General features: G+C 37.1%; 1 protein-coding gene across 1 annotated transcript; it reads right to left on the bottom strand.

The window, feature by feature from the left end:
- Positions 1–35,726: 35,726 nt before the first annotated feature.
- Positions 35,727–129,167, bottom strand: LOC112181193 (the record flags this gene model as incomplete). Its single annotated transcript, XM_040512279.1, is given in 12 exon segments — positions 35,727–35,923; positions 35,926–36,015; positions 36,018–36,604; positions 79,998–80,737; positions 116,991–117,735; positions 117,871–118,232; positions 124,176–124,397; positions 124,941–125,008; positions 125,111–125,405; positions 126,186–126,704; positions 128,057–128,153; positions 128,788–129,167. Coding segments are annotated over 12 exon segments (4,302 nt in total), but the record flags the coding sequence as incomplete, so codon positions are not given.
- Between the last annotated feature and the right edge of the window lie 15,012 nt (positions 129,168–144,179).

The raw sequence follows: 144,179 nt of genomic DNA, 5'->3' as shown, positions 1-144,179 counted from the left end.
GCAACACGGTGATGAACTCGTCTCTGCGATGGTGGTGGAGCGTCCTTGACTCAGTGCCTTAGAGCTTTGTAGATTGATGGATGGATGGTGTCATGGTCTTGTAGGTGATGGAAGTTTAAGAAGTGAATTGGGCAGTCTTGGAATGGTTTTTGGCCAGGAAGTGATAGGCAATGAATTATCTTGGCTGGGAAGTGATCTTGGCTGGGAAGTGATGCAAATTCAGTTCTGGACGTTGCCTATTTATAGGGGAGCATTGGTTGGCTTTCCCAACTGAAACGTCTTCTTTATGGCCTTAACTCCTCTCATAATGGGGCAATTCCTTTAATTTCCAAGCTGAAACATCTTTCTCTTATTTATTTTTCCAGCTGAAACATCTTTTTCTTTTATTCCTCAACTGAAAACGTCTTTTCTCCTTTATTCCCCAACTGAAAACGTCTTTCTCTTATTTATTTTCCAGCTGAAACATCTTTTTCTTTTATTCCTCAACTGAAAACATCTTTTCTCCTTTATTTCCCTTCTTCATTGCTTGGTCAAATATCTTAATGCTTTATTTTATGACTCCATCATTGCTGTTTCCAAGAGTTCAACCAGGCAACGTTTCCTACAACAAGCAGGAGAATATCAGAATTTTCTAGAGAAAATAAAGGGAAATTAAAATGTAAAGACCGCAAAAATAGTTGACAGTTAGGAATCCTGATCCAGCTAGGATTTTTCATGAATTTTACTTTTTCCGCCTATTTCACTCCAAACACTCAACAAGACTTTCAAAATGACTTAATGACTCAAAACACTAAACTAAGGGAGAAATAAGGCTAAAATGAGGCACATAATTAATAATATCGTCACACTTTTTTGCTCCTATCAATGGGCGTAAACCTCAATGAGGGAGTAGCCTATGCCAAAATGGATCCTACCTCTTGTGTTCGTCCTCCCCTACCTGGCCATTTCAGTAAGGTTGCCCAAAGGATGTAAGAGGGACTTAGTGTCTTGACGACTATACTTGGGCCGCACGTCCTCTTGATTTACCGCTTGGAATTGAATTTGAAATCAATGGTATATATAACAAATGAAAATATTATGATTCACTAAGGTATATTGAATTAAACATAGTCTTGAAAAGGGTAGCTGTTTCAGTCCCATTGCACATCGAGACTCCCTGTTCCCGTACCTAAGTGTTGAAAATAATTGTAAAGAAAAGGAAGAAAAAAAAACAAATATTTGTAAGTATTTTCGTAAAAAAAAAAAAAAAAAAAAAAAAACAAAAAACAAAAAATAAATAAATAAATAAATAAATAAATAAAAGAAGAAAAAAATGTGAATGTGTGACGTTTGTTTGTTGTTTTGTTTGAAAGTTTTAGCAAATTGTGTCTAATCTTGTAAACAAAAGAAAAGAATTAATTGTAAATATTGTTAAGTCCTTAATTGTTATAAGTGTGTAAAATCGTATGAGTAGATAAGGGCCCTTTTGTTAATATTGGCCTTAACCCTTCATTAGTGCCTTTCTAAGGTCTTTTGAAGTTGAGGGCGGCTTTTATTAACATTTGGAGAACTGTCTAACACATGAGTTCTTTTCAAGCTGAGTAAGGGGCATATAGGTGGTGTCTAGGTTGAGACCCTGGGTGATGGGTTCAAATTGGATCTCAGAGATACTATAGACCGTGCGTAAACCACAATGTGGGAGTAGCCAGTAGGGGCCTAAACCTCAATGAGGGAGTAGCCTCCGTAGTGTCACCAAAATGAGTCCTCCCTCTCACTTACCTCTTAATCTGGCCATCTAGCCTTCTGAAACAAAGGAAAGCGACTTATGTCTAGGCGACTATCCCTAGATCGTATCTCACCAATAGTAGTGGTTTCTATTGGGCTCGACTTACAACTTGTAATCAACTGAGATATTAACTTTATTTTGTAAAGATAATAAGATACTTGAACATAACCTCCACTTGTAAATTGTGTTGTTTTGTACATTTTATACTTGTATAAATTTCTTACGTGGTTTATTTGTGAAAAGATTGTGGATAGTTTGTAATTTATACTCTCTTTATACTTGTATAAATCATTAATAGTAAAGTCGTGAATAGTAACTTGTGAATAGTGACTCGTGAGTAGTAAAGTTGATGTGTTCACTAATTTGTAATTAACTCACTTTATACTTTGCTAACTTCTTTGAATTTTGATGATGTTCAGGATTCCTATGAATGACCGAGCCTTTTAGACCCTCTACACTAAAGGAAATTGAAGCAAGGCTCGCTCGTTTGAAGGGTCCTTGATGCGGCTAAAATAGCCTCACAATTTAACCCTGCAAAATGTAGTTGTTAGTATAGGATAAGCAGGGATCGTTCAGTCCGGGGATTGTAGGGTACACCTAAACAAAAAGGTCAATTTAAATTAGTAATTAATAAAACAAATATTAACAAGTATTTATCTACAAATTTACACAAGAAACAACCATAAAAAGGGGGGATTCAACTTTTGGTTTCTAAGTTCCTACGAAATAAAACAAAAAGATAAATATATACATGTGATCGACTTCTTCACACTCAAATCAGAATTTCCAAACCATATCAACATGCAATGAATTATTTCAATCTAAACAACCTAAAATCGTGCCAACACTAAATATCAGAAATGAATTCGAAGTACAAGTCTGAAGAGATCGAGTACCACTTTAATTCTTCTTTTGAATCTCCTAAGTTAGGAAAAGTCCGTAACTCAAAATATTTCATATAAAACATCACGTTAATACTGAAGAGCATCCGTCAACATTAAATATGAATCATTAAGTGCAATTAGAATTCTGAATTCAAACATGTATGCATCTATAAGAAGTTACAAACTGATAGGAGCATTTTAATGCGACGTTTTAACTGTTATTTCCCTATATTTTCTGCGTTATTTCCTTAATAAAACTCTGTTTAGGAAAGTTTCCATTCTTCGAATGGGAAAGTTCCTAATTGTAGAAAGTTTCCGTTTTGTAGTTTCTATTTTCCATTTTTAGAAAGTTTCCATTTTAGTTTAAGAAAGTTTCCATTTCTTATTTTAGAAAGCTTCTATTTTCAGGTTTTTGGAATAAATAAGCAGAATTGAGTTCATAAATGGAACGAGAAGTTTCATGAAGATGACATGGCAAGGAGAGAATCAAGAAAGAGTTTTTTTTTAAAAAGGAAAATATATTTTCCTTGGGGATTAAATTTGCCGTGTAATACTTAAGGAAAAACAAGGTGACAACGTGGGAATTGAAAATGATTGATTGAGGATTTCAAGGAGAGATTTTCTTGGGAGACTTTTATGGAAAGAAATATTGTTGGAGGAATAATTTGGTGTGATTGCCAACGTGAAAATCAGAATTAATCAAGGAGATGACGCCAGGAGAGATTCAAGGGAGATATTTATGGAAGGAAAATATGTGTGCACCAAGGAAAAGCTAAAAAGGCGTCTAGATTCATCCCTAAATTCCCTAATGGAATGTTGGCCGAAATTCATGAAGAAAATCAGAATAATTTCAAGGAAATTCGGCAATTAAATATTAGGGAGGTATTTTAGAGAATTATGATTGGTTGGAACACATCACAAGGCTTACTTGGCATTCTATGATTGGTTGGACCACATCACAAGCTTACTTGGCGAATTATCATTGATTGAAGCTATGTGGAAAATTTTGATTGCTTTGTGAACCCTAGCCGTGCTTATATATATACCCACCTCTTTGACATTGAGAGAAGTTCCTCTCCCCCATACAATTTACACTTTAGAAAAAAATCAGAAAATCTTCTTAGCATAGCCGTGAGTTTCTCCATCCTCTAGTCATCTCCACGAGTTCAAGCAAGGCCAAGGGAGAAGAAGCATAGCCGTGAGCATCCATCATCCATCTCCAACCTTGAAGCTTGCTTTCGAGATTCAAGAGACCACCACATCAATCTTTCATCACCATCCCCATCTCACAGTGTAATCCGATTCTCCTTTGTAACCTTTGCTTTGAATTTCGTTGGTTATGAACTAGTTGACATATGTGTTTGAACAAATATTAATTTCTGGAATTTTTATGATTAATTGAGAATTTTCAGATTCATATTATTGTGATTCGAGAGTTGCTTATGTGGGTTTGTTTAATTAAATTTGCGTTATAGATAACTTTTGTATTTTAATCTTATGTGGTTGCAAACACTTAGGGTTTTGATATAATTGGTGCTAGGTTTAAGAACATGAAATCGACTTTTCGTTTTGTGTAAACTTGAATCAAAGTAGTAAAGGTTTTGTACAAAGATCGAATTTAATTAACGAGGATTGCAATTAGGTGGACTTTTCCATACTAAGTTGTACACTTGAGTTGATAGCCTTTCTCTATGTGTAATGCGTTAAACATGACATGATTGACTAGCTCTCTAGGGTTTGATTGCATGTTTGATAGGATTAATCTAGGTGCTTTCGCTTAGGTTAATTAGCATTGAAAAGTCAAATATGGGAAATTGTTTGCTTTCGAACGTTTCACATGATCAACTCCTTTCTCATGACTTAGATGAACAATATTAGGGTTTGAGTCAATTTTAATCATATGTTTCGGTTTTGATCTTTGTTCTCTCATTCCATTTGTATTTTTATGTTTTTGCATTTTAATTGTTTTGTTAACTTAGTTTTATTTTCGAAAAACCAAAAACAAAATCCCCCCTTTTCGTAAATATGTATATATTTTGTTATATCTTTGTAAATATTATACTTTGTTTTAATTTTAATTGTTTAATTGTTTGATAATGATAGGTGTACCCTCAATCCCCGGAATAGAACGATCCCTACTTACTTATACTACTAACGATATTTTCAGGGTTAAATTATGCGCTTGCTTTCGAGCGCATCAATTTTTGGCGCCGTTGCCGGGGATTGAAAAATCACTTGTTAAATATGTGAATATTTGTTTTGTTTATTTATTGTGTTCGAAAAAAAAAAAAAAATTACTTGTTAATTGTTTGTAATTCTGTAAATTAGTTAATTAATTACTTAGGTTGTTATTTATATTATTGAACACGAATTTTAATTGTGAGTTGTAAATTAAAGAGGAATAGGTGAAGTCGTGTTTATTAATATTGGCCTAAACCCCTTATTGGTGCCTAGTTCAGGTCCCTTAAGGTTGAGGGCGGCCTTTATTAACATTCATTGAACTGTCTTCACACTTATGAACTTTTTCATCTTAGTAAGTATAGCCTATGTGGAATGGTGTCTAGGAAGGGGACAACGTTCATGACGGGTTTTTGAATCCAGAAGTGCTTGCAAATGGGCCTAAACCACTATGTGGGAGTAGCTCATGCCAAAATGGATTTTTCCTCTCGTGTCGTCCTCCCCCACCTGGCCATTTCAGTAAGGTTGCCCAAAGGATGTAAGAGGAAATTTGTGTCTAGGCGACTATACTTGGGCCGCACGTCCATTTGATTTACCGCTTGGAATTTAATTCGATATCAATAATATTTATAACAAAATAAAATGTTGTGATACATTAAGGTACAAAAAAAAAAACACTTGTGTAAATATTTTTCGTGTTTTTTTTTACTCACTTTTGTACCTAACTTGTGTCGTATGTACAATGTACTTGTTAATTATACTTGTATTTTGTAATTCATAGTTACTTGTTTATATATTTTCTAAATCTTTGTTAATTATAGTTACTAACTTTTTAATTTCTATTCCGTCTGGCTGAAAGACGTTAAACTCAAGCGCTGCTTGGGAGGCAACCCAATTCAGAAGCAGCTGTGAAGGAGTCAACAACACAGATTTGCTTTCTCCTTCCCTATTTCTTTTATTTTTCAATTTTTCTCTTTTGTTTTTCTTTTCGTAAATTCCATTCCTATATGCTTAATTGTTTCATTGCATTCTTATGATTGATTACATTGAGGACAATGCAATATTTAAGTGTGGGGGAAGGGATTTACATTTGAGTCTTTTATTTTGAGTCATATATATTGGAAAATTATTTAAAAAAATTAAAAAATGTCAAAAATAAATTAAAAAAAAAAAATTGTTGCTTTTATTGAGTCTTAGTCATTTGTTTTTATTTTTGAGTCATAGGATGCCTTTCAAATGTCTAGGATGATTCTATATCTCTGAAATCATGATTAAAACAGGATCACAAAATTGAGATGATTTCTAAAATGGTATTCTTTGGTTAATTGAGATATATGAAAAATGTATGCATGTGTAGTGGATATGGATTTCGTGACTTTGGTACAGAATATGAGCATGTTAAGATGAGTTTTGATTCATATAAACCCATGTGAGATAATTGAGCCCATGTCCCTTTTTCTTGGAGTGAATCGAAAATAGATATTCTTATTTTCTTGGCGATGTTTTGATGATCTCATTATTCTTTCATCTTGATTGACTACTTGCCATAGATTAAGTTTGATGGACTAGAGAATGCTAGAATTCACTCTTGTGCTTGTTGAAACGTTATATCAATACATGGCCCTGATTCTGGAAAGGATAGAGGCACCCTAGGAATTACCACCATTGCCAAATAAACCTATGTCCTTAATTGTGCCCGTCGTGGGACCCCCTAGATAAGCCCCTTTGAGCCTACATTAAGCCTTTTCATTCATCACCCTTAAAATCCTCAACCATGAGGCTTAGTATAGTTACAACCCTACCCTTTGTTCTAAGAACTTAGTGGAGCTATCTTTTGAGACATACTACGTGGGTTTGGTGCTAAGGATGAAAATTGAGAAGAGGTGAAAGTTCAAGTGTGGGGGTAGACTTATCCATAAAGAAAAAAAAAATGTGTGAAAAAGCCGAGGAAAAGAAAGTGAAAAAGAAAAAATGTGTACGGCTAAAAGAAAGAAAAATGTTTATGGATTTTAGCCCCCCATACTTAGTGATTTTGGAGTTTACTTTGAACTGAAGGCCCATTACAGAAAATATGGCCTTTGTCCAATTCACTAGAGTTCAAAGGAAGTTTAGATGAAGTTAGGGCCCAAAATGAAGACATTTGGCCTCTTTACATTACCTCTATGGGATGGGACGTTTTGATATATCTTGGTGGATTTCTAGAAGTCTCTACAGTTACATGAGCTCTGCTAGGTTTTTAGGACACTTTGTTAAATTCCTTACCCTTTCATTTCTTAAAACCTTGAGCCTTGGCCCCATTACAACCCTTGAGAAGACCTTCTTGATCCTTAAGATGGGACAGCCCTTGATGTGGAGATGAGTTACAAGAGTTGAACATATGGCTTGGGTCCATCTGTGCAAGTAGTTGGTACCTTTCATGAGATCTTTAAAAGAAAAATATACATGTGCTTTCGTTTCATATAATATGTGATATACTTGCTATCTTTCACATATACTTGAGTGTATAAGCTTTTAAGCATTGCCTTGAATTCTGAGAGAAGAAAGAGTGGATATGCCTTGTGAGGATTGAATCAAACTTGTTTGAAACATGCTTAACAGAACCCATCACCATTGTTACAACCAAGTCCTACTTGTGTATGTGAAGATTATGTGTTTTAATTAACTCTCGAATGCTTAAACATTGATTCCTGGTTGAGTGCTAATCTTGGTGTTATGAAAGTAAGAGATTGCTGAGACAAAAAGTTGAAGGGCAATAGAGTCATTGTTTGTGTAGAGTCTTTAAATTTTCGTTGAGTCTTAGTTGAGTCTTTGTGTGATTTTGCTAAGGGACTAGCAAAAGCTAAGTGTGGGGGAATTTGATAGGAGCATTTTAATGCGACGTTTTAACTGTTATTTCCCTATATTTTCTGCGTTATTTCCTTAATAAAACTCTGTTTAGGAAAGTTTCCATTCTTCGAATGGGAAAGTTCCTAATTGTAGAAAGTTTCCGTTTTGTAGTTTCTATTTTCCATTTTTAGAAAGTTTCCATTTTAGTTTAAGAAAGTTTCCATTTCTTATTTTAGAAAGCTTCTATTTTCAGGTTTTTGGAATAAATAAGCAGAATTGAGTTCATAAATGGAACGAGAAGTTTCATGAAGATGACATGGCAAGGAGAGAATCAAGAAAGAGTTTTTTTTTAAAAAGGAAAATATATTTTCCGTGGGGATTAAATTTGCCGTGTAATACTTAAGGAAAAACAAGGTGACAACGTGGGAATTGAAAATGATTGATTGAGGATTTCAAGGAGAGATTTTCTTGGGAGACTTTTATGGAAAGAAATATTGTTGGAGGAATAATTTGGTGTGATTGCCAACGTGAAAATCAGAATTAATCAAGGAGATGACGCCAGGAGAGATTCAAGGGAGATATTTATGGAAGGAAAATATGTGTGTACCAAGGAAAAGCTAAAAAGGCGTCTAGATTCATCCCTAAATTCCCTAATGGAATGTTGGCCGAAATTCATGAAGAAAATCAGAATAATTTCAAGGAAATTCGGCAATTAAATATTAGGGAGGTATTTTAGAGAATTATGATTGGTTGGAACACATCACAAGGCTTACTTGGCATTCTATGATTGGTTGGACCACATCACAAGCTTACTTGGCGAATTATCATTGATTGAAGCTATGTGGAAAATTTTGATTGCTTTGTGAACCCTAGCCGTGCTTATATATATACCCACCTCTTTGACATTGAGAGAAGTTCCTCTCCCCCATACAATTTACACTTTAGAAAAAAATCAGAAAATCTTCTTAGCATAGCCGTGAGTTTCTCCATCCTCTAGTCATCTCCACGAGTTCAAGCAAGGCCAAGGGAGAAGAAGCATAGCCGTGAGCATCCATCATCCATCTCCAACCTTGAAGCTTGCTTTCGAGATTCAAGAGACCACCACATCAATCTTTCATCACCATCCCCATCTCACAGTGTAATCCGATTCTCCTTTGTAACCTTTGCTTTGAATTTCGTTGGTTATGAACTAGTTGACATATGTGTTTGAACAAATATTAATTTCTGGAATTTTTATGATTAATTGAGAATTTTCAGATTCATATTATTGTGATTCGAGAGTTGCTTATGTGGGTTTGTTTAATTAAATTTGCGTTATAGATAACTTTTGTATTTTAATCTTATGTGGTTGCAAACACTTAGGGTTTTGATATAATTGGTGCTAGGTTTAAGAACATGAAATCGACTTTTCGTTTTGTGTAAACTTGAATCAAAGTAGTAAAGGTTTTGTACAAAGATCGAATTTAATTAACGAGGATTGCAATTAGGTGGACTTTTCCATACTAAGTTGTACACTTGAGTTGATAGCCTTTCTCTATGTGTAATGCGTTAAACATGACATGATTGACTAGCTCTCTAGGGTTTGATTGCATGTTTGATAGGATTAATCTAGGTGCTTTCGCTTAGGTTAATTAGCATTGAAAAGTCAAATATGGGAAATTGTTTGCTTTCGAACGTTTCACATGATCAACTCCTTTCTCATGACTTAGATGAACAATATTAGGGTTTGAGTCAATTTTAATCATATGTTTCGGTTTTGATCTTTGTTCTCTCATTCCATTTGTATTTTTATGTTTTTGCATTTTAATTGTTTTGTTAACTTAGTTTTATTTTCGAAAAACCAAAAACAAAATCCCCCCTTTTCGTAAATATGTATATATTTTGTTATATCTTTGTAAATATTATACTTTGTTTTAATTTTAATTGTTTAATTGTTTGATAATGATAGGTGTACCCTCAATCCCCGGAATAGAACGATCCCTACTTACTTATACTACTAACGATATTTTCAGGGTTAAATTATGCGCTTGCTTCAGGCGCATCACAAACGCACAAACATGTAGCATATAATCTCAACCATTGTACATAGCCTTTACCACTTCAATTTATGCCCCAAAACGATTAGGTGAATCAGAACACAAATTTGGCTTTATCAACCTGCAGATTAACATCATTATTCAACCAAAATCATATGCTTAAAGATATAAAGAATGGCACAAAATCAGATTGTAAAGATATCATAAACAAATCAAGAACATAAAGAAACAAATCTGAAAATTACTAACATAAACTCGTTCTCAACAAAAATCCAATTCCAATAATAAAGCTCATAAACGAAATCTGAAATTCAATACTAAAGAGTACGAAAACAGAAATAAGGGCCATGAATTACACTTTTTGATCTTCAAGGAAGCTTGGAGAACGTCAAGAGAACACAAGGCTTGGCCTTCAAGAACACGAACAGCCTTGGAGAAGTCCTAAAGCTCTTCACGATCAGAGGCTTTTTCTGAATATTTGGAGAGGGTTTTGGAGAGAAGAGAGCTAAGCTAATGAACTGAATTTTGTATGAAGTAGTGATGATTTTGGAGTAGAGAATGGCTGCTATTTATAGTGGAATTCTCATCTCTTGTGATGCAATCTTGGCCAATCATCTTGAGGTGATTTCTCCTCCAAATTTGCTTGATTTTCTCATGACAAAGTCTTGATTTTTCTGATCTCTTTTCCCCTTAATGACTCATTGTATATTCCTTGAATAGTGACCAGATACATCCCTTATTCCTCTCCTTTGATTTGCACTAATTTCTTCCTCCAATTGTGCACATAATGAACTCCTACAATCAAGAAAAAATCAGAATTTAATTAGAGTTATAATCAATAGTAAATAAGATAATCAAGAATAAATATTGATTAAAAACAATCCATTTTATCTCCTCGAATTCTTCATGATTTTTCCTTTAAGTTTTCCTTGAATACATCACTCAAGAGTTCTTAATGGGATGGACTCTTTTTAAAATAAGAAAATCAGAAATTAGAAAGTTTAAAAGAAGAAAGTTTCCTAAAACAAAATAGGAAATATTTCCTAAAATGAAAGAGGAAAGTTTCTAAAATAACTCATCCTTCATTTACTCTCATTTTTGTTCTTTTTCGCTTGTTTTCTCCATTTCAGTCCTTGAAGTACCTAAAAACATAAACTATGTTATAATTATTAATTTTAAGAGAATAACTTAGCAAAATGAGGGAAAATACATATTAAAAATGTCACACTTTGTGCTCTTATCAGTCCTTCACTCCTTGAGTACACAAGCCCTTCCCCTTCAACATACAAAGAGTACACATTTAACGAGCAAGGGAAGAGGACCTACTGTTCTGAGGAGTCTACATCACCTACACCAAGTCCATCTCCTCCTTCACGTTCACCTTCACCTGTGGTTTCGTCCAACTCTACACCACCCTCACCACCACCTGAAGAAGTCGAAGAAGAGAGAATGGCATCTATTAGGGAACTCTCCACCGCAACTGTTGAAGGAGGACCCCCTACAGGCATAGTATACCCTGCCCCTGCAGCTGGAAGACAGGCAGAGTTCGAGCTTAAGAGTGGATTGTTGCACAAGCTCCCTATCTTCCATGGACTTAATATGGAGGATGCTAACAAGCACGTACGAGAATTCCAATCTGTTTGTGCAAACATGCAACCACAAGGGGCGGATGAAAACCTTCTTAAGATGAGAGCATTTCCATTCTCTCTAGCTGATAGAGCCAAGGATTGGCTATATGAACTTCCTGCAGGACGTATCACATCATGGGAAACAATGAGAAAGGCCTTCTTGGAGAAATACTTCCCAGCTTCAAAGGTCATCACACTCAGGAAGAAGCTTAGTGGAATAGAGCAAGCTCATGATGAGTCCTATGCTGCCTACTATGAGAGGTTCAATTCCCTACTTGCACAGTGTCCTCAACATCAGATGAAGGATGAGACCCTACTTACATGTTTCTACGAAGGACTCTTACCCTTGGAAAGGCAAATGTTGGATGCTGCAGCTGGTGGAGCTTTTGTGGATAAGTCACCTGCGGTTGGGAGGGAACTTATAGCTAATCGTGCCCTAAACTCCCAACAGTATGAGGGTGTGAGACAACCCACTCGTAGGGTAAATGAGGTGAGCACTAGTCCTGCCATTGCGGATCAATTGAGCAAACTCACCCTTCTTGTGAACAAGGTGGCGACTACTCAAGGCCATGGAGGACCCTCTGCTTGTGGGGTATGCTTTACTCAAGGACATCCTACGGATCAATGTCCTCAACTGAGTGAGAATGGTGGTTGGGAGTCTGTGAATGCTATAGGAGGCTATCAAGGGAACCAAGGGGGTCCCCCACGTCAAAGACTTTGCTTCAAGGACAACAGACCAATGCCAAGGATATTGCAGAGCTCAAGAAGCAAATGGGACAAGTGGTGGACTTCATGACCAAGTTTCATGAGAATGGTAAGCTTCCGAGCAACACAATTCCAAACCCAAAGGGAGGCTTTGAAGGTTCCACCAACTGAGGAGAAGAGGAAACCACGTCTAGGCTGAGAAGACGTTAAAACCAAGCGCTACTTGGGAGGCAACCCATGCAAATCAGATTTGCTTTCTTTATCCTTATCTTTTATTTTTCGTTTTTGCTTTTTGAATTTAGTATTATTTTCGTAAATTTCATCCCTATATGCTTAAGTGTTTCATTGCATGCTTATAATTGATTACATTGAGGACAATGCAATATTTAAGTGTGGGGGAAGGGATTTACACTTTATCTTGAGTCATATATATTGAAAAATACAAAAAAATTGAAAAATGTCAAAAATTTAAAAATTTTCGTTGGTTTTGTTTTTGTTTTTGAGTCTTAGGATGCCCTTTCAACTGTCTAAGATGATTCTATATCTCTGAAATCATGATTAAAAGAGGATCACAAAATTGAGATGATTTAAAAATGGTATTCTTTGGTTAATTGAGATATATGAAAAATATATGTCTTGTAGTGGATATGGATTTCGAAACTTTGGTACAGAATATGAGCATGTTAAGATGAGTTTTGATTCATAAAGCCATGTGAGATATTTGAGCCATGTCCCTTTTTCCTGGAGTGAATCGAAAATATATATTCTTAATTTCTTGGCGATGTTTTGATGATCTCATTATTCTTTCATCTTGATTGACTACTTGCCATAGATTAAGTTTGATGGACTAGAGAATGCTAGAATTCGCTCTTGTGCTTGTTGAGACGTTATATCAATACATGGCCCTGATTCTGGAAGGGATAGAGGCATCCTAGGAATTGCCACCATTGCCATATAAACTTGTGTCCCCATTTGTGCCCGTCGTGGGACTCCCCTAGATAAGCCCCTTTGAGCCTACATTAAGCCTTTTCGTTCATCACCCTAAAATCCTTAACCATGAAGCTTAGTATAGTAACAACCCTACCCTTTGTTCTAAGAACTTAGTGGAGCTATCTTTTGAGACATACTACATGGGTTTGGTGCTAAGGATGGAAATTGAGAAGAGGTTAAAGTTCAAGTGTGGGGGTAGACTTGTCCATAAAGAAAAAAATATGTGAAAGCCGTGAAAAATGAAAAGAAAAGAAAAAATGTACGGCTAGAAAAGAAAGAAATATTTATGGATTTTAGTCCCCCATACTTAGTGATTTTGGAGTTTACTTTGAATTGAAGGCCCATTACAGAAAAATTTGGCCTTTGTCCATTCTACTATAGTTTAAGGGAAGTTTACGATGTAGATTGGGCCCAACATGAAGACATTAGGCCCCTTTTATGTTACCTCTAGGGAAAGTGACGTTTTTGCAATGCCTTGGTGGATTTCTTGAGGTCTCTACATTTACATGTGCTCTGCTAGGTTTTTAGGACACTTTGATAAATCCGTACCTTTCATTTCTTTAAACCTTGAGCCCTAGCCCCATTACAACCTTTGAGAAGACCTTCTTGATCCTTAAGATGGGACATCCCTTGATGTGGAGATGAGTTACAAGAGTTGAACCTATGGCTTGGGTCCATCTGTGCAAGTAGTTGGTATCCTTCATGAGATCTTTAAAAGAAAATTATACATGTGCTTTCGTTTCTTACATTATGTGATATACTTGTATCTTTCACATACTTGAGTGTATAAGCTTTTAAGCATTGCCATGATATGAGAGAAGAATGAGTGGATATGCCCCGTGAGGATTTGAGCCATACTTGTTTGAAACATGCTTAACAGAACCCATCACCATTGTAACAACCAAGTCCTACTTGTGTATGTGTAGATTATGTGTTTCAATTAACTCTCGAATGCTTAAACATTGAATCTTGGTTGAGTGTTAATCTTGGTGTTGTGAAAGTAAGAGATTGCTGAGACAAAAAGTTGAAGGGCACTAGAGTCATTGTTTTTGTAGAGTCTTTAATTTCTGTTGAGTCTTAGAGTGATTTTGCTAAGGGACTAGCAAAAGCTAAGTGTGGGGGAATTTGATAGGAGCATTTTAATGCAACGTTTTACTTGCTTTTCCCTGCATTTTCTGCGTTATTTCCTTAATAAAACCCTGTTTAGGAAAGTTTCCATTCTTTGATTGGGAAAGTTCCTATTGTAGTAAGTTTCCATTTTCAGTAGTTTCTATTTTTCATTTTAGAAAGTTTCCCATTTTCAGTTTAGGAAAGTTGCCATTTTTCATTTTAGGAAAGTTTCTATTTTTCTTACTAGTTTCTATTTTCAGGTCCTTGTCACAAATGAGCTGAAACGAGCTCACAAATGGAGAGAGAAGCTAGCCAACGTTGGAGGGAGACAAGATGAAGTACAAAGGGAAGCACAAATGAGCAGAAATGAAGAAAAGAAGTTTTCCTGGTCCAACCAGGAAACCTTGTCCAGAAAAGGAAAGCTTGCCAAAACAAGACTCTTGAGCCAACCATGAATGGAGATCGAATTAATGAAGTGACATGGCATGAGAGAAGCTTCTTGAAGACTCTAGATGATGACATGGCATAGAGGTGACGCATGGAGGCCCAAAAACTCTCAAGACTTGTTGGATTTTCGGCTAATTGGATAAAAGCCCACAAGAGCCCATGGAACTAGGGTTTGTGACGCAAACCCTAGCCCTAAAGATGTTTTGCCGTGAATTTGCAAGAGAGAAACAAGGAGGTGACGTGGAAAATCAGAAATTAAAAGGAGATTTTCTAGGGAGATTTTCTAGGGCTATTTTTATGGAAATTCATCAAGAGATAAACCCTAGAATATCTTTTGCCGTCCAAGCCAAGAGGAAAACAAGGGAATGCCGTGCAAACCCTAGGGAATTCGGCCAAGAGATAATGAAGAGAGAAATTAGGGTTTTTGCCGTGAGGAAAAATCAGAAAAATAAAGAGATTTCGTGGAGATTTCTTAGGGAGCTTTTAAAGGAAAGAGAATATGTGTTGAACACAAAAAGCTCTCAAAGGAGTCTAGGTTCATCCCCCTTTATTCTCTAAATATATTGTTGCCGAAATTGGTGTATAAAATCAGAAATTATCTACATATTTCGGCAAGAATTATTTAGGGAATTAATATTGGAATTTTGTGATTGGTTGAACCACCTCATAGGGCTTATGTGGCAAGAAACCATTGGAGGAAATTATGTGGAGGAAGCAAGCACATGCCGTGAGTTTCTCTAGGGTTTTGGACGGCTTGGAAACAAAGGAGGCCGTGCTCCTATATATTCTTCCCCTTTCTCAACGTCAAGGAGTTCCTAGTTCCACACTTTTGCATTTACACTTTGAGAAAAAAATCAGAAACTCTCCCTAGCCTAGCCGTGTTCATCTCCATCCTCTAGGGCAACCACAAAGTTCAAGCAAGGCCAAGGAAGAAGAAGACAAGCCGTGCACACCATCCATCACCACCCTTGGAGATTGCTTTCGAAATTCAAGAGTCCATTCATCACTTCATTCATCTCATCTTCATCACGGTGTAATCCGATTCTCCTTGTAACCTTTGCTTTGTAATTTTCGTTGGTTATGCCTTAGTTGACACAATTGTTTGAACAAATATTGTTTTCTGAAATTTTATGATTAATTGTTAATTTTCAGATTCATATATTGCGATTTATGGTTGCTTTTGTGTGAGTGTTTGATTAAATTTGCATGATAGAAATCTTTTGTATGATAATCTTGAATGGTTCGAAACATTTAGGGTTTTATGTGAATGTTGCTACGAATTCGAGAACATGGATCAACTTTTTGGTTTTGTGTTCTTGAATCGATAAGTAGTAAAGGTTTTGTACAAAAACCGAGTTTAATCAAAGAAGATTGCAATTAGGTGGACTTTTTCATACTAAGTTGCACATTTGAGTTGATAGCCTTTCTAGGTGCTTAATGCGTTAAACATGACATGATTGACTAGCTTTCTAGGGTTTGATTGCATGTTTGATAGGATTAATCTAGGTGCTTTCGCTTAGGTTAATTAGCATTGAAAGTAAAATATGGGAAATTGTTTGCTTTTGAACGTTTCACATGATCAACTCCTCTTGCATGACTATGATGAACAATGATGAACTTGAATCAATTTTAATCATGAGTTTCGAATTTGATCTTTGTTCTTGCATCCCATTTATATTTTTATGTTTTTGCATTTTAATTATTTTCTTAACTCAGTTTAAAACTTGATGCGGCTAAAATAGCCTCACAATTTAACCCTGCAAAATGTAGTTGTCAGTATAGGTTAAGCAGGGATCGTTCAGTCCGGGGATTGTAGGGTACACCTACACAAAAAGGTCAATTAACAAATAAAAGAATAAAATGGGGGGTTTTGAAATTTGGTTCCTAATCTACTTAAAATAAAAACGAAACAAATAAAACTATATACAATGATCGACTTCCCTAACCTAGACCAATACCACTCGGAAATTACTAAGTGTAAAAACAGAAAATTCATTTCAACATGATACAAAAATGTGCCCATCTTAAATGCCTAGATAAGAGCCTAAATGAAAAGCCTCAGCGGATCAATCCACTTATCTGATTCATTCTAATGTAGGCTTGGATCGGAAAAGTCCTTACCAAGCCTAATACTACTAATTTTTGAAAACACTCAGCGTAATTCTCTTAACTAGTAGTATTATCTAACCCTCGAATCAACTCACACGTGCAAATTAACCATTACACATAGAATTTAACAAGTAATTTCCAGAATCGTTTAACCATTGAACATAGTTTTTACCACTTTTTAGAACTAATTGCTACTTGTTTAACTCAGCGCCTTAACAAATAACAATTACTCTTGGAAAATTAAGAAAACACACAAGAACTCTCACCGTTATTCTAGCATGCAAACTTATGAATCTAACTCTGAAAATTACCAAAACACATAAAAGGGCACAAGATTGTAACATGCATCATAAAAGAATTCTCGAAATTAACTCAATAATAAACTGAAAATCTCAAAAATATTAATAAAAATATTCTGAAAATTTCATGTCTCCAATTACACAACTCACAAATTGAAACACACAAAACCGAAACAAAAATTATAAGTAGAGTCATAGTTACACTTTGAAGCTTTCCTCAGCGGCTTAGCAACAAGGTGATGAACTTGTCTCTACTATGGTGGTGGAGTGTCCTTGACTCAGCGCCTTAGAGCTTTGTAGATTGATGGATGGATGGTGGTCACGGTCTTGTAAGATATGGAGGTTTGAGGAGTGAATTGGGTAGTCTTGGAATGATCTTGGCTGGGAAGTGATGCAAATTCAGTTCTGGACGTTGCCTATTTATAGGGGAGCATTGGTTGGCTTTCCCAACTGAAACGTCTTCTTTATGGCCTTAACTCCTCTCATAATGGGGCAATTCCTTTAATTTCCAAGCTGAAACATCTTTCTCTTATTTATTTTTCCATCTGAAACATCTTTTTCTTTTATTCCTCAACTGAAAACGTCTTTTGATGCGGCTGAAATAGCCTCACAATTTAACCCTGCAAAATGTAGTTGTTAGTATAGGATAAGCAGGGATCGTTCAGTCCGGGGATTGTAGGGTACACCTAAACAAAAAGGTCAATTTAAATTAGTAATTAATAAAACAAATATTAACAAGTATTTATCTACAAATTTACACAAGCAACAACCATAAAAAAGGGGGATTCAACTTTTGGTTTCTAATCTACTTAAAATAAAAACAAAACAAATAAAATTATCTACAATGATCGACTTCCGTAACCTAGACCACTACCACTCGAAAATTACTAAGTGCAAAAACAGAAAATCCTTTTCAACATGCTACAAAAACGTGCCCATCTTAAATGCCTAGATAAGAGTCCAAATGAAAAGCCTTAGCGGATCAATCCATTTATCTAATTCGTTCCAATGTGGGCTTGGATCAGAAAAGTCCTTACCAAGCCCAATACTACTAATTTTCGAAAACACTTAGCGTAATTCTCTTAACTAGTAGTATTATCTAACCCTCGAATCAACTCACACGTGCAAATTAACCATTACACATAGAATTTAACACGTAATTTCCAGAATCGTTTAACCATTGAAACATGATTTTTACCACTTTTTAGAACTAATTGCTACTTGTTTAACTTAGCGCCTTAACAGATAACAATTACTCTTGGCAAATGAAGCAAACACACAAGAACTCTCACCTTTATTCTAGCATGCAAACTTATCAATCTAACTCTGAAAATTACCTAAACACATAAAAGGGCACAAGATTCTAATATGCATCATCAAAGAATTCTCAAAATTAACTTAATAATAAACTGAAAATCTCAAAAATATTAATAAAAATATTCTGAAAATCTCATGTCTCCAATTACACAACTCACAAATCCAAACAAACAAAACCGAAAGAAAGATTGTAAGTAGAGTCATAGTTACACTTTGAAGCTTTCCTTAGCGGCTTGGCAACAAGGTGATGAACTCGTCTCCGCTATGGTGGTGGATCGTCCTTGACTTAGCGCCTAAGAACTTCTTGGATTGATGGAAGGATGGTGGTCACGATCTTGTAGGTGATGGAGGTTTGAGAAGTGAATTGGGCAGAGCTATGGAATAATTTTTAACTAGGAACGGATAAACTAGGAAGTGATCTTGGTCAGGAAGTGATCTTGGTCAGGAAGTGATGATTTTGGAGTAGAGAATGGCTGCTATTTATAGTGGAATTCTCATCTCTTGTGATGCAATCATGGCCAATCATCTTGAGGTGATTTCTCCTCCAAATTTGCTTGATTTTCTCTTGACAAAGTCATGAATTTTCTGATTTCTTTTCCCCTTAATGGCTCATTGTATATGCCTTGAATAGCGACCAGATACATCCCTTATTCTTCTCCTTTGATTTGCACTAATTTCTTCCAAGAATTGTGCACACAATAAACTCCTACAATCAAGAAAAATCAGAATTTAATTAGAGTTTATAATCAATAAGAAATCAGATAATTAGGAATAAATATTGATTAAAAACAATCCATTTTATCTCCTCGAATTCTTCCTGATTAATCCTTCAATTTTTCTTGATTTAATCACTCAAGAGTTTCTAATGGGATGGACTCTCATTAAAATAGGAAAATCAGAAATATAAAAGTTCAAATGAAGAAAGTTTCCTAAAACAAAATAGGAAATATTTCCTAAAATGAAAGAGGAAAGTTTCTAAAATGACTTGTCCATAATTTATGCTCATTTATGCTCTTTTTCACTTGTTTTCACCATTTCCGACCATGAAGTAGCTAAAAACACAAACTATATTATAATTATTAATTTTAAGAGAATAACTTAGCCAAATGAGGAAAAATACATATTAAAAACGTCACACTTTGTGCTCCTATCAAATTCCCCCACACTTAGCTTTTGCTAGTCCCTTAGCAAAATCAAAACGAAACACTCAACCAAAATAAACAATTTACTACCAGACTCTACACAAATGACACACAAAGACTAAATTGCCCTTCACATTTGTCTCATAAATCCTTACTCTCATGGCATCAAAATTAGCACTTAATCAAGAATCAATATTTAGATATTCGAGAGTTAATTGAAGCATATAATCCACATATAAAACAGTAGGACTTGGTTGTAACAATGGTGATGGGTGGAGCTCAACATGTTTCAGACAAGTATGATTCATATTCTCACAAGGTATATCCACTCTATCTTCTCTCAGAACAGGGCAATGCTTAAAAGCTTATAATCACTCAAATTATATGTGAGAGAAAATATTTTGAGGCAATCAAATAGCTCACATATATAAGAAATGAAAAGCACTTTGTGAATATAATTTTTTTTTTTTTTCAAGATCTCAAGAAAGATATCAACTACTTGCACGGATGGACCCAAGCCATAGGTTCAACTCTTATAACTCATCTCCACAGATCAAAGGCTGTCCCATCTTAAGGATCAAAAAGGACTTTAAAGGGTTGAAATGGGGCTAAGGTTCAAGGTTTTAAGAAACAAAGGTTAAGGAATGTCAAAGTATCCTAAAAACCTAGTAGAGCTCATTTTGATGTAGAGAGACTTCTAGAAATCCACTTGAACCCTCGTGAACTGGACAAAGACCAAATTTTTATGTAATGGGCTTTCAAGTCAAAACAATCTCCAAATTCACCAAGTATGGGGGACTAAAATCCATATGCATATATATTTTTTTTTCTTTGTTTTTCTTTTCTTAGCCATACACATTTTTTTTTCTTTCATTTCTTTTTCAAGGCTTCCACATTTTTTTTCTTATGGACAAGTCTACCCCCACACTTGAACTTTCACCTCTTCTCAATCTTCATCCTTGCCATCGAATCCATGTAGTAAGTCTCAAAAGATAGCTCTACTAAATTCTTCTTAGAATAAAGGGTAGGATTGTAACTATACTAAGGTTAAGGGTTAAGGAATTTAAGGGTGATGAAAGAAAAGGCTCAATGTAGGCTCAAAGTGGTTTATCTAAGGGGGTCCCACGACGGGCACAAATATGGACACAAGTTAATTTGTCTATGGTGGTGGTTCCTATGATGCCTCTATCCTTTCCAGTATCAGGGACATGTATTGATAAAAGTCTCAACAAGCACAAGAGTGAATTCTAGCATTCTCTAGTCCATCAAACTTAATCTATGGCAAGCAATCAATCAAATGAAGAATAATGAGATCATCAAAACATCGCCAAGAAAATAAGAATATATTCTTTCATTCCTCCAAGAAAAAGGGACATGGCTCAAATATCTCACATGGGCTTTTATGAATCAAAACTCATCTTAACATGCTCATATTCTGTACCAAGGTTACGAAATCCATATCCACTACTCATGCATATATTTTTCATTTATCTCAATTAACCAAGGAATACCATTTAAAATCATCTCAATATTGTGATCCTCTTTTAGCCATAATTTCAGAGATATTGAATCATCCTAGACAGTTAAGGGCATCCTAAAACTCAAAGCAAAACAAAAGACTAAGACTGACGCCAAAAAGGTTTTGGACTAGGGTTATTTCCTTTCTTCTTTCGGTAACTCCTTTGGGACATGACCAGGTGAAGAGGGGACCGATTTTGGCGGAGCTCAGCTCACTTGTTTGACAGGGGACGAGACCCTTTGTCAGCACTTCTCGGATCCAAACTAGACCTTAGACATCACATCCCATCAGATGCGCCTACTTTGAAGAAATTATTTCACCCAAAAATCATTTTGACTCAATAAATAATAAAAGCAACGAAATTTTTAATTTTTGACATTTTTCAAATTTTTTTGTATTTTCAATATATATGACTCAAGACAAAAGTATAAATCCCTTCCCCCACACTTAAATATTGCATTGTCCTCAATGTAATCAATCATAAGCATGCAATGGAACAATTAAGCATATAGGAATGGAATTTACGATAATAAATACGAAAACAAAAAAGCAAAAACGAAAATAAAAGACACAAGTACAATTCAACCTAAACAAGTGAAGGGATAGAAATGTCAAACTCTCGTTGATGGCTCCTCCACAGCTTTGGTTGAAATGGGTTGCCTCCCATGCAGCGCTTAATATTTATAGTCCTTCAGCCTGGACTCTTCTCCTTGCTCACACAACAATTTTTTTTTTTTTTGAGTTAATTTTCTTTATTTTTTTATTTTTACACACTTACAACAATTAAATATTTAATGAAATTCAAAACAACCTAAGTATATTAATTACAATTTACATCATGCTTAATCTAAGTGAAACACATATAATTTACAACATGCTGAAAAATAAAACCTCTACAAATTGCACAACAATTATAAAATACATGCTTAATTTGGTAACACTCATAAAACTTAAACTAAATCACAATTATAGCTTGGCCTAGCATAAATCGCAATTTGTCACCATTCCACAAATGTAGTACAAAAATTTAGCATGCATTCTATATAGATAAAAAATTAATGACACTTTAAGCGTTAGAGATTTTAACAATCCCCGGCAACGGCGCCAAAAATTGATGGCGGCTGAAATAGCCTCACAATTTAACCCTGCAAAATGTAGTTGTTAGTATAGGATAAGCAGGGATCGTTCAGTCCGGGGATTGTAGGGTACACCTAAACAAAAAGGTCAATTTAAATTAGTAATTAATAAAACAAATATTAACAAGTATTTATCTACAAATTTACACAAGCAACAACCATAAAAAAGGGGGGATTCAACTTTTGGTTTCTAATCTACTTAAAATAAAAACAAAACAAATAAAATTATCTACAATGATCGACTTCCGTAACCTAGACCACTACCACTCGAAAATTACTAAGTGCAAAAACAGAAAATCCTTTTCAACATGCTACAAAACGTGCCCATCTTAAATGCCTAGATAAGAGTCCAAATGAAAAGCCTTAGCGGATCAATCCATTTATCTAATTCGTTCTAATGTGGGCTTGGATCAGAAAAGTCCTTACCAAGCCCAATACTACTAATTTTCGAAAACACTTAGCGTAATTCTCTTAACTAGTAGTATTATCTAACCCTCGAATCAACTCACACGTGCAAATTAACCATTACACATAGAATTTAACACGTAATTTCCAGAATCGTTTAACCATTGAAACATGATTTTTACCACTTTTTAGAACTAATTGCTACTTGTTTAACTTAGCGCCTTAACAGATAACAATTACTCTTGGCAAATGAAGCAAACACACAAGAACTCTCACCTTTATTCTAGCATGCAAACTTATCAATCTAACTCTGAAAATTACCTAAACACATAAAAGGGCACAAGATTCTAATATGCATCATCAAAGAATTCTCAAAATTAACTTAATAATAAACTGAAAATCTCAAAAATATTAATAAAAATATTCTGAAAATCTCATGTCTCCAATTACACAACTCACAAATCCAAACAAACAAAACCGAAAGAAAGATTGTAAGTAGAGTCATAGTTACACTTTGAAGCTTTCCTTAGCGGCTTGGCAACAAGGTGATGAACTCGTCTCCGCTATGGTGGTGGATCGTCCTTGACTTAGCGCCTAAGAACTTCTTGGATTGATGGAAGGATGGTGGTCACGATCTTGTAGGTGATGGAGGTTTGAGAAGTGAATTGGGCAGAGCTATGGAATAATTTTTAACTAGGAACGGATAAACTAGGAAGTGATCTTGGTCAGGAAGTGATGATTTTGGAGTAGAGAATGGCTGCTATTTATAGTGGAATTCTCATCTCTTGTGATGCAATCATGGCCAATCATCTTGAGGTGATTTCTCCTCCAAATTTGCTTGATTTTCTCTTGACAAAGTCATGAATTTTCTGATTTCTTTTCCCCTTAATGGCTCATTGTATATGCCTTGAATAGCGACCAGATACATCCCTTATTCTTCTCCTTTGATTTGCACTAATTTCTTCCAAGAATTGTGCACACAATAAACTCCTACAATCAAGAAAAATCAGAATTTAATTAGAGTTTATAATCAATAAGAAATCAGATAATTAGGAATAAATATTGATTAAAAACAATCCATTTTATCTCCTCGAATTCTTCCTGATTAATCCTTCAATTTTTCTTGATTTAATCACTCAAGAGTTTCTAATGGGATGGACTCTCATTAAAATAGGAAAATCAGAAATATAAAAGTTCAAATGAAGAAAGTTTCCTAAAACAAAATAGGAAATATTTCCTAAAATGAAAGAGGAAAGTTTCTAAAATGACTTGTCCATAATTTATGCTCATTTATGCTCTTTTTCACTTGTTTTCACCATTTCCGACCATGAAGTAGCTAAAAACACAAACTATATTATAATTATTAATTTTAAGAGAATAACTTAGCCAAATGAGGAAAAATACATATTAAAAACGTCACACTTTGTGCTCCTATCATCTTTTCTCCTTTATTCCCCAACTGAAAACGTCTTTCTCTTATTTATTTTCCAGCTGAAACATCTTTTTCTTTTATTCCTCAACTGAAAACATCTTTTCTCCTTTATTTCCCTTCTTCATTGCTTGGTCAAATATCTTAATGCTTTATTTTATGACTCCATCATTGCTGTTTCCAAGAGTTCAACCAGGCAACATTTCCTACAACAAGCAGGAGAATATCAGAATTTTCTAGAGAAAATAAAGGGAAATTAAAATGTAAAGACCGCAAAAATAGTTGACAGTTAGGAATCCTAATCCAGCTAGGATTTTTCATGAATTTTACTTTTTCCGCCTATTTCACTCCAAACACTCAACAAGACTTTCAAAATGACTTAATGACTCAAAACACTAAACTAAGGGAGAAATAAGGCTAAAATGAGGCACATAATTAATAATATCGTCACACTTTTGTGCTCCTATCAACTACCCCACACTTAGCTTTTGCTAGTCCCTTAGCAAAACAAAAATACAAAACAAAACAACGACTCAACAAAAAAAACAAGTAAATGACTCTACTTCCCCTAACTGTTGTCTCAGAGACTCCAAACTCATGGCTTTCACGTTAAACACTTAATCAAAATTGCATAGATAATTCCATGGTTAATAAACCTGTGACATTCATATGACTAAGCAAGATATGGAGAACTTAAGTTATACAGTGAATGATAGCATGTTTCGAACAAGTCCAATCCAAACTCACAGGGCATACTCTCGATTTTTCTCTCAGAAATGGCTATGCTTAAAAGCTTCACTCTCAAGTATATGCAAGAGAATAAATTGTAAGGCAACAAACAGCTTGCATATTTCATCAATAAATGCATTTTGGTGAAGAATTATTAAAGACCTCATGAAATGACTAAGTGCACAAATGGACCTAAACCATAAGCTCGACTGCGTACCTGACTCCACTAACCAAAGACAGCCCATCTCAAGGATCAAGTCAGCACTTAAAACAGGTTGTAATGGGGCTAAGCTAGGGTTTTCGAAATGAAGATTAAGGATACAAAAATCCTAAGGACCTAGCAAAGCATATAAGGACCACCTTATATCACCATTTTTGTGGGCCAATTATCATTGTTTTGGGCCCAACCTTCACTCTAACCAACATGGGAATGGACAAAGGCATAATTTTCAACTTTGAGCCTTCTACAAATTTGAAAGTCCAAAACCACACTTCAACAATTTCCCAAGAGTTTTCTTTTCAATTTTTCTTCTATTTTGCCGCTTTTCTTTCTTTCTTTTTCATTTTCATTTTCTTTCATTTTTTTTTTTTTTACGGCAAATTTTTTTTCTCTTCTTTTTTTCTTGGATTTTCCCCACCCCACACTTGTCTTTCATCGTCACCCCTACATACTATGTCATGCTCTACTAAGTCCCTAAGACAAGGGTAGAGATATCCTGTACTAAGCTCATGGTAGGGTAGTGAGGGTGATGAAACAAAGGTTTTCAACGTAGGCTCAAAGGGGTTCATTCTAAGGAGTCCCACGACGGGCACAGTTGGGGACACATGCTTGTTTGGCTATGGTGGTTACCCTAATGCCTTCTATCCTATCCAGGATCAGTGCATATTATGGCATACAAGTTTTGACAGTCACAACAGCCGAGTTCTAGTACTCTGTAGTCCATTAAAATCTATGGCACATGATCATTGGATTTTCAAAGAATGATGAGGTTTTGCAAATACAGCCACGAAATTCTAGAATTATCAGTTAAGCACTCAAAAAGAAAGTATTTTAGCTCAATAACTCACTTTGGGTCAAATGAATCAGACTTAATCCTAGCATGCTTAATGAACCAAGTTACAATCCTATCTCAAATCTTCATACAAGCATCACAATGTCGATTAACCACAGAATTCAATTAAGTCATATTTCGATTGTGAAAACCTTCAGCCATGAATTCAGAGACATGTTCATCCTAGACGTTAGGGGCATCCTAAGACTCAAACACTCAAATAGACTATAAAACTAACTTTTTGTTTTTTTTTTTTTTTTTTTTTTTTAAAAACCGAAAAAAATTCTGAAATAAAGGTGTAAACCCACCCCACACTTAGAATCTACATTGTCCTCAATGTAGGCAAAAAATATGGTATATAGACCCTAAATATGGGGGCTACGAAAATAAGAGAAGGGTAAAATAATAAACAAACAAATAAAGACACAAGTACAATTCAACCGAAGCAAGTGAAGGGATAGAAATTTCAAACTCTCGTTGATGGCTCCTCCACAGCTTCGATTGAAATGGGTTGCCTCCCATGTAGCGCTTAATATTTATAGTCCTTCAGCCTGGACTCTTCTCCTTGTTCACACGTCATGGGGTGCCTCCTGGAGGGGTATCTCTTCCAATGTGTGCCCCACCAAGGACTCATAGTAGGGCTTGAGACGATGCCCATTTACCTTGAACTCCTTCCCCGTCTTCTCACTCTTGATCTCTACAGCACCATGAGTAAACACATTTGTAACTATAAATGGACCAACCCAACGAGAACGAAGTTTACCCGGGAATAGCTTAAGTCTGGAATGGAATAACAGAACTTTCTGGCCCACTTGGAAGCTTTTTCCGCGAATCATTTTGTCATGGTAGGCCTTTGTCTTCTCCTTGTAGATCCATGAAGCATCGTAGGCCTCATTCCTTATCTCCTCAAGCTCATTTAGCTGTAGCTTCCTATGTAGGCCCGCTTCATCATAATCCATGTTGAACTTCTGGACAGCCCACCAAGCCTTGTGCTCTAGCTCCACTGGAAGGTGGCATGCCTTTCCGTAGGCCAACCTAAAGGGAGACATCCCAATAGGCGTCTTGTAGGCCGTTCTGTAGGCCCACAACGCATCATCCAATCTCTGGCTCCAATCCTTCCTTGTCGGGCCCACTGTCTTCTCAAGTATCCTCTTGATCTCCCTGTTGGATACCTCTGCTTGGCCACTGGTCTGAGGGTGGTAGGGCGTGGACACCTTATGGGTTACCCCATACTTCTTCAGCAAAGCCTCGATTGTACGGTTACAAAAGTGAGAACCTCCATCACTGATTAGCACACGTGGCACTCCAAACCTGGAAAATATGTTAGTTTTCAAGAAACCTGCAACCACTTTTGAATCGTTAGTCCTGGTGGCTTTTGCTTCCACCCACTTTGATACATAGTCCACAGCCAATAGTATATATAAACAACCATTAGACGAGGGAAATGGGCCCATAAAGTCAATGCCCCAAACATCAAAAATTTCTACATTTATTATTGGGCTCATGGGCATTTGATCTTTTGGGCCAAGATTACCAGTCCGTTGGCACCTATCACAAGAAATACAAAACAAGTTTGCATCCTTGAAGATAGTGGGCCAATAAAATCCACAATCTAAGACCTTCAAGGCTGTTCTACGAGGCCCAAAGTGGCCTCCACAAGCCTCACTATGGCAAAATGATAGAATTGACCTATGCTAAGACTCTGGGACACATCTCCTAATGACTTGGTCACTACAATGTTTCCATAAATAGGGCTCATCCCAAATAAAGTGCCTAGCCATTTTCTTCAATTTATCCTTACTAGCTTTGGAAAGTGTGTCAGGAAATGTCCTAGTGACTAAATAGTTAACTATATCCGCATACCAGGGCACACTAACCTCTATCCCAAAGAGCTGCTCATCTGGGAAAGTTTCCTGTAGGGGTTGGACGTCCTCCTCGTGTACTATCCTGCTCAAATGGTGATAGGAGCATTTTAATGCGACGTTTTAACTGCATTTCCCTACATTTTCTGCGTTATTTCCTTAATAAAACTCTGTTTAGGAAAGTTGCCATTTTTCATTTTAGGAAAGTTTCTATTTTTCTTACTAGTTTCTATTTTCAGGACCTCGGAGCTAAAAAGTGGAAATGAACTCACAAATGGAAAGAGGAGCTCGCCAATGTTGGAAGGAGACAAAATGAGATACAAAGGGCTGCATAAATAAGCTGAAAAGAAGAAATGAAGTTTTCCTGGTTCAACCAGGAAATCCTGTTTCAACCAGGAAACCTTGTCCAGAAGAGGAAACCCTGCCAAAACAAGACTCTTGAGTCAACCAAGAAAGGAAAGCAGAAAAATGAAGTGTCATGGCATTGAAAGAAGCTTCTTGAAGACATTAGAAGATGACATGGCTTGAAGGTGACGCATAAAGGCCCAAGAACTCTCAAGAGGTTATGGATTTCGGCAAATGGATAAAGGCCCATGGAAATTAGGGTTTGTGACACATGAGAGATATTTTTGGAGAATATATATGTGTTTGCCGTAAAATACAAAGAGGAAAAGGAGGAGGCAACATGAAAATCTGAAAATATAATTGAAGATTTTGATTGGAGTAATTCAAGGGAGATTTTTAAGGGCAAAGAGATATTCTTGGAAGATTTAAATGTGATTTTTGGCCGAAAATGGTGAAGCAAATCAGCATTTATTTATGGAATTTCGGCAATTACTTTCCCAAGGATATTTGTGGCCGAAATTGGTGAAGCAAATCAGAATTTATTTATGGAATTTCGGCAATTACTCTCTCCTAAGATATTCTTGGCCGAAATTAATGAAGAAAATCAGAAAATCCTTATATAATTTCGGCAAGGATATATATTAAAGGAATTTAGGGAATTAATTTGGAGAGTTTTGATTGGTTAGATGACACACCAAGGCTTACTTGGCATTCTACGATTGGTTGGACCACATCACAAGGCTTACTTGGCATCATACCATTGGTTGAAGTGATGTGGAAATTTCTGATTGCTTGGAGAACCCTAGCCGTGCCCCTATATATTCTCCCCTTTTCTCAACGTCAAGGGTTCCTCTCCCCCATACAATTTACACTTTAGAAAAAAATCAGAAAATCTTCTTAGCATAGCCGTGAGTTTCTCCATCCTCTAGTCATCTCCACGAGTTCAAGCAAGGCCAAGGGAGAAGAAGTACAGCCGTGAGCATCCATCACCCATCTCCAACCTTGAAGCTTGCTTTCGAGATTCAAGAGACCACCACATCAATCGTTCATCACCATCCCCATCTCACGGTGTAATCCGATTCTCCTTTGTAACCTTTGCTTTGAATTTCGTTGGTTATGAACTAGTTGACATATGTGTTTGAACAAATATTAATTTCTGGAATTTTTATGATTAATTGAGAATTTTCAGATTCAAATTATTGTTCTTCGAGAGTTGCTTATGTGGGTTTGTTTAATTAAATTTGCGTTATAGATAACTTTTGTATTTTAATCTTATGTGGTTGCAAACACTTAGGGTTTTGATATGAATGATGCTAGGTTTAAGAGCATGAAATCGACTTTTCGTTTTGTGTAAACTTGAATCAAAGTAGTAAAGGTTTTGTACAAAGATCGAATTTAATTAACGAGGATTGCAATTAGGTGGACTTTTCCATACTAAGTTGTACACTTGAGTTGATAGCCTTTCTCTATGTGTAATGCGTTAAACATGACATGATTGACTAGCTTTCTAGGGTTTGATTGCATGTTTGATAGGATTAATCTAGGTGCTTTCGCTTAGGTTAATTAGCATTGAAAAGTAAAAAATGGGAATTCATTTGCTTTCGAATGTTTCACATGATCAACTCCTTTCTCATGACTTAGATGAACAATATTAGGGTTTGAATCAATTTTAATCATATGTTTAGATTTTGATCTTTGTTCTCTCATTCCATCTTTGTATTTTTATGTTTTTGCATTTTAATTGTTTTGTTAACTTAGTTTTATTTTCGAAAAACCAAAAACAAAATCCCCCCTTTTTTCGTGTAAAATGTTTATAGTTGTGAATATATTTGTGAATATTATACTTTGTTTTAATTTTAATTGTTTAACTGTTTGACAATGACAGGTGTACCCTCAATCCCCGGAATAGAACGATCCCTATTTATTACGTACTACTAATGACATTTCAGGGTTAAATTATGCGCTCCCTAAAGCCGTATCAATTTTTGGCGCCGTTGCCGGGGATTGAAAAATCACTTGTTGCATTGTGAATATTGTTGTTTTCGTAAATACTATATATTTGTTCATATTGTGTTCGAAAATTGTTAGTTAAATACTTAGGTTGTTATTTATGTTATTGAATACGAGTTTTATTGTGAGTTGTAAATTAAAGAGGAATAGGTGAAGTCGTGTTTATTAATATTGACCTAAACCCCTTATTGGTACCTAGTTCAGGTCCCTTAAGGTTGAGGGCGGTCTTTATTAACATTCATTGAACTGTCCTCACACCTAGGACCTTTTTCATCTAAGTAAGTATAGCCTATGTGAGATGGTGTCTAGGAAGGGGACAACGTTCATAACGGGTTTGGATCCAGAAGTGCTTACAAATGGGCATAGCTCATGCCAAAATGGATTCTACCTCTTGTGTTCGCCCTCCCCTACCTGGCCATTTCAGTAAGGTTGCCCAAAGGATGTAGAAGGAACTTTGTGTCTAGACAACTATACTTGGGCCGCACGTCCACTTGATTTACCACTTGGGATTTAATTCGAAATCAATGATATTTATAACAAAAGAAAATGTTGTGTTACACTAAGGTATATTGGATTAAACATAGTCTTGAAAAGGGTAGCTGTTTCAGTCCCATTGCACATCGAGACTCCCTGTTCCCGTACCTAAGTGTTGAAATACTTGTGAATAAAAGAAAAGAAAATAAATTTAATTGTATAAAATTTTCGTGAATAGTAAAAATCAGGTTTATGGAAGTATGAATTTTATTATGAGTTTTTAACCATAATGGAATAGGTGAAGGACTTTGTCTTTAACATTAGTCTTGCACCTTTCTCTCTCATGTGGCGCACCTTAGTAGCATAGGGTGTCTAGGTTGATTGGATACGAGAAGTGCTAGCAAAGGGTCTCGTCCCCTGCTAAACAAGTGAGCTGAGCTCCGCCAAAATCGTTCCTCTGCTACCTGGCTCTGTGTGAAAAGAGTTACCAAAAGATTGAGGAGGGCGACTAGTTTTAAGGATCGAGCCCTTAGGCCGCACGTCTAAACTTTGGTTAAGGGCTTATAATGGAATTCAAGCTTTTATTAACTATGTCACACCCTAACTAAAAATTTGGACATATATGTGACGTTTTTCTTTTTTATTTTTTGGAAATTTTGTATATTATACTTCTCTTTATACTTGTACAATTCGTGAATAGTACATCGTGAATAGTGATTTTTGTACTTGTGTCTCTGTGTAAAATTATGTACATTATACTTGTCTAACAAAAAAAAAAAAAAAAAAAAAAAAAAAAAAATTTTAAAAAAAAGAGAAAAAAAAGAAAAAAAGAAGTTAATAGTGAATAGTGACGTTTTTTGTATAAATCATTAACTTGTATTTCTTTTATTGTATAGTCACTAACTTTATTTAGTGGAGGTCCGTCTGGCTGAAAGACGTTAAAGTCAAGCGCTGCTTGGGAGGCAACCCAATTCAGAAGTAGCTGTGAAGGAGTCTACACACGCAGATTTGATTTCTCCTTCCCTATTTCTCTTTCTTTTCATGTTTTCGTTTTGAATTTAGTAGGTCTTTTCGTAAATCTCAACCCTATATGCTTAAGTGTTTCATTGCATGCTTATGATTGATTACATTGAGGACAATGCAATATTTAAGTGTGGGGGAAGGGATTTATACTTTTGTCTTGAGTCATATATATTGAAAAATACAAAAAAATCGAAAAATGTCAAAAATTTAAAAATTTTCGTTGCTTTTGTTTTTGTTTTGAGTCTTAGGATGCCCTTTCAACTGTCTAGGATGATTCTATATCTCTGAAATTATGGCTAAAAGAGAATCACAAAATTGAGATGACTTTAACATGGTATTCTTTGGTTAATTGAGATATATGAAAAATATGTGCCTTGTAGTGGATATGGATTTCGTAACTTTGGTACAGAATATGAGCATGTTAAGATGAGTTTTGATTCATATAGACCCATGTGAGATAATTGAGCCTATGTCCCATTTTCTTGGAGTGATAAATGAAATATATATTCTTATTTTCTTGGCGATGTTTTGATGATCTCATTATTCTTTCATCTTGATTGATTGCTTGCCATAGATTAAGTTTGATGGACTAGAGAATGCTAGAATTCACTCTTGTGCTTGTTGAGACGTTATATCAATACATGGCCCTGATTCTGGAAAGGATAGAGGCACCCTAAGAATTATCACCATTGCCATATAAACCTGTTACCCCATTTGTGCCCGTCGTGGGACTCCCCTAGATAAACCCCTTTGAGCCTACGTTAAGCCTTTTCTTTCATCAACCTTAAAAATCTTTAACCTAAACCTTAGTATAGCTATAACCCTACCCTTTGTTCTAAGAACTTAGTGGAGCTAAACTGAGACTTTACTTGAAGATTTTTGGCGTCCATAATGAAGAATAAGAAGAGGTGAAAACTCAAGTGTGGGGGTAGACTTGTCCATAAGAGAAAAAATACATGAAAAAAAGCCGAGAAAAGAAAGTGAAAAAGAAAAAGTGTACAGCTAGAAAAAGAAAAAGAAAGAAATATCAATGGATTTTAGTCCCCCATACTTGGTGAGTTTGGAGTTTACTTTGATTTGAAGGCCCATTACAGAAAAATTTGGCCTTTGTCCAACTCACTAGAGACCAAAGGAAGTTTAGAGTGAAGTTTGGGCCCAACATGAAGACATTAGGCCCCTTTATAACGCCCCCATGGGATAGTGACGTTTTTGCATACTTGGTGGAGTTCTAGAAGTCTCTCTACATTTACATAAGCTCTACTAGGTTTTTAGGACACTTTGTTAAATTCCTTACCCTTCGTTTCTTTAAACCTTGAGCCATGGCCCCATTACAACCCTTGATAAGACCTTCTTGATCCTTAAGATGGGACAGCCCTTGATGTGGAGATGAGTTACAAGAGTTGAACCTATGGCTTGGGTCCATCTGTGCAAGTAGTTGATATCCTTCATGAGATCTTTAAAAGAAATTTATACATGTGCTTTCGTTTCTTGCAATATGTGATACACTTGCTATCTTTCACATATACTTGAGTGTATAAGCTTTTAAGCATTGCCATAATCTGAGAGAAGAAAGAGTGGATATACTTTGTGAGGATTTGAATCATACTTGTTTGAAACATGCTTAACATAACCCATCACCATTGTTACAACCAAGCCCTACTTGTGTAAGTGAAGATTATGTGTTTCAATTAACTCTCGAATGCTTAAACATTGACTCTTGGTTAAGTGCTAATCTTGGTGTTGTGAAAGTAAGAGATTGCTGAGACAAAAAGTTGAAGGGCAATAGAATTTTCGTTTGGTTGAGTCTTTAAATTTTCGTTGAGTCTTAGTGTGTGTCTTTGTGTGATTTTGCTAAGGGACTAGCAAAAGCTAAGTGTGGGGGAATTTGATAGGAGCATTTTAATGCGACGTTTTAACTGCATTTCCCTACATTTTCTGCGTTATTTCCTTAATAAAACTCTGTTTAGGAAAGTTTCCATTCTTCGATTGGGAAAGTTCCTATTTGTAGAAAGTTTCTATTTTTGTAGTTTCTATTTTCCATTTTTAGAAAGTTTCCATTTTTAGTTTAGGAAAGTTGCCATTTTTCATTTTAGGAAAGTTTCTATTTTTCTTACTAGTTTCTATTTTCAGGACCTCGGAGCTAAAAAGTGGAAATGAACTCACAAATGGAAAGAGGAGCTCGCCAATGTTGGAAGGAGACAAAATGAGATACAAAGGGCTGCATAAATAAGCTGAAAAGAAGAAATGAAGTTTTCCTGGTTCAACCAGGAAATCCTGTTTCAACCAGGAAACCTTGTCCAGAAGAGGAAACCCTGCCAAAACAAGACTCTTGAGTCAACCAAGAAAGGAAAGCAGAAAAATGAAGTGTCATGGCATTGAAAGAAGCTTCTTGAAGACATTAGAAGATGACATGGCTTGAAGGTGACGCATAAAGGCCCAAGAACTCTCAAGAGGTTATGGATTTCGGCAAATGGATAAAGGCCCATGGAAATTAGGGTTTGTGACACATGAGAGATATTTTTGGAGAATATATATGTGTTTGCCGTAAAATACAAAGAGGAAAAGGAGGAGGCAACATGAAAATCTGAAAATATAATTGAAGATTTTGATTGGAGTAATTCAAGGGAGATTTTAAGGGCAAAGAGATATTCTTGGAAGATTTAAATGTGATTTTTGGCCGAAAATGGTGAAGCAAATCAGCATTTATTTATGGAATTTCGGCAATTACTTTCCCAAGGATATTTGTGGCCGAAATTGGTGAAGCAAATCAGAATTTATTTATGGAATTTCGGCAATTACTCTCTCCTAAGATATTCTTGGCCGAAATTAATGAAGAAAATCAGAAAATCCTTATATAATTTCGGCAAGGATATATATTAAAGGAATTTAGGGAATTAATTTGGAGAGTTTTGATTGGTTAGATGACACACCAAGGCTTACTTGGCATTCTACGATTGGTTGGACCACATCACAAGGCTTACTTGGCATCATACCATTGGTTGAAGTGATGTGGAAATTTCTGATTGCTTGGAGAACCCTAGCCGTGCCCCTATATATTCTCCCCTTTTCTCAACGTCAAGGGTTCCTCTCCCCCATACAATTTACACTTTAGAAAAAAATCAGAAAATCTTCTTAGCATAGCCGTGAGTTTCTCCATCCTCTAGTCATCTCCACGAGTTCAAGCAAGGCCAAGGGAGAAGAAGTACAGCCGTGAGCATCCATCACCCATCTCCAACCTTGAAGCTTGCTTTCGAGATTCAAGAGACCACCACATCAATCGTTCATCACCATCCCCATCTCACGGTGTAATCCGATTCTCCTTTGTAACCTTTGCTTTGAATTTCGTTGGTTATGAACTAGTTGACATATGTGTTTGAACAAATATTAATTTCTGGAATTTTTATGATTAATTGAGAATTTTCAGATTCAAATTATTGTTCTTCGAGAGTTGCTTATGTGGGTTTGTTTAATTAAATTTGCGTTATAGATAACTTTTGTATTTTAATCTTATGTGGTTGCAAACACTTAGGGTTTTGATATGAATGATGCTAGGTTTAAGAGCATGAAATCGACTTTTCGTTTTGTGTAAACTTGAATCAAAGTAGTAAAGGTTTTGTACAAAGATCGAATTTAATTAACGAGGATTGCAATTAGGTGGACTTTTCCATACTAAGTTGTACACTTGAGTTGATAGCCTTTCTCTATGTGTAATGCGTTAAACATGACATGATTGACTAGCTTTCTAGGGTTTGATTGCATGTTTGATAGGATTAATCTAGGTGCTTTCGCTTAGGTTAATTAGCATTGAAAAGTAAAAAATGGGAATTCATTTGCTTTCGAATGTTTCACATGATCAACTCCTTTCTCATGACTTAGATGAACAATATTAGGGTTTGAATCAATTTTAATCATATGTTTAGATTTTGATCTTTGTTCTCTCATTCCATCTTTGTATTTTTATGTTTTTGCATTTTAATTGTTTTGTTAACTTAGTTTTATTTTCGAAAAACCAAAAACAAAATCCCCCCTTTTTTCGTGTAAAATGTTTATAGTTGTGAATATATTTGTGAATATTATACTTTGTTTTAATTTTAATTGTTTAACTGTTTGACAATGACAGGTGTACCCTCAATCCCCGGAATAGAACGATCCCTATTTATTACGTACTACTAATGACATTTCAGGGTTAAATTATGCGCTTGCTTTTCAGGCGCATCAAATGGTCCGCCACCACATTCTCGCTGCCCTTCTTGTCCTTGATCTCTAAGTCAAATTCCTGAAGCAACAGGATCCATCGAATTAATCTGGGCTTGGCCTCCTTCTTGATCATCCGATATCTCAAGGCTGCATGGTCAGAGTAAACAATTACTTTAGAGTGCAATAAATAAGAACGAAACTTATCTAAAGCAAAGACTACAGCCAAGAGTTCTTTTTCAGTGGTGGAGTAGTTGAGCTGGGCGTCGTTGAGGGTCCGAGAAGCATAGTAAATAGCATAGGGCTTTTATCCTTCCTCTGGCCCAACACAGCTCCAACAGCATAGTCTGATGCATCACACATAAGCTCGAAGGGTAGACTCCAATCCGGAGGGCATATGATGGGGCCGTGGTCAACAACTCCTTGAGCTTTTCAAACGCCTTCTTGCAATCCTCATTGAACACAAAGGGCACGTCCTTTTGCAATAGGGCACACATAGGTCTCGCCACCTTGGAGAAGTCTTTGATGAACCGCCTATAAAATCCTGCATGGCCAAGAAAAGAGCGTACCTCCCTCACAGTTGTGGGGGAGGGTAAGTGACGTACAAGATCAACCTTAGCCTTATCTACCTCAATGCCCCTATTAGATATTATGTGTCCTAACACTATTCCTTGTGTCACCATGAAGTGACACTTCTCCCAATTCAGCACAAGGTTAGTTTCTACACACCTCTCAAGTATCAATCCTAGATTCTCTAAACAAGTATCAAAATCTTTACCAAAGACACTAAAGTCGTCCATAAAGACTTCAATAATATTTTCAATGTATTCTGAGAAAATGGAAAGCATACATCTTTGGAAAGTACCTGGTGCGTTGCATAAGCCGAAGGGCATGCGCCTATAAGCAAAGGTCCCAAAGGGGCATGTGAAGGTCGTCTTCTCCTGATCCTCGTGGGCTATGCAGATCTGGTTGTACTCACTATATCCGTCCAAGAAGCAATAGTAGGAATGGCCTGCTAAGCGCTCCAACATCTGGTCAATAAAAGGCAAGGGCATATGATCCTTCCTTGTTGTGGCATTCAGCTTCCGGTAGTCGATACATACCCTGTGACCAGTGACTAATCTCTGGGGCACTAGCTCATTCTCCTCGTTCTTCACCACTGTCACCCCAGACTTCTTGGGCACCACTTGCACAGGAGAGACCCACTTACTATCAGAAATGGGGTAGATCACCCCACAATCTAGCAACTTGATCACCTCGTCTTGAACCACCTTCATCATGGGCGGATGTAGACGTCTTTGGGCTTCTCTTGTGGGCTTGGCGCCATCTTCTAATAGGATCCGGTGGACACACGTGGTTGGGCTGATCCCCTTGATATCTGCCAGAGTCCACCCAATGGCAGTCTTGTGCTTCTTCAACACGTCCACCAACTTTCTTTCTTGCTCTACCTCCAGCGTTGATGATATGATCACTGGGAGGGTCTCATTTTCTCCTAGGTACGCGTATTTCAAATGCTCAGGGAGTACCTTCAATTCCAACTTGGGTGCCTGAACAATAGAGGGTAGCATTTTATTAGTAGAAACCAGAATTGACAAATAGGAAATTGACCTCTTTATAGGTTGAGCCTCCAGTGAGGCCACAGTCTTGATCACTCTAGGCTCCTCAACATCCCACTCAACCTTGGGGATAGGTTCCCCATTTTCATCATATCCGACCCCCTCCTCTAGGGTCAGAGCCAATTCATCCTCAACCATTGCTTCAGAGAAAACCTGCGCGAGTGAATCAACTACATCAATAGCAAAGCAAGGTTTCAAATCAGAAACAGGGTACCTCATGGCTTCAAGAATGTTGAAGCGTATAACATCACCATCAAACTCCATGGTGAGAGTCCCTTTGTACACGTCGATTTTAGTTCTTGCAGTCCTCATAAAGGGACGCCCTAAAAGTAATGGAGTGGTATTTAGGGGCGATTCCTCCATGTCCAATACGTAGAAATCCGCAGGGAATATCAGATGGTTTACCTGCACAAGAACATCCTCAACATACCCTTGAGGGTATTTGTTAGACCTATCAGCAAGTTGAATGACAACATTATCCCTCTTAAGAGGGCCTAGACCTAAGGACACATACAAATTATAAGGCATAACATTTATGGATGCCCCTAAGTCTAACATCACATTTTCAAACCTGGTGTCACCAATGATACAGGGAACAGAAAAACTCCCTGGGTCCTTCAACTTTGGGGGTAGCTTCCTCTGGATAACGGCTGATACCGTTTCGCTCATTTTCACCACCTCCTTCTCTCTTGTCTGCCTCCTTGTGGTGCATAGCTCCTTCAAGAACTTGGCGTATTTAGGCACCTGTTTGATGCACTCAATCAAGGGCATGTTCACTTGAACCTTCTTGAAGATTTCCAAGATCTCTTGATCAGATTTATCTTTCTTCGTCTTGGCAAACCTGCTTGGGAAAGGTATAGAAACAACTGGGTTAGTCTTAACTAAACCACTAGAGTTAGGAATTGTACCTTTGGGTGCCTCAGCTTGGGGCAAGTCAACTTCCACCCTTGTTGTAGCTGGGTCCTTCTCAACATCCTTCTTAGACACCTCCACAACGTCTTCTTCTTCATTATGGGCCGCTTGGGCCTTCTTGTGGGCTTTGGGAGGGTCAACTAGTACGCGCCCACTCCTAGTGATGATGGCTTGGGCGTGCTCATTCCTTGGGTTAGGCACTGTGTTGCTTGGAAGTTTCCCTGTTTCAGCAATCCGGCCCATGAAATCCACCACTTGGCCCATTTGATTCTTGAGCTCTGCAATATCCTTTGAATGGGTTGCCTGTCCTACAACCAAAGCTTGAGTAGCCGTGTTAAGTTGTTGTTGCCCCGCAGCAAGGGACTTCAACAGTTCATCATAATTAGGGGCATTCAAAGTATTAGAAACAGGAGGTGGAGGGACAGAATTGGGAATACCAAAAGCTTGAGGTACCTGAGGCCTCAAAAACAAACCTGGTGGGCGCTGAGAATTCTGACCTGGGCCTTGAGGTGGTCGCAAGGTGTTATCATTGTTGGCCCAACGAAAGTTGGGGTGGTCTCTGAGCCCCGGATTGTAAGTATTTGAGTAAGGGTTGTACCTCGGGCCTCCTTGACCTCCTTGATACCCTAGGGCGTTAACAGATTCCCATTCTTCTGGAGAGGCAAGTTGGGGACATTTATCTGTGGGGTGCCCTTGAGTCGAGCACATCCCACACACTTGAGCCATTGCTCCTCCTCCATTAACGTTTAAGACTTGAGACAGCAAAGTAGACATCTTGTTGACCTTGTCTTCAAGAGCAGAGTTAGTGGACACCTCATGTACCCTCCGTTGAGAGGCAAGTACCCCCTCATATTGTTGATAGTTTAGCGCACGATTAGTAAGTAGCACCTTGGCATCAGCAGGTGTCTTATCCATAAAGGATCCTCCAGCAGCAGCATCTAACAGACCACGCTCATTAGCGGTGAGTCCTTCATAAAAAATAGGTAAGGAGGGACCCCTCACTCATCCCATGGTTAGGGCATGATGCTACAAGGCTCTTAAATCTATCCCAATAATTGCAGAAATTCTCCTCATGTCCTTGCGTGATTCCACTAATCTGCTTCCTCAAAACAGTGACCTTTGAGGCAGGAAAGTACTTCGTAAGGAACTCGCCCTTCATCCTATCCCAAGTGTTGATAGTCCCAGCAGGCAGCTCAAATAGCCAAGTCTTGGCCTTGTCCTCCAAAGTAAAGGGGAATGCCTTCATCTTCAAGATATTGATATCAGCTCCTTTAGGGCACATACTCCCACAGACAAACTCGAACTCCTTGAGATGCTTGTTGGTGTCTTCACTACTCATCCCATGAAACTTGGGTAGGTGATGCAGAAACCCACTCTTTAACTCAAAATCATCATTAAGCCCCTCTCCTGGTTCTGGATAGGCAATGCATAAGGGCGCAGCACCCCCACCTGTAGGATTAGACAGTTGCCTAATAGTCTCAGCCATTGGTGCCTGTACTTGCTCAACACGGGTGTGCTCTTCCTTTTCTGTATCTGCAACGTCCTCTTCAGTGACCTCCTCTTCTTCCTCTTCAAAGACTTGTTCTTCTCCTTCTTCAGAATGGTCAAGTTTGTTGATCTCCTCGGTTGATCTAGTTGAGGAGTTATAACCTGAATAGCTAGAGTCTTGAGAATCCCTCCTTTCTAGAGGAGGGCGGTCTGAAAAAGTGAGTTCTGCCCTTTGCCTAGCACGTTCCAATTTTTCAAAGAGCTCCTTAGTCTTATCAGAGACAGTGGACATTCATGGACCTTTAAGACCAAATCAAGTGTTAGTAACATATACAAGGTTCGAAATACAAACATTATGTCTTTCCTACTTTCTAAGTTACTTTTACATTTACATACTTAGGTACTGGAACAGAGGACCTCGTTTGTGCAATGGGACTATAGAACAGCTACCCTCGACAAAGTCATGTTTAATCCAATATACCTTAAGCAGGTCACACATCATTTTTTTTTTAATTTTTTTTTTTATTATAAACATAGTTAATATCTCAATTGATTCCAAGTTGTAAGTCGAGCCCAATAGAAACCACTACTATTGGTGAGATACGATATAGAGATAGTCGCCCAGACATAAGTCTCTTTCCTTTGTTTCAGAAGGCAGAATGGCCAGATTAAGAGGTAAGTGAGAGGGAGGACTCATTTTAGTGATACTACGGAGGCTACTCCCTCATTGAGGTTTAGGCCCCTATCGGCTACTCCCACATAGTGGTTTACGCTCATTCTATAGTATCTCTGAGATCCAATTGAACCCATCACCCAGGGTCTCAACCTTAGACACCATCCGTATGCCCCTTACTCAGCTGGGAAATTAACTTATGTGTTATACCGTTCTCCAAGTGTTAATAAAGGCCGCCCTCAACCTCAAGAGACCTGAGCAAGGTACTAATGAAGGGTTTAGGCCAATATTAACAAAAGGGCCCTTGTCTACTCATACGATTTTACACACTTACAACAATTAAGTATTTAGCAAAATTCACAACCTAAGTATATTAATCTAAGTAACACATACAATTTACAACATGCTAAAAAAAAAAACTTCTACAAATTGTACAACAATGATAAAACACATGCTTAATTTCGTAACACTCATAAAATTGAAACTAAATCACAATTAAAGCATGGCCTAACCAAAATAGCAATTTGTCACCATTCCACAAGTGTAGTACAAATATTAGCATGCATTCTATATACAACAAAATCGATGACACTTTAAGTGCGAGGGATTTTAACAATCCCCGGCAACGGCGCCAAAAATTGATGCGGCTAAAATAGCCTCACAATTTAACCCTGCAAAATGTAGTTGTCAGTATAGGATAAGCAGGGATCGTTCAGTCCGGGGATTGTAGGGTACACCTACACAAAAAGGTCAATTAACAAATAAAAGAATAAAATGGGGGGTTTTGAAATTTGGTTCCTAATCTACTTAAAATAAAAACGAAACAAATAAAACTATATACAATGATCGACTTCCCTAACCTAGACCAATACCACTCGGAAATTACTAAGTGTAAAAACAGAAAATTCATTTCAACATGATACAAAAATGTGCCCATCTTAAATGCCTAGATAAGAGCCTAAATGAAAAGCCTCAGCGGATCAATCCACTTATCTGATTCATTCTAATGTAGGCTTGGATCGGAAAAGTCCTTACCAAGCCTAATACTACTAATTTTTGAAAACACTCAGCGTAATTCTCTTAACTAGTAGTATTATCTAACCCTCGAATCAACTCACACGTGCAAATTAACCATTACACATAGAATTTAACACGTAATTTCCAGAATCGTTTAACCATTGAACATAGTTTTTACCACTTTTTAGAACTAATTGCTACTTGTTTAACTCAGCGCCTTAACAAATAACAATTACTCTTGGCAAATTAAGAAAACACACAAGAACTCTCACCGTTATTCTAGCATGCAAACTTATGAATCTAACTCTGAAAATTACCAAAACACATAAAAGGGCACAAGATTGTAACATGCATCATAAAAGAATTCTCGAAATTAACTCAATAATAAACTGAAAATCTCAAAAATATTAATAAAAATATTCTGAAAATTTCATGTCTCCAATTACACAACTCACAAATTGAAACACACAAAACCGAAACAAAAATTATAAGTAGAGTCATAGTTACACTTTGAAGCTTTCCTCAGCGGCTTAGCAACAAGGTGATGAACTTGTCTCTACTATGGTGGTGGAGTGTCCTTGACTCAGCGCCTTAGAGCTTTGTAGATTGATGGATGGATGGTGGTCACGGTCTTGTAAGATATGGAGGTTTGAGGAGTGAATTGGGTAGTCTTGGAATGATCTTGGCTGGGAAGTGATGCAAATTCAGTTCTGGACGTTGCCTATTTATAGGGGAGCATTGGTTGGCTTTCCCAACTGAAACGTCTTCTTTATGGCCTTAACTCCTCTCATAATGGGGCAATTCCTTTAATTTCCAAGCTGAAACATCTTTCTCTTATTTATTTTTCCAGCTGAAACATCTTTTTCTTTTATTCCTCAACTGAAAACATCTTTTCTCCTTTATTTCCCTTCTTCATTGCTTGGTCAAATATCTTAATGCTTTATTTTATGACTCCATCATTGCTGTTTCCAAGAGTTCAACCAGGCAACGTTTCCTACAACAAGCAGGAGAATATCAGAATTTTCTAGAGAAAATAAAGGGAAATTAAAATGTAAAGACCGCAAAAATAGTTGACAGTTAGGAATCCTGATCCAGCTAGGATTTTTCATGAATTTTACTTTTTCCGCCTATTTCACTCCAAACACTCAACAAGACTTTCAAAATGACTTAATGACTCAAAACACTAAACTAAGGGAGAAATAAGGCTAAAATGAGGCACATAATTAATAATATCGTCACACTTTTTTGCTCCTATCAAAACTAGAAAACCAAAAATCAAAAATCCCCCCCTTTTTCGTAAATATGTATATATTTTGTTATATTTTTGTAAATATTATACTTTGTTTTAATTTTAATTGTTTAAGTGTTTGACAATGACAGGTGTACCCTCATGATGCGGCTGAAATAGCCTCACAATTTAACCCTGCAAAATGTAGTTGTCAGTATAGGATAAGCAGGGATCGTTCAGTCCGAGGATTGTAGGGTATGATGTCGCTTTTGTGGAGCGACCAATTTAACCCTGAAATGTCATTAGTAGTATAAAGTAAATAGGGATCGTTCTATTCCGGGGATTGAGGGTACACCTGTCATTGTCAAACAATTAAACAATTAAAATTAAAACAAAGTATAATATTCACAAAGGTATTTACAATTATAAACATTATTTACGAAAATAGGGGGGATTTTAGGTTTTTGGTTTTCTTTTTCGAAAATAAAAGCTAAGCTAACAAAATAATTAAAATGTAAAAACATAAAAATACAAATGGGATGCAAGAACAAAGATCAAAACGAAATATATGATTAAGATCAATTCAAGTTCATCATTGTTCATCATAGTCATGCAAGAGGAGTTGATCATGTGAAACGTTCAAAAGCAAACAATTTCCCATATTTTACTTTCAATGCTAATTAACCTAAGTGAAAGCACCTAGATTAATCCTATCAAACATGCAATCAAACCCTAGAAAGCTAGTCAATGATGCGGCTGAAATAGCCTCACAATTTAACCCTGCAAAATGTAGTTGTCAGTATAGGATAAGCAGGGATCGTTCAGTCCGGGGATTGTAGGGTACACCTACACTAAAAGGTCAATTAACAAATAAAAGAATAAAATGGGGGGTTTTGAGATTTGGTTCTAATCTACTTAAAATAAAAACAAAACAAATAAAATTATGTACAATGATCGACTTCCGTAACCTAGACCACTACCACTCGAAAATTACTAAGTGCAAAAACAGAAAATCCTTTTCAACATGCTACAAAAACGTGCCCATCTTAAATGCCTAGATAAGAGTCCAAATGAAAAGCCTTAGCGGATCAATCCATTTATCTAATTCGTTCTAATGTGGGCATGGATCAGAAAAGTCCTTACCAAGCCCAATACTACTAATTTTCGAAAACACTTAGCGTAATTCTCTTAACTAGTAGTATTATCTAACCCTCGAATCAACTCACACGTGCAAATTAACCATTACACATAGAATTTAACACGTAATTTCCAGAATCGTTTAACCATTGAAACATGATTTTTACCACTTTTTAGAACTAGTTGCTACTTGTTTAACTTAGCGCCTTAACAGATAACAATTACTCTTGGCAAATGAAGCAAACACACAAGAACTCTCACCTTTATTCTAGCATGCAAACTTATCAATCTAACTCTGAAAATTACCTAAACACATAAAAGGGCACAAGATTGTAATATGCATCATCAAAGAATTCTCAAAATTAACTTAATAATAAACTGAAAATCTCAAAAATATTAATAAAAATATTCTGAAAATCTCATGTCTCCAATTACACAATTCACAAATCCAAACAAACAAAACCGAAAGAAAGATTGTAAGTAGAGTCATAGTTACACTTTGAAGCTTTCCTTAGCGGCTTGGCAACAAGGTGATGAACTCGTCTCCGCTATGGTGGTGGATTGTCCTTGACTTAGCGCCTAAGAACTTCTTGGAATGATGGAAGGATGGTGGTCACGATCTTGTAGGTGATGGAGGTTTGAGAAGTGAATTGGGCAGAGCTATGGAATAATTTTTAACTAGGAACTGATAAACTAGGAAGTGATCTTGGTCAGGAAGTGATGATTTTTGGAGTAGAGAATGGCTGCTATTTATAGTGGAATTCTCATCTCTTGTGATGCAATCATGGCCAATCATCTTGAGGTGATTTCTCCTCCAAATTTGCTTGATTTTCTCTTGACAAAGTCATGAATTTTCTGATTTCTTTTCCCCTTAATGGCTCATTGTATATGCCTTGAATAGCGACCAGATACATCCCTTATTCTTCTCCTTTGATTTGCACTAATTTCTTCCAAGAATTGTGCACACAATAAACTCCTACAATCAAGAAAAATCAGAATTTAATTAGAGTTTATAATCAATAAGAAATCAGATAATTAGGAATAAATATTGATTAAAAACAATCCATTTTATCTCCTCGAATTCTTCCTGATTAATCCTTCAATTTTTCTTGATTTCATCACTCAAGAGTTTCTAATGGGATGGACTCTCATTAAAATAGAAAAATCAGAAATAGAAAAGTTCAAATGAAGAAAGTTTCCTAAAACAAAATAGGAAATATTTCCTAAAATGAAAGAGGAAAGTTTCTAAAATGACTTGTCCATAATTTATGCTCATTTCTGCTCTTTTTTACCTATTTTCACCATTTTCGACCTTGAAGTAACTAAAAACATAAACTTTATTATAATTATTAATTTTAAGAGAATAACTTAGCCAAATGAGGGAAAATACATATTAAAAATGTCACACTTTGTGCTTCTATCAAATTCCCCCACACTTAGCTTTTGCTAGTCCCTTAGCAAAATCAAAACAAAACACTCAACCAAAATAAACAATTCACTACCAGACTCTACACAAATGACACACAAAGACTATATTGCCCTTAACATTTGTCTCATAAATCCTTACTCTCATGGCATCAAAATTAGCACTTAATCAAGAATCAATATTTAGATATTCGAGAGTTAATTGAAGCATATAATCCACATATAAATAAGTAGGACTTGGGTGTAACAATGGTGATGGGTGGAGCTCAGCATGTTTCAGACAAGTATGATTCATATCCTCACAAGGTATATCCACTCTTTCTTCTGTCAGAACAGGGCAATGCTTAGAAGCTTATAATCACTCAAATTATATGTGAGAGAAAATATTTTGAGGCAATCAAATAGCTCACATATATAAGAAATGAAAAGCACTTTGTGAATATAATTTTTTTTTTTTCAAGATCTCATGAAAGATATCAATTACTTGCACGGATGGACCCAAGCCATAGGTTCAACTCTTATAACTCATCTCCACAGATCAAAGGCTGTCCCATCTTAAGGATCAAAAAGGACTTTAAAGGGTTGAAATGGGGCTAAGGTTCAAGGTTTTAAGAAACAAAGGTTAAGGAATGTCAAAGTATCCTAAAAACCTAGTAGAGCTCATTTTGATGTAGAGAGACTTCTAGAAATTCACCAAGGCATATAAAACGTTACATCCCATAGAGGCAAAATAAGAGGGCTTAATGTCTTCATGTTGGGCCCAAACTTCCTTTGAACTCTAGTGAACTGGACAAAGACCAAATTTTTCTGTAGCGGGCCTTCAATTCAAAACAATCTCCAAACTCACCAAGTATGGGGGACTAAAATCCATAAACATTTTTTTGTCTTCCTTTCTTTTTCTTTTTTTTTCCTAGCCGTACACAAAATTTTTTTTTTTTTTTTTTCAATTCTTTTTCATTTTTCACGGCTTTCACATTTTGTTTTCTTTTATGCACAAGTCTACCCCCACACTTGAACTTTCACCTCTTCTCAATCTTCATCTTTGCCACCAAATCCATGTAGTAAGTCTCCAAAGATAGCTCTACTAAATTCTTAGAATAAAGGGTAGGATCGTAACTATACTAAGGTTAAGGGTTAAAGATTTTAAGGGTGATGAAAGAAAAGGCTCAATGTAGGCTCAAAGTGGTTTATCTAAGGGGGTCCCACGACGGGCACAAATATGGACACAAGTTAATTTGTCTATGGTGGTGGTTCCTATGATGCCTCTATCCTTTCCAGAATCAGGGACATGTATTGATAAAAGTCTCAACAAGCACAAGAGTGAATTCTAGCATTCTCTAGTCCATCAAACTTAATCTATGGCAAGTAATCAATCAAATGAAGAATAATGAGATCATCAAAACATCGCCAAGAAAATAAGAATATATTCTTTCATTCCTCCAAGAAAAAGGGACATGGCTCAAATATCTCACATGGGCTTTTATGAATCAAAACTCATCTTAACATGCTCATATTCTGTACCAAGGTTACGAAATCCATATCCACTACTCATGCATATGCTTTTCATTTATCTCAATTAACCAAGGAATAACATTTAAAATCATCTCAATCTGTGATCCTCTTTTAGCCATAATTTCAGAGATATTGAATCATCCCAGACAGTTAAGGGCATCCTAAGACTCAAAACAAAACAAAAATAATAATAATAATAAATAAAATAAAATAAAATAAAAACAAGAACATAAAAAAAATAAAAACAAGGTTTTGGACTAGGGTTATTTTCTTTCTCCTTTCGGTAACTCCTTTGGAACATGACCAGGTGAAGAGGGGACCGATTTTGGCGGAGCTCAGCTCACTTGTTTGACAGGGGACGAGACCCTTTGTCAGCACTTCTCGGATCCAAACTAGACCTTAGACATCATATCCCATCAGATGCGCCTACGATGAAGAAGATATTTCACCCAAAATCATTTTGACTCAATAAATAATAAAAGCAATGATTTTTTTTTTTTTTTTTTGACATTTTTCAATTTTTTTTTATTTTTCAATTTTTTTGTATTTTCAAAATATATGACTCAAAACAAAAGTATAAATCTCTTCCCCCACACTTAAATATTGCATTGTCCTCAATGTAATCAATCAGAATCATGAAATGGAACAATTAAGCATATAGGAATGGAATTTACGATAATAAATACGAAAACAAAAAAGCAAAAACGAAAATAAAAGACACAAGTACAATTCAACCTAAACAAGTGAAGGGATAGAAATGTCAAACTCTCGTTGATGGCTCCTCCACAGCTTCGGTTGAAATGGGTTGCCTCCCATGCAGCGCTTAATATTTATAGTCCTTCAGCCTGGACTCTTCTCCTTGCTCACAACAATTTTTTTTTTTTTTTTGAGTTAATTTTCTGTTGTTTTTTATTTTTACACACTTATAACAATTAAGTATTTAAAGAAATTCAAAACAACCTAAGTATATTAATTACAATTTACATCATGCTTAATCTAAGTGAAACACATATAATTTACAACATGCTGAAAAATAAAACCTCTACAAATTGCACAACAATTATAAAATACAAGCTTAATTTGGTAACACTCATAAAACTTAAACTAAATCACAATTATAGCTTGGCCTAGCATAAATCGCAATTTGTCACCATTCCACAAATGTAGTACAAAAATTTAGCATGCATTCTATATAGATAAAAAATTAATGACACTTTAAGCGTTAGAGATTTTAACAATCCCCGGCAACGGCGCCAAAAATTGATGCGGCTGAAATAGCCTCACAATTTAACCCTGCAAAATGTAGTTGTCAGTATAGGATAAGCAGGGATCGTTCAGTCCGGGGATTGTAGGGTACACCTACACTAAAAGGTCAATTAACAAATAAAAGAATAAAATGGGGGTTTTGAGATTTGGTTCTAATCTACTTAAAATAAAAACAAAACAAATAAAATTATGTACAATGATCGACTTCCGTAACCTAGACCACTACCACTCGAAAATTACTAAGTGCAAAAACAGAAAATCCTTTTCAACATGCTACAAAAACGTGCCCATCTTAAATGCCTAGATAAGAGTCCAAATGAAAAGCCTTAGCGGATCAATCCATTTATCTAATTCGTTCTAATGTGGGCATGGATCAGAAAAGTCCTTACCAAGCCCAATACTACTAATTTTCGAAAACACTTAGCGTAATTCTCTTAACTAGTAGTATTATCTAACCCTCGAATCAACTCACACGTGCAAATTAACCATTACACATAGAATTTAACACGTAATTTCCAGAATCGTTTAACCATTGAAACATGATTTTTACCACTTTTTAGAACTAATTGCTACTTGTTTAACTTAGCGCCTTAACAGATAACAATTACTCTTGGCAAATGAAGCAAACACACAAGAACTCTCACCTTTATTCTAGCATGCAAACTTATCAATCTAACTCTGAAAATTACCTAAACACATAAAAGGGCACAAGATTGTAATATGCATCATCAAAGAATTCTCAAAATTAACTTAATAATAAACTGAAAATCTCAAAAATATTAATAAAAATATTCTGAAAATCTCATGTCTCCAATTACACAACTCACAAATCCAAACAAACAAAACCGAAAGAAAGATTGTAAGTAGAGTCATAGTTACACTTTGAAGCTTTCCTTAGCGGCTTGGCAACAAGGTGATGAACTCGTCTCCGCTATGGTGGTGGATTGTCCTTGACTTAGCGCCTAAGAACTTCTTGGAATGATGGAAGGATGGTGGTCACGATCTTGTAGGTGATGGAGGTTTGAGAAGTGAATTGGGCAGAGCTATGGAATAATTTTTAACTAGGAACTGATAAACTAGGAAGTGATCTTGGTCAGGAAGTGATGATTTTTGGAGTAGAGAATGGCTGCTATTTATAGTGGAATTCTCATCTCTTGTGATGCAATCATGGCCAATCATCTTGAGGTGATTTCTCCTCCAAATTTGCTTGATTTTCTCTTGACAAAGTCATGAATTTTCTGATTTCTTTTCCCCTTAATGGCTCATTGTATATGCCTTGAATAGCGACCAGATACATCCCTTATTCTTCTCCTTTGATTTGCACTAATTTCTTCCAAGAATTGTGCACACAATAAACTCCTACAATCAAGAAAAATCAGAATTTAATTAGAGTTTATAATCAATAAGAAATCAGATAATTAGGAATAAATATTGATTAAAAACAATCCATTTTATCTCCTCGAATTCTTCCTGATTAATCCTTCAATTGTGGGGCACTTTGGAGGGGTACAGCCTCCACTTCATGCTCCACCAAGGACTCATAGTAGGGCTTGAGACGATGCCCATTAACCTTGAATTCCTGCCCCGTCTTCTCACTCTCTATTTCTACAGCACCATGAGCAAAGACATGAGTAACTATAAATGGGCCAATCCAACGAGAACGAAGTTTACCTGGGAATAGCTTGAGTCTGGACAAGAATAACAGAACTTTCTGGCCCACTTGGAAGCTTTTTCCGCGGATCATTTTGTCATGGTAGGCCTTTGTCTTCTCCTTGTAGATCCATGAAGCATCGTAGGCCTCATTCCTTATCTCCTCAAGCTCATTTAGCTGTAGCTTCCTATGTAGGCCTGCTTCATCATAATCCATGTTGAACTTCTGGACAGCCCACCAAGCCTTATGCTCTAGCTCCACTGGAAGGTGGCATCGGCGCACCAATTCTTGAGTGATGAAATCAAGAAAAATTGAAGGATTAATCAGGAAGAATTCGAGGAGATAAAATGGATTGTTTTTAATCAATATTTATTCCTAATTATCTGATTTCTTATTGATTATAAACTCTAATTAAATTCTGATTTTCTTGATTGTAGGAGTTTATTGTGTGCACAATTCTTGGAAGAAATTAGTGCAAATCAAAGGAGAAGAATAAGGGATGTATCTGGTCGCTATTCAAGGCATATACAATGAGCCATTAAGGGGAAAAGAAATCAGAAAATTCATGACTTTGTCAAGAGAAAATCAAGCAAATTTGGAGGAGAAATCACCTCAAGATGATTGGCCATGATTGCATCACAAGAGATGAGAATTCCACTATAAATAGCAGCCATTCTCTACTCCAAAAATCATCACTTCCTGACCAAGATCACTTCCTAGTTTATCAGTTCCTAGTTAAAAATTATTCCATAGCTCTGCCCAATTCACTTCTCAAACCTCCATCACCTACAAGATCGTGACCACCATCCTTCCATCATTCCAAGAAGTTCTTAGGCGCTAAGTCAAGGACAATCCACCACCATAGCGGAGACGAGTTCATCACCTTGTTGCCAAGCCGCTAAGGAAAGCTTCAAAGTGTAACTATGACTCTACTTACAATCTTTCTTTCGGTTTTGTTTGTTTGGATTTGTGAGTTGTGTAATTGGAGACATGAGATTTTCAGAATATTTTTATTAATATTTTTGAGATTTTCAGTTTATTATTAAGTTAATTTTGAGAATTCTTTGATGATGCATATTACAATCTTGTGCCCTTTTATGTGTTTAGGTAATTTTCAGAGTTAGATTGATAAGTTTGCATGCTAGAATAAAGGTGAGAGTTCTTGTGTGTTTGCTTCATTTGCCAAGAGTAATTGTTATCTGTTAAGGCGCTAAGTTAAACAAGTAGCAATTAGTTCTAAAAAGTGGTAAAAATCATGTTTCAATGGTTAAACGATTCTGGAAATTACGTGTTAAATTCTATGTGTAATGGTTAATTTGCACGTGTGAGTTGATTCGAGGGTTAGATAATACTACTAGTTAAGAGAATTACGCTAAGTGTTTTCGAAAATTAGTAGTATTGGGCTTGGTAAAGACTTTTCTGATCCAAGCCCACATTAGAACGAATTAGATAAATGGATTGATCCGCTAAGGCTTTTCATTTGGACTCTTATCTAGGCATTTAAGATGGGCACGTTTTTGTAGCATGTTGAAAAGGATTTTCTGTTTTTGCACTTAGTAATTTTCGAGTGGTAGTGGTCTAGGTTACGGAAGTCGATCATTGTACATAATTTTATTTGTTTTGTTTTTTTTTTTAAGTAGATTAGAACCAAATCTCAAAACCCCCATTTTATTCTTTTATTTGTTAATTGACCTTTTAGTGTAGGTGTACCCTACAATCCCCGGACTGAACGATCCCTGCTTATCCTATACTGACAACTACATTTTGCAGGGTTAAATTGTGAGGCTATTTTAGCCGCATCAATTTTTGGCGCCGTTGCCGGGGATTAATCAGGAAATAGCAACGGCGCCAAAAATTGATGCGGCTGAAATAGCCAAATGAGGGAAAATACATATTAAAAATGTCACACTTTGTGCTTCTATCAGTCAATCATGTCATGTTTAACGCATTAAGCACCTAGAAAGGCTATCAACTCAAATGTGCAACTTATTATGAAAAAGTCCACCTAATTGCAATCTTCTTTGATTAAATTCGGTTTTTGTACAAAACCTTTACTACTTATTGACTCAAGAACACAAAACCAAAAAGTTGATCCATGTTCTCAAATTCGTAGCAACATTCACATAAAAACCCTAAATGTTTCGAACCATTCAAGGTTATCATACAAAAGATTTCTATCATGCAAATTTAATCAAACACTCACACAAAAGCAACCATAAATCGCAATATATGAATCTGAAAATTAACAATTAATCATAAAATTCCAGAAATCAACAATTGTTCAAACAAATGTGTCAACTAGGGCATAACCAACGAAAATTACAAAGCAAAGGTACAAGGAGAATCGGATTACACCGTGATGAAGATGAGATGAATGAAAGGATGATGTGGTCTCTTGAATTTCGAAAGCAATCTTCAAGGATGGTGATGGAGGTAGTGCACGGCTTGTCTTCTTCTTCCTTGGCCTTGCTTGAACTTCGTGGTTGCCCTAGAGGATGGAGAGGAGCACGGCTAGGCTAGAGAGAGTTTTCTGATTTTTCTAAAGTGTAAACGCAAAAGTGGGAACTAGCACCCTCTGACGTTGAGAGAGGGGAAGAATATATAGGAGCACGGCCTCTAGGTGTCCAAGCCGTCCAAAACCCTAGAGAAACTCACGGCATGTGCTTGCTTCCTCCACATAATTTCCTCCAATGGTTTCTTGCCACATAAGCCCTATGAGGTGGTTCAACCAATCACAAAATTCCAATATTAATTCCCTAAATAATTCTTGCCGAAATATGTAGATAATTTCTGATTTTATACACCAATTTCGGCAACAATATATTTAGAGAATAAAGGGGGATGAACCTAGACTCCTTTGAGAGCTTTTTGTGTTCAACACATATTCTCTTTCCTTTAAAAGCTCCCTAAGAAATCTCCACGAAATCTCTTTATTTTTCTGATTTTTCCTCACGGCAAAAACCCTAATTTCTCTCTTCATTATCTCTTGGCCGAATTCCCTAGGGTTTGCACGGCATTCCCTTGTTTTCCTCTTGGCATGGACGGCAATTCTTCTAGGGTTTATCTCCAAGTATTTTCTTTCCATAAAAATAAACCTAGAAAATCTCCACCGAAATCTTCTCATTATTTTCTGATTTTTGGACACCTCTTCCTTGTTTCTCTCTTGCTAATTCACGGCAAACATCTTTAAGAGCTAGGGTTTGCGTCACAAACCCTAAATGTATGGGCTTCATGGGCCCTTGATCCAATTTGCCGAAAATCCAATGAGTCTTGAGAGTTCTCGGGCCTTGTTGCTTCAACTTCAAGCCTTGTCACCTTCCAACGTCATAACACTTCATTTTTCCATTTCTTTTTCATGATAACGTTGGAAACTTCATAGGTAAGCTTTCCTCCTTTTCGCAGGGTTTCCTGGTTGGACCAGGAAAACTTCTTTTCTTCATTTCTGCTCATTTCTGTGGCTCATTGTTCTTCATCTTTGCTCCCCTTGACTTTCGCAAGCTCCTCTTTCCATTTGTGAGTTCATTTCCACTTTTTAGCTCGGAGGTCCTGAAAATAGAAACTAATAAGAAAAATAGAAACTTTCCTAAAATGAAAAATGGAAAACTTTCTAAAAATGAAAAATAGAAACTACCGAAAATGGAAACTTACTAAAAATGATAAATAGAAACTACAAAAATAGAAACTTTCTACAAATAGGAACTTTCCCAATCAAAGAATGGAAACTTTCCTAAACAGGGTTTTAATAAGGAAATAACGCAAGAAATGCAGGGAAAAGCAAGTAAAACGTCGCATTAAAATGCTCCTATCAAATTCCCCCACACTTAGCTTTTGCTAGTCCCTTAGCAAAATCACACTAAGACTCAACGAAATTTAAAGACTCTACAAAAACAATGACTCTATTGCCCTTCAACTTTTTGTCTCAGCAATCTCTTACTTTCACAACACCAAGATTAACACTCAACCAAAATTCAATGTTAGGCATTCGAGAGTTAATTGAAACACATAATCTTCACATACACAAGTAGGACTTGGTTGTAACAATGGTGATGGTTCTGTTAAGCAAGTTTCAGACAAGTTTGATTCAATCCTCACAAGGCATATCCACTCTTTCTTCTCTCAGAATTCAAGGCAATGCTTAAAAGCTTATACACTCAAGTATATGTGAAAGATAGCAAGTATATCACATAATGTAAGAAACGAAAGCACATGTATAATTTTCTTTAAAGATCTCATGAAGGATACCAACTACTTGCACAGATGGACCCAAGCCATAGGTTCAACTCTTGTAACTCATCTCCACATCAAGGGCTGTCCCATCTTAAGGATCAAGAAGGTCTTCTCAAGGGTTGTAATGGGGCCATGGCTCAAGGTTTAAAGAAACGAAGGGTAAGGAATTTTAACAAGGTGTCCTAAAAACCTAGTAGAGCTCATGCAGATGTAAAGAGACTTCTAGAAATCCACCAATTAGGCAAAAACGTCACTTCCCATAGAGGTTTTATAAAAGGGCCTAATGTCTTCATGTTGGGCCCTAACTTCACTCTAAACTTCCTTTGAACTCTAGTGAATTGGACAAAGGCCAAATTTTTCTGTAGTGGGCCTTCAATTCAAAACAAACTCCAAACTCACAAAGTATGGGGGACTAAAATCCATAGACATATTTTTCTTTTTCTAGCCGTACACATTTTTTTTCTTTTTCATTTTTTTTCTCGGCTTTCACAAATTATTTTTTCTTTTCATGAACAAGTCTACCCCCACACTTGAACTTTCACTTCTTCTCAATCTTCATCCTTGCCACCAAAATCATATAATAAGTCTTCAAAAGATAGCTCCACTAAGTTTTTAGAACAAAAGGTAAGGTTTTAACTATACTAAGGTTCAGGGTTAAAGATTTTAAGGGTGATGAAAGAAAAGGCTTAATGTAGGCTCAAAGGGGTTTATCTAGGGGAATCCCACGACGGGCACAAATAGGGACACAAGTTTGTTTGGCAATGGTCGTAATTCCTAGGGTGCCTCTATCCCTTCCAGAATCAGGGCCATGTATTGATAAAACGTCTCAACAAGCACAAGAGCGAATTCTAGCATTCTCTAGTCCATCAAACTTAATCTATGGCAAGCAATCAATCAAATGAAAGAATAATGAGATCATGAAAACATCGCCAAGAAATTAAGAATATATTTTTCATTTCACTCCAAGAAAAAGGAACATGGCTCAAATATCTCACATGGGCTTTTATGAATCAAAACTCATCTTAACATGCTCATATTCTGTACCAAGGTCATGAAATCCATATCCACTACACATGCATACATTTTTCATATATCTCAATTAACCAAAGAATACCCTTTTAAAATTCATCTCAATTTTGTGATCCTCTTTTAATCATGATTTCAGAGATATAGAATCATCCTAGACAGTTGAAAGGGCATCCTAAGACTCAAAACAAAAGCAAAAGCAACGAAAATTTTTAAATTTTTGACATTTTTCAATTTTTTTTGTATTTTTTCAATATATGACTCAAGATAAAAGTGTAAATCCCTTCCCCCACACTTAAATATTGCATTGTCCTCAATGTAATCAATCACAAGCATGCAATGAAACACTTAAGCATATAGGAATGGAATTTACGAAAAGACTACAAAAATAAAGGAGAAAATTATAAAGTAAAAGAAATAGCGAAAGAGAAAGCAAATCTGTGTTATTGAAGACTCCTTCACAGCTGCTTCTGAATTGGGTTGCCTCCCAAGCAGCGCTTGAATTTAACGTCTTTCAGCCAGACGGTACCTCCATTAAATAAAGTTAGTGACTATAATTAACAAAGAAATACAAAAAAAAAAATATATATATATATATATATATATAAACAAGTATAACAAGTTAGTGAATTACAAACTACATGTAATATTAACAAGTTAAGTACACAAGTTAACAAGTCTGTACATAAGACACAAGTTAAGTACACAAGTGAGTAAAAAAAAAAAAACACGAAAAATATTTACACAAGTGTTTTTTTTTTTTTTCTTTCCTTTCTTTGTACGAAAATACTTACAAATATTTACATTCTTTCCTTTCCTTTACAATTATTTTCAACACTTAGGTACGGGAACAGGGAGTCTCGATGTGCAATGGGACTGAAACAGCTACCCTTTTCAAGACTATGTTTAATCCAATATACCTTAGTGAATCACAATATTTTCGTTTGTTATATATATCATTGATATCAAATTAAATTCCAAGCGGTAAATCAAGAGGACGTGCGGCCCAAGTATAGTCGTCTAGACACCAAGTCTCTCCTACATCCTTTGGGCAACCTTACTAAAATGGCCAGGTAGGGGAGGGCGACCACGAGAGGTAGAATCCATTTTGGCATGAGCTACTCCCACATTGTGGTTTAGGCCCATTTGTAAGCACTTCTGGTTTCAAGAACCTGTCATGAGCGTTGTCCCCTTCCTAGACACCATCCCACATAGGCTATACTTACTTGGATGAAAAAGATCCTAAGTGTGAAGACAGTTCAATGAATGTTAATAAAGGCCGCCCTCAACCTTAAGGGACCTGAACAAGGTACCAATAAGGGGTTAAGGCTAATATTAACAAAAGACACTTCACCTATTCCATTCAATTTACAACTTACAATTAAAATTCGTATTTCAACAATATAAAAAAAAGCAACCTAGTTAATTTAAACTAAGTTTCAAACATTTTATATACAACAACTATAAACAAAAACAAGTGATTTTTCAATCCCCGGCAACGGCGCCAAAAATTGATGTCGCTTTTGTGGAGCGACCAATTTAACCCTGAAATGTCATTAGTAGTATAAAGTAAATAGGGATCGTTCTATTCCGGGGATTGAGGGTACACCTGTCATTGTCAAACAATTAAACAATTAAAATTAAAACAAAGTATAATATTCACAAAGGTATTTACAATTATAAACATTATTTACGAAAATAGGGGGGATTTTAGGTTTTTGGTTTTCTTTTTCGAAAATAAAAGCTAAGCTAACAAAATAATTAAAATGTAAAAACATAAAAATACAAATGGGATGCAAGAACAAAGATCAAAACGAAATATATGATTAAGATCAATTCAAGTTCATCATTGTTCATCATAGTCATGCAAGAGGAGTTGATCATGTGAAACGTTCAAAAGCAAACAATTTCCCATATTTTACTTTCAATGCTAATTAACCTAAGTGAAAGCACCTAGATTAATCCTATCAAACATGCAATCAAACCCTAGAAAGCTAGTCAATCATGTCATGTTTAACGCATTAAGCACCTAGAAAGGCTATCAACTCAAATGTGCAACTTAGTATGAAAAAGTCCACCTAATTGCAATCTTCTTTGATTAAATTCGGTTTTTGTACAAAACCTTTACTACTTATTGACTCAAGAACACAAAACCAAAAAGTTGATCCATGTTCTCAAATTCGTAGCAACATTCACATAAAAACCCTAAATGTTTCGAACCATTCAAGATTATCATACAAAAGATTTCTATCATGCAAATTTAATCAAACACTCACACAAAAGCAACCATAAATCGCAATATATGAATCTGAAAATTAACAATTAATCATAAAATTCCAGAAATCAACAATTGTTCAAACAAATGTGTCAACTTGATGTCGCTTTTGGGAAGCGACCAATTTAACCCTGAAATGTCATTAGTAGTATAAAGTAAATAGGGATCGTTCTATTCCGGGGATTGAGGGTACACCTGTCATTATCAAACAATTAAACAATTAAAATTAAAACAAAGTATAATATTTACAAAAATATAACAAAATATATACATATTTACGAAATTAGGGGGATTTTTGGTTTTGATTTTCGGAAATTAAACTAAGTAAAGAAAACAATTAAAATGCAAAAACATAAAAATGCAAATGAAATGCACGAACAAAGATCAAATCGGAATTTATAATCAAAGTTAATTCAAGTTCATCATTGTTCATCATAGTCATGCAAGAGGAATTGATCATGTGAAACGTTCTAAGCAAACAATTTCCCATATTTTACTTCAATGCTAATTAACCTAAGTGAAAGCACCTAGATTAATTCTATCAAACATGCAATCAAACCCTAGAAAGCTAGTCAATCATGTCATGTTCAACGCATTAAGCATCTAGAAAGGCTATCAATTCAAATGTGCAACTTAGTATGAAAAAGTTCACCTAATTGCAATCTCCTTTGATTAAATTTCGGTTTTTGTACAAAACCTTTACTACTTGTTGATTCAAGAACACAAAACCAAAAAGTTGATTCATGTTCTCAAATTCGTAGCAACATTCACATAAAAACCCTAAATGTTTCGAACCATTCAAGATTATCATACAAACGATTTCTATCATGCAAATTCAATCAAACACTTACACAAAAGCAACCATAAATCACAATATATGAATCTGAAAATTAACAATTAATCATAAAATTTCAGAAATCAATACTTGTTCATACATAAGTGTCAACTAAGGCAAACCAACGAAAATTACAAAGCAAAGGTACAAGGAGAATCAGATTACACCGTGATGAAGATGAGATGGATGAAGTGATGATGTGGTCTCTTGAATTTCGAAAGCAATCTTCAAGGTGGAGGGTGGATGGTATGCACGGCTTGTCTTCTTCTTCCTTGGCCTTGCTTGCACTTCGTGGTTGCCCTAGAGGATGGAGAGGAGCACGGCTAAGCTAGAGAGTTTTCTGAATTATTTCTCAAATGTAGAACGTAAAAAATGGAACTCGGAACTCTTGACGTTGAGAGAAGAGAGGAATATATAGGGGACGGCTTCTAGGTCTTCAAGCCGTGTAAAACCCTAGAGAAACTCACGGCAATAGCTTGCTTCCTCCACATAATTTCCTCCAATGATTTCGTGCCACATAAGCCCTATGAGGTGGTGCAACCAATCACAAAATTCCAGAATTAATTCCCTAAATAATCTTGCCGAAATATATAGATATATTTTCTGATTTCCTTCACCAATTTCGGCAACAATATATTTAGAGAATAAAGGGGGACGAACCTAGACTCCTTTGAGAGCTTTTTGTGTTCAACACATATTCTCTTTCCTTTAAAAGCTCCCTAAGAAATCTCCACGAAATCTCTCTTGAATTTCTGATTTTCCACACGGCAAAACCCTAGTTTCTCTCTTCATTATCCCTTGGCCGAATTCTCTAGGGTTTCTCTTTTATTTTGCACGGCAATTCCTTGTTTCTCTCTTGCTTGGACGGCTAGGAGTCTCTAGGGTTTATCTCTTGATTTATTTCCATAAAAATAACCCTAGAAAATCTCCTTTTAATTTCTGATTTTCTTGGACGCCACCTCCTTGTTTCTCTCTTGCAAATTCACGGCAACAACAACTTTAGTGCTAGGGTTTGCGTCACAAACCCTAGTTCCATGGGCTTTGGTGGGCTTTTATCCAATTAGCCGAAAATCCAACAAGTCTTGAGAGTTTTTGGGCCTCCATGCGTCACTTCTATGCCATGTCATCTTCCAACGTCACAACACTTTATTTTTCCATTTCTTTTTCATAGTAACGTTGGAAACTTCATTGGTGGGCTTTCCTCATTTTCGCAGGGTTTCCTGGTTGGACCAGGAAAACTTCTTTTCTTCATTTCTGCTCATTTCTGTGGCTCATTGTTCTTCATCTTTGCTCCCCTTGGTGATCGCAAGCTCCTCTTTCCATTTGTGAGTTCATTTCCACTTTCTAGCTCGGAGGTCCTGAAAATAGAAACTAGTAAGAAAAATAGAAACTTTCCTAAAATGAAAAATGGCAACTTTCCTAAACTGAAAATGGGAAACTTTCTAAAAATGACAAATAGAAACTACAAAAATAGAAACTTTCTACAAATAGGAACTTTCCCAATCAAAGAATGGAAACTTTCCTAAACAGAGTTTTATTAAGGAAATAACGCAGAAAATGTAGGGAAATGCAGTTAAAACGTCGCATTAAAATGCTCCTATCACTAGCTGTCCTTAAGAAAGGACGTCCCAAAAGCAATGGAGTTGAACTTACAGGGGAGTCCTCCATTTCTAAAACATAAAAATCTGCTGGGAAGATAAGATGGTTAACTTGTACAAGCACATCCTCTAATAAACCTTTAGGGTATGCATTGGATCTATCAGCTAATTGAATGATAACATTGTCAGATTTAAGTTCACCTAGACCTAGGGTTTCATACACAGAATAGGGCATAACATTAACAGATGCACCTAGGTCTAGCATGGCATTCTTAAATCTAGAGTTACCAATAGTGCACGGAATAGTAAAGCTTCCAGGATCCTTACACTTTGGAGGAATCTTCCTCTGAATCAGGGCAGAGACATTCTCACTTACCTTTACCACCTCCTTTTCACGGTTTACTCTCCTAGTAGTGCAAAGCTCTTTGAGGAACTTGGCATACTTAGGGACTTGCTTGATGGCCTCTAGGAGGGGTAGGTTTACTTGCACCTTCTTGAAAGTTTCCAAGATGGCTTGGTCACTTTCATCCTTCTTAGATTGGGCAAACCTGCGTGGGAAGGGCATGCAAGAAGAAGAAGAAAGGTTACCAATAACCGAATTCGATAGGTTAGAATTATTACCTTTGATTTCCGGTTTTGCCTTTAAAGATGAGGATGCCTTGGTCTCTTCCTTTGACGTTGCAGGGTCCTTCTCAACACCCAACTTGGTGGGCTCTTGGTCTTCCTCAATCTCTATGCTCATTTGGACCTTCTTGGGTTGCTTGGGTGGATCCACCAATGGTCTTCCACTCCTCGTAGTCACAACTGATGCATTCTCCACATTACCCTTAGGGTTAGGTATTGTGCCACTAGGAAGCTTCCCAGTCTCATGAATCTTGCTCATGAAGTCCACAACTTGGCCCATCTGTTTCTTAAGATCTGCAATATCCTTAGTGTGGGTCTGTTGTCCTTGAATCAAAGCTTGAGTAGAGTTTGTCAAGGCTTGGGTGGAACTAGTCAAAGCTTCCAACGTTTTGTCATAGTGAGACATTGAAGGTCCTGAGTTCTGTTGAGGAGGAGGCATGTAGGGCCTTTGAAAAGATGATCCTTGGAATGAAGGCCCTTGAGGACGTTGGAAGTTCCCACCAAGAGGATTCTGAACGTTATCATTGTTGGTCCACTTGAAGTTGGGATGGTCCCTCCATCCTGGGTTATAAGTATTGGAGTAAGGGTCATGTCTAGGACGTTGAGGTCCTCCTTGATATCCTCCTTGATACCCTCCAATAGCATTTGCAGATTCCCATCCTCCATTCTCATTGAGTTGAGGGCACTGATCTGTAACATGCCCTTGCATAGAGCATACTCCACAAGCTATTGTTGCACTTGGTCCCTTGGAACTTACCACTTGATTCATGAGTAGAGTAAGCTTACTCAGTTGGTCTTCAATGGCAGTATTCTTGCTCATCTCATGCACCCTACGAATAGAGTGTCCTACCCCCTCATATTGTTGGGAGTTCAAGGCACGATTAGCTATAAGCTCCTTCCCAACTGCAGGTGACTTATCCACGAAAGCTCCTCCAGCTGCAGCATCCAACATTTGCCTTTCCAAGGGTAAGAGTCCTTCATAGAAACATGTGAGTAGGGTCTCATCCTTCATCTGATGTTGAGGACATTGTGCAAGTAAGGAATTGAACCTCTCATAGTAAGCAGCATAGGACTCATCATGGGCTTGCTCTATTCCACTGAGCTTCTTTCTAAGTGTGATGACCTTAGAAGCTGGGAAGTATTTCTCCAAGAAGGCCTTTCTCATTGTTTCCCATGATGTGATACGTCCTGCAGGAAGTTCATATAGCCAATCCTTGGCTCTATCAGCTAGAGAGAATGGAAATGCTCTCATCTTCAGAAGATTCTCATCTGCCCCTTGTGGTTGCATGTTTGCACAAACAGATTGGAATTCTCGTACGTGCTTATTAGCATCCTCCATATTAAGTCCATGGAAGATAGGGAGCTTGTGCAACAATCCACTCTTAAGCTCAAACTCTGCCTGTCTTCCAGCTGCAGGGGCAGGGTATACTATGCCTGTAGGGGGCCCTCCTTCAACAGTTGCGGTGGAGAGTTCCCTAATAGATGCCATTCTCTCTTCTTCGACTTCTTCAGGTGGTGGTGAAGGTGGTGGTGTAGAGTTGGACGAAATCACAGGTGAAGGTGAACGTGAAGGAGGAGATGGACTCGGTGTAGGTGATGTAGACTCCTCAGAACAGTAGGTCCTCTTCCCTTGCTCGTTAAATGTGTACTCTTTGTATGTTGAAGGAGAAGGGCTTGTGAACTCAAGGAGTGAAGGACCCTTCAAACGAGCGAGCCTTGCTTCAATTTCCTTTATTGTAGATGGTCTAAAAGGCTCGGTCATTCATAGGATTCCTGAACATCATCAAAATTCACAGAAGTTAGCAAAGTATAAAGTAAACTAATTACAAATTAGTGGTTTATACATCAACCTTACTATTCACGAGTCACTATTCACAAGTTACTATTCACGACTTTACTATTTATGATTTATACAAGTATAAAATTGTACAAAACAACACAATTTACAAGTGGAGGTTATGTTCAAGTATCTTATTATCTTTACAAAATAAAGTTAATATCTCAATTGATTACAAGTTGTAAGTCGAGCCCAATAGAAACCACTACTATTGGTGAGATACGATCTAGGGATAGTCGCCTAGACATAAGTCGCTTTCCTTTGTTTCAGAAGGCTAGATGGCCAGATTAAGAGGTAAGTGAGAGGGAGGACTCATTTTGGTGACACTACGGAGGCTACTCCCTCATTGAGGTTTAGGCCCCTATTGGCTACTCCCACATTGTGGTTTACGCACAGTCTATAGTATCTCTGAGATCCAATTTGAACCCATCACCCAGGGTCTCAACCTAAGACACCACCTATATGCCCCTTACTCAGCTTGAAAAGAACTCATGTGTTAGACAGTTCTCCAAATGCTAATGATGTCGCTTTTGGGAAGCGACCAATTTAACCCAGAAATGTCATTAGTAGTATAAAGTAAATAGGGATCGTTCTATTCCGGGGATTGAGGGTACACCTGTCATTATCAAACAATTAAACAATTAAAATTAAAACAAAGTATAATATTTACAAAAATATAACAAAATATATACATATTTACGAAATTAGGGGGATTTTTGGTTTTGATTTTCGGAAATTAAACTAAGTAAAGAAAACAATTAAAATGCAAAAACATAAAAATGCAAATGAAATGCACGAACAAAGATCAAATCGGAATTTATAATCAAAGTTAATTCAAGTTCATCATTGTTCATCATAGTCATGCAAGAGGAATTGATCATGTGAAACGTTCTAAGCAAACAATTTCCCATATTTTACTTCAATGCTAATTAACCTAAGTGAAAGCACCTAGATTAATTCTATCAAACATGCAATCAAACCCTAGAAAGCTAGTCAATCATGTCATGTTCAACGCATTAAGCATCTAGAAAGGCTATCAATTCAAATGTGCAACTTAGTATGAAAAAGTTCACCTAATTGCAATCTCCTTTGATTAAATTTCGGTTTTTGTACAAAACCTTTACTACTTGTTGATTCAAGAACACAAAACCAAAAAGTTGATTCATGTTCTCAAATTCGTAGCAACATTCACATAAAAACCCTAAATGTTTCGAACCATTCAAGATTATCATACAAACGATTTCTATCATGCAAATTCAATCAAACACTTACACAAAAGCAACCATAAATCACAATATATGAATCTGAAAATTAACAATTAATCATAAAATTTCAGAAATCAATACTTGTTCATACATAAGTGTCAACTAAGGCAAACCAACGAAAATTACAAAGCAAAGGTACAAGGAGAATCGGATTACACCGTGATGAAGATGAGATGGATGAAGTGATGATGTGGTCTCTTGAATTTCGAAAGCAATCTTCAAGGTGGAGGGTGGATGGTATGCACGGCTTGTCTTCTTCTTCAATGGCCTTGCTTGCACTTCGTGGTTGCCCTAGAGGATGGAGAGGAGCACGGCTAAGCTAGAGAGTTTTCTGAATTATTTCTCAAATGTAGAACGTAAAAAATGGAACTCGGAACCCCTCGACGTTGAGAGAAGAGAGGAATATATAGGGGACGGCTTCTAGGTCTTCAAGCCGTGTAAAACCCTAGAGAAACTCACGGCAATAGCTTGCTTCCTCCACATAATTTCCTCCAATGATTTCGTGCCACATAAGCCCTATGAGGTGGTGCAACCAATCACAAAATTCTAGAATTAATTCCCTAAATAATCTTGCCGAAATATATAGAGATATTTTCTGATTTCCTTCACCAATTTCGGCAACAATATATTTAGAGAATAAAGGGGGACGAACCTAGACTCCTTTGAGAGCTTTTTGTGTTCAACACATATTCTCTTTCCTTTAAAAGCTCCCTAAGAAATCTCCACGAAATCTCTCTTGAATTTCTGATTTTCCACACGGCAAAACCCTAGTTTCTCTCTTCATTATCCCTTGGCCGAAATCTCTAGGGTTTCTCTTTTATTTTGCACGACAATTCCTTGTTTCTCTCTTGCTTGGACGGCTAGGAGTCTCTAGGGTTTATCTCTTGATTTATTTCCATAAAAATAACCCTAGAAAATCTCCTTTTAATTTCTGATTTTCTTGGACGCCACCTCCTTGTTTCTCTCTTGCAAATTCACGGCAACAACAACTTTAGTGCTAGGGTTTGCGTCACAAACCCTAGTTCCATGGGCTTTGGTGGGCTTTTATCCAATTAGCCGAAAATCCAACAAGTCTTGAGAGTTTTTGGGCCTCCATGCGTCACTTCTATGCCATGTCATCTTCCAACGTCACAACACTTTATTTTTCCATTTCTTTTTCATAGTAACGTTGGAAACTTCATTGGTGGGCTTTCCTCATTTTCGCAGGGTTTCCTGGTTGGACCAGGAAAACTTCTTTTCTTCATTTCTGCTCATTTCTGTGGCTCATTGTTCTTCATCTTTGCTCCCCTTGGTGATCGCAAGCTCCTCTTTCCATTTGTGAGTTCATTTCCACTTTCTAGCTCGGAGGTCCTGAAAATAGAAACTAGTAAGAAAAATAGAAACTTTCGTAAAATGAAAAATGGCAACTTTCCTAAACTGAAAATGGAAACTTTCTAAAAAATGAAAAATAGAAATTACTGAAAATGGAAACTTACTAAAAATGATAAATAGAAACTACAAAAATAGAAACTTTCTACAAATAGGAACTTTCCCAATCAAAGAATGGAAACTTTCCTAAACAGGGTTTTATTAAGGAAATAACGCAGAAAATGCAGGGAAAAGCGAGTAAAACGTCGCATTAAAATGCTCCTATCAGCTAATAAAAGCCGCCCTCAACCTCATAAGACCTTAGAAAGGCACTAATGAAGGGTTAAGGCCAATATTAACAAAAGGGCCCTTATCTACTCATACGATTTTACACACTTATAACAATCAAGAAGTTAACAATATTTACAATTAATTCTTTACATTTCTTTTGTTTAACAAGATTAGACACATTTTAAACACAACTTTTACACAACAAAACGTCACACTTTGTACACTTCTCTTTTTTTTTTTTCTTCTTCTTTTTTTTTTTTCTTCTTCTTTTTTTTTTTTTTTTTTTTTACGAAAATACTTACAAATATTTGTTTTTCTTCCTTTTCTTTACAATTATTTTCAACACTTAGGTACGGGAACAGGGAGTCTCGATGTGCAATGGGACTGAAACAGCTACCCTTTTCAAGACTATGTTTAATCCAATATACCTTAGTGAATCACAATATTTTCATTTATTATCTATATCATTGATTTCAAATTCAATTCCAAGCGGTAAATCAAGAGGACGTGCGGCCCAAGTATAGTCGTCTAGACACAAAGTCCCTCCTACATCCTTTGGGCAACCTTACTGAAATGGCCAGGTAGGGGAGGGCGACCACGAGAGGTAGAATCCATTTTGGCATGAGCTACTCCCACAATGTGGTTTAGGCCCATTTACACGCACTTTTGGATTCAAGAACCAGTCATGAGCGTTGTCCCCTTTCCTAGACACCATCCCACATAGGCTATACTTACTTGGATGAAAAAGATCCTAAGTGTGAAGACAGTTCAATGAATGTTAATAAAGGCCGCCCTCAACCTTAAGGGACCTGGACTAGGTACCAATAAGGGGTTTAGGCCAATATTAATAAACACGACTTCACCTATTCCTTCTTTAATTTACAACTTACAATAAAAATTCGTATTCAACAACATAAATAACAACCTAAGTAATTAATTAACTAATTAACTAACAAATTATGAACAATTAACAAGTAAGTTTTTTTTTTTTTTTCGAACACAACATAAAAACAAAACATATATTCACATATTTAACAAGTGATTTTTCAATCCCCGGCAACGGCGCCAAAAATTGATGTCGCTTTTGTTGAGCGACCAATTTAACCCTGAAATGTCATTAGTAGTATAAAGTAAATAGGGATCGTTCTATTCCGGGGATTGAGGGTACGCCTGTCATTGTCAAACAATTAAACAATTAAAATTAAAACAAAGTATAATATTTACAAAAATATAACAAAATATATACATATTTACGAAAAAGGGGGATTTTTGGTTTTTGGTTTTCTTTTCCGAAAATAAAATCTAAGTAAAGAATAATTAAAATGCAAAAACATAAAAATATAAATGGGATGTAAGAACAAAGATCAAATTCGAAACTCATGATTAAAATTGATTCAAGTTCATCATTGTTCATCATAGTCATGCAAGAGGAGTTGATCATGTGAAACGTTCATAAGCAAACAATTTCCCATATTTTACTTTCAATGCTAATTAACCTAAGTGAAAGCACCTAGATTACTCCTATCAAACATGCAATCAAACCCTAGAAAGCTAGTCAATCATGTCATGTTTAACGCATTAAGCACCTAGAAAGGCTATCAACTCAAATGTGCAACTTAGTATGAAAAAGTCCACCTAATTGCAATCTTCTTTGATTAAATTCGGTTTTTGTACAAAACCTTTACTACTTATTGATTCAAGAACACAAAACCAAAAAGTTGATTCATGTTCTCAAACTCGTAGCAACATTCACATAAAAACCCTAAATGTTTCGAACCATTCAAGATTATCATACAAAAGATTTCTATCATTCAAATTTAATCAAACACTCACACAAAAGCAACCATAAATCGCAATATATGAATCTGAAAATTAACAATTAATCATAAAATTTCAGAAAACAACACTTGTTCATACATATGTGTCAACTAAGGCAAAACCAACGAAAATACAAAGCAAAGGTACAAGGAGAATCGGATTACACCGTGATGAAGATGAGATGAATGAAGTGATGAATGGTCTCTTGAATTTCGAAAGCAATCTTCAAGGATGGTGATGGATGATGTACACGGCTTGTCTTCTTCTTCCTTGGCCTTGCTTGAACTTCGTGGTTGCCCTAGAGGATGGAGATGAACACGGCTAGGCTAGAGAGAGTTTTCTGATTTTTCTTCAAAGTGTAAACGCAAAAGTGGGAACTCTTGACGTTGAGAGAAGAGAGGAATATATAGGGGACGGCTTCTAGGTCTTCAAGCCGTGTAAAACCCTAGAGAAACTCACGGCAATAGCTTGCTTCCTCCACATAATTTCCTCCAATGATTTCGTGCCACATAAGCCCTATGAGGTGGTGCAACCAATCACAAAATTCCAGAATTAATTCCCTAAATAATCTTGCCGAAATATATATAGATATTTTCTGATTTCCTTCACTAATTTCGGCAACAATATATTTAGAGAATAAAGGGGGACGAACCTAGACTCCTTTGAGAGCTTTTTGTGTTCAACACATATTCTCTTTCCTTTAAAAGCTCCCTAAGAAATCTCCACGAAATCTCTCTTGAATTTCTGATTTTCCACACGGCAAAACCCTAGTTTCTCTCTTCATTATCCCTTGGCCGAATTCTCTAGGGTTTCTCTTTTATTTTGCACGGCAATTCCTTGTTTCTCTCTTGCTTGGACGGCTAGGAGTCTCTAGGGTTTATCTCTTGATTTATTTCCATAAAAATAACCCTAGAAAATCTCCTTTTAATTTCTGATTTTCTTGGACGCCACCTCCTTGTTTCTCTCTTGCAAATTCACGGCAACAACAACTTTAGTGCTAGGGTTTGCGTCACAAACCCTAGTTCCATGGGCTTTGGTGGGCTTTTATCCAATTAGCCGAAAATCCAACAAGTCTTGAGAGTTTTTGGGCCTCCATGCGTCACTTCTATGCCATGTCATCTTCCAACGTCACAACACTTTATTTTTCCATTTCTTTTTCATAGTAACGTTGGAAACTTCATTGGTGGGCTTTCCTCATTTTCGCAGGGTTTCCTGGTTGGACCAGGAAAACTTCTTTTCTTCATTTCTGCTCATTTCTGTGGCTCATTGTTCTTCATCTTTGCTCCCCTTGGTGATCGCAAGCTCCTCTTTCCATTTGTGAGTTCATTTCCACTTTCTAGCTTGGAGGTCCTGAAAATAGAAACTAGTAAGAAAAATAGAAACTTTCCTAAAATGAAAAATGGCAACTTTCCTAAACTGAAAATGGAAACTTTCTAAAAAATGAAAAATAGAAATTACTGAAAATGGAAACTTACTAAAAATGATAAATAGAAACTACAAAAATAGAAACTTTCTACAAATAGGAACTTTCCCAATCAAAGAATGGAAACTTTCCTAAACAGGGTTTTATTAAGGAAATAACGCAGAAAATGCAGGGAAAAGCGAGTAAAACGTCGCATTAAAATGCTCCTATCAATTGACTACTTGCCATAGATTAAGTTTGATGGACTAGAGAATGCTAGAATTCGCTCTTGTGCTTGTTAAGACGTTATATCAATACATGGCCCTGATTCTGGAAGGGATAGAGGCATCCTAGGAATTACCACCATTGCCATATAAACTTGTGTCCCCATTTGTGCCCGTCGTGGGACTCCCCTAGATAAGCCCCTTTGAGCCTACATTAAGCCTTTTCGTTCATCACCCTAAAATCCTTAACCATGAAGCTTAGTATAGTAACAACCCTACCCTTTGTTCTAAGAACTTAGTGGAGCTATCTTTTGAGACATACTACATGGGTTTGGTGCTAAGGATGGAAATTGAGAAGAGGTTAAAGTTCAAGTGTGGGGGTAGACTTGTCCATAAAGAAAAAAAAATATGTGAAAGCCGTGAAAAATGAAAAGAAAAGAAAAAATGTACGGCTAGAAAAGAAAAGAAAGAAATATTTATGGATTTTAGTCCCCCATACTTAGTGATTTTGGAGTTTACTTTGAAATGAAGGCCTATTAAAGAAAAATTTGACCTTTGTCCATTCACTATAGTTCAGGGGAAGTTTACAATGAAGATTGGGCCCAACATGGAGACACTAGGCCCCTTTTATGTTACCTCTAGGGGAATTGACGTTTTTGCAATGCATTGGTGGATTTCTTGTGGTCTCTACTTTTACATGTGCTCTGCTAGGTTTTTAGGACACTTTGATAAATCCTTACCCTTCATTTCTTAAAACCTTGAGCCTTGGCCCCATTACAACCTTTGAGAAGACCTTCTTGATCCTTAAGATGGGACAGCCCTTGATGTGGAGATGAGTTACAAGAGTTGAACCTATGGCTTGGGTCCATCTGTGCAAGTAGTTGGTATCCTTCATGAGATCTTTAAAAGAAAATTGTACATGTGCTTTCGTTTCTTACATTATGTGATATACTTGCTATCTTTCACATATACTTGAGTGTATAAGCTTTTAAGCATTGCCTTGAATTCTGAGAGAAGAAAGAGTGGATATACCTTGTGAGGATTTGGATCATACTTGTCTGAAACATGCTTAACAGAAACCATCACCATTGTTACAACCAAGTCCTACTTGTGTATGTGTAAATTATGTGTTTCAATTAACTCTCGAATGCTTAAACATTGAATCTTGGTTAAGTGCTAATCTTGGTGTTGTGAAAGTAAGAGATTGCTGAGACAAATAGTTAAAGGGCAATAGAGTCTGTTTTGTGTCAAGTCTTTAAATTTTCGTTGAGTCTTAGTGTGTGTCTTAGTGTGATTTTGCTAAGGGACTAGCAAAAGCTAAGTGTGGGGGAATTTGATAGGAGCATTTTAATGCGACGTTTTACTTGCTTTTCCCTGCATTTTCTGCGTTATTTCCTTAATAAAACCCTGTTTAGGAAAGTTTCCATTCTTTGATTGGGAAAGTTCCTATTTGTAGAAAGTTTCTATTTTTGTAGTTTCTATTTATCATTTTTAGTAAGTTTCCATTTTCAGTAGTTTCTATTTTTCATTTTTAGAAAGTTTCCCATTTTCAGTTTAGGAAAGTTGCCATTTTTCATTTTAGGAAAGTTTCTATTTTTCTTACTAGTTTCTATTTTCAGGTCCTTGTCACAAATGAGCTGAAATGAGCTCACAAATGGAGAGAGAAGATAGCCAACGTTGGAGGGAGACAAGATGAAGTACAAAGGGAAGCACAAATGAGCAGAAATGAAGAAAAGAAGTTTTCCTGGTCCAACCAGGAAACCCTGTCCAGAAAAGGAAAGCTTGCCAAAACAAGACTCTTGAGCCAACCATGAATGGAGATCGAATTAATAAAGTGACATGGCATGAGAGAAGCTTCTTGAAGACTCTAGAAGATGACTTGGCATAGAGGTGACGCATGGAGGCCCAAAAACTCTCAAGACTTGTTGGATTTTCGGCTACTTGGATAAAAGCCCACAAAGGCCCATGGAACTAGGGTTTGTGACGCAAACCCTAGCCCTAAAGATGTTTTGCCATGAAATCCTAGAGAGAAACAAGGAAGATGACGTGGAAAATCAGAAAATAATAAGAAGATTTCGGTGGAGATTTTCTAGGGAGATTTTCTTGGAATGAGATATTCTTGGAAGAGTTATCTTGAGCCTTTGCCGTTTAAAGAGAGAGAGAAGCTAGGGATTGCCGTGAGAAATACAAGGAAGGAGAGAGAATTGCCATGTGAATCAAAGAAGAACCTAGAAGATTTCGGCAAAGATATTTTCTAAGAGAGTTTTAAGGAAAGAGAAAAAGGTGGGAACCAAGAAACGGCTAAAAAGGAGTCTAGATTCATTCCTAGAATTCCTAAAGGAAGTTGGCCGAAATTAAACAAGAAAAATCAGAAATTATCTCAAGGAATTTCGGCAATATTTCTAGGGAATTAAAAGAGAATTTTGTGATTGGTTGCACCACCTCATAGGGCTTATGTGGCAAGCTATCATTGGAGGAAACTATGTGGCATTTTCAGATTAATTCCATGGAAAATAAAGAAGAAATTCACGGCTTGGAGACCAAGTTGGCCGTCCCCTATATAACCTCCCCTCTTCTCAACGTTTGGAGTTCCACACTTTTGCATTTACACTTTGAGAAAAAAAAATCAGAAACTCTCCCTAGCCTAGCCGTGTTCATCTCCATCCTCTAGGGCAACCACGAAGTTCAAGCAAGGCCAAGGAAGAAGAAGACAAGCCGTGCACACCATCCATCACCACCCTTGGAGATTGCTTTCGAAATTCAAGAGTCCATTCATCACTTCATTCATCTCATCTTCATCACGGTGTAATCCGATTCTCCTTGTACCTTTGCTTTGTATTTTCGTTGGTTTTGCCTTAGTTGACACATATGTATGAACAAGTGTTGTTTTCTGAAATTTTATGATTAATTGTTAATTTTCAGATTCATATATTGCGATTTATGGTTGCTTTTGTGTGAGTGTTTGATTAAATTTGAATGATAGAAATCTTTTGTATGATAATCTTGAATGGTTCGAAACATTTAGGGTTTTTATGTGAATGTTGCTACGAATTTAAGAACATGGATCAACTTTTTGGTTTTGTGTTCTTGAATCGATAAGTAGTAAAGGTTTTGTACAAAAACCGAATTTAATCAAAGAAGATTGCAATTAGGTGGACTTTTTCATACTAAGTTGCACATTTGAGTTGATAGCCTTTCTGGGTGCTTAATGCGTTAAACATGACATGATTGACTAGCTTTCTAGGGTTTGATTGCATGTTTGATAGAATTAATCTAGGTGCTTTCGCTTAGGTTAATTAGCATTGAAAGTAAAATATGGGAAATTGTTTGCTTATGAACGTTTCACATGATCAACTCCTCTTGCATGACTATGATGAACAATGATGAACTTGAATCAATTTTAATCATGAGTTTCGAATTTGATCTTTGTTCTTGCATCCCATTTATATTTTTATGTTTTTGCATTTTAATTATTTTCTTAACTTAGTTTAAAACTAGAAAACCAAAAATCAAAAATCCCCCCTTTTTCGTAAATATGTATATATTTTGTTATATTTTTGTAAATATTATACTTTGTTTTAATTTTAATTGTTTAATTGTTTGACAATGACAGGTGTACCCTCAATCCCCGGAATAGAACGATCCCTATTTACTTTATACTACTAATGACATTTCAGGGTTAAATTGGTCGCTTCCCAAAAGCGACATCATTGCCGGGGATTGAAAAATCACTTGTTGCATTGTGAATTGATAGGAGCATGAAATGCGACGTTTATAATGTTTAAACCCTATATTTTGCTAAGTTATTTCCTTTATCTCGATCAATTTAACTTAGTTAGTGTTTTACAGGTAAAATGGAGTCTCAAAGTCCAAAAATGACTAAGGAAGGCACAAGTGGCGCAGAAATGGAAAGAAATGAAGAAATGGAAGTTCTCCCAGTTTGACTAGGAAAAGGAATCCTAGTTGGAGTAGGAATCAGAAGCTGACTTGGATTCAAACTCTTAAGTCGCGGAAATTAGAAGTTCTACTTGAACAGGGAAACCCAATTCTACTCAGATAAGGAATCCTAGTGTGATAAGGAGTCCCTGTTAGATAAGGATTACTCAAGAAGGTTCCGGAAGAGTGTAGAAGAATCGCAGAAAAGAAGTTCGTATTCAACTAGGAAACCTACTTGCATATGGAGTTCTACTCATACTAGGAGAGCTATGGAACGATCATGAAGCATCTAGAAGTCTCAAGAAGATCATATGCCGTGCACATGGAATAGGAAGCAACAAGGAATTCGAATTACAAAGCAATGTGGAATTTGGACTTCTTGTTGAGTAAGGATTGAATTTCGTGAGATTCTTGAGGATTCTTGAAGGTTCTTGACGTTTCTACTTCAGAATAGGCGTGGAAGACATGTGAGAGGCGTGTGATGCAAAGGAAAACCGAATTAGACTCAACTTGTGCATTAAAAGTCAAATCCATTACAGATTCGGAAATCTGCCTGTGCAGATCAGTCAACTTCAACGGAGTGTCAAAAATCGGTCAGAGCTCAGAAAATTATGATCTTTATATGGTTGGAAATCTACAGATGTCTAGTTTCCAGAGCTTTTTACAGCTCATCAATATCTATTTTCTAGAGAAAGTTATGGCCGTTTTAGTGGACTGAGGTCAATCCTGCCGGAAATCTGTTTCATGAGAAAGAAGTCCTAAATCAACATAAACTAAGAGAAACCAAGTAGAAACGAATTGGGAGTGCCTTGAGACGTTCTCCTATATATACCTTGTGTATTAGACGTTTCAAGGTGACACATTATTCTCCACAATTTCGTTTCTCACCGGTTTGCTCTTGAGTTTCAGGTTTTTGCATCTACAAGTTCCTAGCCGTGCCATCCTCCATCCTAGCCGTGAATTCTACCTTGTGTTGCTGCCTTGGATCTACTTTGGACCTTGGGACGTAGTCAAGGGTTGTTCATACCATCTTCCCTATGTTTTCTTCACGGTTTAGTGTTTTTGTATTTGTTTTTTTCTGTTTTGATTTCTTTATGTGTAAAACCGAAACCATGAGATAACTTTCTGATTTTTGGGATGCGATTTGGATGTTCTTTTCAATGTTTGATGTGTTTGTGTGTCTTTTGTCTTGATTAATTGCCGAATATGGAATGATAATCTGATTTTTGTGCTTCAGTACATGTTAACGATTCACTTGGTCTGACAAACATAAAAGGAAGACTTGCATGTAACTTGCTAGTAATTAGGTTTGATGCTTGGTGAAACCTAATTCGAATAAGTAGTAAAGGCTTGCTTTGAGTCGAAAATCAGATTATGCATGTGATGATGAGTATTGACGCCCTTGGATTTGCATGTCTATTGATTCTTTCTTGAACTTAATGATTTGAAAACGGGATTTTTCATTATTGATATCGAACTTTTCAAAATAAAATTGACTTGATTTTCAATTTGACTTAAGAAAGAAAGTAAAAAGGGGACAATGGTTGCTTGGATCTTTGTGTTCTTGGTTGATAGCTTTCCATGGTAATTAAAAAGATTAAGGGATGCATGAAAATATTGATCTTGATGAGTTCTTGACAAGTGTTCTTCAAAAATTCTTCTTTTCCCATCTATGTATAGAAACGATTTTAATCTTTATTATTTTCTGGAAATTTTCTGTTTTCAATCTTTAAAAACCCCCCATCTTTACTTTTTCTTGTTTGTGTAAATGATGTCGCTTTTATCGAGCGACCAATTTAACCCTGAAATGTCATTAGTAGTATAAAGTAAATAGGGATCGTTCTATTCCGGGGATTGAGGGTACACCTGTCATTGTCAAACAATTGAACAATTAAAATTAAAACAAAGTATAATATTTACAAAATATAGACATATTTACGAAAAAGGGGGAGTTTTTTGGTTTTTGGTTTTAATTTCCGAAAATAAAGTCTAAGTTACCTAAATAATTGAAATGCAAAAACATAAAAATACAAATGGAATGCAAGAACAAAGATCAAAGTCGAAACTCATGATTAAAATTAATTCAAGTTCATCATTGTTCATCATAGTCATGCAAGAGGAGTTGATCATGTGAAACGTTCAAAAGCAAACAATTTCCCATATTTTACTTTCAATGCTAATTAACCTAAGCGAAAGCACCTAGATTAATTCTATCAAACATGCAATCAAGCCCTAGAAAGCTAGTCAATCATGTCATGTTTAACGCAATAAACACCTAGAAAGGCTATCAACTCAAATGTGCAACTTAGTATGAAAAAGTCCACCTAATTGCAATCTTCTTTGATTAAATTCGGTTTTTGTACAAAACCTTTACTACTTATCGATTCAAGAACACAAAACCAAAAAGTTGATTCATGTTCTCAAATTCGTAGCAACATTCACATAAAACCCTAAATGTTTCGAACCATTCAAGATAATCATACAAAAGATTTCTATCATGCAAATTTAATCAAACACTCACACAAAAGCAACCATAAATCGCAATATATGAATCTGAAAATTAACAATTCATCATAAAATTTCAGAAAACAATACTTGTTCATACATATGTGTCAACTAAGGCAAAACCAACGAAAATACAAAGCAAAGGTACAAGGAGAATCGGATTACACCGTGATGAAGATGAGATGAATGAAGTGATGAATGGACTCTTGAATTTCGAAAGCAATCTCCAAGGGTGGTGATGGATGGTGTGCACGGCTTGTCTTCTTCTTCCTTGGCCTTGCTTGAACTTCGTGGTTGCCCTAGAGGATGGAGAAGAACACGGCTAGGCTAGAGAGAGTTTTCTGATTTTTCTTCAAAGTGTAAAACGTAAAAGTGTGGAACTTTCGAACCCCTTGACGTTGAGAGAAGAGATGAATATATAGGAGCACGGCTTCCTTTGTTCTCCAAGCCGTCTAACCCTAATGAAACTCACGGCACAATGATATAACTCCACATAATTTCCTCCAATGCTTGCTTGCCACATAAGCCCTATGAGGTGGTGCAACCAATCACAAAATTCCAATATGAATTCCCTAAATAATCTTGCCGAAATATAAAGAGATATTTTCTGATTTCCTTCACCAATTTCGGCAACAATATATTTAGAGAATAAAGGGGGACGAACCTAGACTCCTTTGAGAGCTTTTTGTGTTCAACACATATTCTCTTTCCTTTAAAAGCTCCCTAAGAAATCTCCACGAAATCTCTTTATTTTTTTCTGATTTTTCCTCACGGCAAAACCCTTGTTTTTCTCTTCATTATCTTTTGCCGAATTCCCTAGGGTTTGCACGGCATCCCCTTGTTTTCCTCTTGGCTTGGACGGCTAGGTCTTCTAGGGTTTTATCTCTTGATTTATTTCCATAAAAATAACCCTAGAAAATCTCCATAGAAAATCTTCTTTATTTTCTGATTTTTGGACGCCTCTTCCTTGTTTCTCTCATGCAATTTCACGGCAAACATATCTTTAGGGCTAGGGTTTGCGTCACAAACCCTAGTGTCATGGGCTTTGATGGGCCATTATCCAATTTGCCGAAAATCCAAGGAGTTCTTGGGCCTCGTTGCTTCATCTTCAAGCCTTCTCATTTTCCAACGCAAAACACATTATTTTTCCATTTCTTTTTCATGGTTGCGTTGGAAACTTGCTAGGGAAGCCTTCCTCCATTTCGTAGGATTTCCTGGTTGGACTAGGAAAGCTTGTTTCTTCATTTCTGCTCAAATGTGTGGGCCATTTTCTCTCATGTTCGTTCGTCTTGATGTTCGCAAGCTCCTCTTTCCATTCGTGCGTTCATTTCCACTTTCTAGCTCGGAGGTCCTGAAAATAGAAACTATACTTAAAATAGAAACTTTCTAAAAAATGAAAATAGAAACTTACTAAAAATGAAAAATAGAAACTTTCCAGAAATGAGAAATGAAAAATGAGAAATGAAAAATGAAGACAAAAATGGAAACTTTCTACAATAAGGAACTTTCCCAATCAAAGAATGGAAACTTTCCCAAACAGGGATTTTTCAAGGAAATGGCGCAGAAAAGTGTAGGGAAATGCAGTTAAAACGTCGCATTAAAATGCTCCTATCAAATTCCCCCACACTTAGCTTTTGCTAGTCCCTTAGCAAAATCAAACTAAGACACACACTAAGACTCAACAGAAATTAAAGACTTGACACGAAACAGACTCTATAGCCCTTCAACTTTTTGTCTCAGCAATCTCTTACTTTCACAACACCAAGATTAGCACTTCACCAAGAATAAATGTTTAGGCATTCGAGAGTTAATTAAAACACATAATCTTCACATACACAAGTAGGACTTGGTTGTAACAATGGTGATCGGTTCTGTTAAGCATGTTTCAGACAAGTATGATTCAATTCCTCACAAGTTATATCCACTCTTTCTTCTCTCAGATCATGGCAATGCTTAAAAGCTTATACACTCAAGTATATGTGAAAGATAGCAAGTATATCACATAATTCAAGAAACGAAAGCACATGTATAATTTATTTTAAAGATCTCATGAAGGATACCAACTACTTGCACAGATGGACCCAAGCCATAGGTTCAACTCTTGTAACTCATCTCCACCTCAAAGGCTGTCCCATCTTAAGGATCAAGAAGGTCTTATCAAGGGTTGTAATGGGGCTAGGGCTTAAGGTTTAAGGAAATGAAAGGTAAGGATTTATCAAAGTGTCCTAAAAACCTAGCAGAGCATATGTAGATGTAGAGACCTCAAGAAATCCACCAAGGTATTGCAAAAACGTCACTTTCCCTAGAGGTAACATAAAAGGGGCCTAATGTCTTCATGTTGGGCCCAATCTTCATTGTAAACTTCCCTTGAACTATAGTGAATGGACAAAGGCCAAATTTTTCTGTAGTGGGCCTTTAGTTCAACGTAAACTCCAAAATCACCAAGTATGGGGGACTAAAATCCATAAACATTTTTCTTTCTTTTCTTTTTAGCCGTATACATTTTTTTTCTTTTTTTTTTTTTTTCTTTTTCTCGGCTTTTTCATATATTTTTCTTTTATGGACAAGTCTACCCCCACACTTTAACTTTCACCTCTTCTCAATTTTCATCCTTAGCACCAAACCCACGAAGTATGTCTCAAAAGATAGCTCCACTAAGTTCTTAGAACAAAGGGTAGGGTTTTAACTATACTAAGCTTCATGGTTAAGGGTTTTAAGGGTGATGAATGAAAAGGCTCAATGTAGGCTCAAAGGGGCTTATCTAGGGGAGTCCCACGACGGGCACAATTAGGGACACAGGTTTATTTGGCAATGGTGGAAATTCCTAGGGTGCCTCTATCCCTTCCAGAATCAGGGCCATGTATTGACAAACGTCTCAACAAGTACAAGAGTGAATTCTAGCATTCTCTAGTCCATCAAACTTAATCTATGGCAAGCAATCAATCAAATGAAGAATAATGAGATCATCAAAATATCGCCAAGAAAATAAGAATATATTTTTCATTTCACTCCAAGAAAAAGGAACATGGCTCAATTATCTCACATGGGCTTATATGAATCAAAACTCATCCTAACATGCTCATATTCTGTACCAAAGTTTTCGAATCCATATCCACTACAAGGCACACATTTTTCATATATCTCAATTAACCAAAGAATACCATGTTTAAAAATCATCTCAATCTTGTGATCCTCTTTTAGTCATGATTTTAGAGATATAGAATCATCCTAGACAGTTGAAAGGGCATCCTAAGACTCAAAACAAAAACAAAAGCAACGAAAATTTTTAAATTTTTGACATTTTTCAATTTTTTTGTATTTTTCAATATATGACTCAAGATAAAAGTGTAAATCCCTTCCCCCACACTTAAATATTGCATTGTCCTCAATGTAATCAATAAAAAGCATGCAATGGAACACTTAAGCATATAGGGATGAAATTTACGAAAATGACTACCAACATAAAGAAAAATTGGAGAGGTAAAAGGGAGAGATAAAACAAATCTGCGTTGATGACTCCTCCACAGCTACTTCAGAATTGGGTTGCCTCCCAAGCAGCGCTTAATGTTTATAGTCTTTCAGCCTAGACTTGTACCTCCATTTAATCCTCAGGGTTTGGAACGTTTTGGAGGGGCACATCCTCCACTTCATGTTCCACAAATGCCTCATAGTAAGGCTTCAAGCGATGGCCGTTCACCTTGAACTCGTTGTTTGTATGTTCACTCTTTATCTGCACAGCTCCATGAGGAAACACATGAGTGATAACAAAAGGCCCAATCCAACGAGAACGAAGCTTACCTGGGAAGAGTTTGAGACGAGAATGGAAAAGAAGAACTTTTTGACCCACAACAAAAGTCTTCCTTCGAATCATTTTGTCATGGAATGCCTTAGTCTTATCCTTGTAAATTTTAGCACTTTCAAAGGCATCATTCCTTATCTCCTCTAACTCTTGCAATTGCAACTTCCTATGAAGCCCAGCTGCATCCATATCCATGTTGAACTGCTTCACAGCCCACCAAGCTTTGTGCTCCAACTCCACAGGTAAATGGCACGGTTTGCCATAGACAATTCGATATGGTGACATACCTATGGGAGTTTTGTATGCAGTTCTGTAGGCCCACAAAGCATCCTCTAGACGCAAGGACCAGTCCTTCCTGTTGGGGTTCACAGTCTTCTCCAATATCCCTTAATCTGACGATTAGAGACCTCAGCCTGCCCACTAGTTTGTGGGTGATAAGGTGTAGAAACCTTATGTGTGACATCATATCTCTTCAAGAGAGCCTCAATCGTCCGATTGCAAAAATGGGATCCTCCATCACTAATGAGAACTCTAGGCATTCCAAACCTGCTAAAGATGTTAGACTTGATAAAATCTGCAACAACCTTAGAGTCATTAGTTCTAGTGGCCTTTGCTTCCACCCATTTGGAAACATAGTCCACTGCAAGTAAGATATAGAGAAACCCAAAAGATGAAGGGAAAGGTCCCATGAAATCTATACCCCAGACATCAAATATTTCAACAGTTATTATATTGGACAATGGCATTTGATCTCTAGGACCTAGATTTCCTGTTCTTTGGCACTTATCACAAGTTAAACAATAGGCATGTGCATCCCTAAATAATGTTGGCCAATAGAACCCAGACTCTAGCACCTTAAACGCAGTCTTCTTAGACCCAAAGTGTCCCCCACATGCTTTAGAGTGGCAAAAAGAAAGTATAGCATTATGTTCATGTTCAGGCACACATCTCCTAATCAATTGATCAGAGCAATACTTCCACAAATAAGGTTCATCCCAAACATATTGCTTAACAGTTTTCTTAAGCCTATCCCTATGAGCACGTGACATGGTATCAGGAATCTTTCTAGATACAATATAATTCACAATGTCTGCATACCATGGTTCACTTACCTGAAGTCCAAAGAGTTGCTCGTCTGGAAATGTCTCCACCAGAGGGAGATAATCTTCTGCATGCACTAAGCGACTCAAGTGGTCAGCTACCACGTTCTCACTACCCTTCTTGTCCTTGATTTCCACGTCGAATTCTTGCAGGAGTAGGATCCATCTAATAAGCCTTGGTTTCGCCTCCTTCTTGGTCATCAAGTATTTCAAAGCTGCATGGTCAGTAAAGATAGTAACTTTGGTACCAAGTAAGTAAGAGCGAAACTTCTCAAGGGCAAAGACAACTGCAAGGAGCTCTTTCTCTGTGGTGGAGTAATTCATTTGGGCATCATTGAGAGTCCTTGAGGCGTAGTAGATGGCATAGGGCAGCTTTTCCTTCCTTTGTCCCAAAACGGCTCCAACTGCGTAGTCAGAGGCATCGCACATCAACTCAAAGGGCAGGGACCAATCTGGAGGTAACATGATGGGGGCAGATGTCAACAACTCCTTAAGCTTGTCAAAAGCTTCTTGACACTCCTTGTCAAAGTGGAAGGGCACATCCTTCTGGAGTAGTTGACATAAGGGTCTCGAAATCTGAGAGAAGTCCTTGATGAACCTCCTGTAAAAACCTGCATGACCAAGGAAAGAACGAATCTCTCTCACAGAAGTGGGAGAGGGTAAGTGACGCACAATATCAACCTTGGCTTTATCAACCTCTATACCCCTAGCAGAGACAATATGTCCTAGAACTATTCCTTGTTTAACCATAAAATGGCATTTTTCCCAGTTTAAGACAAGGTTAGTTTCCATGCAACGTTTCAGAATTATCTCCAGATTATTAAGACAATCATCAAAATTCTTTCCAAAAACTGAAAAGTCATCCATGAATACCTCTATGATTTTCTCAATATAATCTGAAAAGATACTTACCATACACCTCTGAAAGGTACCTGGAGCGTTGCAAAGTCCGAAAGGCATACGTCTATAGGCAAATGTTCCAAAGGGGCAAGTGAAGGTTGTCTTCTCTTGATCTTCATTTGCAATTGCAATCTGGTTGTAACCAGAGTATCCATCCAGGAAGCAGTAATAGTCATGTCCAGCTAGGCGCTCAAGCATCTGGTCAATGAATGGCAGAGGAAAGTGGTCTTTCCTTGTGGTTGCGTTGAGCCTCCTATAGTCAATGCATACTCTGTGGCCTGTTACTGTCCTTTGGGGCACCAGTTCGTTATCAGCATTCTTTACCACAGTGATCCCAGACTTCTTGGGCACGACCTGAACTGGAGAGACCCACTTGGAGTCAGAAATAGGGTAGATTACCCCACAATCAAGGAGTTTGATAACCTCCTTCTTCACTACTTCCATCATTGGAGGGTTGAGACGACGTTGAGCCTCTCTAGTGGGTTTAGACCCCTCCTCTAGAAGTATCCTGTGGACGCAAGTTGTAGGGCTGATTCCCTTGATATCCGCCAATGTCCATCCTATGGCGGTCTTGTGTTGCTTCAACATTTCCACCAACTTCTCTTCTTGTGGAGTTGTTAGTGCAGAGGACACAATCACTGGCAAGGTTTCCTTGTCCCCTAAGTAGACATACTTCAAATGGTCTGGAAGAGGTTTTAGCTCAAGTTCTGGGGCCTGGACCACTGAAGGTAAAGTCTTGTTAGTGGATAACTGAATGGACAAGGGAGAAACAGACTTACCTATGAAGGGTGATGCCTCAAGGAAGGAGACGTTTTCAATGATTTTCTCCTCACAAGTGTCTTTCAACTTGTCCTCTGGGATGGTGACGCCTTCCTTTGTATAGCCTACCCCACTCTCAAGGGTAGTGACTAGGGTATCCTCATGCATAACATCAAACATTTTCTGCGCAAGTTCATCTAAAATGTCAGCAGAAAAACAATCATTAACCTCTAGGGGATACCTCATGGCTTCAAAGATGTTAAAGCCAATGATGTCACCATCGAACTCCATTGTAAGAGAGCCTTCATACACATCAATCTTCGTCCTAGCTGTCCTTAAGAAAGGACGTCCCAAAAGCAATGGAGTGGAACTTACAGGGGAGTCCTCCATTTCCAGTACATAAAAATCAGCTGGGAAGATAAGATGGTTAACCTGTACAAGCACATCCTCCAACAAACCTCTAGGGTATGCATTGGATCTGTCAGCTAACTGAATGATAACATTGTCAGATTTAAGTTCCCCTAGACCTAGGGTTTCATAAACAGAGTAGGGCATAACATTAACAGATGCACCTAGGTCTAGCATGGCATTCTTAAATCTAGAGTTACCAATAGTACAAGGAATGGTAAAGCTTCCAGGATCCTTACACTTTGGAGGGATCTTCCTCTGAATTAGGGCAGAGACATTCTCACTTACCTTTACCACCTCCTTTTCACGGTTTACTCTCCTAGTAGTGCAAAGCTCTTTGAGGAACTTGGCATACTTAGGGACTTGCTTGATGGCCTCTAGGAGGGGTAGGTTTACTTGCACCTTCTTGAAAGTTTCCAAGATAGCTTGGTCACTTTCATCCTTCTTAGATTGGGCAAACCTGCGTGGGAAGGGCATGCAAGAAGAAGAAGGGTTAGCAATAACCGAATTTGATAAGTTAGAATTATTACCTTTGATTTCCGGTTTTGCCTTTAAAGATGAGGATGCCTTGGTCTCTTCCTTTGACGTTGCAGGGTCCTTCTCAATACCCAACTTGGTGGGTTCTTGGTCTTCCTCAATTTCTATGCTCATTTGGACCTTCTTGGGTTGCTTGGGTGGATCCACAAATGGTCTCCCACTCCTCGTAGTCACAACTGATGCATTCTCCACATTACCCTTAGGGTTAGGTATTGTGCCACTAGGAAGCTTCCCAGTCTCATGAATCTTGCTCATGAAGTCCACAACTTGGCCCATCTGTTTCTTAAGATCTGCAATATCCTTAGTGTGGGTCTGTTGTCCTTGAATCAAAGCTTGAGTAGAGTTTGTCAAGGCTTGGGTGGAACTAGTCAAGGCTTCCAACGTTTTGTCATAGTGAGACATTGAAGGTCCTGAGTTCTGTTGAGGCGGAGGCATGTAGGGCCTTTGAAAAGATGATCCTTGGAATGAAGGCCCTTGAGGACGTTGGAAGTTCCCACCAAGAGGATTCTGAACATTATCATTGTTGGTCCACTTGAAGTTGGGATGGTCCCTCCATCCTGGGTTGTACGTATTGGAGTAAGGATCATGTCTAGGACGTTGAGGTCCTCCTTGGTATCCTCCTTGATATCCTCCAATAGCATTTGCAGATTCCCATCCTCCATTCTCATTAAGTTGAGGGCACTGATCTGTAACATGCCCTTGCATAGAGCATACCCCACAAGCTATTGTTGCACTTGGTCCCTTGGAACTTACCACTTGATTCATGAGTAGAGTAAGCTTATTCAGTTGGTCCTCAATTGCAGTATTCTTGCTCATCTCATGCACCCTACGAGTAGAGTGTCCTACTCCCTCATATTGTTGGGAGTTCAAGGCACGATTAGCTATCAGCTCCTTCCCAACTGTAGGGGACTTATCCACAAAAGCTCCTCCAGCTGCAGCATCCAACATTTGCCTTTCCAAGGGTAAGAGTCCTTCATAGAAACATGTGAGTAGGGTCTCATCCTTCATCTGATGTTGAGGACATTGTGCAAGTAAGGAATTGAACCTCTCATAGTAAGCAGCATAGGACTCATCATGGGCTTGCTCTATTCCACTGAGCTTCTTCCTGAGTGTGATGACCTTAGAAGCTGGGAAGTATTTCTCCAAGAAGGCCTTTCTCATTGTCTCCCATGAAGTGATACGTCCTGCAGGGAGTTCATATAGCCAATCCTTGGCTCTATCAGCTAGAGAGAATGGAAATGCTCTCATCTTAAGAAGGTTCTCATCTGCCCCTTGTGGTTGCATGTTTGCACAAACAGATTGAAATTCTCGAACATGCTTGTTAGCGTCCTCCATATTAAGTCCATGGAAGATAGGGAGCTTGTGCAACAAACCACTCTTTAGCTCAAACTCTGCTTGTCTTCCAGCTGCAGGGGGAGGGTATACTATGCCTGTAGGGGGTCCTCCTTCAACAGTTGCAGTGGAAAGTTCCCTAATAGATGCCATTCTCTCTTCTTCGACTTCTTCAGGTGGTGGTGAAGGTGGTGGTGTAGAGTTGGACGAAATCACAGGTGAAGGTGAACGTGAAGGAGGAGATGGACTTGGTGTAGGTGATGTAGACTCCTCAGAACAGTAGGTCCTCTTCCCTTGTTCGTTAAAGATGTACCCTCTGTGTGTCGAAGGGGAAGGGCTTGTCTGCTCAAGAAGTGAAGGACCCTTCAAGCGAGCGAGCCTTGCTTCAATTTCCTTTAGTGTAGAGGATCTAAAAGGCTCGGTCATTCATAGGAATCCTGAACATCATCAAAATTCAAAGAAGTTAGCAAAGTATAAAGTGAGTTAATTACAAATTAGTGATTTATACATCAACCTTACTATTCACGAGTCACTATTCATAAGTTACTATTCACGACTTTACTATTTATGATTTATACAAGTATAAAGAGAAGTACAAATTACAAACTATCCACAATCTTTTCACAAATAAACCACAAAAGAAATTTATACAAGTATAAAATGTAAAAAAAAACACAATTTACAAGTAGAGGTTATGTTCAAGTATCTTATTATCTTTACAAAATAAAGTTAATATCTCAATTGATTACAAGTTGTAAGTCGAGCCCAATAGAAACCACTACTATTGGTGAGCTACGATCTAGGGATAGTCGCCTAGACATAAGTCACTTTCCTTTGTTTCAGAAGGTTAGATGGCCAGATTAAGAGGTAAGTGAGAGGGAGGACTCATTTTGGTGACACTACGGAGGCTACTCCCTCATTGAGGTTTAGGCCCCTATTGGCTACTCCCACATTGTGGTTTACGCACGGTCTATAGTATCTCTGAGATCCAATTTGAACCCATCACCCAGGGTCTCAACCTAGACACCACCTATATGCCCCTTACTCAGCTTGAAAAGAACTCATGTGTTAGACAGTTCTCCAAATGCTAATAAAAGCCGCCCTCAACCTCATGAGACCTCAGAAAGGCACTAATGAAGGGTTAAGGCCAATATTAACAAAAGGGCCCTTATCTACTCATACGAATTTACACACTTATAATAAATCAAGAATTTAACAATATTTATAATTAATTCTTTACATTTCCTTTGTTTAACAAGATTAGACACCATTTACACAAAACTCTCACACAAACAAACAAAACGTCACTATTCACATCTAATTATCTTCTCTTTTTTTTTTTTTTTTTTTTTTTTTTTTTACGAAATTAAGTAAAATTACTTCTATTCTTTCCTTTTCTTTACAATTATTTTCAACACTTAGGTACGGGAACAGGGAGTCTCGATGTGCAATGGGGCTGAAACAGCTACCCTTTTCAAGACTATGTTTAATCCAATATACCTTAGGTGCATCACAACATTTTCTTTTGTTATATAAATACCATTGATTTCGAATTAAATTCCAAGCGGTAAATCAAGTGGACGTGCGGCCCAAGTATAATCGTCAAGACACTAAGTCTCTCCTACATCCTTTGGGCAACCTTACTGAAATGGCCAGGTAGGGGAGGGCGACCACGAGAGGTAGAATCCATTTTGGCATGAGCTACTCCCTCATTGAGGTTTACGCCCATTTGTAAGCACTTCTGAATCCAAGAACCAGTCATGAGCGTTGTCCCCTTTCCTAGACACCATCCCACATAGGCTATACTTACTTGGATGAAAAAGATTCTAAGTGTGAAGACAGTTCAATGAATGTTAATAAAGACCGCCCTCAACCTTAAGGGACCTGGACTAGGTACCAATAAGGGGTTTAGGCCAATATTAATAAACACGACTTCACCTATTCCTTCTTTAATTTACAACTTACAATAAAAATTTGTATTCAACAATATAAATAACAACCTAAATAATTAGTTAACTAAATTTCGACAATTACAAATAATTAACAAGTAAATTTTTTTTTTTTTTTTTTTCGGTCACAATATAAACAAAACACATATTCACAATATGGCAAATGATTTTTCAATCCCCGGCAACGGCGCCAAAAATTGATGTCGCTTTTATCGAGCGACCAATTTAACCCTGAAATGTCATTAGTAGTATAAAGTAAATAGGGATCGTTCTATTCCGGGGATTGAGGGTACACCTGTCATTGTCAAACAATTGAACAATTAAAATTAAAACAAAGTATAATATTTACAAAATATAGACATATTTACGAAAAAGGGGGAGTTTTTTGGTTTTTGGTTTTAATTTCCGAAAATAAAGTCTAAGTTACCTAAATAATTGAAATGCAAAAACATAAAAATACAAATGGAATGCAAGAACAAAGATCAAAGTCGAAACTCATGATTAAAATTAATTCAAGTTCATCATTGTTCATCATAGTCATGCAAGAGGAGTTGATCATGTGAAACGTTCAAAAGCAAACAATTTCCCATATTTTACTTTCAATGCTAATTAACCTAAGCGAAAGCACCTAGATTAATTCTATCAAACATGCAATCAAGCCCTAGAAAGCTAGTCAATCATGTCATGTTTAACGCAATAAACACCTAGAAAGGCTATCAACTCAAATGTGCAACTTAGTATGAAAAAGTCCACCTAATTGCAATCTTCTTTGATTAAATTCGGTTTTTGTACAAAACCTTTACTACTTATCGATTCAAGAACACAAAACCAAAAAGTTGATTCATGTTCTCAAATTCGTAGCAACATTCACATAAAAACCCTAAATGTTTCGAACCATTCAAGATAATCATACAAAAGATTTCTATCATGCAAATTTAATCAAACACTCACACAAAAGCAACCATAAATCGCAATATATGAATCTGAAAATTAACAATTCATCATAAAATTTCAGAAAACAATACTTGTTCATACATATGTGTCAACTAAGGCAAAACCAACGAAAATACAAAGCAAAGGTACAAGGAGAATCGGATTACACCGTGATGAAGATGAGATGAATGAAGTGATGAATGGACTCTTGAATTTCGAAAGCAATCTCCAAGGGTGGTGATGGATGGTGTGCACGGCTTGTCTTCTTCTTCCTTGGCCTTGCTTGAACTTCGTGGTTGCCCTAGAGGATGGAGAAGAACACGGCTAGGCTAGAGAGAGTTTTCTGATTTTTCTTCAAAGTGTAAAACGTAAAAGTGTGGAACTTTCGAACCCCTTGACGTTGAGAGAAGAGATGAATATATAGGAGCACGGCTTCCTTTGTTCTCCAAGCCGTCTAACCCTAATGAAACTCACGGCACAATGATATAACTCCACATAATTTCCTCCAATGCTTGCTTGCCACATAAGCCCTATGAGGTGGTGCAACCAATCACAAAATTCCAATATGAATTCCCTAAATAATCTTGCCGAAATATAAAGAGATATTTTCTGATTTCCTTCACCAATTTCGGCAACAATATATTTAGAGAATAAAGGGGGACGAACCTAGACTCCTTTGAGAGCTTTTTGTGTTCAACACATATTCTCTTTCCTTTAAAAGCTCCCTAAGAAATCTCCACGAAATCTCTTTATTTTTTTCTGATTTTTCCTCACGGCAAAACCCTTGTTTTTCTCTTCATTATCTTTTGCCGAATTCCCTAGGGTTTGCACGGCATCCCCTTGTTTTCCTCTTGGCTTGGACGGCTAGGTCTTCTAGGGTTTTATCTCTTGATTTATTTCCATAAAAATAACCCTAGAAAATCTCCATAGAAAATCTTCTTTATTTTCTGATTTTTGGACGCCTCTTCCTTGTTTCTCTCATGCAATTTCACGGCAAACATATCTTTAGGGCTAGGGTTTGCGTCACAAACCCTAGTGTCATGGGCTTTGATGGGCCATTATCCAATTTGCCGAAAATCCAAGGAGTTCTTGGGCCTCGTTGCTTCATCTTCAAGCCTTCTCATTTTCCAACGCAAAACACATTATTTTTCCATTTCTTTTTCATGGTTGCGTTGGAAACTTGCTAGGGAAGCCTTCCTCCATTTCGTAGGATTTCCTGGTTGGACTAGGAAAGCTTGTTTCTTCATTTCTGCTCAAATGTGTGGGCCATTTTCTCTCATGTTCGTTCGTCTTGATGTTCGCAAGCTCCTCTTTCCATTCGTGCGTTCATTTCCACTTTCTAGCTCGGAGGTCCTGAAAATAGAAACTATACTTAAAATAGAAACTTTCTAAAAAATGAAAATAGAAACTTACTAAAAATGAAAAATAGAAACTTTCCAGAAATGAGAAATGAAAAATGAGAAATGAAAAATGAAGACAAAAATGGAAACTTTCTACAATAAGGAACTTTCCCAATCAAAGAATGGAAACTTTCCCAAACAGGGATTTTTCAAGGAAATGGCGCAGAAAAGTGTAGGGAAATGCAGTTAAAACGTCGCATTAAAATGCTCCTATCAGTAAATAAATGAAATTAACTTAGAATTTTTAGGTAGCATGTTCATATAAAATAAAATAAAATAATTAAAAAAAAATAAATAAATGTTTTTAATTCGTGAATAGTGTCTCCGTGAATAGTAAATATGTGTTTGTTTTTAGTTTTAGTGTTTTTTAGGAGTTTGTTATGTGTTTGTTATGTGCTCCTATTTTTTAGGGATAGGTTCCTAAATTTTAGGGAAAGTAGTTAGAGTTAGTTTTAACTTAGTATTTTGTGTTTGACTTAGTCAATAATTTGTTTTCTTATTAATTAAGTAATCTTAATCCTTGTTGTATATGGATTTCTAATGTGATATGGATTTGTAAAATGTATTTAAGTAGGAGTAGGATTTCTAAACCCATTCTAACTTGGTTTTTGATGCGGCTGAAATAGCCTCACAATTTAACCCTGCAAAATGTAGTTGTTAGTATAGGATAAGCAGGGATCGTTCAGTCCGGGGATTGTAGGGTACACCTAAACAAAAAAGTCAATTTAAATTAGTAATTAATAAAACAAATATTAACAAGTATTTATCTACAAATTTACACAAGAAACAACCATAAAAAGGGGGAATTCAACTTTTGGTTTCTAAGTTCCTACGAAATAAAACAAAAAGATAAATATATACATGTGATCGACTTCTTCACACTCAAATCAGAATTTCCAAACCATATCAACATGCAATGAATGATCTCAATCTAAACAACCTAAAATCGTGCCAACACTAAATATCAGAAATGAATTCGAAGTACAAGTCTGAAGAGATCGAGTACCACTTTAATTCTTCTTTAATCTCCTAAGTTAGGAAAAGTCCGTAACTTAAAATATTTCATATAAAACATCACGTTAATACTGAAGAGCATCCGTCAACATTAAATATGAATCATAAAGTGCAGTTAGAATTATGAATTCAAACATGTATGCATCCATAAGAAGTTACAAACGCACAAACATGTAGCATATAATCTCGACCATTGTACATAGCCTTTACCACTTCAATTTATGCCCCAAAACGATTAGGTGAATCAGAACACAAATTTGGCTTTATTAACCTGCAGATTAACATAGTTATTCAACCAAAATCATATGCTTAAAGATATAAAGGATGGCACAAAATCATATTATAAAGATATCATAAACAAATCAAGAACATAAAGAAACAAATCTGAAAATTACTAACATAAACTCGTTCTCAACAAAAATCCAATTCCAATAATAAAGGTCATAAACGAAATCTGAAATTCAATACTAAAGAGTACGAAAACAGAAATAAGGGCCATGAATTACACTTTTTGATCTTCAAGGAAGCTTGGAGAACGTCAAGAGAACACAAGGCTTGGCCTTCAAGAACACGAACAGCCTTGGAGAAGTCCTAAAGCTCTTCACGATCAGAGGCTTTTTCTGAATATTTCGAGAGGGTTTTGGAGAGAAGAGAGCTAAGCTAATGAACTGAATTTTGTATGAAGAAGTGATGATTTTAGAGTAGAGAATGGCTGCTATTTATAGTGGATTTGTCATCTCTTGTGATGCAATCATGGCCAATCATCTTGAGGTGATTTCTCCTCCAAATTTACTTGATTCTCTCATGACAAAGTCTTGATTTTTCTGATCTCTTTTCCCCTTAATGACTCATTGTATATTCCTTGAATAGTGACCAGATACATCCCTTATTCTTCTCCTTTAAATTGCACTAATATCTTCTTCCAATTGTGCACATAATGAACTCCTACAATCAAGAAAAATCAGAATTTAATTAGTGTTATAATCAATAGTAAATAAGATAATCAATAATAAATATTGAATATAAACACTCCCTTTTATCTCCCTGAATTCTTCATGATTTTTCCTTGAATTCATCAGTCAAGAGTTCTTAATGTGATGGACTCTCATTAAAATATAAAAATCAGAAATAAAAAAGTTCAAATGAAGAAAGTTTCCTAAAACAAAATAGGAAATATTTCCTAAAATGAAAGAGGAAAGTTTCTAAAATGACTTGTCCTTAATTTATGCTCATTTCTGCTCTTTTTTGCCTGTTTTCTCCATTTCTGTCCTTGAAGTACCTAAAAACATAAACTGTGTTATAATTATTAATTTTAAGAGAATAACTTAACCAAATGAGGGAAAATACATAATTAAAATGTCACACTTTATGCTCTTATCAAATACCCCCACACTTAGCTTTTGCTAGTCTCTTAGCAAAATCAAAACAAAAGACTCAACCAAAATAAACAATTCACTACCAGACTCTACACAAATGACACACAAAGACTATATTGCCCTTAACATTTGTCTAAGAAATCCTTACTCTCATGGCATCAAAATTAGCACTTAATCAAGAATCAATATTTAGATATTCGAGAGTTAATTGAAGCATATAATCCACATATAAATAAGTAGGACCTGGTTGTAACAATGGTGATGGGTGGAGCTCAGCATGTTTCAGACAAGTATGATTCATATCCTCACAAGGTATATCCACTCTTTCTTCACTCAGATCAAGGCAATGCTTAAAAGCTTATAAACAGTCAATTATATGTGAGAGAAAATATTTTGAGGCAATCAAATAGCTCACATATATAAGAAGCGAAAAGCACTTTGTGAATTTAATTTTTCAAGATCTCATGAAAGATATCAACTACTTGCACGGATGGACCCAAGCCATAGGTTCAACTCTTATAACTCATCTCCACAGATCAAAGGCTATCCCATCTTAAGGATCAAAAAGGACTTTGAAGGGTTGAAATGGGGCTAAGGTTCAAGGTTTTAAGAAACAAAGGTTAAGGAATGTCAAAGTATCCTAAAAACCTAGTAGAGCTCATGTTGATGTAGAGAGACTTCTAGAAATCCACCAAGGCATTCAAAACATCACACCCATAGAGGCAAAATAAAAGGGCCTAATGTCTTCATGTTGGGCCTAAACTTCATCCTAAACTTCCTTTGAACTCTAGTGAGTTGGACAAAGACCAAATTTTTCTGTAGTGGGCCTTCAATTCAAAATAAACTCCAAGCTCACTAAGTATGGGGGACTAAAATCCATAGACATATTTTTTTTTTTTTTTTCTAGCCGTACACATTGTTTTCTTTATTTTTTTCATTTTCACAGCTTCCACATAATTTTTCTTTTCGTGGACAAGTCTACCCCCACACTTGAACTTTCACCTCTTTTAAATCTTCATCTTTGCCACCCTCATCTAGTAAGTCTCAAAAGATAGCTCTACTAAATTTTTAGAACAAAGGGTAAGGTTGTAAATATACTAAGGTTCACGGTTAAGGATTTTAAGGGTGATGAAAGAAAAGGTTTAATGTAGGCTCAAAGTGATTAAACTAAGGGGGTCCCACGACGGGCACAATTGGGGACACAGGTTAATTTGGCTATGGTGGTGATTCCTATGGTGCCTCTATCCTTTCCAAAATCAGGGACATGTATTGATAAAAGTCTCAACAAGCACAAGAGTGAATTCTAGCATTCTTTAGTCCATCAAACTTAATCTATGGCAAGCAATCAATCAAATGAAGAATAATGAGATCATAAAAAACATCGCCAAGAAAATAAGAATACTTTTCATTTATCACTCCAAGAAAAAGGGACATGGCTCAAATATCTCACATGGTTTTTTTATGAATCAAAACTCAACTTAACATGCTCGTATTCTGTACCAAGGTTACGAAATCCATATCAACTACACATGCATATGCTTTTCATATATCTCAATTAACCAAAGAATATCATTTAAAATCATCTCAATATCGTGATCCTCTTTTAGCCATAATTTCAAAGATATTGAATCATCCTAGACAGTTAAGGGCATCCTAAGACTCAAAACAAAACAAAAGACTACGACTGACGCCAAAAAGGTTTTGGACTAGGGTTATTTCCTTTCTCATTTCGGTAACTCCTTTGGAACATGACCAGGTGAAGAGGGGACCGATTTTGGCGGAGCTCAGCTCACTTGTTTGACAGGGGACGAGACCCTTTGTCAGCACTTCTCGGATCCAATCTAGACCTTAGACATCACATCCCATCAGATGCGCCAACTTTGAACAAAGTATTTAACCCAAAAATCATTTTGACTAAATAAATAAAAGCAACAAAATTTTTTCATTTTTGACATTTTTCAATTTTTTTGTATTTTCAATATATATGACTCAAGACAAAAGTATAAATCATTTCCCCCACACTTAAATATTGCATTGTCCTCAATGTAATCAATCAGAAGCATGCAATGAAATAATTAAGCATATAGGAATTGAATTTATGAAAATAAATACGAAAACAAAGAAGCAAAAACGAAAATAAAAGACACAAGTACAATTCAACCTAAACAAGTGAAGGGATAGAAATGTCAAACTCTCGTTGATGGCTCCTCCACAGCTTCGGTTGAAATGGGTTGCCTCCCATGCAGCGCTTAATATTTATAGTCTTTCAGCCTGGACTCTTCTCCTTGTGTCACAACAATTTTTTCTTTTTCTTTTTTTGAGTTAATTTTCTTTATAATTTTTTTACACACTTACAACAATTAAGTATTTAACGAAATTCACAACAACCTAAGTATATTAATCTAAGTGAAACACATACAATTCACAACATGCTAAATCTAAGTGAAAATCATACAATTCACAACATGCTAAAAAAAAAACTTCTCCAAATTGCACAACAATTATAAAATACATGCTTAATTTGGTAACACTCATAAAACTTAAACTAAATCACAATTATAGCTTGGCCTAGCATAAATTGCAATTTGTCACCATTCCACAAGTGCAGTACAAAAATTAAGCATGAATTCTATATATAAAAACAAAAAAAACAAAATTAATGACACTTTAAGTGTTAGAGATTTTAACAATCCCCGGCAACGGCGCCAAAAATTGATGCGGCTGAAATAGCCTCACAATTTAACCCTGCAAAATGTAGTTGTTAGTATAGGATAAGCAGGGATCGTTCAGTCCGGGGATTGTAGGGTACACCTAAACAAAAAAGTCAATTTAAATTAGTAATTAATAAAACAAATATTAACAAGTATTTATCTACAAATTTACACAAGAAACAACCATAAAAAAGGGGGAATTCAACTTTTGGTTTCTAAGTTCCTACGAAATAAAACAAAAAGATAAATATATACATGTGATCGACTTCTTCACACTCAAATCAGAATTTCCAAACCATATCAACATGCAATGAATGATCTCAATCTAAACAACCTAAAATCGTGCCAACACTAAATATCAGAAATGAATTCGAAGTACAAGTCTGAAGAGATCGAGTACCACTTTAATTCTTCTTTAATCTCCTAAGTTAGGAAAAGTCCGTAACTTAAAATATTTCATATAAAACATCACGTTAATACTGAAGAGCATCCGTCAACATTAAATATGAATCATTAAGTGCAGTTAGAATTATGAATTCAAACATGTATGCATCCATAAGAAGTTACAAACGCACAAACATGTAGCATATAATCTCGACCATTGTACATAGCCTTTACCACTTCAATTTATGCCCCAAAACGATTAGGTGAATCAGAACACAAATTTGGCTTTATTAACCTGCAGATTAACATAGTTATTCAACCAAAATCATATGCTTAAAGATATAAAGGATGGCACAAAATCATATTATAAAGATATCATAAACAAATCAAGAACATAAAGAAACAAATCTGAAAATTACTAACATAAACTCGTTCTCAACAAAAATCCAATTCCAATAATAAAGCTCATAAACGAAATCTGAAATTCAATACTAAAGGGTACGAAAACAGAAATAAGGGCCATGAATTACACTTTTTGATCTTCAAGGAAGCTTGGAGAACGTCAAGAGAACACAAGGCTTGGCCTTCAAGAACACGAACAGCCAAAAATTGATGCGAAAATCATGCATCTATTTTAATCAAGAAAATCAAGCAAATTTCGGGAATACAATGGGGCTAAGGTTCAAGGTTATTCTCTTAACCTTTGTTTCTTAAAACCTTGAACCTTAGCCCCATTTCAACCCTTTAAAGTCCTTTTTGATCCTTAAGATGGGACAGCCTTTGATCTGTGGAGATGAGTTATAAGAGTTGAACCTATGGCTTGGGTCCATCCGTGCAAGTAGTTGATATCTTTCATGAGATCTTGAAAAATTAAATTCACAAAGTGCTTTTCGCTTCTTATATATGTGAGCTATTTGATTGCCTCAAAATATTTTCTCTCACATATAATTGAGTGTTTATAAGCTTTTAAGCATTGCCTTGATCTGAGTGAAGAAAGAGTGGATATACCTTGTGAGGATATGAATCATACTTGTCTGAAACATGCTGAGCTCCACCCATCACCATTGTTACACCCAAGTCCTACTTATTTATATGTGGATTATATGCTTCAATTAACTCTCGAATATCTAAATATTGATTCTTGATTAAGTGCTAATTTTGATGCCATGAGAGTAAGGATTTATGAGACAAATGTTAAGGGCAAATATAGTCTTTGTGTGTCACTTGTGTAGAGTCTAGTAGTGACGTGTTTGCTTTTGTTGAGTCTTTTGTTTTGATTTTGCTAAGGGACTAGCAAAAGCTAAGTGTGGGGGTATTTGATCAGAGCACAAAGTGTGACATTTTTAATATGTATTTTCCCTCATTTGGCTAAGTTATTCTCTTAAAATTAATAATTATAACATAGTTTATGTTTTTAGGTATTTCAAGGACTGAAATGGAGAAAACAGGCGAAAAAGAGCAGAAATGAGCATAAATTAAGGACAAGTCATTTTAGAAACTTTCCTCTTTCATTTTAGGAAATATTTCCTATTTTGTTTTAGGAAACTTTCTTCATTTGAACTTTTCTATTTCTGATTTTTATATTTTAATGAGAGTCCATCACATTAAGAACTCTTGACTGATGAATTCAAGGAAAACTTAAAACAAAAATCATGAAGAATTCAAGGAGATAAAAGGGAGTGTTTATAATCAATATTTATTCTTGATTATCTTATTTACTATTGATTATAACACTAATTAAATTCTGATTTTTCTTGATTGTAGGAGTTCATTATGTGCACAATTGGAAGAAGAAATTAGTGCAAATCAAAGGAGAGGAATAAGGGATGTATCTGGTCACTATTCAAGGAATATACAATGAATTATTAAGGGGAAAAGAGATCAGAAAAATCAAGACTTTGTCATGAGAAAATCAAGCAAATTTGGAGGAGAATTCCACTATAAATAGCAGCCATTCTCTACTCCAAAATCATCACTTCTTCATACAAAATTCAGTTCATTAGCTTAGCTCTCTTCTCTCCAAAACCCTCTCCAAATATTCAGAAAAAGCCTCTGATCGTGAAGAGCTTTAGGACTTCTCCAAGGCTGTTCGTGTTCTTGAAGGCCAAGCCTTGTGTTCTCTTGACGTTCTCCAAGCTTCCTTGAAGATCAAAAAGTGTAATTCATGGCCCTTATTTCTGTTTTCGTACCCTTTAGTATTGAATTTCAGATTTCGTTTATGAGCTTTATTATTGGAATTGGATTTTTGTTGAGAACGAGTTTATGTTAGTAATTTTCAGATTTGTTTCTTTATGTTCTTGATCTGTTTATGATATCTTTACAATCTGATTTTGTGACATCCTTTATATCTTTAAGCATATGATTTTGGTTGAATAATGATGTTAATCTGCAGGTTGATAAAGCCAAATTTGTGTTCTGATTCACCTAATCGTTTTGGGGCATAAATTGAAGTGGTAAAGGCTATGTACAATGGTCGAGATTATATGCTACATGTTTGTGCGTTTGTAACTTCTTATGGATGCATACATGTTTGGATTCAGAATTCTAATTGCACTTAATGATTCATATTTAATGTTGACGGATGCTCTTCAGTATTAACGTGATGTTTTATATGAAATATTTTTGAGTTACGGACTTTTCCTAACTTAGGAGATTCAAAAGAAGAATTAAAGTGGTACTCGATCTCTTCAGACTTGTACTTCGAATTCATTTCTGATATTTAGTGTTGGCACGATTTTAGGTTGTTTAGATTGAAATAATTCATTGCATGTTGATATGGTTTGGAAATTCTGATTTGAGTGTGAATAAGTTGATCACATGTATATATTTATCTTTTTGTTTTATTTCGTAGGAACTTAGAAACCAAAACTTGAATCCCCCCTTTTTATGGTTGTTTCTTGTGTAGTATAGTGGTAAGTATTCCCGCCTGTCACGCGGGTGACCCGGGTTCGATCCCCGGCAACGGCGCCAAAAATTGATGCGGCTGAAATAGCCTCACAATTTAACCCTGCAAAATGTAGTTGTTAGTATAGGATAAGCAGGGATCGTTCAGTCCGGGGATTGTAGGGTACACCTAAACAAAAAAGTCAATTTAAATTAGTAATTAATAAAACAAATATTAACAAGTATTTATCTACAAATTTACACAAGAAACAACCATAAAAAAGGGGGAATTCAACTTTTGGTTTCTAAGTTCCTACGAAATAAAACAAAAGATAAATATATACATGTGATCGACTTCTTCACACTCAAATCAGAATTTCCAAACCATATCAACATGCAATGAATGATCTCAATCTAAACAACCTAAAATCGTGCCAACACTAAATATCAGAAATGAATTCGAAGTACAAGTCTGAAGAGATCGAGTACCACTTTAATTCTTCTTTAATCTCCTAAGTTAGGAAAAGTCCGTAACTTAAAATATTTCATATAAAACATCACGTTAATACTGAAGAGCATCCGTGTCACGCCCCTGATTTTATACACAATAAATCGATATATAACCCCATAATTATATATGCGTGAAATGTTCAGCCATCAATACAAAATACTTAGAAACATCTTTCCCTTAAAACAAGTACATACTGATGCACTGAACCAATCCAAATTAATATACACTCGCTCAACAGAGTTATATATTACATAAGTTTACGAATTAAATTGCCATCACAAAATAAAACGTAAATACTCCTCAGAGTTCCCTACAAAGCGGAAGTCATAACAATGGCAAAGCCAGATCAAATTTGTTTCCTACCAGTTCTGCTGCCAACTAGATACCTCAGCTTCAGCCACGATTTCCCTGACCTGCAAGATTAACCCCTACACCGTTTGAATAGTGCACCGGGTTGTCACACAACAAACCCGGTAAGCTTTTGCAAGCCCGTATGAGTAACTCAAAATAACTCACACCAATTTACGGGATAAAAGCCCGCACAACTCACGCCAATACGAGGAAAACCTTTCGACTCGAGAATAAGGAAAACATACCATGCTTCCCAAAACAATACTCTTTCCCAAAAAGGAAAACACAAAAGCCACACCGTGACAAAATCATATAAATCGTAACATCACAATTCAAATATGATTAATTGATCCAACCTGGATAAAACACACACGCACATCAATCATACCTATCGTTAACCTAACAAATAGCATATGATTCTTAGTCCAACCTGGACAAAATACGTACCCAGGAATCATAAGTAACCTACTTAGATCCATGAGGTACCATGGCAGACATACTAGCACTCTAGCTTATCGTAACCACTCGCCCGGCTAACTGCGTGATTCCTTATTTCTTGCCTTGGTCACTATCAGCGACCTGTCACCATCTGTGACATATGATCTTCAGACCCCATTCAATCTCGAAATCAACCATTGGTCACCATCTGCGACCGATCACCATCTGTGACATATGATCTTCAGACCCCATCTGGTCTCATATCAACCATTAGTCACCATCTGTGACATATATAATATGATTCACAAGTCCTCCCAGGACATTTAAAAGAAAGAATCCCCGAAACTCTCTTTTAAAGAAACACGTACTCATGAGCATCAGATAGCTCCCCACTAACCCCATGATGTACCAACAACAAATCAGTCCAACCTAGACACACAACACATCAACACAGATTCACCACGAAGCCACTAATACATGAATACGTATGTATATATATGTACACACATAGTCATTCACTCAGAAATGCAACCAATACATGAATACATATGTACATATATATACCCATAATATATATATGTACACACATACTCATTCACTCAGAAATGCCACAATACATCTATGGTAACTAGACTCATAACACAGATAAATCATTGGTTACCATCTGCAACCTATCACCGTCTGTGACTCTTGGTTTTCATACCCCGTCTGGTCTTAGAACCAACAGTTGGTCACCATCTGCGACCCATGCTTTTCAAACCCCATCTGGTCTCAAGTCAACGTTAAGTAAGTCACATCTGACCTAAAAACGTTACGACCATCTAGTTCTGGCTTTCCCCATCCCTGCTCACCATCTGTGACCCTTGGTACAAAGACCAATACATTTAAAATGAGTCACGCTTGACTCCAAAATGTAACATCAAACTCAATGCTTTTCAAACAATAGAAAACATCTTTTTCCACAATATTGTTTCTATGAAAAGTCCAATTCAACAATAATATGAACCCATCATGCATATTATTCATCACACATCATCCACAAGAATATATATATTTCACGTAAATATATATATACGTAGTCATTCGCTCAGGAATGCCTATTAATACCAACTATAGTTTGCAGTTAAATAATTAACGCCAAAACAATAATGGTAATTCCGTTCATAATGAACCTTGTGAGATTACTCACCTCGAAACTCCCGCTGCGTCTTCAATACTGAACAAGGCAGCCACACCACAAAACAACCGTCCAAGGATACCTCGTCAAGCACCTAATCACATACGGTTTCAACTTAGCAACAATCCACAAACGATTTAAGTCTGAAACCCCCGTTTTGAACTAAAATCCCCAAAGTGACGCCAATCGAGGCGAAACCACATCCGAGACCACCCAATGTCTCCGGAATACTTCTACGATCGATATGTCCAAACCACAAGTCGATCGGACGCTCGGATCCTCACGGATCGAAGCATCAGACGGTCCGAAACCGTAAAAATCACAATATAATCATACGATCTCCAAAAATTGCGTATTATATATCAAAACGCTCGTATCGACGAGTGGATGATATACAATACCAGAAACTAACCATCACATGGCCGGAAGGCCACCATAACGCCGCCACAGTCGGCGGTGCAACCACCACAACCACCACCGACCAAAACTCAAAACCACAACAATCAAGCCAACCAGAAATGTTCATCATGAAGAGTAGAGCAACTTTCATACCTGGAGCTAAGTCTGGTTCGGCCAAGATCGTCCTAGATCAAGCTTACAAGATCGGCCAATCGCAGCCGTCTGATCAAACCCCAGATTCGTTGTGCACCGCAGATTTTCAAACCTAGATCTTCCACTCCACACACAAAATCGTCCTTCAAGGCGGGCATGAGGATGATCAGAAGGAGGAGGAGATTCCAAAACCAAGAAGGATCGGCTGAGACGTCGCCGGAAAAGTGGATTTCCGGTCGGGTCCCGATTCGTCTACTGTAGCGGCTCCGATCACTACCTTCCGGTGAACCGCCGTGAAAACCAACACCACAGGGAGGAGCGCACGGAGGAGGCGAACAGATCTGGCCTCGTCTGGTGGTCCGCCGTCGCCGGAGCTCGTCGGAAAATCCGGGTCGGATCCACCGGGTCTGGGTCGGGTCAGTCGAAAATCAGGAGAGAGAACGGAGAGAAATGAGAGTTTCCGAAAATGGAAACTTACCAAATGAGAATAGTAACTTTCCCGAAAGGGAAACCCCTATATATAGTAACTTTCCAAATTTTTCAAACACTCACAACTTTCTCATACGAACTCCGATTTCCGCGTTCCACATGTCCACGAACTCGTATCGACGCGCTCTACAACTTTCGTGAAGGAAGTTTTCAGAGAATCCCAACGAATAAAAAGTCAACCTTTGGCAACCCCCCTAAAACCATATTCTTCAATTAATTATTCGCCCGAAATACTTCCGCTCCATCCAAGAGCCACGAAACGGTCCGATACCCACAATTTAAATTCCGGAAAATCCTCGGAAAATAAATACGAATTTCTGGGGCATCACATTCTACCCCCCTTAAAGAAATTTCGTCCCGAAATTTACACGTACCACTCCCACAGTACGTATAAATCATCCCCACATCCAATTCTCATTCCTCAACAATCTGTTCTTGCCTCGCTGTACAATACCTTAGCTCAATAATGGATACAGGTACCCTACCTAGTATCACAACACTAGGAATCTTTACCACACCGCTCGGTGGTAACCCAATCATTTCATGGATCTCGTCCTCGTACACTATCCAACAAAGACTCTGTGACTGCAGCATTACACACAGATCACACAAGAGTCCAGAATCCTGTTATCACAACAGTATCTGCATCATATCACCAATAATGCAAACCTTGCATTACAAGAATTGAAAATGAAACCTTCATTTCAACTCACCTCGAACCTATGCATCACAACTTAATAAGTGTCTACCCAACCTGGGAACACAAAATCAAGCTAAGGTCTGGCCCAGCCTGACCCGCACACACATCATCACCTGTCATTGTAGTTACAATCAAAGTGGTATAGACCCTCTACTACCACAACAATGAAGGATGCATCACATCACATGCCACACTCAAAAGTCTAACTATAGACAACAGACAAAACTCAACACAAAACCACACATGGAAAGAAGTACACAACTATCACACATTATTCTAGCACACAAGCAGAATTAGATAAGGTACTTTCTTATCCGCACACACATCAGCTTGAGGAAACCATGCAACCATGATTCCATCTAGCACTCCATAACCTTTCCATCTAAAGAAAAACATAAATCACCGCTGTGACAATGTTCTATTTGCTAACTTAACCATCAAGAAGCAAATCAAGTCTCATCTAGACAATAAAGGAAGAATACTCTCGGAATTCTCCTATAATTACATACTTATGAGTCTCCAGCAACCTCGACCGTTACTCCCATAAACTATCCTGGCAGACAGACAAGAACTCTGACTGACATCGTAACCACTCGTCCGGCCAAGGACGTGATTACCTATTTCCTGCCTTGATCACCGTCTGCGATCAGTCACCGTCTATGACTCAATATATCACCATCTGTGATCAGTCACCATCTGTGATTCAATATATCACCATCTGTGATCAGTCACCTTCTATGACTCAATATATATCACCATCTGTGATCAATCACCTTCTGTGACTCAATATCTATCACCATCTGTGATCAGTCACCATCTGTGACTCAATATATATCACCATCTGTGATCAGCCACCTTCTGTGACTCAATATCTATCACCATCTGTGATCAGTCACCATCTGTGACCTCAATATATCACCATCTGTGATCAGTCACCATCTGTGACGCAATATCGATCACCATCTGTGATCAGTCACCATCTGTGACTCAATATATATCACCATCTGTGATCAGTCACCATCTGTGACTCAATATATCACCATCTGTGATCAGTCACCATCTGTGACGCAATATATCACCATCTGTGATCAGTCACCATCTGTGACGCAATATCGATCACCATCTGTGATCAGTCACCATCTGTGACTCAATATCGATCACCATCTGTGATCAGTCACCATCTGTGACGCAATATATCACCATCTGTGATCAGTCACCGTCTGTGACTCAATATCGATCACCATCTGTGATCAGTCACCATCTGTGACGCAATATATCACCATCTGTGATCAGTCACCGTCTGTGACTCAATATCGATCACCATCTGTGATCAGTCACCGTCTGTGACTCAATATATATCACCATCTGTGATCAGTCACCATCTGTGACGCAATATATCACCATCTGTGATCAGTCACCATCTGTGACGCAATATCGATCACCATCTGTGATCAGTCACCATCTGTGACTCAATATCGATCACCATCTGTGATCAGTCACCTCAACCTAGACACGATATACACATAGCTCACACCTACGGCCATCAATTCCATAATCTTCCATATCGTGCCTACATAAGTCAACTGGTGACTACAGCCTCATGTTTAGATTCTCAACTAGCGTTCCATTACACAAATTAAGCCAACAATCAATCAAATCAAGAAGAAAACAAGGCGATCACAATTTAAAACAAGCAAAACAATTCATAGTAACCCCTGCATATAATTTAGTTCAGGAGGTCACATTAAGTCAAACAACATGACTACAACAATCTAACAACTAAGCTCGTGTGAAAGGGTATAGTTTTCCCCGAAAACAATCCTTATCACCCCACCAGAGTTCAATCCAGAGGTTCCCATTCCTCAATGACTGCAACTCAAAGAACCAACACCTAGGTTCACAACTTCACCAACAGAGCAAACCAATGCTCTGACAATTCTACATTCTAACCCACAACCAACACTCCTACATACCCAATGATTATATCAATACTGAAGAGCATCAGATGGGGATCCGCTGCAGACGGGCCATCACTCGGATAGTACTGATTATCACCAAATATGTACCTTACGCTCTGATACCAAACTGTCACGCCCCTGATTTTATACACAATAAATCGATATATAACCCCATAATTATATATGCGTGAAATGTTCAGCCATCAATACAAAATACTTAGAAACATCTTTCCCTTAAAACAAGTACATACTGATGCACTGAACCAATCCAAATTAATATACACTCGCTCAACAGAGTTATATATTACATAAGTTTACGAATTAAATTGCCATCACAAAATAAAACGTAAATACTCCTCAGAGTTCCCTACAAAGCGGAAGTCATAACAATGGCAAAGCCAGATCAAATTTGTTTCCTACCAGTTCTGCTGCCAACTAGATACCTCAGCTTCAGCCACGATTTCCCTGACCTGCAAGATTAACCCCTACACCGTTTGAATAGTGCACCGGGTTGTCACACAACAAACCCGGTAAGCTTTTGCAAGCCCGTATGAGTAACTCAAAATAACTCACACCAATTTACGGGATAAAAGCCCGCACAACTCACGCCAATACGAGGAAAACCTTTCGACTCGAGAATAAGGAAAACATACCATGCTTCCCAAAACAATACTCTTTCCCAAAAAGGAAAACACAAAAGCCACACCGTGACAAAATCATATAAATCGTAACATCACAATTCAAATATGATTAATTGATCCAACCTGGATAAAACACACACGCACATCAATCATACCTATCGTTAACCTAACAAATAGCATATGATTCTTAGTCCAACCTGGACAAAATACGTACCCAGGAATCATAAGTAACCTACTTAGATCCATGAGGTACCATGGCAGACATACTAGCACTCTAGCTTATCGTAACCACTCGCCCGGCTAACTGCGTGATTCCTTATTTCTTGCCTTGGTCACTATCAGCGACCTGTCACCATCTGTGACATATGATCTTCAGACCCCATTCAATCTCGAAATCAACCATTGGTCACCATCTGCGACCGATCACCATCTGTGACATATGATCTTCAGACCCCATCTGGTCTCATATCAACCATTAGTCACCATCTGTGACATATATAATATGATTCACAAGTCCTCCCAGGACATTTAAAAGAAAGAATCCCCGAAACTCTCTTTTAAAGAAACACGTACTCATGAGCATCAGATAGCTCCCCACTAACCCCATGATGTACCAACAACAAATCAGTCCAACCTAGACACACAACACATCAACACAGATTCACCACGAAGCCACTAATACATGAATACGTATGTATATATATGTACACACATAGTCATTCACTCAGAAATGCAACCAATACATGAATACATATGTACATATATATACCCCATAATATATATATGTACACACATACTCATTCACTCAGAAATGCCACAATACATCTATGGTAACTAGACTCATAACACAGATAAATCATTGGTTACCATCTGCAACCTATCACCGTCTGTGACTCTTGGTTTTCATACCCCGTCTGGTCTTAGAACCAACAGTTGGTCACCATCTGCGACCCATGCTTTTCAAACCCCATCTGGTCTCAAGTCAACGTTAAGTAAGTCACATCTGACCTAAAAACGTTACGACCATCTAGTTCCGGCTTTCCCCATCCCTGCTCACCATCTGTGACCCTTGGTACAAAGACCAATACATTTAAAATGAGTCACGCTTGACTCCAAAATGTAACATCAAACTCAATGCTTTTCAAACAATAGAAAACATCTTTTTCCACAATATTGTTTCTATGAAAAGTCCAATTCAACAATAATATGAACCCATCATGCATATTATTCATCACACATCATCCACAAGAATATATATATTTCACGTAAATATATATATACGTAGTCATTCGCTCAGGAATGCCTATTAATACCAACTATAGTTTGCAGTTAAATAATTAACGCCAAAACAATAATGGTAATTCCGTTCATAATGAACCTTGTGAGATTACTCACCTCGAAACTCCCGCTGCGTCTTCAATACTGAACAAGGCAGCCACACCACAAAACAACCGTCCAAGGATACCTCGTCAAGCACCTAATCACATACGGTTTCAACTTAGCAACAATCCACAAACGATTTAAGTCTGAAACCCCCGTTTTGAACTAAAATCCCCAAAGTGACGCCAATCGAGGCGAAACCACATCCGAGACCACCCAATGTCTCCGGAATACTTCTACGATCGATATGTCCAAACCACAAGTCGATCGGACGCTCGGATCCTCACGGATCGAAGCATCAGACGGTCCGAAACCGTAAAAATCACAATATAATCATACGATCTCCAAAAATTGCGTATTATATATCAAAACGCTCGTATCGACGAGTGGATGATATACAATACCAGAAACTAACCATCACATGGCCGGAAGGCCACCATAACGCCGCCACAGTCGGCGGTGCAACCACCACAACCACCACCGACCAAAACTCAAAACCACAACAATCAAGCCAACCAGAAATGTTCATCATGAAGAGTAGAGCAACTTTCATACCTGGAGCTAAGTCTGGTTCGGCCAAGATCGTCCTAGATCAAGCTTACAAGATCGGCCAATCGCAGCCGTCTGATCAAACCCCAGATTCGTTGTGCACCGCAGATTTTCAAACCTAGATCTTCCACTCCACACACAAAATCGTCCTTCAAGGCGGGCATGAGGATGATCAGAAGGAGGAGGAGATTCCAAAACCAAGAAGGATCGGCTGAGACGTCGCCGGAAAAGTGGATTTCCGGTCGGGTCCCGATTCGTCTACTGTAGCGGCTCCGATCACTACCTTCCGGTGAACCGCCGTGAAAACCAACACCACAGGGAGGAGCGCACGGAGGAGGCGAACAGATCTGGCCTCGTCTGGTGGTCCGCCGTCGCCGGAGCTCGTCGGAAAATCCGGGTCGGATCCACCGGGTCTGGGTCGGGTCAGTCGAAAATCAGGAGAGAGAACGGAGAGAAATGAGAGTTTCCGAAAATGGAAACTTACCAAATGAGAATAGTAACTTTCCCGAAAGGGAAACCCCTATATATAGTAACTTTCCAAATTTTTCAAACACTCACAACTTTCTCATACGAACTCCGATTTCCGCGTTCCACATGTCCACGAACTCGTATCGACGCGCTCTACAACTTTCGTGGAGGAAGTTTTCAGAGAATCCCAACGAATAAAAAGTCAACCTTTGGCAACCCCCCTAAAACCATATTCTTCAATTAATTATTCGCCCGAAATACTTCCGCTCCATCCAAGAGCCACGAAACGGTCCGATACCCACAATTTAAATTCCGGAAAATCCTCGGAAAATAAATACGAATTTCTGGGGCATCACAATCCGTCAACATTAAATATGAATCATTAAGTGCAGTTAGAATTATGAATTCAAACATGTATGCATCCATAAGAAGTTACAAACGCACAAACATGTAGCATATAATCTCGACCATTGTACATAGCCTTTACCACTTCAATTTATGCCCCAAAACGATTAGGTGAATCAGAACACAAATTTGGCTTTATTAACCTGCAGATTAACATAGTTATTCAACCAAAATCATATGCTTAAAGATATAAAGGATGGCACAAAATCATATTATAAAGATATCATAAACAAATCAAGAACATAAAGAAACAAATCTGAAAATTACTAACATAAACTCGTTCTCAACAAAAATCCAATTCCAATAATAAAGGTCATAAACGAAATCTGAAATTCAATACTAAAGAGTACGAAAACAGAAATAAGGGCCATGAATTACACTTTTTGATCTTCAAGGAAGCTTGGAGAACGTCAAGAGAACACAAGGCTTGGCCTTCAAGAACACGAACAGCCTTGGAGAAGTCCTAAAGCTCTTCACGATCAGAGGCTTTTTCTGAATATTTCGAGAGGGTTTTGGAGAGAAGAGAGCTAAGCTAATGAACTGAATTTTGTATGAAGAAGTGATGATTTTAGAGTAGAGAATGGCTGCTATTTATAGTGGATTTGTCATCTCTTGTGATGCAATCATGGCCAATCATCTTGAGGTGATTTCTCCTCCAAATTTACTTGATTCTCTCATGACAAAGTCTTGATTTTTCTGATCTCTTTTCCCCTTAATGACTCATTGTATATTCCTTGAATAGTGACCAGATACATCCCTTATTCTTCTCCTTTAAATTGCACTAATATCTTCTTCCAATTGTGCACATAATGAACTCCTACAATCAAGAAAAATCAGAATTTAATTAGTGTTATAATCAATAGTAAATAAGATAATCAATAATAAATATTGAATATAAACACTCCCTTTTATCTCCCTGAATTCTTCATGATTTTTCCTTGAATTCATCAGTCAAGAGTTCTTAATGTGATGGACTCTCATTAAAATATAAAAATCAGAAATAAAAAAGTTCAAATGAAGAAAGTTTCCTAAAACAAAATAGGAAATATTTCCTAAAATGAAAGAGGAAAGTTTCTAAAATGACTTGTCCTTAATTTATGCTCATTTCTGCTCTTTTTTGCCTGTTTTCTCCATTTCTGTCCTTGAAGTACCTAAAAACATAAACTGTGTTATAATTATTAATTTTAAGAGAATAACTTAACCAAATGAGGGAAAATACATAATTAAAATGTCACACTTTATGCTCTTATCAGTTTTCTTTGTTTCTTTCGAATTCTATGTCTATATATATACTTGTATATTTTGTTTTTCTCTCATTCTTTGTTTTCTAATTCGTAACATGTATGTGCTCTTTCTCTAACTTTTGTTTGTTCTAATTTTATGCATGCTTGTAACTTGTAAAATTCTAATTTTTGTAAAATTTGTAAAGTGTTCTTTTAATTTCGTAACTTTTGTATATTCTTTCTCTTTAATTTGTTTCTCACATGTTAGCACCCTCAATCCCCGGCTTGAACGATCCCTGCTTACTCTATACTAACGCTCGACATTTTCAGGGTTTAAATTGGCGATTGCTTTTGCACGTATCATGAATATTGTTGTTTTCGTAAATATTATATATATGTTCATATTGTGATCGAAATTTAGTAAAGAAAATACTTAGGTTGTTATTTATATTATTGAATACGAGTTTTATTGTGAGTTGTAAATTAACGAGGAATAGGTGAAGTCGTGTTTATTAATATTGACCTAAACCCCTTATTGGTACCTAGTTCAGGTCCCTTAAGGTTGAGGGCGGTTTTTATTAATATTCATTGAACTGTCTTCACACCTAGGACCTTTTTCATCTAAGTAAGTATAGCCTATGTGGGATGGTGTCTAGGAAGGGGACAACGTTCATAACAGGTTTTGGATCCAGAAGTGCTTACAAATGGGCCTAAACCACATTGTGGGAGTAGCTCATGCCAAAATGGATTCTGCCTCTTGTGTTCGCCCTCCCCTACCTGGCCATTTCAGTAAGGTTGCCCAAAGGATGTAGGAGGGACTTTGTGTCGAGACAACTATACTTGGGCCGCACGTCCACTTGATTTACCACTTGGAATTTAATTCGAAATCAATGATATGTATAACAAAAGAAAATGTTGTGATACACTAAGGTATATTGGATTAAACATAGTCTTGAAAAGGGTAGCTGTTTCAGTCCGATTGCACATCGAGACTCCCTGTTCCCGTACCTAAGTGTTGAAATAATTGTAAATAAAAGAAAAGAAAAGAAAAAGAAATAATTGTATAAAATTTTCGTGAATAGTAAAAATCAGGTTTATGAGAGTATGAATTTTATTATAAGTTTTTGACCATAATGGAATAGGTGAAGGACTTTGTCTTTAACATTAGTCTTGCACCCTTCTCTTTCATGTGGCGCACCTTAGTAGCATAGGGTGTCTAGGTTGATTGGATACGAGAAGTGCTAGCAAAGGGTCTCGTCCCCTGCTAAACAAGTGAGCTGAGCTCCGCCAAAATCGTTCCTCTACTACCTGGCTCTATGTAAAAAGAGTTACCAAAAGATTGAGGAGGGCGACTAGTATTAAGGATCGAGCCCTTGGGCCGCACGTCTAAACCTTGGTTAAGGGCTTATAATGGGATTCAAACTTTTATTAACTATGCCATACCCTAACTAAAATTTGTATATATGTAACATCATACTTTGTGAAATTTTTGTAATTTATACTTCTCTCTATACTTGTAAATTCGTGAATAGTAAATCGTGAATAGTGACTCGTGAATAGTGACGTTTATGTATAAATCATTCACTTGTATTTAGTTCACTATACAATTTACTAACTTCTCTAATTTTTAAAAATGTTCAGGATCTCTATGAATGACTTACACCTTTATTTTAGTTCACCAAAAAAAAAATAAATAAATAAAAAAATAAATAAAAAATCTTTGGTTTTAGAGTCTTTTTGTTTGTTTGAGTCTTAGGATGCCCTTAACGTCTATGATGAACATGTCTCTGAATTCATGGCTGAAGGTTTTCACAATCGAAATAGGACTTAATTGAATTCTGTGGTTAATCGACATTGTAATGCTTGTATGAAGATTTGAGATAGGATTGTAACTTGGTTCATTAAGCATGCTAGGATTAAGTCTGATTCATTTTACCCTAAGTGAGCTGTTGAGCTAAAATACTTTCTTTTCGAGTGCTTATTGATAAATTCAAAATTTCATGGCTGTATTTGCAAAACCTTATCATTCTTTGAAAATCCAATGATCATGTGCCATAGATTTTAATGGACTAGAGAGTACTAGAACTCGGCTGTTGTGACTGTCAAAACTTGTATGCCATAATATGCACTGATCCTGGATGGGATAGAAGGCATTAGGGTAACCACCATAGCCAAACAAGCATGTGTCCCCAACTGTGCCCGTCGTGGGACTCCTTAGAATGAACCCCTTTGAGCCTACGTTGAAAACCTTTGTTTCATCACCCTCACTACCCTACCATGAGCTTAGTACAGGATATCTCTACCCTTGTCTTAGGGACTTAGTAGAGCATGACATAGTATGTAGGGGTGACGATGAAAGACAAGTGTGGGGTGGGGAAAATCCAAGAAAAAAAAAAAAAGAAAGAAAAAAAATTTTGCCGTAAAAATAAAATGAAAAAGGAAGAAAGAAAAGCGGCAAAAGAGGAGGAAAAATTGAAAAGAAAACTCTTGGGAAATTGTTGAACTGTGGTTTTGGACTTTCAAATTTGTAGAAGGCTCAAAGTTGAAAATTATGCCTTTGTCCATTCCCATGTTGGTTAGAGTGAAGGTTTGGCCCAAAACAATGATATTTGGTCTGCAAAAATGATGACATAAGGTGGTCCATATATGCTCTGCTAGGTCCTTTAGATTTTTGTATCCTTAATCTTCATTTCAAAAACCCTAGCTTAGCCCCATTACAACCTGTTTTAAATGCTGACTTGATCCTTGAGATGGGCAGTCTTTGGTTAGTGGAGTCAGGTACGCAGTCGAGCTTATGGTTTAGGTCCATTTGTGCACTTAGTCATTTCTTGAGGTCTTTAATAATTCTTCACAAAATGCGTTTGTTGATGAAATATGCAAGCTGTTTGTTGCCTTAAAATTTATTCTCTTGCATATACTTGAGAGTGAAGCTTTTAAGCATAGCCATTTCTGAGAGAAAAATCGAGAGTATGCCCTGTGAGTTTGGATTGGATTTGTTCGAAACATGCTATCATTCACTGTATAACTTAAGTTCTCCATATCTTGCTTAGTCATATGAATGTCACAGGTTTATTAACCATGGAATTATCTATGCAATTTTGATTAAGTGTTTAACGTGAAAGCCATGAGTTTGGAGTCTCGGAGACAACAGTTAGGTGAAGTAGAGTCATTTACTTGTTTTTTGTCGAGTCGTTGTTTTGTTTTGTATTTTTGTTTTGCTAAGGGACTAGCAAAAGCTAAGTGTGGGGTAGTTGATAGGACAAAAAATTGTGACGATATTATTGAATATGTGCCCCATTTTAGCCTTGTTTCTCCCTTAAGTTTCGTGTTTTGAGTCATCGAGTCATTTTGAGAGTCTTGTAGAGTGTTTGGAGTGAAATAGGCGAAAAAAGTAAAATTCATGAAAAATCCTAGCTGGATCAAGATTCCTAACTGTCAACTATTTTTGCGGTCTTTACATTTTAATTCCCTTTATTTTCTCTAGAAAATTCTGATATTCTCCTGCTTGTTGTAGGAAACCTTGCCTGGTGGAACTCTTGGAAACAACAATGATGGAGTCATAAAATAAAGCATTAAGACATTTGACCAAGCAATGAAGAAGGGAAATAAAGGAGAAAGACGTTTTTAGCTGAAGAATAAAGGAGAAAAGACGTTTTCAATTGAGGAATAAAAGAAAAAGATGTTTCAGCTGGAAAAATAAATAAGAGAAAGACGTTTCAGCTTGGAAATTAAAGGAATTGCCCCATTATGAGAGGAGTTAAGGTCATAAAGGAGACGTTTCAGTTGGGAAAGCCAACCAATGCTCCCCTATAAATAGGCAATGTCCAGAATAGAATTGGCATCACTTCCTGGCCAAAAACCATTCCAAGACTGCCCAATTCACTTCTTAAACTTCCATCACCTACAAGACCGTGACACCATCCATCCATCAATCTACTAAGCTCTTAGGCGCTGAGTCAAGGACGCTCCACCACCATAGCAGAGACAAGTTCATCACCTTGTTGCTAAGCCGCTGAGGAAAGCTTCAAAGTGTAACTATGACTCTACTTATAATTTTTGTTTCGGTTTTGTGTGTTTCAATTTGCGAGTTGTGTAATTGGAGACATGGAATTTTCAGAATATTTTTATTAATATTTTTGAGATTTTCAGTTTATTATTGAGTTAATTTCGAGAATTCTTTTATGATGCATGTTACAATCTTGTGCCCTTTTACGTGTTTAGGTAATTTTCAGAGTTAGGTTAATAAGTTTGCATGCTAGAATAATGGTGAGAGTTCTTGTGTGTTTTCTTAATTTGCCAAGAGTAATTGTTATTTGTTAAGGCGCTGAGTTAAACAAGTAGCAATTAGTTCTAAAAAGTGGTAAAAACTATGTTCAATGGTTAAACGATTCTGGAAATTACGTGTTAAATTCTATGTCTAATGGTTAATTTGCACGTGTGAGTTGATTCGAGGGTTAGATAATACTACTAGTTAAGAGAATTACGCTGAGTGTTTTCGAAAATTAGTAGTATTAGGCTTGGTAAGGACTTTTCCGATCCAATCCTACATTAGAACGAATCAGATAAATGGATTGATCCGCTGAGGCTTTCCATTTGAGCTCTTATCTAGGCATTAAAGATGGGCACATTTTTGTAGCATGTTGAAATGGATTTTCTGTTTTTACACTTAGTAATTTCCAAGTGGAATCATCAAGGTTAGGGAAGTCGATCATTGTATATAGTTTTATTTGTTTTGTTTTTATTTTAAGTAGATTAGGAAACAAATTTCAAAACCCCCCATTTTATTCTTTTATTTGTTAATTGACCTTTTTGTGTAGGCGTACCCTACAATCCCCGGACTGAACGATCCCTGCTTATCCTATACTGACAACTACATTTTGCAGGGTTAAATTGTGTGGCTATTTCAGCCGCATCAATTTTTACTACCCCACACTTAGCTTTTGCTAGTCCCTTAGCAAAACAAAAATACAAAACAAAACAACGACTCGACAAAAAACAAGTAAATGACTCTACTTCACCTAACTGTTGTCTCCGAGACTCCAAACTCATGGCTTTCACGTTAAACACTTAATCAAAATTGCATAGATAATTCCATGGTTAATAAACCTGTGACATTCATATGACTAAGCAAGATATGGAGAACTTAAGTTATACAGTGAATGATAGCATGTTTCGAACAAGTCCAATCCAAACTCACAGGGCATACGTATAATTTAACCCTTTAAATATCATTAGTAGTATAAGCAAATAGGGATCGTTCTATTCCGGGGATTGAGGGTACACCTGTCAATGTAGGACAATATAAACAATTAAAATAAAACAAAGTATAATATTTACACAATATAAACACAATTTACGAATTAGGGGGGTTTTAGGTTTTGGTTTTCGAAAATTAAAAGAAAGAATAAAACTAAGTATAAACAAAAACACAAATACAAGAATGATATGTAAGAAACAAAGATTAAAACCGATTTCATGATTAAATTCGAATACAAACCTACATTGTTCTTCCAAGTCATGTGAAAGGAGTTGATCATGTGAAACATTCGAAAGCAAACGATTTCCCATATTTTACTTTTCAATGCTAATTAATCTAAGTGAAAGCACATAGACTAATCCTATCAAGCATGTAATCAAACCCTAGAAAGCTAGTCAATCATACATGTTCAACGCAAGAAGTTCAAGGAAAGGCTATCAACTCAAGTGCACAACTTAGTATGAATAAGTTCACCTAATTGCTATCCTCTTCAATTGAATTCGATTTTTGTCCAAAACCTTTACTACTTTGATTCAAGTTTACACAAAACGAAAAGTCGATTTCATGTTCTTAAACCTAGCACCAATTATATCAAAACCCTAAGTGTTTCGAACCACATAAGATTAAAATACAAAAGTTATCTATAAAGCAAACTCAATCGAACAATCACACATAAGCAACTTTGGAATCACAACATAGAAATCGAAAATCCTTAATCAATCATAAATTTTCAGAATATAAACCTTGTTCAAACATAAACGTTAACTAGAACAACTTCCAACGAAATCAAACAAGGAGAATCAAAAGTGATTACAAGAAAGAAGGTTGAATTACACCGTGAATGGAGAGATGGATGAATAACTCGAATGATGAACTAATGAAACTCGAAAGCAAGCTTCAAAGTACACGGCTTCAAGGTGGAATGGATGATGATGCTCACGGCCTAAGCTTGCTTCTTCCTTCCTTGCTTGAAAACGCCAAAAGTTGCACTAGAGAATGGAGAGAGCTTCCGCGCGTAGAGAGAATTTTCTGAATTGTAAAGTGGTTTTTGGAGACGTCTAGGGTGAGTGTATATATAGGGAACGGCATGTCTTGGCTTCCAAGCCGTGAGTTTTCTGATTTATTTACCAAGGAATTAAATTAATAATTCCACATGCCTTCCACCAATGAGAAATTGCCAAGTAAGCCCTAGTGTGTCATCCAACCAATCATAAAACTCCAAGGAGATACCCTAATATATTCTTGCCGAAATTCCTTGAATATTTTCTGATTTTCTTCTTGATATTTCGGCCAAAACATGCTTAGGGTTTCTAGGAATGAACCTAGACGCAATTTGGTCTCTTTCTTGATTTCTTTCCTTAAACTCCACCCTAGAAAATCTCTTGCGTAATCTTTGATTCTTCCCTTGATTTTTCACGCCACTTTTGCCTCCTCCTTTTGATTTTCACGGCAATGCAACCCTAGGGTTTCCTCCATGCGTCACAAACCCTAATTCCATGGGCTTTTGATGGGCCTTGATCCATTTTGCCGAAAATCCATAGAGTTCTTGGGCCTCGTTGCTTCAACTTCAAGTCTTCTCATCTTCCAACGCAAAACTCATTATTTTTCCATTTCTTTTTCATGGTTGCGTTGGAAACTTGCTCGGGAAGCCTTCCTCCATTTCGCAGGGTTTCCTAGTTGGATTAGGAAAGCTTATTTCTTCATTTCTGCTCAAATGTGTGGGCCAATTTCTCTCAAGTTCGTTCGTCTTGACGTTCGCAAGCTCCTCTTTCCATTCGTGCGTTCATTTCCACTTTTTAGCTCGGAGGTCCTGAAAATAGAAATTAATATGAAAAATGGAAACTTACCTAATTTGAAAAATAGAAACTTTCTAAAAATGAGAAATGGAAAGTTTCTAAAAATGAAAAATAGAAACTTACTAAAAATGAAAAATAGAAACTTTCCAGAAATGAGAAATGAGAAATGAGAAATGAGAAATGAGAAATGAGAAATGAAAAATGAGAAATGAAGACAAAAATGGAAACTTTCTACAATAAGGAACTTTCCCAATCAAAGAATGGAAACTTTCCCAAACAGGGATTTTTCAAGGAAATGGCGCAGAAAAATGTAGGGAAATGCAGTTAAAACGTCGCATTAAAATGCTCCTATCAAATTCCCCCACACTTAGCTTTTGCTAGTCCCTTAGCAAAATCACAACACAAACACGACTACGACTCAACAAAAATTAAAGACTCGACACATAAAAGACTCTATTGCCCTTTAACTATTTGTCTCAGCAATCTCTTACTTTCATAACACCAAGATTAGCACTTCACCAAGAATCAATGTTTAGGCATTCGAGAGTTAATTAAAACACATAAGCTACATATACACAAGTAGGACTTGGTTGGAACAATGGTGATGGTTTCTGTTAAGCATGTTTCAAACAAGTATGATTCAAATCCTCACAAAGTATATCCACTCTTTCTTCTCTCAGATTATGGCAATGCTTAAAAGCTTATACACTCAAGTATATGTGAAAGATAGCAAGTGTATCACATATTGCAAGAAACGAAAGCACATGTATAAATTTCTTTTAAAGATCTCATGAAGGATATCAACTACTTGCACAGATGGACCCAAGCCATAGGTTCAACTCTTGTAACTCATCTCCACATCAAGGGCTGTCCCATCTTAAGGATCAAGAAGGTCTTATCAAAGGTTGTAATGGGGCCATGGCTCAAGGTTTTAAAGAAACGAAGGGTAAGGAATTTAACAAAGTGTTCTAAAAACCTAGCAGAGCTCCTGCAAATGTAGAGAGACTTCTAGAAATCCACCAAGTCTGCAAAAACGTCACTATCCCATGGGGGCGTTATAAAGGGGCCTAATGTCTTCATGTTGGGCCCAAACTTCACTCTAAACTTCCTTTGGTTACTAATGAGTTGGACAAAGGCCAAATTTTTCTGTAATGGGCCTTCAAATCAAAGTAAACTCCAAACTCACCAAGTATGGGGGACTAAAATCCATAGATATTTCATCTTTTTCTTTCTTTTTGTTTTCTAGCCGTACACTTTTTCTTTTTCACTTTCTTTTTCTCGGCTTTTTCATACATTTTTTCTCTTATGGACAAGTCTACCCCCACACTTGAGCTTTCACCCCTTCTTATTCTTCATTATGGACGCCAAAAATCTTCAAGTAAAGTCTCAGTTTAGCTCCACTAAGTTCTTAGAACAAAGGGTAGGGTTATAGCTATACTAAGTTTTAGGTTAAAGATTTTTAAGGGTGATGAAAGAAAAGGCTTAACGTAGGCTCAAAGGGGTTTATCTAGGGGAGTCCCACGACGGGCACAATTAAGGACACAGGTTCATTTGGCAATGGTGGTGATCCTAGGGTGCCTCTATCCTTTCCAGAATCAGGGCCATGTATTGATATAACGTCTCAACAAGCACAAGAGTGAATTCTAGCATTCTCTAGTCCATCAAACTTAATCTATGGCAAGTAGTCAATCAAATGAAAGAATAATGAGATTATCAAAACATCGCCAAGAAAATAAGAATATATTTTCAATTATCACTCCAATAAAAAGGGACATGGGCTCAATTATCTCACATGGGTCTATATGAATCAAAACTCATCTTAACATGCTCATATTCTGTACCAAAGTCACGAAATCCATATCCACTACAAGGCACACATTTTTCATATATCTCAATTAACCAAAGAATACCATTTTAAAGTCATCTCAATTTTGTGATTCTCTTTTAGTCGTAATTTCAGAGATATAGAATCATCCTAGACAGTTGAAAGGGCATCCTAAGACTCAAAACAAAATAACAAAAGATAAGGACTCAATAGACGTTAACTAAGGACTAGGGTTATTTCCTTTCTCCTTTCGGTAACTCCTTTGGGATGTGACCAGGTAAGGAAGGGAACGATTTTGGCGGAGCTCAGCTCACTTGTTTAGCGAGGGACGAGACCCTTTGCTAGCACTTCTCGTATCCAAACCAAACCTAGACATCACACCTTAATAGATGCGCCTACGATAAAGAAATTATTTCACCCAAAACATGACTCAATGACTCCATAAAGCAACGAAATTTTGTTGATTTTTTTGACATTTTTCGATTTTTTTGTATTTTTCAATATATATGACTCAAGACAAAAGTGTAAATTCCTTCCCCCACACTTAAATATTGCATTGTCCTCAATGTAATCAATCATAAGCATGCAATGAACAAATAAGCATAAAGGATAGAGATTTACGAAAATGTCTACTAAGTTCAAAAAAGAAAATATGAAAAGAAAGAGAAATAGGGAAGGAGAAATCAAATCTGCGTGTGTAGACTCCTTCACAGCTACTTCTGAATTGGGTTGCCTCCCAAGCAGCGCTTAATGTTTATAGTCTTTCAGCCTAGACTTGTACCTCCAATTAATCCTCATGTTGTGGAGCGTTTTGGAGGGGTACATCCTCCACTTCATCCTCCACAAACGTCTCATAGTATGGCTTGAGGCGATGGCCATTCACTTTGAACTCGTTACCTGTTTGTTCACTCTTTATCTGCACAGCTCCATGAGGAAACACATGAGTAATAACAAAAGGTCCAATCCAACGAGAACGAAGTTTACCTGGAAAGAGTTTAAGACGAGAATGGAATAAAAGAACTTTCTGTCCCACAACAAAAATCTTCCTACGAATCATCTTATCATGGAAGGCCTTAGTCTTTTCCTTGTAGATCTTGGCACTTTCGAAAGCATCATTCCTAATCTCCTCTAACTCTTGCAATTGTAGCTTCCTATGAAGCCCAGCCTCATCTAGATCCATGTTAAACTGCTTCACAGCCCACCAAGCTTTGTGCTCTAACTCCACAGGTAAATGGCACGGTTTGCCATAGACAATTCGATATGGGGACATACCTATGGGAGTTTTGTATGCAGTTCTGTAGGCCCACAAAGCATCCTCCAAACGCAAGGACCAATCCTTTCTGTTAGGGTTCACAGTCTTCTCCAATATTCCCTTGATTTGACGATTTGAGACTTCAGCTTGTCCACTTGTTTGTGGATGATAAGGTGTAGAAACCTTATGTGTCACATCATATTTCTTCAAGAGAGCCTCAATCGTTCGATTGCAAAAGTGGGAACCACCATCACTAATGAGAACTCTAGGCATGCCAAACCTGCTAAAGATGTTAGACTTGATAAAATCTGCAACAACCTTAGAGTCATTAGTTCGAGTGGCTTTTGCCTCCACCCATTTCGACACATAATCCACAGCAAGCAAGATATAGAGAAATCCAAAAGATGAAGGAAAAGGTCCCATGAAATCTATACCCCAGACATCAAATATTTCAACAGTTATGATATTGGATAAAGGCATTTGATCTCTAGAGCTTAGATTTCCTGTTCTTTGGCATCTATCACAAGTTAAACAATATGCATATGCATCCTTAAATAAGGTTGGCCAAAAGAACCCAGATTCCAACACTTTAAACGCAGTTTTCTTAGACCCAAAGTGACCTCCACATGCTTTAGAATGGCAAAAAGAAAGTATGGCATTATGTTCATGTTCAGGCACACATCTCCTAATCAATTGATCAGAGCAATATTTCCACAGATAAGGTTCATCCCAAACATATTGCTTAACAGTTTTCTTAAGCCTATCCCTATGAGCACGTGACATGGTATCAGGAATCTTCCTAGAAACAATGTAATTCACAATATCCGCATACCATGGTTCACTTACCTGGATTCCAAAGAGTTGTTCATCTGGAAACGTCTCCACCAAAGGGAGAGGGTCTTCTGCGTGCACCAAACGACTCAAGTGGTCAGCTACCACGTTCTCACTACCCTTCTTGTCCTTGATTTCAACGTCAAACTCTTGCAAGAGTAGGATCCATCTAATGAGCCTTGGTTTCGCCTCCTTCTTGGTCATCAAGTACTTCAAAGCTGCATGGTCAGTATAAATAATCACCTTGGTACCAAGTAAGTAGGAACGAAACTTCTCAAGGGCAAAAACAACTGCAAGGAGCTCTTTCTCTGTAGTTGAGTAGTTCAGTTGTGCATCATTCAGAGTCCTTGAGGCGTAGTAGATGGTGATACGTGCAAAGCATCGCCAATTTAAACCCTGAAAAATGTAGTTGTTAGTATAGAATAAGCAGGGATCGTTCAAGCCGGGGATTGAGGGTGCTAACATGTGAGAAACAATTTAAAGAAAATAATATACAATTTACAAAATTATAAGAACACTTTACAAGTTACACGAAAATTAGAGAGAATTAGAAAGACATACATTTAACACAAAGTTAGAGAACAAAGAATGAGAAAACAACAAAAATATACAAGTATATATATAGGCATGGACGAAAATAAGAGAGAAAACAAGTTAGAAAAGGTTTAGAAATCCTACTCCTATTTATACACAATTTACAAGTCCATATCACATTGGGAATCCATATACAACAAGGATTACTAGTTATATACTAATTAGGATTACTTAATTACTAAGAAAACAAATTATTGACCAAGTCAAACACAAAATACTAAGTCAAAACTAACTCTAACTACTTTCCCTAAAATTTAGGAGCTAATCCCTAAAAAATAGGAGCACATAACAAACTCATAACAAACTCCTAAAAAACACTAAAACTAAAACAAACACATATTTACTATTCACGGAGACACTATTCACGAAATTAAAAACATTTATTTTTTATTTTATTTTTATTATTATTTTTATTTAACTAGGTTAACATGCTACCTAAAAATCTAAGTTAATTTTATTTATTTACACAAACAAGAAAACATAAAGATGGGGGGTTTTTTGAAGATTGAAAACATAAAATTTCGAAAACATTAAAAGATTGAAAACGTTTTTATTTACATAGGTGGGAAAAGAAAGATTTTTGGAAAACAATTCATCAAGAACAATTCAAGAACAACATATTCATGCATCCCTTAATCTTGTTAATTACCATGGAAAGATATCAACCAAGAAACAAAGTTACACGCGCCCAATGTCCCTTATATGACTTCCCTTTACACAATTGATCGACGAAGCGCCAAACCAACATATTCCAAATGCAAGTATCACACAATCGAAGCGACTCATAATCTCATGCATTCAAATCATTAAGAGCAAGTGAAAGTTTAGTCAATAAACATGCAAATTCAAGTACTCGAAGCGAATCTTTTCATTACATGCATAATCTGATCTCGACCTTTGTCCAAAGCCTTTACTACTATATTGAATTAGGGTCACGAAGCGTTTAACCTAATTACTAGCTCCAATTACATGCAATCATCCTAAGTTTGCAACCAAAGAACAAGAACACATAAAAGTTATCTATAAAACAAAACCAGATTATCAATCCATATTTCGGCAATTAATCAAGATCAAGAACACACAAACACATCAATCATAGAAAAGAACATCCAAATCGCATCCAAAAATCAGAAAGTTATCTCATGGTTTCGGTTTTACACATAAGGAAATCAAAAACAGAATTTATATCAAACAAGTTACAAAACCGTAAGGAAAACATGATGAAGATGGTAAGAACAACCCTTAGACACGTCCCAAGGTTCCAAAGCAGCTCCAAGGTGGTGGCACAAGGTGAAGATCACGGCAAGGATGGAGGATGGCACGGCTAGGAACTTGTAGATGCAAAAACCTGAAACTCAAGAGCAAACCGGTGAGAAACGAAATTGTGGAGAATAATGTGTCAACCCTGAACGTCTAATACACAAGGTATATATAGTAGAACGTCTCAAGGCACTCCCAATTCGTTTCTACTTGGTTTCTCTTAGTTCGTGTTGATTTAGGACTCCTTTGGCACAAAACAGATTTCCGGCAGGATTGACCTCAGTCCACTAAAACGTCCATAACTTCCTCTAGAAAATAGCTATTGATGAACCGTAAAAATATTTGGAAACTAGACATCCGTAGCTTTCCAACCATATAAAGATCATAATTTTCTGAGCTCTGAGCGATTTTTGACACTCCGTTGAAGTTGACTGATCTGCACAGGCAGATTTCCGAATCTGTAATGGATTTGACTTTTAATGCACAAGTTGAGTCCAATTCGGTTTTCCTTCACATCACATGCCTCTCACATGCCTTCCACGCCTATTCTGAAGTAGAAACGTCAAGAACTCCCTAGAACCTTCAAGAATCTCACGGCAATTCCAATCCTTACTCAACAAGAAGTCCAAATTCCATATTGCTTTGTAATTCGAATCTCTTGTTGCTTCCTCTTCCATGTGCACGGCATATGACCTTCTTGAGACTTCTAGATGCTTCATGATCGTTCCATAGCTCTCCTAGTATGAGTAGAACTCCATATGCAAGTAGGTTTCCTAGTTGAATACTGCTTCCTTTTCTGCGATTCTTCTACACTCTTCCGGAACCTTCTTGAGTAATCCTTATCCAACAGGGACTCCTTATCACACTAGGATTCCATATTTGAGTAGAATTGGGTTTCCCTGTCCAAGTAGAACTTCTAATTTCCGCGACTTAAGAGTTTGAATCCAAGTCAGCTTCTGATTCCTACTCCAACTAGGATTCCTTTTCCTAGTCAAACTGGGAGAACTTCCATTTCTTCATTTCTCTTCATTTCTGCGCCACTTGTGCCTTCCTTAGCCATTTTTGGACTTTGAGACTCCATTTTCACCTGAAAAACACTAACTAAGTTAAATTGATCGAGATAAAGGAAATAACTTAGCAAAATATAGGGTTTAATCATTATTAACGTCGCATTTTATGCTCCTATCAAATTCCCCCACACTTAGCTTTTGCTAGTCCCTTAGCAAAATCAACATAACAAACCAAAAAGACTAAGACACAAAACAAAGAAACTACGAAAATAAACTAAGTATAGAAAACGAAAAACACAAGGACACAAAGACTCAAAAACGTAAAAACACTTAAACAAAAATCAAGATAAAAACGTCACAAACCAAAGACACATACATATGACTTCTACGCCCTTTAACATATTGTCTCAGAAATCTCTTACTTTCAAGTCACCAAGATTAGCACTTAACCAAGCATCACATCATCAAGATATTCAAGAGTTAATTACAAGATATAATTCACATATAAGCATGTAAGACTTGGGGGTAAACAATGGTGGTGGTTTCTTTAACATATTTCAAACAAGTCATGATTCAAACCTCACATGGATATATCACTCTTTCTTCTCTCAGATTCAAAGCTCATGCTTAAAAGCTTATTCACTCAAGTATATGTGAAAGAATAGCAAGTAAATCACATACATATAAGAAACGAAAGCACATATATATTTTTCAAAGATCTCATGAAAGATATCGACTACATGCACAGATGAACCCAAGCCATAAGTTCAACAGTTATAACTCATCTCCACAGATCAAAGGCTGTCCCATCTTAAGGATCAAAGAGGTCTTACAATTTAAGGTTGTAATGGGGCCAAGGCTTAAGGTTAAAAGAAACGAAGGGATAGGAAAATCACAAAGTATCCTAAAAACCTAGTAGAGCACTTGTAGATGTAGAGAGACCAAATTTCTAATCCACCAAAGCATGTAGACGCCAAGTATCATCATGTTGGGCCCAAACTTCATTCTAACCTTCTTCCGAACAAGTGAATTGGACAAAGACCAAAATTTTCAACAATGGGCCTTCAATTTAAAACAAACTCCAAATTCACCAAGTATAGGGGACTAAAATCCATAAACACTTAAACAATATCACACATTTTCTCTTAATTGCCGAAATATTCTTTTCTTGATAATTTTTTTACGATTTCATTCTTTTTTTTTTCTTTTTCGGCAATAACATACAAAGATTACATATGGACAAGTCTACCCCCACACTTGAACTTCTTCATGTCTTCAAAATTCTTCCTTGACGCCAAAACTCCAAGCAAAGTCTCAAAAATATGCTCCACTAAGTCTTTAGAACAAAGGGTAAGGATATAACTATACTAGGGTTAAGGTTTAAGGAATTTTGAGGGTGATGAAAGAAAAGGCTTAATGTAGGCTCAAAATGGTTAAACTAGGGGAGTCCCACGACAGGCACAATTAGGGACACAGGCTATATTTGGCTATGGTGGTAAAATCCTAAGTAAGTACCTTTATCCTTTCCAGAATCAGGGCCATATATTGATCATAAATGTCTCAACAAGCATAAAAGTGAATTCTAGCATTCTCTAGTCCATCAAACTTAATCTATGGCAAGTAATCAATCAAGATGAAAGAATAATGAGATCAACAAAATCATCGCCAAGAAAATAAGAGTATAATTCATTTTTTCATTAATCACTCAACAAAGAAAGGGCACATGGCTCAAATTCTCACAAGGGTTATTATGAATCACAACTTATCTTCCACATGTTCATATTCTGTACCAAAGTTACGCATGCACCATATCTACTACACATTCATATGCTTTTCATACATCATAATTAACCAAAGAATATCATCAAACATTATCTCAATCTTGTGATCCTCTTTTAGCCTTAATTTCAGAGATATAAGCTCATCCTAGACAGTTAAAAGGGCATCCTAAGACTCGATCACAAAACAAACACAAAAACAACCATGTAAATGACGCACAAACAAGACAAAAACGTTTTGGACTTAGGGATATTTCCCTTCTCCTTTCGGTAACTCCTTTGGAACATGACCAGGTGAAGAGAGGAACGATTTTGGCGGAGCTCAGCTCACTTGATTGACAGGGGACGAGACCCTTTGTCAGCACTTCTCATATCCAAACTGAACCTTAGATATCACATCCCATTGGATGCGCCTACGATGAAGAAGATATTTACCCAAAATTCATTTTGACTCTAAGAATAAACAAACAAAACATATAAGTATAAAAACCAAAACATATAACACAAAACCTAAAACAAAAGTTAACGCAAAATTTTTTTATTTTCTGATTTTTCCGATTTTTTATTTTGTTTTCTTTTTTATAACCACAAAACTAGCTCCTAAAAACAAAGTGAAACGTTATACCCTTCCCCCACACTTGAATCATGCATTGTCCTCAATGTATAAACAAGTATAAAGCATACAAAACATCAATCAAGCATGGCATAAGAGTTAACGCAAGAAATCTAAAAATAAAGACAAAGTTCTCGAAAATAAAAGAGAAGGGAAGAGTTCAAGAATGCAAATCTGCGTTGATGGCTCCTCCACAGCTACGGATGAAATGGGTTGCCTCCCATGCAGCGCTTAATGTTTAAAGTCTTTCAGCCTAGACTTGCACCTTCATTTAGTCCTCAGTTGGTGGCGCCTCCTGGAGGGGTACATCCTCCACATTGTGCTCCACAAATGCCTCATAATAAGGCTTAAGACGATGGCCATTTACCTTGAACTCACTTCCAGTTGCAGGGCTCCTTATCTGTATAGCACCATGAGAAAAAACGTTAGTAACTATAAAAGGACCAACCCATCTAGAACGTAATTTACCAGGGAAAAGCTTTAATCGAGAATGAAATAAAAGAACTTTTTGACCAATTACAAAAGCCTTTCCACGAATCATTTTATCATGAAAAGCCTTTGTCTTTTCCTTGTAAATCCGAGCACTATCATAGGCATCATTTCGAATTTCCTCAAGCTCATTGAGTTGCAACTTCCTATGAAGTCCAGCTTCATCCAAGTCCATGTTGAACGTTCTAATTGCCCACCATGCTCTATGCTCCAATTCCACAGGTAAGTGGCACGCTTTTCCATACACCAACCGAAATGGAGACATCCCTATTGGCGTCTTAAAGGCAGTCCTATACGCCCACAATGCATCCTCCAAGCGTTGGCTCCAATCCTTCCTTGAAGGTCCCACGGTTTTCTCAAGTATCCGCTTTATTTCCCTATTTGAAACTTCTGCTTGTCCACTCGTTTGAGGATGATAAGGCGTGGAAACCTTATGAGTGACGTTGTACTTCCTGAGCAAAGCCTCAATGGTCTTGTTGCAAAAGTGAGAACCTCCGTCACTAATGATTGCTCTAGGCATGCCAAACCTACTAAAAATGTTAGACTTTATAAACTCTGCAACAACCTTAGAATCATTAGTCCTGGTGGCTTTCGCTTCCACCCACTTAGAAACATAATCAACAGCCAAGAGAATATAAAGGAACCCATTAGATGAAGGAAAAGGACCCATGAAATCTATACCCCAAACATCAAAGATTTCGACTATTATAACAGGAGTTAAAGGCATTTGATCTCTAGGTCCTAAATTACCAGTTCTTTGGCACTTATCACATGTCATACAAAAATTATATGCATCTTTAAATATAGTAGGCCAATAAAAACCACATTCCAACACCTTCCTAGCAGTTCTATCCGAGCCAAAGTGACCACCACATTGTTTAGAATGACAAAACTCAAGTATAGCTTTTTGTTCATTATTAGGCACACATCTCCTTATCAATTTATCAGGACAATATTTCCACAAGTAAGGATCATCCCAAACATATTGTCTAGCTAAAAACTTAAGTCTATCACGTTGAGCACTTTGCATATGACTAGGAAACGTTTTAGACACCAAATAATTAACAATATCTGCATACCAAGGCTCACTTACCTGGATTCCGAAGAGTTGTTCATCCGGAAACATCTCCACTAAGGGTATGGCGTCCTCCTCACTCACTAGCCTACTCAAGTGGTCTGCCACAACGTTGTCAGAGCCCTTCTTATCCTTGATCTCAACATCAAACTCTTGAAGCAAGAGTATCCAACGAATTAGCCTAGGTTTTGCCTCCTTCTTTGACATTAGGTACCTTAAAGCTGCATGATCAGAATAAATAATAACTTTAGTACCCAATAAATAAGATCGAAATTTTTCTAAGGCAAAAACAACAGCTAAGAGTTCTTTTTCAGTTGTAGAATAATTGAGTTGAGCATCATTGAGGGTTCTTGACGCATAGTAGATGGCATAAGGCTTCTTGTCCTTCCTTTGGCCTAGCACGGCCCCAATGGCATAATCTGAGGCATCACACATGATCTCAAAGGGAAGAGACCAATCTGGAGGAAGCATGATAGGAGCAGACGTCAGAAGCTCCTTTAAAGCATTGAATGCATCCTTGCAATCCTCCTTGAACTCAAACGCCACTTCCTTTTGAAGTAGACGACATAGGGGCCTAGAAATCTTGGAGAAGTCCTTGATAAAGCGCCTGTAGAAACCTGCATGTCCAAGAAAAGAACGGACCTCCCTCACACTTGTGGGGTATGGTAAGTATCTAACAAGATCTACTTTAGCTTTGTCTACTTCAATTCCACGTTTAGAGATAATATGCCCTAAAACTATTCCTTGTTTAACCATAAAGTGACATTTTTCCCAATTTAAAACAAGGTTAGTTTGTTCACAACGTTCAAGTATCAATTCTAAATTACTTAAGCAATTTTCGAAATCTTTACCAAAGACAGAAAAGTCATCCATAAAAACCTCAATAATTTTCTCAATAAAATCAGAGAAGATACTTACCATGCACCTTTGAAACGTACCTGGGGCGTTACATAGTCCGAATGGCATTCTTCTGTAGGCAAACGTTCCAAAAGGACAAGTGAAGGTCGTTTTCTCTTGATCCTCATGAGCAATGGCGATTTGATTGTAACCAGAATATCCATCCAAGAAGCAATAGAACTCGTGACCTGCTAACCTCTCAAGCATCTGATCAATGAATGGCAAAGGGAAGTGATCCTTCCTAGTAGTGGCGTTGAGCTTCCTATAGTCTATGCAAACTCGATGTCCAGTCACCGTTCTCTGAGGCACTAACTCATTCTCTGCATTCTTCACAACAGTTATCCCAGACTTTTTTGGCACAACCTGAACTGGTGAAACCCACTTAGAGTCCGAGATAGGGTATATGACGCCACAATCAAGGAGTTTGATAACCTCCTTCTTCACAACCTCCATCATGGGTGGATTCAAACGTCTTTGAGCCTCCCTTGTTGGCTTGGCTCCCTCCTCAAGCAAAATCCGATGCACACAAGTAGTAGGGCTAATTCCCCTGATATCCGCTAAGGTCCAACCAATCGCAGTCTTGTGTTTCTTAAGCATCTCCACAAGTCTATCCTCTTGAGTAGACGTCAATGATGAGGATATGATCACAGGTAACGTCTCTTTATCTCCCAAGTAAACATACTTCAAATGATCTGGCAATGGCTTAAGTTCTAGGGTAGGTGCCTGAATCACTGAAGGTAGAGGTTTATTAGTAGAGATGGGAAGTGAAAAAGAAGGATTTGACTTACCTACAAAGGACGTTGCCTCAAGAGAAGCAACGTTTTCTAGGTGGATGGATTCATAAGAATCCGTGAGGTCTTCCTTAGGTATGGTGGCACCATCTTCCATGAAACCAACACCACTTGCAATGGTTGAGACCATGGTATCCTCCTCCATTATTTCCATGAATTTCTGCGCAAGATCATCAAGTATATCAATAGAAAAACATGATTGAAAGTCACTTAATGGATACCTCATGGCTTCGAAAATGTTGAAGCCAACAACTTCTCCATCAAATTCCATTGACAAGGTGCCAGAATAAACATCAATTTTGGTCCTAGCCGTCCTCATGAATGGACGACCTAGCAAAAGTGGCGTTGACTTGGGAGAGGGTTCCTCCATTTCTAGGACGTAAAAATCAGCTGGGAAGATTAGCTCACCCACCTGCACAAGTACATCCTCAACTAACCCCTTAGGGTATGCATTAGATCGATCTGCCAATTGAATAATAACATTATCATGTTTAAGTTCACCTAGACCTAGAGATGCATAAATAGAATATGGCATAACATTTATAGAAGCACCTAAGTCTAGCATGGCATTTTCGAATCTAGTGGTTCCAATAACACAAGGGATAGAAAAACTCCCTGGATCCTTACACTTTTCAGGCATTTTGCGTTGAAGCACAGCTGAGACATTCTCACTTACCTTCACCACTTCTTTCTCACGGTTCTGTCTCCTTGTGGTGCAAAGTTCCTTCAAAAATTTGGCATACTTAGGAATTTGCTTAATTGCCTCAAGGAGAGGAATGTTGATTTGCACTTTCTTAAAAGTTTCCAAGATGGCCTTTTCGGCTTCATCCTTCTTGGACTTTGCATATCTGCTTGGGAAAGGCAAAGGAGAAGAAGATGGATTAGTAATAACCGAATTGAAAGAGTTAGAAACTTGTCCTTTAGGTTTCGGTTCTGCAGTAGGAGGTGTCACATGAGCCTTAGACGTTGCAGGGTCATCCTCCTCCTCTAAAATGGATGTTGAGATCTTTTTGGGAGGCGTTGGAGGATCTACAAGGGTCTTACCACTCCTTGTAGTGACGGCTTTGGCTTGCTCAAAGTGAGGATTTGGGATGGTACCACTTGGTAGCTTACCTTGCTCATGAAACTTACCCATAAACTCCACAACTTGACTCATTTGCTTCTTCATCTCATTCACATCCGTAGATATAGCATTGATTTGATTCCCATGATGAGTTTGACCTGCAATTAAAGCTTGAGTAGACTTGGTTAGAGTTCGGATCAATTCATCATTAGAAGAAGAAGAAGAAGCATTTGAATTATAATTTGAATTGAAAGGAGTAGGGTTAGGAGGTTGAGGCTTTTGATAAAAGCCTTGAGGACGTTGTTGGAACCCTTGAGGTGAACTTTGAACGTTGTCATTGTCCTTCCAACGAAAATTGGGGTGATCCCTCCATCCAGGATTGTAGGTATTCGAGTAAGGATCATTCCTAGGACGTTGGTACCCTTGTTGGAAACCTATGGCGTTAACACCTTCCTGTCCTCCACTTTCCATGAGTTGAGGGCATTGATCAGACACATGCCCTTGCATAGAACAAACTCCACACACCATGACTTGACCATGTGATCCCTGGGACACAAGAGAAGTAAGTTTGTTAATTTTATCCTCCAATTGGGCTAAAGTACTTACCTCATGGACCCTTTCACGTGTGGTGGTGGATTTGGGCCTAGAGCTTCCATATTGTTGTTGATTCAAGGCCCTATTCTCAATTAGAACCATTCCAGCCGCAGGTTCCTTATCAACAAACGATCCACCAGAAGCTGCATCTAGCATGTCTCTTTCCAAGTTGGTGAGCCCATCATAAAAACAAGTGAGCAAGGTCTCATCCTTCATGCCATGTTGAGGGCATTGCGTGGTGAGAGACTTGAACCTTTCATAGTAATCTGCATAGGACTCATCTTGCCCTTGTTGAATTCCACTTATCTTTTTCCTTAACATGATGATGCGAGATGTAGGAAAATACTTCTCAAGAAACGCCTTCATCATATCAGCCCAAGATGTAATCCGTCCACTTGGCAACTCATAAAGCCATTGCTTTGCCTTGTCAGCCAACGAAAATGGGAAGGCTTTTAACTTCAAAATATGCTCATCAGCTCCCTGAGGCTTCATGCTAGTGCAGATGAACTGAAATTCCATCAAGTGGTTGTTGGGATCTTCCATAGAGAGTCCATGGAATGTAGGAAGACGATGAAGTAGCCCAGACTTCAACTCAAAATCAGCTGTTAATCCCTCAGCTGCAGCAGGGTAGGTTATGCAGGTTGGCACTCCACCAGGTGGAATGACAGATGTAGAGAGTTGCCTGATGGTGAGAGCCATTGGTGGTGGTGGTGGTGGGACGACTAAGAGTGCACGAGGTGATGGAGGTGGCGTTTGGTGTGGTGATGGGTTAACTGAAGTGTCAGAAACTTCTGATCCTCCCTCTACTCTATTCCCTTCACTATCTAATTGAAGCTCACGGAATTGAAGAGGTGTGGTCACTGGAACGTCAAATATGTCTGAGTTCTTCTTCAATCTCTCAAGTCTATCTTTGATGACGTGAAGAGGCGTTTTGGTGTACTTAGGTGGTTCAGATGGTCCAGACATTCATTGATCCTGTTATAGAATGAAAGAATATAGTTAGTAAGATATAAACAAGACGTGGACCAAGGTACACACATCAAAAACGTCACATATAAACAAGTATACACAAGGCCAACGAAAATTGATAGTGGTTAGTTACAATCTTCTACAATTTTCGAATTAATCAATTTCAATAAGAGTTTTGCAAGTCAAGGTTTGGACGTGCGGCCCAGAGATTCTAATGTTAATACAAGTCTCCCCCCCTTTATCTTTTGGTAACTCTTTTGGCACAGAGCCAGGTAGTAGAGGAACGATTTTGGCGGAGCTACTCCCACATAGTGGTTTTGGCCCTCTTGTAAGCACTTCTCGTATCCAATCAACCTAGACACCCTGTGTTACTAAGGTGCGCCGCAGAGATAAAAGGAGTTGCTTGACAAGTATTAATAAAAGAACTCTCACCTATTCCGTTATGACTCACATCCTTCTTACCAAAACCAATTCTTTCAAAAATTGTCTAAGTGTATGACTTCAATAAGACATAATGAACCATTGTTTTGGACGTGCGGCCCAAGTCCTTGCCTCTACACATATTTCTTCTCAAATCCTTTGGGCAACCTTACTGAAATGGCCAGTGCGGGGGAGGACGAACACGAGAGGTAGAAACCATTTTGGCACAAGCTACTCCCACATAGTGGTTTAGGCTCGTTTGATTGCACTTCTGGATTCAAAACCCATCATGGACGTTGTCCCCTTCCTAGTCACCATTTCACATAGGCTATACTTACTTAGATAAGAAAAGGCCTAAGTGCAAGACATTTTTCAAGTGTTAATAAAAGCCGCCCTCAACCTTAAAAGACCTGAATCAGGTGCTAATAAGGGGTTAAGGCTAGTATCAACAAACGAGACTTCACCTATTCCATAATAGTTCAAAATCCCTTACCAAAATCATACCTTAGTGGCGTTTTCATCACATGAAGACTTTTCAATCCCCGGCAACGGCGCCAAAAATTGATACGTGCAAAGCATCGCCAATTTAAACCCTGAAAAATGTAGTTGTTAGTATAGAATAAGCAGGGATCGTTCAAGCCGGGGATTGAGGGTGCTAACATGTGAGAAACAATTTAAAGAAAATAATATACAATTTACAAAATTATAAGAACACTTTACAAGTTACACGAAAATTAGAGAGAATTAGAAAGACATACATTTAACACAAAGTTAGAGAACAAAGAATGAGAAAACAACAAAAATATACAAGTATATATATAGGCATGGACGAAAATAAGAGAGAAAACAAGTTAGAAAAGGTTTAGAAATCCTACTCCTATTTATACACAATTTACAAGTCCATATCACATTGGGAATCCATATACAACAAGGATTACTAGTTATATACTAATTAGGATTACTTAATTACTAAGAAAACAAATTATTGACCAAGTCAAACACAAAATACTAAGTCAAAACTAACTCTAACTACTTTCCCTAAAATTTAGGAGCTAATCCCTAAAAAATAGGAGCACATAACAAACTCATAACAAACTCCTAAAAAACACTAAAACTAAAACAAACACATATTTACTATTCACGGAGACACTATTCACGAAATTAAAAACATTTATTTTTTATTTTATTTTTATTATTATTTTTATTTAACTAGGTTAACATGCTACCTAAAAATCTAAGTTAATTTTATTTATTTACACAAACAAGAAAACATAAAGATGGGGGGTTTTTTGAAGATTGAAAACATAAAATTTCGAAAACATTAAAAGATTGAAAACGTTTTTATTTACATAGGTGGGAAAAGAAAGATTTTTGGAAAACAATTCATCAAGAACAATTCAAGAACAACATATTCATGCATCCCTTAATCTTGTTAATTACCATGGAAAGATATCAACCAAGAAACAAAGTTACACGCGCCCAATGTCCCTTATATGACTTCCCTTTACACAATTGATCGACGAAGCGCCAAACCAACATATTCCAAATGCAAGTATCACACAATCGAAGCGACTCATAATCTCATGCATTCAAATCATTAAGAGCAAGTGAAAGTTTAGTCAATAAACATGCAAATTCAAGTACTCGAAGCGAATCTTTTCATTACATGCATAATCTGATCTCGACCTTTGTCCAAAGCCTTTACTACTATATTGAATTAGGGTCACGAAGCGTTTAACCTAATTACTAGCTCCAATTACATGCAATCATCCTAAGTTTGCAACCAAAGAACAAGAACACATAAAAGTTATCTATAAAACAAAACCAGATTATCAATCCATATTTCGGCAATTAATCAAGATCAAGAACACACAAACACATCAATCATAGAAAAGAACATCCAAATCGCATCCAAAAATCAGAAAGTTATCTCATGGTTTCGGTTTTACACATAAGGAAATCAAAAACAGAATTTATATCAAACAAGTTACAAAACCGTAAGGAAAACATGATGAAGATGGTAAGAACAACCCTTAGACACGTCCCAAGGTTCCAAAGCAGCTCCAAGGTGGTGGCACAAGGTGAAGATCACGGCAAGGATGGAGGATGGCACGGCTAGGAACTTGTAGATGCAAAAACCTGAAACTCAAGAGCAAACCGGTGAGAAACGAAATTGTGGAGAATAATGTGTCAACCCTGAACGTCTAATACACAAGGTATATATAGTAGAACGTCTCAAGGCACTCCCAATTCGTTTCTACTTGGTTTCTCTTAGTTCGTGTTGATTTAGGACTCCTTTGGCACAAAACAGATTTCCGGCAGGATTGACCTCAGTCCACTAAAACGTCCATAACTTCCTCTAGAAAATAGCTATTGATGAACCGTAAAAATATTTGGAAACTAGACATCCGTAGCTTTCCAACCATATAAAGATCATAATTTTCTGAGCTCTGAGCGATTTTTGACACTCCGTTGAAGTTGACTGATCTGCACAGGCAGATTTCCGAATCTGTAATGGATTTGACTTTTAATGCACAAGTTGAGTCCAATTCGGTTTTCCTTCACATCACATGCCTCTCACATGCCTTCCACGCCTATTCTGAAGTAGAAACGTCAAGAACTCCCTAGAACCTTCAAGAATCTCACGGCAATTCCAATCCTTACTCAACAAGAAGTCCAAATTCCATATTGCTTTGTAATTCGAATCTCTTGTTGCTTCCTCTTCCATGTGCACGGCATATGACCTTCTTGAGACTTCTAGATGCTTCATGATCGTTCCATAGCTCTCCTAGTATGAGTAGAACTCCATATGCAAGTAGGTTTCCTAGTTGAATACTGCTTCCTTTTCTGCGATTCTTCTACACTCTTCCGGAACCTTCTTGAGTAATCCTTATCCAACAGGGACTCCTTATCACACTAGGATTCCATATTTGAGTAGAATTGGGTTTCCCTGTCCAAGTAGAACTTCTAATTTCCGCGACTTAAGAGTTTGAATCCAAGTCAGCTTCTGATTCCTACTCCAACTAGGATTCCTTTTCCTAGTCAAACTGGGAGAACTTCCATTTCTTCATTTCTCTTCATTTCTGCGCCACTTGTGCCTTCCTTAGCCATTTTTGGACTTTGAGACTCCATTTTCACCTGAAAAACACTAACTAAGTTAAATTGATCGAGATAAAGGAAATAACTTAGCAAAATATAGGGTTTAATCATTATTAACGTCGCATTTTATGCTCCTATCAGATGGCATACGGTCGTTTGTCCTTCCTTTGCCCTAAAACAGCTCCAACTGCATAGTCAGAGGCGTCACACATCAACTCAAAGGGCAAGGACCAATCTGGAGGTAGCATGATAGGGGCAGACGTCAATAACTCCTTGAGCTTGTTAAAGGCCTCTTGACACTCCTTGTCAAACACAAACGACACATCCTTTTGGAGTAGTTGGCATAGAGGTCTCGAAATCTTGGAAAAATCCTTGATAAATCTCCTGTAAAACCCTGCATGGCCAAGAAAAGAACGAATCTCTCTCACAGAAGTGGGAGAGGGTAAGTAACGCACAAGGTCTACCTTAGCTTTATCAACCTCAATTCCCCTAGAAGAGACAATATGTCCTAGAACTATACCTTGTCTAACCATAAAATGACACTTTTCCCAATTTAGCACAAGGTTAGTTTCCACACAACGCTTTAAAATAATTTCCAGATTATTAAGACAATCATCAAAGCTTTTTCCAAAAACAGAAAAGTCATCCATGAATACCTCTATGATTTTCTCAATATAATCCGAAAATATACTTACCATACACCTTTGAAAGGTACCTGGGGCGTTGCATAGTCCAAAAGGCATACGACGATAAGCAAATGTTCCAAAGGGACACGTGAATGTCGTCTTCTCTTGGTCTTCATTGGCTATGGCAATCTGATTGTACCCTGAGTAGCCATCCAAGAAGCAGTAGTAATCATGTCCAGCCAAACGCTCAAGCATCTGATCAATGAATGGAAGAGGAAAGTGATCTTTCCTTGTTGTTGCGTTGAGCTTCCTGTAGTCAATGCAAACTCTGTGGCCAGTAACTGTCCTTTGGGGTACCAATTCGTTTTCTGCATTCTTCACAACAGTCACTCCTGACTTCTTAGGTACAACTTGAACTGGGGACACCCATTTGGAGTCTGAAATGGGGTATATGACGCCACAATCTAGGAGTTTGATGACCTCCTTCTTCACAACTTCCATCATAGGAGGGTTGAGACGACGTTGAGCCTCTCTAGTGGGTTTTGTCCCCTCCTCAAGAAGTATCCTATGGACGCAAGTAGTAGGGCTTATTCCCTTGATATCCGCCAATGTCCATCCTATGGCGGTCTTGTGTTGCTTTAACATCTCCACCAATCTCTCCTCTTGAGACGAAGTAAGAGAGGAGGATACAATCACTGGTAAAGTCTCCTTGTCTCCTAAGTAGACATACTTCAAGTGGTCTGGTAAAGGTTTAAGTTCAAGTTCTGGTGCCTGGATCACTGAAGGTAAAGTCTTATTAGCAGATAACTGAATGGACAAGGGTGGAGGAGACTTACCTACAAAGGATGATGCCTCAAGGAAGGACACATTAGCAATGATTTCGTCCTCACATGTTTCCTTGAGCACATCTTCATGGAGTGTGACGCCATCTTTGGTGTATCCCACTCCTTGCTCCAGTGTGGTGACCAAAGTATCCTCATTCATGATATCAAACATTTCCTGTGCAAGGTTGTCCAGAATATCAATAGAAAAACAATCATGAACATCAAGAGGATACCTCATAGCTTCAAATATGTTGAAGCCAATAACGTCACCATCAAATTCCATGGTGAGAGAGCCATCATACACATCTATCTTGGTCCTGGCCGTCCTTAGGAAAGGGCGACCCAATAGCAATGGCGTTGAACTCACTGGGGAGTCTTCCATCTCCAACACATAGAAGTCAGCTGGAAAGAAAAGATGGTTAACTTGTACAAGGACATCTTCCAACAAACCTCTAGGGTATGCATTAGACCTGTCAGCTAACTGAATGATAACATTATTAGATTTAAGCTCACCTAGACCTAGGGTTTCATAAACAGAATAGGGCATGACGTTCACAGAAGCCCCTAAGTCTAACATAGCGTTCTCAAACCTAGAAGTACCAATAGTGCATGGAATAGTAAAACTTCCAGGGTCTTTGCATTTATGAGGTAGTTTCCTCTGAATCAAGGCAGATACATTTTCACTTACCTTTACTACCTCTTTCTCACCTTTTCTCCTCCTTGAGGTACAAAGCTCTTTCAAAAACTTAGCATACCTAGGCACTTGCTTGATAGCCTCAAGGAGGGGTAAATTTACTTGCACCTTCTTGAAAGTTTCCAAGATAGCTTGGTCACTTTCATCCTTCTTCGATATAGCAAATCTGCGTGGAAAGGGCATACAAGACGAAGAAGGGTTAGCAATAACCGAAGTATTCAAGTTAGAATCATTACCTTTTGGTTTCGGTTTTGCTCTAGAAGGTGAAGACGTCCTAGTCTCTTCCTTGGACGTTGCAGGGTCTTTTTCAAGGCTCTTCTTGGTAGCTTCTTGTTCCTCCTCAACTTCAATGTTCACTTGAGCCTCCTTGGCTTTTTTAGGTTGATCCACAAATACCCTTCCACTCCTAGTAGTCACCAAAGACGCATTCTCCACATTACCCTTTGGGTTTCGTATGGTGTTACTAGGGAGCTTCCCAGTCTCATGAATCTTGCTCATAAAATCCACAACTTGGCCCATTTGGTTCTTGAGATCCGCAATGTCTTTGGTGTGGGTCTGTTGTCCTTGAACCAAAGCTTGAGTAGAACTAGTGAGAGCTTCAAACATCTTATCATAGTTAACGCTCTGATTTGAACTCCCTGAAGCATGTTGATTTTGCATGTAGGGCCTTTGGAATGGTGGTCCTTGAGGTCCTTGAAAAGATTGTCCTTGAAATGGTGGCCCTTGAGGACGTTGGAAATTTCCTCCAAGGGGATTCTGAGTGTTTTCATTGTTTGTCCACTTGAAGTTGGGGTGGTCCCTCCATCCAGGATTGTAAGTGTTTGAGTAAGGATCATATCTTGGACGTTGAGGGCCCCCATGATTTCCTTGGTAACCTCCAATGGCGTTCAATGATTCCCATCCTCCACTCTCTGATAACTGAGGGCATTGATCAGTTACATGCCCTTGCATCGAACATACTCCACAAGCTTGCAATATTCCCTTGGCACTCACAACTTGATCCATGAGAAGGGTGAGTTTATTCAATCTATCCTCAATAACCGAAGTGCCTATCTCACCCACCTTTCTAGTTGTGAGGCCCACACCCTCGTATTGTTGGGCGTTCTTTGCTCTGTTCTCTATCATAGCTCGCCCTTCAGTAGGTGACTTGTCTACAAAGGCTCCCCCAGCCGCAGCATCTAGCATATCACGTTCCAAGGGTAGGAGACCTTCATAGAAACAAGTTAGCAAGGTTTCTTCCTTCATCTGATGTTGAGGACATTGTGCAATCAAGGATGAAAACCTCTCATAATAAGCGGAATAAGATTCATCTTGAGCCTGCTTAATTCCACTTATCTTCTTCCGGAGTGTGATGATCTTTGAAGCTGGAAAGTACTTCTCTAAGAATGCCTTCATCATAGTGTTCCATGAAGTAATTCGTCCAGAAGGCAGTTCATAGAGCCAATCTTTTGCACGGTCAGCTAGAGAGAAGGGAAATGCCTTCATCTTAAGGATATTCTCATCCGCTCCTTGTGGTAACATGTTGATACACACGGATTGAAACTCCCTAAGATGCTTGTTGGCATCCTCCATATTGAGGCCATGGAACGTTGGAAGCCTATGAAGCAATCCACTTCTTAACTCAAAGTCAGCCGTCTTCCCTGGAGCAGGTGCAGGGTACACAATACTTGTAGGAAGTCCTTCTTGAACCACAGATGAAGAGAGTTCTCTAATGGAAGCCATTCTAACGTTTTCTTCAGGAGGTGGTGAACCAGGTGGTGAATTCTGAGGTGTAAGTGAGTTGGACGAAACACTAGGGGATACTGACCCTTCTGAAGGAAACAGCCTCCTCCCTTGATCGTTAACTGTGTATTCCTTGTATGTTGGAGAAGAGGGCTGTTTGTACTCAAGGAGTGAAGAATTCTTCAAACGAGCGATCCTTGCTTCAATTTCTTTAACTGTAGAAGGTCTAGAAGGCTCGGTCATTCATAGAATTCCTGAACATTATTAAAATTTAGAGAAGTTAGTAAAGTGTATAGTGAAGTAAATAGAAGTTAATGATTTATACATAAATGTTACTATTCACGAGTCACTATTCACGATTTACTATTCACGAATTTACAAGTATAAAGAGAAGTATAAATTACAAAAATTCCACAAAGTATAACGTTACAAATATACAAATTTTAGTTAGGGTATGGCATAGTTAAGAAAAGTTTGAATCCCATTATAAGCCCTTAACCAAGGTTTAGACGTGCGGCCCAAGGGTTCGATCCTTAATACTAGTCGCCCTTCTCAATCTTTTGGTAACTCTTTTCACATAGAGCCAGGTAGTAGAGGAACGATTTTGGCGGAGCTCAGCTCACTTGTTTAGCAGGGGACGAGACCCTTTGCTAGCACTTCTCGTATCCAATCAACCTAGACACCCTATGCTACTAAGGTGCGCCATATGAAAGAGAAGGGTGCAAGACTAATGTTAAAGACAAAGTCCTTCACCTATTCCATTATGGTCAAAAACTTATAATAAAATTCATACTCTCAAAAACCTGATTTTTACTATTCACGAAAATTTTATACAATTATTTCTTTTTCTTTTCTTTTATTTACAATTATTTCAACACTTAGGTACGGGAACAGGGAGTCTCGATGTGCAATGGGACTGAAACAGCTATCCTTTTCAAGACTATGTTTAATCCAATATACCTTAGTGTATCACAACATTTTCTTTTGTTATCCATATCATTGATTTCGAATTGAATTCCAAGTTGTAAATCAAGTGGACGTGCGGCCCAAGTATAGTTGTCTAGACACAAAGTTCCTTCTACATCCTTTGGGCAACCTTACTGAAATGGCCAGGTAGGGGAGGGCGAACACAAGAGGCAGAATCCATTTTGGCATGAGCTACTCCCACAATGTGGTTTAGGCCCATTTGTAAGCACTTCTGGATCCAAAACCCGTTATGAACGTTGTCCCCTTCCTAGACACCATCCCACATAGGCTATACTTACTTAGATGAAAAAGGTCCTAGGTGTGAAGACAGTTCAATGAATATTAATAAAAACCGCCCTCAACCTTAAGGGACCTGAACTAGGTACCAATAAGGGGTTTAGGTCAATATTAATAAACACGACTTCACCTATTCCTCTTTAATTTACAACTCACAATAAAACTCGTATTCAATAACATAAATAACAACCTAAGTATTTACTTTACTAAATTTCGATCACAATATGAACATATATATAATATTTACGAAAACAACAATATTCACAATGCAACAAGTGATTTTTCAATCCCCGGCAACGGCGCCAAAAATTGATACGCTTTAAGCAAGCGTATAATTTAACCCTTTAAATATCATTAGTAGTATAAGCAAATAGGGATCGTTCTATTCCGGGGATTGAGGGTACACCTGTCAATGTAGGACAATATAAACAATTAAAATAAAACAAAGTATAATATTTACACAATATAAACACAATTTACGAATTAGGGGGGTTTTAGGTTTTGGTTTTCGAAAATTAAAAGAAAGAATAAAACTAAGTATAAACAAAAACACAAATACAAGAATGATATGTAAGAAACAAAGATTAAAACCGATTTCATGATTAAATTCGAATACAAACCTACATTGTTCTTCCAAGTCATGTGAAAGGAGTTGATCATGTGAAACATTCGAAAGCAAACGATTTCCCATATTTTACTTTTCAATGCTAATTAATCTAAGTGAAAGCACATAGACTAATCCTATCAAGCATGTAATCAAACCCTAGAAAGCTAGTCAATCATACATGTTCAACGCAAGAAGTTCAAGGAAAGGCTATCAACTCAAGTGCACAACTTAGTATGAATAAGTTCACCTAATTGCTATCCTCTTCAATTGAATTCGATTTTTGTCCAAAACCTTTACTACTTTGATTCAAGTTTACACAAAACGAAAAGTCGATTTCATGTTCTTAAACCTAGCACCAATTATATCAAAACCCTAAGTGTTTCGAACCACATAAGATTAAAATACAAAAGTTATCTATAAAGCAAACTCAATCGAACAATCACACATAAGCAACTTTGGAATCACAACATAGAAATCGAAAATCCTTAATCAATCATAAATTTTCAGAATATAAACCTTGTTCAAACATAAACGTTAACTAGAACAACTTCCAACGAAATCAAACAAGGAGAATCAAAAGTGATTACAAGAAAGAAGGTTGAATTACACCGTGAATGGAGAGATGGATGAATAACTCGAATGATGAACTAATGAAACTCGAAAGCAAGCTTCAAAGTACACGGCTTCAAGGTGGAATGGATGATGATGCTCACGGCCTAAGCTTGCTTCTTCCTTCCTTGCTTGAAAACGCCAAAAGTTGCACTAGAGAATGGAGAGAGCTTCCGCGCGTAGAGAGAATTTTCTGAATTGTAAAGTGGTTTTTGGAGACGTCTAGGGTGAGTGTATATATAGGGAACGGCATGTCTTGGCTTCCAAGCCGTGAGTTTTCTGATTTATTTACCAAGGAATTAAATTAATAATTCCACATGCCTTCCACCAATGAGAAATTGCCAAGTAAGCCCTAGTGTGTCATCCAACCAATCATAAAACTCCAAGGAGATACCCTAATATATTCTTGCCGAAATTCCTTGAATATTTTCTGATTTTCTTCTTGATATTTCGGCCAAAACATGCTTAGGGTTTCTAGGAATGAACCTAGACGCAATTTGGTCTCTTTCTTGATTTCTTTCCTTAAACTCCACCCTAGAAAATCTCTTGCGTAATCTTTGATTCTTCCCTTGATTTTTCACGCCACTTTTGCCTCCTCCTTTTGATTTTCACGGCAATGCAACCCTAGGGTTTCCTCCATGCGTCACAAACCCTAATTCCATGGGCTTTTGATGGGCCTTGATCCATTTTGCCGAAAATCCATAGAGTTCTTGGGCCTCGTTGCTTCAACTTCAAGTCTTCTCATCTTCCAACGCAAAACTCATTATTTTTCCATTTCTTTTTCATGGTTGCGTTGGAAACTTGCTCGGGAAGCCTTCCTCCATTTCGCAGGGTTTCCTAGTTGGATTAGGAAAGCTTATTTCTTCATTTCTGCTCAAATGTGTGGGCCAATTTCTCTCAAGTTCGTTCGTCTTGACGTTCGCAAGCTCCTCTTTCCATTCGTGCGTTCATTTCCACTTTTTAGCTCGGAGGTCCTGAAAATAGAAATTAATATGAAAAATGGAAACTTACCTAATTTGAAAAATAGAAACTTTCTAAAAATGAGAAATGGAAAGTTTCTAAAAATGAAAAATAGAAACTTACTAAAAATGAAAAATAGAAACTTTCCAGAAATGAGAAATGAGAAATGAGAAATGAGAAATGAGAAATGAAAAATGAGAAATGAAGACAAAAATGGAAACTTTCTACAATAAGGAACTTTCCCAATCAAAGAATGGAAACTTTCCCAAACAGGGATTTTTCAAGGAAATGGCGCAGAAAAATGTAGGGAAATGCAGTTAAAACGTCGCATTAAAATGCTCCTATCACAAACCTTCACTCTAACCAACATGGGAATGGACAAAGGCATAATTTTCAACTTTGAGCCTTCTACAAATTTGAAAGTCCAAAACCACAGTTCAACAATTTCCCAAGAGTTTTCTTTTCAATTTTTCCTCCTCTTTTGCCGCTTTTCTTTCTTCCTTTTTCATTTTTATTTTTACGGCAAAATTTTTTTTCTTTCTTTTTTTTTTTTCTTGGATTTTCCCCACCCCACACTTGTCTTTCATCGTCACCCCTACATACTATGTCATGCTCTACTAAGTCCCTAAGACAAGGGTAGAGATATCCTGTACTAAGCTCATGGTAGGGTAGTGAGGGTGATGAAACAAAGGTTTTCAACGTAGGCTCAAAGGGGTTCATTCTAAGGAGTCCCACGACGGGCACAGTTGGGGACACATGCTTGTTTGGCTATGGTGGTTACCCTAATGCCTTCTATCCCATCCAGGATCAGTGCATATTATGGCATACAAGTTTTGACAGTCACAACAGCCGAGTTCTAGTACTCTCTAGTCCATTAAAATCTATGGCACATGATCATTGGATTTTCAAAGAATGATAAGGTTTTGCAAATACAGCCATGAAATTTTGAATTTATCAATAAGCACTCGAAAAGAAAGTATTTTAGCTCAACAGCTCACTTAGGGTAAAATGAATCAGACTTAATCCTAGCATGCTTAATGAACCAAGTTACAATCCTATCTCAAATCTTCATACAAGCATTACAATGTTGATGCAGCTAAAAGCAAGCGCATAATTTAACCCTGAAAATATCGTTAGTAGTATAAGCAAATAGGGATCGTTCTATTCCGGGGATTGAGGGTACACCTGTCATTGTCAAACAATTAAACAATTAAAATTAAAACAAAGTATAATATTCACAAAGATATTCACAACTATAAACATTGTACACGAAAAGGGGGGATTTTGTTTTTGGTTTTTCGAAAATAAAACTAAGTTAACAAAACATTTAAAATGCAAAAACATAAAAATACGAATGGAATGAGAGAACAAAGATCAAAATCGAAACATATGATTAAAATTGACTCAAACCCTAATATTGTTCATCTAAGTCATGAGAAAGGAGTTGATCATGTGAAACATTCGAAAGCAAATGAATTCCCATTTTTTACTTTTCAATGCTAATTAACCTAAGCGAAAGCACCTAGATTAATCCTATCAAACATGCAATCAAACCCTAGAAAGCTAGTCAATCATGTCATGTTTAACGCATTACACATAGAGAAAGGCTATCAACTCAAGTGTACAACTTAGTATGGAAAAGTCCACCTAATTGCAATCCTCGTTAATTAAATTCGATCTTTGTACAAAACCTTTACTACTTTGATTCAAGTTTACACAAAACGAAAAGTCGATTTCATGTTCTTAAACCTAGCACCAATTATATCAAAACCCTAAGTGTTTGCAACCACATAAGATTAAAATACAAAAGTTATCTATAACGCAAATTTAATTAAACAAACCCACATAAGCAACTCTCGAATCACAATAATATGAATCTGAAAATTCTCAATTAATCATAAAAATTCCAGAAATTAATATTTGTTCAAACACATATGTCAACTAGTTCATAACCAACGAAATTCAAAGCAAAGGTTACAAAGGAGAATCGGATTACACCGTGAGATGGGGATGGTGATGAAAGATTGATGTGGCGGTCTCTTGAATCTCGAAAGCAACCTTCAAGGTTGGAGATGGATGATGGATGCTCACGGCTATGCTTCTTCTCCCTTGGCCTTGCTTGAACTCGTGGAGATGACTAGAGGATGGAGAAACTCACGGCTATGCTAAGAAGATTTTCTGATTTTTTTCTAAAGTGTAAATTGTATGGGGGAGAGGAACCCCTGACGTTGAGAAAAGGGGAGAATATATAGGGGCACGGCTAGGGTTCTCCAAGCAATCAGAAATTTCCACATCACTTCAACCAATGATATGATGCCAAGTAAGCCTTGTGATGTGGTCCAACCAATTGTAGAATGCCAAGTAAGCCTTGGTGTGTCATCTAACCAATCAAAACTCTCCAAATTAATTCCCTAAATTCCTTTAATATATATCCTTGCCGAAATTATATAAGGATTTTCTGATTTTCTTCATTAATTTCGGCCAAGAATATCTTAGGAGAGAGTAATTGCCGAAATTCCATAAATAAATTCTGATTTGCTTCACCAATTTCGGCCACAAATATCCTTGGGAAAGTAATTGCCGAAATTCCATAAATTAATGCTGATTTGCTTCACCATTTTCGGCCAAAAATCACATTTAAATCTTCCAAGAATATCTCTTTGCCCTTAAAAAACTCCCTTGAATTACTCCAATCAAAATCTTCAATTATATTTTCAGATTTTCATGTTGCCTCCTCCTTTTCCTCTTTGTATTTTACGGCAAACACATATATATTCTCCAAAAATATCTCTCATGTGTCACAAACCCTAATTTCCATGGGCCTTTATCCATTGGCCAAATCCATAACCTCTTGAGAGTTCTTGGGCCTTTGTGCGTCACCTTCAAGCCATGTCATCTTCTAATGTCTTCAAGAAGCTTCTTTCAATGCCCTGACACTTCATTTTTCTGCTTTCCTTTCTTGGTTGACTCAAGAGTCTTGTTTTGGCAGGGTTTCCTCTTCTGGACAAGGTTTCCTGGTTGAAACAGGATTTCCTGGTTGAACCAGGAAAACTTCATTTCTTCTTTTCAGCTTATTTATGCAGCCCTTTGTATCTCATTTTGTCTCCTTCCAACATTGGCGAGCTCCTCTTTCCATTTGTGAGTTCATTTCCACTTTTTAGCTCTGAGGTCCTGAAAATAGAAACTAGTAAGAAAAATAGAAACTTTCCTAAAATGAAAAATGGCAACTTTCCTAAACTGAAAATGGAAACTTTCCAAAAATGAAAAATAGAAACTACAAAATAGAAACTTTCTACAAATATGAACTTTCCCAATCGAAGAATGGAAACTTTCCTAAACAGAGTTTTATTAAGGAAATAACGCAGAAAATGTAGGGAAATGCAGTTAAAACGTCGCATTAAAATGCTCCTATCAAATTCCCCCACACTTAGCTTTTGCTAGTCCCTTAGCAAAATCACACAAAGACACACACTAAGACTCAACGAAAATTTAAAGACTCAATCAAACGAAAATTCTATTGCCCTTCAACTTTTTGTCTCAGCAATCTCTTACTTTCACAACACCAAGATTAGCACTTAACCAAGAGTCAATGTTTAAGCATTCGAGAGTTAATTGAAACACATAATTTACACATACACAAGTAGGACTTGGTTGTAACAATGGTGATGGGTTCTGTCAAGCATGTTTCAAACAAGTTTGATTCAATCCTCACAAGGCATATCCACTATTTCTTCTCTCAGAATTCAAGGCAATGCTTAAAAGCTTATACACTCAAGTATATGTGAAAGATAGCAAGTATATCACATATTATATGAAACGAAAGCACATATATATTTTTCTTTTAAAGATCTCATGAAAGGTACCAACTACTTGCACAGATGGACCCAAGCCATATGTTCAACTCTTGTAACTCATCTCCACATCAAGGGCTGTCCCATCTTAAGGATCAAGAAGGTCTTCTCAAGGGTTGTAATGGGGCTAAGGCTCAAGGTTTAAAGAAACGAAAGGTAAGGATTTATCAAAGTGTCCTAAAAACCTAGCAGAGCACATGTAAATGTAGAGACTTCAAGAAATTCCAGCAAGGCATTGCAAAAACGTCACTTTCCCTAGGGGTGATCATAAAAGGGCCTAATGTCTTCATGTTGGGCCCAATCTTCATTCTAAACTTCCTTTGAACTCTAGTGA

Source organism: Rosa chinensis, unplaced genomic scaffold, assembly GCF_002994745.2.
Source record: "Rosa chinensis cultivar Old Blush unplaced genomic scaffold, RchiOBHm-V2 RchiOBHmChr0c02, whole genome shotgun sequence".
NCBI lineage: Eukaryota > Viridiplantae > Streptophyta > Magnoliopsida > Rosales > Rosaceae > Rosa > Rosa chinensis.
The sequence above is the reverse complement of the archived record's forward strand: the minus strand, read 5'-3'. Positions and strand labels throughout refer to the sequence as shown.